Raw genomic sequence first — 144179 nt, forward strand, 5'->3', positions numbered from 1 at the left:
ACCCCTTCTGTCTCCTCCTCCAAGGGGCGTCCTCCTGGTCCTTCCTGGTCCCCAGCTGCACCCCAAATCCTCAACCGTGACTCTTGCAGCTAGCAAGGCTTGTTTCCGGTATTTCAGCCTGGAAATACTTCTGCAACCTCCAGCCTGCAGTGGGACATCTTCCATTCAAAGGAGAAGTTCCTAGCCCTTTTCGTTGTTGCATAATCTTTGGCTTCTTCCACCAGGAGGCAGACCTTTTGCACCTTCATCCGGGGTTTTGTGGGCTCCTGCCCCCCCGGACACTTGCGTGACTCTTGGACTTGGTCCCCTTCCTTTACAGGTCCTTAGTTCCAGGAATCCGTCTTCAGTGTTTTGCTGGTGCTTGTGGTTCTTGCAGAATCCCCTATCACAACTATTCTGTCTTTCTGGGGTAAAGGGGTAACTTTACTCCTACTTTTCAGGGTCTTGGGGTGGGGTATCTTGGACACCCTTACTGTTTTCTTACAGTCCCAGCGACCCTCTACAACCTCCCATAGGTCTGGGGTCTATTCACAATTCGCATTCCACTTTTGGAGTATATGGTTTGTGTTGCCCTTAGACCTATGTCTACCTATTGCATCCTATTGTGATTCTACATTGTTTGCACTACTTTTCTTATTGTTACTTGCCTGTTTTGGGTTTGTGTACATTTAACTTGTGTATATTACTTACCTCCTAAGTGAGGGTATTCTCTGAGATACTTTTGGCATATTGTCACTAAAATAAAGTACCTTTATTTTTAGAAACTCTGAGTATTGTGTTTTCCTGTGATATTGTGCTATATGATATAAGTGGTACAGTAGGAGCTTTGTATGTCTCCTAGTTCAGCCTAAGCTGCTCTGCTATAGCTACCTTCTCTCAGCCTAAGCTGTTAGAAACACTTCTATTCTACTAATAAGGGATCACAGGACCTGGCACAAGGTGTAAGTACCACAAGGTACCCACTATAAGTCAGGCCAGCCTCCTACACCTACTGTGTCCTTGACAAACCTGGGACATAGTGAACAGAGCAGCCATTTTAATACATTTGCTGAGCACTGGTCAAACATGAGCTTCCCAGCTACATGATGGCCATTCTGAACCCTGGGTTGTTTGGTATCAAACAACCCAGAATGATAAATTAAAACTGGTACCAGTATTGGATTTATTCCCAAGTGTACCCAGGGGTCACCTTAGAAGTACCCCCTGTAAAAGCTATCCACCCTGGCATGGTTGCTGACTGGTTCTATCCAGCCTGCCACCTCCAGACAGCCAATGTACAAACCTTGGGGGGCAGCCCGGTCACTCTGGTTTGTAAAACAATGCCCTTCCTGGGTGGAAGAGCTAACAACCCCTCCCTCAGGATTGTGCACAACCCTGGCAGTGAGCTTTAAAGGGCTTACCCCCCTTGAAAATCAACCCCCAGTCTCCCTGCTAGCAGCAGACGGCCTCCCCCCTTGAAAGCCCCCACTTTTGGCGTGAGCAAAGGTGGGAAACCACACAAAAGGTAGGAGGAGTGGCCAAACCTGGCATGCACATCCCTAAGGTGTTGCCTACCAGATGGACACTCCATTTCATTTTCGTCCATCTTATATTAAAGGAAAATAGCCAATCAGGTTAGGGAATTGACCCTTCCCACAGGAAGTGGTCATTATAGTGGGTGTAGCCACCCAAAGGTAAGTGTCCCATTGGACACTACCAGGTTCCCCCTAAGAACGCCCACTAAATTTAGTATTTAGTTGGCATCTCTAGACCAAGAAATCAGATTGCAAGGACACAAAGGAGAACAGCACAAAGAGGAACCGAGGCACGAGAACAGAAGACTTGCTGCACCAAGAAAAGGCACCAAAACCTACCTGCTGCACCCAGGACCTAACAATCACCATTGAGGAGCTGCTGGACAACTGGACTGACCAAAAGAGATCCAGAGGAACTCCAGGCTTTGCCAGTCACCCAAGAACTAACTTCAGAGTGGATGTACCACCTTTCAACAACCAGCAACCCAGTGTGGGTCACTTCACTGACCGGCCACTGACTCCAGAACTGGAAGTCACAGCCAGACCAGACAACCACAATGACAAACCCTACAAGTGTGCCAGGTTTGGTGGCACTGCACCCTCAGCTGAAAAAGGACCAGGAGGAAGACCAAATCAAGGAACTTCAGGAACACTCCAGACCTCCCGCCAGTGTGTCCCATTGTCCTACAAGCGACCATTAAAAAGACTTGCTTCTAGCTCCAAAGGGCACCTTGGCACACAGCTTCTGGACCACCAAATTCGACTGCACCCAGCCCCTCGGTAACGTGAACCTGCTCTGTCCCAAGAGTCCCTCACCCCTTGTGCCCATGACACACCAAGGGGACCCCAAAGAACCACATTTAACTTGACCAGAGCAAATGTTTTCAAAGAGGTCCACCTCAGTGGCCCTGCACCAGCTACAAGAGACTTTTCACCACTTCTCCTAGTGGAACCATGAGCTGCCCGAACTTCTCCAGCTGGCACAGTGTGCCCACTGATGACCTCGACCAACCTGCAAAAAAGGAACTTGGTAATTTGCAAATGTGTAATTTTCTATGAATTTGTAAAGGTGTCTTCTTATTGATTCCTATGGTGAGTAATTACACACAGAAAGACTGCATTTAATAAAACTTCAAAAATCCATATCTTCAAAAGTACTTAACCAATTTTGATAATCTTGGTCTTACAATTTATATAATTATCTGAAGTATTCTTATAAATTGGTCTCCAGTTATTCCTTCAAATGCGTGAGTTGCATGATTGATACTGTGAGGACAACAAATGCTTATTACTTCTCCAAGATTGGCTGAACTGCTCGACCAAGCAACCATAAAAATTAGAGCATTAGATGTTCTAGTTTTTACTTCTGTAAACCAACGTGTGGCTGCCTGGACCCCTTGCACAGTATGCCTAGCTTTGCACATTACATAGAGGGCCGGTCTCCTACAAATTCCACCAACCTGTAGCTTTTGAAGGAGAAATGTGAGAATTTGAATGTTGATGTCAGAGGGAAGCATTTATGTATTTGTCCACTGTCTCAATGCAGGTAACTAAAGCATCAGTGTATGACCAGACACGTCTGGACACAGGAATTCATCGGTCTGTTGATAGAGAACTAGTCTGAGTAATAGAGCTTCAAGTCAAAGTTTCTAAAAATACATAGATGAACCAACAGCATTCCTGTATTTAAGATCCTCCTCTCAAATGCTGCATGTAACTTGCTCTTAATGTTTAGGCCACTCAATGGCATTTAAAGCACCTGCTTGTATCCAGTTCTGTCCTCTTTGTACCTTGTCTTTAAACTTTGACCCAGCTGCTCTACAGAAGAACATGGATATAAAAACCTTGTCTGATGTAATTTTGTCTCCCATCAGTGGAGGTAATGAAGACGTATTTATCAACTCTGAACCACTGTCAACATTGGAGCCAGGAACAGACTCTAAGGATAACTGCTTCATCAAAGTACATTTTCGGCTAGTAGCTTTAAAAACAAGGGGAGGTTGCCACCACACTGGTTACCTACCCACCGGACCCATTAAGAGTTTCCCCGCTAGACTGGTGGGAAAAAAATAGGTTTACACCCACCTGCCTAGCGGGAAACAGGCTAAAGCATTGTCTCCAGTTCATAATCAAGCCGGCGGCAGTGCTGTAGCCTGCAGGATGCACCAGCACCCTCACAATGTTCACTGTCTACAAACCAGAAAAAGAACATTGAGGCGCTGCTGGGCAGGAGACTCCTGCACTGCCCATGCCAAGTGCACCTGTTCTCCACCATCCTTTTCATGGCAGTGAAAGGCTGGTGGAGAAGAGGTCATAATCTAACCTGGTAGGTTAGGATCACTGCCACCTCCAGACTTCCGGGATCCAAGATCCTGGCAGTGCTGGTGGTTCCCTGGCAGTCGAACCACCAGGGTTCTTATGTGGTGGTCGGATTGCCGCCACAAGTGTGGTGGTCATAAGACCACCACACTCATAATGAGGCTCTAAATCTGTCCTCGCTGCAGGAAACTGCCAGCCCAACTTCTGGCTATCTCATATTGCTTCACCTACACCCCGACGCTGCCAGAATGAAAGGTGATTTTGGCATCATAAACATGAGACTCTGACTCTCCTGGGAATTTGTGCAAACAGTCTCACCCCTTTGTTGTATTACTCATGCACAAGAAAGATACAAGATAAGTTTTCAATAGATTTATTGAACCAATCATAATCTTGCATAAAGAGAATGAGTTGCAATAATTAGGCAGATTAAACAAAACAAAGTTACCAGCATTATGAACATAGTAAAGTTGATGAACAATCTAACCATAGTAAATGAGATCTAGAGGTTCTACATGTTCTTACCTAACCCTAAATCTATAATGGGAGCATAGCGGGTGCACACTTCTGCCTGCCAGTCCTAAGGAATTATTCTTAGTCCCATTCCTGGAAATGGTGTCAGGAGTCAGCCTGTAGTGTGGATGGCAATCCTCTCAGGAAGCTGGCAGATTAGCGCTAGCAGAGCTGCATGCCGAACAGAGCGTTCGTCCCAGGATGGCTGCGGCTGGAATGCTCTCTGCTCCTTTCGGGTCAGTGCGTCATTTATATAATAAAGCCACACTGTGTTAGAAACGCAGCTCTGAAGCAATGCTGTGTCTAGATGTCATTCGTTGTCTCCTCAATGGGCCACACAGGCGCTAGGATATTCTGTACTTTGTTACTAGCCTTGGATAGAAGGTACTGATTATGTGTTGAGGAAAGGCTAACTGAAAGAAGTAACTTACACAATATATTCCTAGAATGATATCATGCAGGTGAAGGGAAGTGTGTAAAATGTAATTGCTAAAAGTAATGCAGCTAAAACATCTAAATATTAAATCTAAAATGAATCTAAGGAATGGGGGAACATACTCTGGTAGAGTCCTTGAGTTGTTGGTGTTCGTTTCAAATGTGCAAGTATTTCCTGCAGCACATTCAGATGATAATACAGTATATGATGGTATTTCAATCCTCCCCAACCTTGGGCCGGTTGACTTGAGAAGTGGTTGCTGAGCAAACTGTTCTTCTACTTCAGTGTTTGCAAGTTTCTTATTTTTTTGATGCCTTGCATAGTCATGATGAGCAAAACTAAGAAGCGTGTGAATGACAAAAGGGACAGAAGTAGAGAAAATCTGTAACAGGTAACATTCATGCTGTAAGCAGATGTGAGAAACAATCTCCCTTCTACTGTGTCCTGCAGAGACATTAGACAATCTCTTTTCAATGACTACATTTTACTTCTCAAAACAAAAGGTTCTCGGGTATTGGCATCCACCCTAAATAGTATAATATAACATTTGGGGATGAATATACAGCCCAGCAGTCCAGCGCTAGAAGCCAAGATGGCAAAGATCTCCATGATCACCATGTTTCTGCCCTTCGTGCTGAGGTATGCAGGGATGAAGGAGACCCAGACACTGCAGAACACCAGCATGCTGAATGTGATGAGCTTGGCCTCGTTGAATCTATCAGGGAGGTTCCTGGCGAGAAAAGCCACAATGAAGCTGGCAAAGGCCAACAGGCCCATGTAACCAATCACACTGTAGAAGGCAGTGATAGAGCCCTGGTCACACAGCAGGATCATCCTCCCAGCCTCAGACTGTGTGTCAGTGACCGGGTGAGGTGGAGCTGTGAGCAGCCAAGAGAGACAGATTGTCAGTTGTCCTACTGTGGACAAGAGGACAATAGAGATGGACACTCGTGATCCCAGCCATCTACTTAATCTGCTGCCAGGCCTGGTGGCATTAAAGGCAATGACAACAGTGATTGTTTTTGCTAAAACACAAGAAACAGCAACAGTAAAAATAATCCCAAATATAACTTGTTGGATCAAACAGGTCCATGCCTTAGGGCGTCCAATAAATAAGAGGGAGCAGAGAAATGACAACATTAGTGAGAGGAGGAGTGCGTAGCTGAGATCACGGTTATTGGCCCTCACTATTGGTGTGTCTCGGTGTCTAATGAAGATTCCCAGCACTGCAGCTGTGGCTATAGAGAAGAATACAGCTATGAAGACCAAAATCACTCCAATGATGTCATTGTACGAGAGGAAAGCAATGGTTTTGGGGATGCAGCTGTCCCGCCTGGTATTGGGCCATCTGTCTTCAGGGCACTTCAGGCAGTTTTCCACATCTAAAATAAATGAGATATTTTATAATTTGTAAAAAAATAAGTTATAAATTGCCTATTATTTAAGAACAAATGTATGTATAGATAGTAAAGAAACTTTAAGCATCCTAATTCTAATCCAAATCCAATGCAATATATTGCCATCAAGGAGTTCTTGTGGCATTATAAATCATGAGGGTGAAGGTCAGGTGGTCTATAAATGTCACCGGAACACGTGTACCCCACCCTTGTGTGCTCAACCTCACACTTCCTCCGAGAGAGTGATTTCTTTGCTGTTCACAAAATGGCGGTCGCAGACCTGCTCCTAATCCACAATGGCCAACTGGCCCGCGCTGCGTAATGTCTTTGGCTGTGCGCTGCAGAGATTATCTGTAGGGATAGGCCCTCTGCCCAGCACCATGAAGCCACTGACCCCCCACTTCACATGACCTGATATGTACCATTCTGCACTGTGCAGTCTTCTCTCAGGCCCTCTGCCCATCATCATTTAGCTGTGCCAGCTGGGGCTGGTTGCAGGCCTTTCCTGGCCTTACACTGGGCTTACGTTGCTGGCTTCCAAATGACATACAGAGTATTTCCACAGTGACAAAGTTATTAGTGAATGAAAATTACCTTTCATCCTATTTAGCTGTGCCAACCCCTCCCGCATCTGCTCATAACTAATAGTCAGCTAAACTCATTAAACATCTGCCAAACTGCTGTGGGTACATGAAATAGTTCACATTTATTAGAACATGAACACTTCTTTAACCCCCTTCCCTCTTAGTGAGCCTGCATCACATTGTGAAACCAGGGAGTGGGCTAAACATGCCAAGTCTCTGCCACTTTAGTGCAGATCTATCAGGTGACGCCAGTGCTATTAGTCAATCAAACATGTTCTTCACCCACTCTTTAAATCCTGCCCCTATTGGTTCCTGAGATCCTGAAATACCTACAATGGTTGTAACTTGCTAACTGCCTGCCTCATTTGATGCAGATCCATCAACAGTGCAAAAGTTATAAGAAATTGAAAGTTTTATTGCCACCCTTTAACTTTCCCCCTTCAATGGACTGGCTAAAACTTGACCTACCAATCAAAAACACATCTCCCAAACTCTGCTACTTTTTGTTCACTGACAGAGTTCTTGGAAAAAAAACACATTCCCGTAATCCCTTTTATACACTCGGCTCCCCTTGGTCCATCTACACAACATTAAGAACACTACAACAAACTAACAGCTATGTCCCTACTACATTTTTTGCAGATCCATCAAGTGGTACCAAAGTGATTAGTAAAAGAAGATATTTTGAACTCTTTCCCCTTTAACTTGCCCTCTTTTTGGATCTTTACAAAACCTAATATATCTATGCAGGGTAAAACTTGAAAACTACTTTCAAAGCTTGCCGCAGTTTAATCAAACAATGCTAGAGTTATAAGCAAATGTACATTTATTAACTGTACCACTATGCCACCTCCCTTTAACAATGCTCCTATTTATGGATATCTTCTTCCAAATTGTATGCATCACACTGTGCCAAACTTATTGGCAAATCAAAGGTTTTGCATAGGAAGACCTGGGAGTGACATATGATGTTCTTATTCTGTCCTTTGCAAGTTTCTCTCAATAATCCAGCTGTGGTCCAACCCCTTCAAAGACTGACTAAGAAAGATGCCTCTGATCTAGTGCCTTGGCCAGAGTATTATCTAATGTCATTTCTTGAGCTTAAATCTGCTTTGTGTTCCTCCCCATCCCGTGGTGTGCCAGATTACGATAAATATTGTTTTCCTGTGCCACACTCAAAAAGAGTGGTGTTCTTTATCCTTGCTGACACAGCAGCATGGTGATTTTAGGCTTCCATTGATTCTGTAGCAGCAGCTCTCCCAGGGTGTGTCAGAGCCATTGCCACAGAAGCAGTGTCTGTGAAACAGTGAGAACATTTTCACTTAAGGAATCCTGTGACATTGTATATTTCCTAATCAGATAACATTTTGTAAATGTGCTGTAAAGCATAACATTTTATGGATTCCCAGCTTACACTTTACGACATAACCTCGGTTGCCCTTCCTACCTATAAAAAGTAATGGAGTTTTAAATGTTTCCAAATTACTTCCTTTGCCTTCCCACCAAGATAAAAAAAAAATGTATCATGATTGTGCACAGGTGAGAGGGTTGTGCACAAAACCGTGTCCAGACATTAAAGACAAACCTCTGAAACATTGTGCCAATGCACTGTTTAGCAATAGATCATTTTTAAGAGACGTTTCATACATCAAACTCCTCACTTGCTACCCATATGTGGCAGGGTGCAGTGAAAATGCAAAAAGAACAGATGATGGACGGAATGCTGAACAATGCAAACATTCCCCCCCAGGCACAAAGATCTGGGTTTAATCCATTGTCTTTTTGCTCACCACACCACCCCAGTTTGGACCCATCCATATACAAATCAGTCATGACCCTGTTCCTCATGAGAACAGTCCAGCCCGAACTGCCAAGCCAGGTCCTGCCTGGACCAGAAACAAGCATCCTAGGATCAATTTCAGGGTATCACCCTTCATCAGCTAGGCTAGCTTGAATCCGTCCATCAATTGTTCTTTTTGTATTTGTCACCCCGAGTGGGAAGGGTATGCCCAGATGTGGCCCTCTTGTTCACTATGACACCAGATTCACACTAGCCTGGCTGAAGAAGGGTGATACCTCAAAATCGGTCCCAGGATGCTTGTTTCTGATCCAGGGAGGACCTGGTGCCCATGGGGAACAGGGTCAAGACTGATTTGTATATGGCTGGGTCCAAACTGGAATGACATGGTGAGGAAAAAAAATCATGGATTAAACCCAGATTTGCTCTACCTGCCGTCCTTCAACTGTTTTTTTTTCAAAGGTACAATTCAAGGCACAATGCATTATACATCGGGCAAAGCACAACTCCCGTCCTTTTGCTATTCAGTAATTAGTTACTGCCCACCATGCCAATAGGGACCTGAGGTCAAATAACCTTTAGCTGCCCCTCGTCCCTCGAATCAAGAGATCTAGGAGAGGAGGTTGTTCTTCAACTTACCTTACACCCAAGCTTTGGAACCCTCTGCCTACTGGCCTCAGAATGGAGGACAATTTCATGGCTTTCAGAAAAAAATGAAGTATATTTTCCCTCAATCCATTTAGCTCTTTCATCCACTCACCCCAACTACTTTAATAGCCCTGGAAAGCCCAATGTCTGGGTAGCCATGTGTTTTACAAAAGCAGTGAATATAATAGAATACAGGGAATTAAGAATTGCACATGCTGTGTGCACTACCTAAAGAGTAATAGAAGTTTCTCTTTAGCAAATGCACAATCATCACACAACACATAATTGATCACTTGATAACACGTTCTCGAGCAAAACATGTGAATATGCCAATTTATTCTGACTCTCGCTATGGGTTTGGTGTGGTACATGATTATGGGCAATTTTGGTTACGAATGTGCTTATGGCCTCAGCGGGTGTTTCAACGTGCAACATCCCAGAATGCTTGCTCTGTTGTGAGGTTTGCAAAAGCCAACACATGTAAGCACATCTAGGAGGATGTAAGAAGAAGAAACAAGTTGCCGACACAGTGGCCATGTTTCACACGATGAGAGTCTCTGCTGAGTATGGTGCTTTATTTGTTGCAGTATCTGTCCTCAGTATGCTGCACACACAATGGAAGAGATCAGGAAGAGTCAGGAAGATGCAGGACAGAAGGAGAAGCAGCAATGATAGAGAAAGGGTTTTCCAGAAAAATGAACGTGGTAGATCCAGAAAGAGTTGTGTTGCCAAAGTCTTTGTTGTCACAGATGGTGACATTATTCCATGGGCTCAACCATTTAGATAGAGATTCAATAACTGCTAGTTAAAAGAATATGGGGAAAGGAACACTATCAACAATGTGCCTGACACTACTGCTCACAGTGTGTGGTTTGTCAGAGACATAACATGTCAAAGGGATGTCTTGTTACAATGAGCTACTGTATTTCCCTTAAGATTATGGACCATTTTTGAGGTTGCAGATTGATTTCATAAAAATTACACTTTGTGGGGGATATAGATATTTACTGACAGTGGTCTGTATGTTCTCAAAACGCATGGAGGCCTATTTATTGCGTAGGTATGATGCAATGAATATGGCAAAATTGTTGCTCAGAGAACTGTCTCCGCAGTACCGGGTACCGATGTACATAATGAGTGATTAAGGGATATATTGTAAAAAATTAAATCCCGAAACTAATATGTGAAGCTTTAGACATCACACATTGTGTTTATCATCCTCCATTTTCTGGGCATGGCGGAGTGCCTGAACAGTGTCATAAAGAACAGGCTGGTAAAGTTGTGTGTATTTACAACAGAAATGGCCTGATGCTTACTTCAAATGCTAATGAATATTCATTGCACGTCCAATAAAATGATAGGTTTATCTTCTCATACAATCTGAAAAGGGGCAGTGAATGAGAATTTCCGATATGCACACAACTCTGTTGCTGCAAATAACTGATGATTTGTTCATGGACTAATGCAAACAACTGTTTCATGTAGCAGCTCAGTGTCTCACCAGGTCCAGTAAGAACATCCAATAACTTTGAGTGCTGCCTGTTAAAGTCTAGAACCTGCAGACTAAGTTCTAGTGAATTTAAAAATCCATAAACGTTTTCTTCAACCAGGCTGGAACAGCACCTACCAGATCCTACTGATAACCAACACTGCTGTGAAATGTGAAAAACTGGCAGCTTGGATATATGCATCCCATACTTAAAAAGCAACCAGGCGAGGGAGGAAAAGACCCCAAACATGAACTCCCTTAGTCAGTGGTCCCTGCCATAAATGACAAGGCAGGTGTAGGAAAATGGCTCCTTGTTGCAGTTACCCCCACCTTTTGCCTGATATTGATGCTGACTTGACTGAGAGTGTGCTGGGACCCTGCTAAACAGGCCCCAGCACCAGTGTTCTTTCACTAAAAATGTACCATTGTTTCCACAATTGACACACCACTGGCACACAGGTATGTCCCTTGTAAAAGGTACCAGTGGTACCAAGGGCCCTGTAACCAGAAATGTCCCTTAGGGCTGCAGCATGTGTTGTGCCACCCTAAGGGACCCTTCACCTAACACCTGCACACTGCCATTGCAGATTGTGTGTATTGGTGGGGAGAAAGTAGCTAAAGTCGACAATGCACCCCCCTCAGGATGCCATGCACACAAAATACTGCCTGTGGCTTCGGTACGTCACCCCTCTAGCAGGCCTTACGCCCTAAGGCAGGGTGCACTATACTGCAGGTGAGGGCATAGCTGCATGAGCAATATGCCCCTACTGTGTATAAGTCCATTCTTAGACATTGTAAGTACAGTGTGGCCATATTAAGTATATTGTCTGGGAGTTTGTCAAAACTCCCTCCACAGTTCCATAATGGCTACACTGAAAACTAGGAAGCTGGGTATCAAACTTCTCAGAAAAATAAACCCACACTGATGCCAGTGTTGGATTTATTAAAAGAATGCACACAGAGGGCATCTTAGAGATGCCCCCTGTATTTTACCCAATCATTTATTGCAGGACTGACTGGTCTGTGGCAGCCTGCCACTAAGAGACGAGTCTCTGACCCCTTGGGGTAAGAGCCTTTGTGCTCTCTGGGGACAGAAACAAAGCCTGCACTGGGTGTAGGTGCTTCACACGTCTTCCCTGCAGGAACTGTAACTCCTGGCGGTGAGCCTCAAAGTCTCAGGCCTGGTGTTACAATGCCCCCAGGGCACTCCAGCCAGTGGAGATACCCGCCCCCTGGACGAGCCCCCACTGTGGGCAGCAAGTCCAGAGGGATAATGAGAAAAACAAGGAGGAGTGACCCCCCTTCAGCTAGGCCCACCCCTAAGGTAACCAGAGCTGAAGTGACCCCCTCCTTGGAAAATCCTCCATCTTGTTTGGGATGATTTAGCCCAATAAGGATAGGGATGTGCCCCCCTCCCGAAAGGGAAGGAGCAGAAGGAGGGTGTAGCCACCCTCAAGGACAGGAGCCATTGGCTACTGCCCAGTGACCCTAACACACCCCTAAATTCAGTATTTAGGGGAGACCCTGAACCACGACTCCTGATGACCTACAAAGGACTGCCTAGCTGAAAAACCCTGCAGAGAAGAAGGAAGACGATAACTGCTTACTGGCCTGTCTCCAACTTCAGAGAACCTGCACCAGCGACCCATCCTGTGGGCCCAGCGACCTCTGCCAACTCAGAGGACTGCCTTGCAATTACAAAGGATCAAGAACTTCAGTGGACAGTGGACCTGTCCAACCAAAGAAAGAAGAAACCATCTTTAAAGGGACTCTCACCTCACTCCAGAAGCGTGAGTCCCCACCACTCTGCACCCAATGCCCCTGGCCTGTGTCCAGAGAAACCAACAACTCAGAGGGGATCCCCAGGTGACTGCAATAATGTGTCCACCCTGGGATAACCTCTCTGCACCCCCAAGACGACTGCCGAGGTAATCCGGAGGACCCCCCTGACCGCAACTGCCTGGGACGAAGATATCAAGTACCTGAAGAAGCACTGCATCCGCAGCCCCCAGGCCTGTGAGAAACCAACCACTGGTGCAGCAGTGACCAGCAGGTGGCCCTCACCCTTGTCCAGTTGGTGGGTGGCACGAGAAGTGTGGCCTGCCTGCAATGTCTCAGTGACCCCCGGGTTCCTCCATTGAATCCTATTACAAAACCAACACCCTCTTTGCCCACTGCACCCTGTGCCACTGAGGGTGTGTTTTGTCCCCCCCCCCCAGTGCTCCACTAAACTCCCCAGGTTTGCACCCCGAGGACGTAGGTACTTACCTACCAGCAGACCGGAGCAAGAGCACATGTTATTTTAGCTCCTCTTTGACCTCTGCACCTGACCGGCCCTGTGTTGCTAGTGCTGGGTGTTTGGGGTTGACATGAACCCCCAACGGTGGCTACCTATGCCCTGGAGACTGAACTTGTAAGTGCTTTACTTACCGTATTAACCAAACTGTACTTACCTTCCCCAGGAACCGTTGAATTTTGCACAGTGTCCACTTTTAAAATAGCTTATTGCCATTTTATGAAAAACTGTGTACATTACTGTTTTGGTTCAAAGTTCTAACTATACCTATGCCTAGTACCTTACATTTAATGTACTTACCTGCAATTTGAATCTTGTGATTCTAAAATAAATTAAGAAAATAATATTTTTCCATTTAAAAACCTATTGGGCTGGAGTTAAGTCATTGAGTGTGTGTTTCTTGTATTGCTTGGGTGTGTACAACAAACGCTTAACACTACCCTCTGATAAGCTTAACTGCTCGACCACACTTCCGCAAATAGAGCATTAGTATTATCTATTATTGCCTCTGTCAAGCCTCTTGGGGAACCCCTGGACTCTGTGCACACTATATCTCATTATGATATAGTATACACTGAGCCAGCTTCCTACACCAGGCAAGTGTCCAAATCACAAAAAACAACGGAAGGGGGAGAAGATCAACAACTGTAGGAGGCTGGACTGGCTTGTAGTGAGTACCAAGGGGTACTTGCACCTTGCACCAGGCCCAGTTATCCCTTATTAGTGTATAGGGTGTCTAGCAGCTTAGGCTGATAGATAATGGTAGCTTAGCAGAGCAGCTTAGGCTGAACTAGGAGACGTGTGAAGCTACTACAGTACCACTTAGTGTCATATGCACAATATCATAAGAAAACACAATACACAGTTATACTAAAAATAAAGGTACTTTATTTTTATAACAATATGCCAGAGTATCTTAGAGTGTACCCTCAGTGAGAGGATAGGAAATATACACAAGATATATATACACAATAGCAAAAATATGCAGTATAGTCTTAGAAAACAGTGCAAACAATATATAGTTACAATAGGATGCAATGGGGAAACATAGGGATAGGGGCAACACAAACCATATACTCCAAAAGTGGAATGCGAACCACGAATGGACCCCAAACCTATGTGACCTTGTAGAGGGTCGCTGGGACTATTAGAAAATAGTGAGAGTTAGAAAAATAACCCTCCCCAAGACCCTGAAAAGTGAGTGCAAAGTGCACTAAAGTTCCCCTAAGGACAAAATAGTCGTGTTAGAGGAATAATGCAGGAAAGACACAAACCAGCAATGCAACAACTGTGGATTTCCAATCTAGGGTACCTGTGGAACAAGGGGACCAAGTCCAAAAGTCACAAGCAAGTCGGAGATGGGCAGATGCCCAGGAAATGCCAGCTGCGGGTGCAAAGAAGCTTCGACTGGACAGAAGAAGCTGAGGTTTCTGCAAGAACGAAAAGAGCTAGAGACTTTTCCTTTGGTGGACAAATCCCACTCGCCTTGGAGAGTTGTGCAGAAGTGTTTTCCCGCCGGAAGAACGCCAACAAGCCTTGCTACACGCAAATCGTGCGTTTGGCGTTTTTGGACGCTGCTGGGGCCCAGGAGGGACCAGGAGGTCGCAAATTGGACCTGAAGAGAGAGGGGACGTCGAGCAAGACAAAGAGCCCTCACTGAATCAGGTAGCACCCGGAGAAGTGCCAGAAACAGGCACTACGAGGATGCGTGAAACGGTGCTCGCCGAAGTTGCACAAAGGAGTCCCACGTCGCCGGAGACCAACTTAGAAAGTCGTGCAATGCAGGTTAGAGTGCCGTGGACCCAGGCTTGGCTGTGCACAACGGATTTCCGCCGGAAGTGCACAGGGGCCGGAGTAGCTGCAAAGTCGCGGTTCCCAGCAATGCAGCCCAGCGAGGTGAGGCAAGGACTTACCTCCACCAAACTTGGACTGAAGAGTCACTGGACTGTGGGGGTCACTGGGACAGAGTCGCTGGATTCGAGGGACCTCGCTCGTCGTGCTGAGAGGAGACCCAAGGGACCGGTAATGCAGCTTTTTGGTGCCTGCGGTTGCAGGGGGAAGATTCCGTCGACCCACGGGAGATTTCTTCGGAGCTTCTGGTGCAGAGAGGAGGCAGGCTACCCCGGCAGCATGCACAAGCAGGAAAACAGTCGAGAAGGCGGCAGGATCAGCGTTACAGAGTTGCAGTAGTCGTCTTTGCTACTATGTTGCAGGTTTGCAGGCTTCCAGCGCGGTCAGCGGTCGTTTCCTTATCAGAAGGTGAAGAGAGAGATGCATAGGAACTCGGCTGAGCTCATGCATTCGTTATCTAAAGTTTCCCCAGAGACAGAGACCCTAAATAGCCAGAAAAGAGGGTTTGGCTACCTAGGAGAGAGGAAAGGCTACTAACACCTGAAGGAGCCTATCAGCAGGAGTCTCTGACGTCACCTGGTGGCACTGGCCACTCAGAGAAGTCCAGTGTGCCAGCAGCACCTCTGTTTCCAAGATGGCAGAGGTCTGGAGCACACTGGAGGAGCTCTGGACACCTCCCAGGGGAGGTGCAGGTCAGGGGAGTGATCACTCCCCTTTCCTTTGTCCAGTTTTGCGCCAGAACAGGGGCTAAGGGGTCCCTGAACCGGTGTAGACTGGCTTATGCAGAATTGGGCACATCTGTGCCCAACAAAGCATTTCCAGAGGCTGGGGGAGGCTTATCCTCCCCTGCCTTCACACGCTATTTTCCAAAGGGAGAGGGTGTCACACCCTCTCTCAGAGGAAGTTCTTTGTTCTGCCCTCCTGGGCCAGGCCTGGCTGGACCCCAGGAGGGCAGCTGCCTGTCTGAGGGGTTGGCAGCAGCAGCAGCTGCAGTGAAACCCCAGGAAGGGCAGTCTGGCAGTACCAGGGTCTGTGCTACAGACCACTGGGATCATGGGATTGTGCCAACTATGCCAGGATGGCATAGAGGGGGCAATTCCATGATCATAGACATGTTACATGGCCATATTCGGAGTTACCATGGTGAAGCTACATATAGGTAGTGACCTATATGTAGTGCACGCGTGTAATGGTGTCCCCGCACTCACAAAGTTCAGTGAATTGGCTCTGAACAATGTGGGGGCACCTTGGCTAGTGCCAGGGTGCCCTCACACTAAGTAACTTTGCACCTAACCTTTACCAGGTAAAGGTTAGACATATAGGTGACTTATAAGTTACTTAAGTGCAGTGTAAAATGGCTGTGAAATAACGTGGACGTTATTCCACTCAGGCTGCAGTGGCAGGCCTGTGTAAGATTTGTCAGAGCTCCCTATGGGTGGCAAAAGAAATGCTGCAGCCCATAGGGATCTCCTGGAACCCCAATACCCTGGGTACCTTAGTACCATATACTAGGGAATTATAAGGGTGTTCCAGTAAGCCAATGTAAATTGGTAAAATTGGTCACTAGCCTGTTAGTGACAATTTGAAAGTAATGAGAGAGCATAACCACTGAGGTTCTGGTTAGCAGAGCCTCAGTGAGACAGTTAGGCACCACACAGGGAACATATACATGCACACCTATGAGCACTGGGGCCCTGTGTGACAGGGTCCCAGTGACACATACATATAGGCCACAAACCTATGAGCACTGGGGTCCTGACCAGCAGGATCCCAGTGACACATAACAACCATACTGAAAACATAGTGTTTTCACTATGAGCACTGAGGCCTGGCTATCAGGATCCCAGTGAGACAGTGCAAACAGTGACAAACACCCTGACATACACTCACAAACAGGCCAAAAGTGGGGGTAACAAGGCTAGAAAGAGGCTACCTTCTCACACAACTCCCCCCCAAACGAAGGACAATAAGGCTAACCTTGGCCAGTTGAGACTTTATTGTCTAAGTGGTGATAAGTAGAGAGTAGCTCTGCAATAGACTGGTTACTCCCTTTATCATCCACTATATGGTTACTTCCCTGTGGGGATGTAAACCACCCTGTTTGAAGTTTTTTAGCTAAGCAACAATGTGAAGATGTATTTTCAGAGTTTCTATCAGTAAGTTTTAGTTTAGAGCAGTGGGAATTGTCCACTGAACCTATTTGTAGTGATGGAAATGCCAGACAGGGATGCTGTCTCAGAAAAGCCATAGCTGGGCAAACACTTTGTCCATCTGGCTGGAAGAGAGAACAGGGATGCTGTTTCTCTTGAGTTGGAGCAGGGCAGGGCTGCTGTCCTATGAGCTCCACACTAGGGCAGGGATGCTGTCCTAAGTGTTGTGAGGTAGTGCAGGGTTTCTGCACTAAAGTTTCTCTGGGAGGGTTGGAGGGATGCTCCATGTTAACTAAAATGGTGCTGTTTTTCTCACCAATGTTAGTTATCCCACAGAGAGGTATTTCCACCTCAGGGAGTCCAGCTTTGCCAGCTGATGATTCCCTTGGAACAGGTGCCACCCCAGGAGAGGTTTCTCCCACCACAGGAATAGTATCCTGAATGGTAGGGTGGTTAGGAGATACTGTGATACCCTTTTTACCTGTTGATGGAGAGGGATCCTGAGTTTTCAGGCCTTCTCTCCTTTGCTTTTTCATTTCAGTAGAAATGAGAGGGAACAATTCCTCAGGGATGCCCAGCATGGCTGCATGGGCATAAAACTCTACATCAGCCCAACCTGAGGCCTCTAGGTCATTACCTAAGAGACAGTCTACAGGCAAGCTAGGTGATACCACCACCTTCTTAGGGCCAGTAACTCCACCCCAACTAAACTGAATTATAGCTAAGGGAAGAAACTTAGTGGAGTTATGGACATCAATAATCTTATACTGTTGTCCAATGATGTGTTGATCAGGGTGCACTAGGTTTTCAGTCACCAAAGTGAAACTGGCACCTGTGTCCCTGTAGGCCAAGGCCTCAACACCATTTATTGAAACTGTCTGCCTGTACTTATCCATTGTAAGGGGACAAGCAGCCAGTGTGGCAAGGCCAGTGCCACTAGGTGTGACAGAAACTGTATTGGGACTGATTACATCAGTTTCCACTATGGACCCATAAGTGAACCCAACTACACCCTTTGCTTGACTGTTGCCAGCAGTCCCACCACTAGTACCACTACTGCTAGGGGCACTAGAGCTTGATGTATTAGTGGTGGTAGGCTCAGGGGGTTTACCTGGACAGGACTTATCCCCTGGCTTATGGCCTCTATTTTTACACACAAAGCACCAAGGCTTTTTAATGTGTGCAGGTTGGGAAGAAGAGGAAGAATTTGTTTTATCCCCACCCTCTGAAGAGTGTTTAAGATTTGAAGTGGGATCTTTGGTTTTACCCTTATCCCCATGCTTATCTTGAGATTTTTCACCATCTTTCTTCTTATTGCCATCTTTGTCACCCCCTGTATGAACTTTTCTGTTCACCCTTGTTCTGACCCATTTGTCTGCCTTCTTTCCCAATTCTTGGGGAGAGGTCAGATCAGAGTCTACCAGGTACTGGTGCAACAAATCAGACACACAATTATTAAGTATATGCTCTCTCAGGATTGTGTTATACAGGCTTTCATAATCAGTAACTTTACTGCCATGTAACCACCCCTCCAAGGCCTTCACTGAATGGTCAATGAAATCAACCCAGTCTTGTGAAGACTCCTTTTTGGTCTCTCTGAACTTTATCCTGTACTGTTCAGTGGTTAAGCCATAACCATCCAGGGGTGCATTCTTAAGAACTGTAAAATTATTGGCATCACTTTCTTTCACAGTAAGGAGTCTATCCCTACCCTTTCCACTAAATGATAGCAATAGGATAGCAGCCCACTGCCTTTGAGGGACATCCTGTACAACACAGGCCCTCTCAAGTGCAGCAAACCACTTGTTAATGTCATCCCCCTCCTTATAAGGGGGAACTATCTTGTGCAGATTCCTGGAATCATGCTCTTTTGCAGATGACTATGGGGAATACTGCTGCTGCCACCATGGGTATCTAAACCCAACTTCTGTCTTTCCTTCTCTAATTCAAAAGACTGTCTATCCAAATCCAGCTGTTGCTTTTTAAGCTTCAGTCTGGTTTGTTCCACCCTCAACTTATTGAGTTCCCTCTCTAACATTCTGTCATCAGGGTTGGTGGGAGGGACATTTCTAGAAACAGAGCTATGATGGGAATGAACAGAAGGAGACCTGTCCCTTACAGAAGCCAACTTAACAGCTTGGTTTACAGAAACATTACTACCAGTATGGTGAGAATAAATGCTTTTGCTATGATGTGAGACAACACTATTTATTTGGTGTGGCTCATCATCATTACCATCTATGCTAGATTGTCAAGTAATGGGCAGGCTAGGAAGTTTCTTTCCTGAATCTTTTCCTGGGGGAGTCCCTGAATCAGATTGGGAACTATTAGGTACTTTTTCAACAGATGGGCCACCTCTGGCCTGATCCTGTTCTCTAAGCATGTTAATTAACAGTTCCAATGCAGGATTCTTCCCTACACTCAAACCTCTCTCTATACAGAGACTCCTTGCTCTTTTCCAGCTAAGGTTGTCATATGCAAGTTTGGACAGATCAACACTTTGGCCTGTGCCAGACATTTTTTAGAGAGAGTGAAAGTGATAGAGAAAGAGACAAAAGTTTTCAGAACTTTTTGGAAAGACAGAAAACAAACTTTTTAAAATTTTAAGAACTTTTTGAAAGTTTAGGAGTACTTTTCAGCACTTAGAAAAGAGTGAAAAGAGGAAATGCAAAACTTTTTGGCTATGTGTATATACACTGACCTTGTTTTGTATATTTTTCTCTTATGAAAAGTACAATGACAAGAGTGGTAAGTAGTCTCAAGCACTTATCCCACCACTGCACAACCAATGTAGGAGGCTGGACTGGCTTGTAGTGAGTACCAAGGGGTACTTGCACCTTGCACCAGGCCCAGTTATCCCTTATTAGTGTATAGGGTGTCTAGCAGCTTAGGCTGATAGATAATGGTAGCTTAGCAGAGCAGCTTAGGCTGAACTAGGAGACGTGTGAAGCTACTACAGTACCACTTAGTGTCATATGCACAATATCATAAGAAAACACAATACACAGTTATACTAAAAATAAAGGTACTTTATTTTTATGACAATATGCCAGAGTATCTTAGAGTGTACCCTCAGTGAGAGGATAGGAAATATACACAAGATATATATACACAATAGCAAAAATATGCAGTATAGTCTTAGAAAACAGTGCAAACAATGTATAGTTACAATAGGATGCAATGGGGAAACATAGGGATAGGGGCAACACAAACCATATACTCCAAAAGTGGAATGCAAACCACGAATGGACCCCAAACCTATGTGACCTTGTAGAGGGTCGCTGGGACTATTAGAAAATAGTGAGAGTTAGAAAAATAACCCTCCCCAAGACCCTGAAAAGTGAGTGCAAAGTGCACTAAAGTTCCCCTAAGGACAAAATAGTCGTGTTAGAGGAATAATGCAGGAAAGACACAAACCAGCAATGCAACAACTGTGGATTTCCAATCTAGGGTACCTGTGGAACAAGGGGACCAAGTCCAAACGTCACAAGCAAGTCGGAGATGGGCAGATGCCCAGGAAATGCCAGCTGCGGGTGCAAAGAAGCTTCGACTGGACAGAAGAAGCTGAGGTTTCTGCAGGAACGAAAAGGGCTAGAGACTTCCCCTTTGGTGGACAGATCCCTCTCGCCTTGGAGAGTCGTGCAGAAGTGTTTTCCCGCCGGAAGGACGCCAACAAGCCTTGCTACACGCAAATCGTGCGTTTGGCGTTTTTGGATGCTGCTGGGGCCCAGGAGGGACCAGGAGGTCGCAAATTGGACCTGAAGAGAGAGGAGACGTCGAGCAAGACAAAGAGCCCTCACTGAAGCAGGTAGCTCCTGGAGAAGTGCCAGAAACAGGCACTACGAGGATGCGTGAAACGGTGCTCGCCGAAGTTGCACAAAGGAGTCCCACGTCGCCGGAGACCAACTTAGAAAGTCGTGCAATGCAGGTTAGAGTGCCGTGGACCCAGGCTTGGCTGTGCACAAAGGATTTCCGCCGGAAGTGCACAGGGGCCGGAGTAGCTGCAAAGTCGCGGTTCCCAGCAATGCAGCCCAGCGAGGTGAGGCAAGGACTTACCTCCACCAAACTTGGACTGAAGAGTCACTGGCTGTGGGGGTCACTGGGACAGAGTCGCTGGATTCGAGGGACCTCGCTCGTCGTGCTGAGAGGAGACCCAAGGGACCGGTAATGCAGCTTTTTGGTGCCTGCGGTTGCAGGGGGAAGATTCCGTCGACCCACGGGAGATTTCTTCGGAGCTTCTGGTGCAGAGAGGAGGCAGGCTACCCCCACAGCATGCACAAGCAGGAAAACAGTCGAGAAGGCGGCAGGATCAGCGTTACAGAGTTGCAGTAGTCGTCTTTGCTACTATGTTGCAGGTTTGCAGGCTTCCAGCGCGGTCAGCGGTCGTTTCCTTATCAGAAGGTGAAGAGAGAGATGCATAGGAACTCGGCTGAGCTCATGCATTCGTTATCTAAAGTTTCCCCAGAGACAGAGACCCTAAATAGCCAGAAAAGAGGGTTTGGCTACCTAGGAGAGAGGAAAGGCTACTAACACCTGAAGGAGCCTATCAGCAGGAGTCTCTGACGTCACCTGGTGGCACTGGCCACTCAGAGCAGTCCAGTGTGCCAGCAGCACCTCTGTTTCCAAGATGGCAGAGGTCTGGAGCACACTGGAGGAGCTCTGGACACCTCCCAGGGGAGGTGCAGGTCAGGGGAGTGGTCACTCCCCTTTCCTTTGTCCAGTTTCGCGCCAGAACAGGGGCTAAGGGGTCCCTGAACCGGTGTAGACTGGCTTATGCAGAATTGGGCACATCTGTGCCCAACAAAGCATTTCCAGAGGCTGGGGGAGGCTACTCCTCCCCTGCCTTCACACCATTTTCCAAAGGGAGAGGGTGTCACACCCTCTCTCAGAGGAAGTTCTTTGTTCTGCCCTCCTGGGCCAGGCCTGGCTGGACCCCAGGAGGGCAGCTGCCTGTCTGAGGGGTTGGCAGCAGCAGCAGCTGCAGTGAAACCCCAGGAAGGGCAGTCTGGCAGTACCAGGGTCTGTGCTACAGACCACTGGGATCATGGGATTCTGCCAACTATGCCAGGATGGCATAGAGGGGGCAATTCCATGATCATAGACATGTTACATGGCCATATTCGGAGTTACCATGGTGAAGCTACATATAGGTAGTGACCTATATGTAGTGCACGCGTGTAATGGTGTCCCCGCACTCACAAAGTTCAGTGAATTGGCTCTGAACAATGTGGGGGCACCTTGGCTAGTGCCAGGGTGCCCTCACACTAAGTAACTTTGCACCTAACCTTTACCAGGTAAAGGTTAGACATATAGGTGACTTATAAGTTACTTAAGTGCAGTGTAAAATGGCTGTGAAATAACGTGGACGTTATTCCACTCAGGCTGCAGTGGCAGGCCTGTGTAAGATTTGTCAGAGCTCCCTATGGGAGGCAAAAGAAATGCTGCAGCCCATAGGGATCTCCTGGAACCCCAATACCCTGGGTACCTTAGTACCATATACTAGGGAATTATAAGGGTGTTCCAGTAAGCCAATGTAAATTGGTAAAATTGGTCACTAGCCTGTTAGTGACAATTTGAAAGTAATGAGAGAGCATAACCACTGAGGTTCTGGTTAGCAGAGCCTCAGTGAGACAGTTAGGCACCACACAGGGAACATATACATGCACACCTATGAGCACTGGGGCCTTGTGTGACAGGGTCCCAGTGACACATACATATAGGCCACAAACCTATGAGCACTGGGGTCCTGACCAGCAGGATCCCAGTGACACATAACAACCATACTGAAAACATAGTGTTTTCACTATGAGCACTGAGGCCTGGCTATCAGGATCCCAGTGAGACAGTGCAAACAGTGACAAACACCCTGACATACACTCACAAACAGGCCAAAAGTGGGGGTAACAAGGCTAGAAAGAGGCTACCTTCTCACACAACTCCCCCCCAAACGAAGGACAATAAGGCTAACCTTGGCCAGTTGAGACTTTATTGTCTAAGTGGTGATAAGTAGAGAGTAGCTCTGCAATAGACTGGTTACTCCCTTTATCATCCACTATATGGTTACTTCCCTGTGGGGATGTAAACCACCCTGTTTGAAGTTTTTTAGCTAAGCAACAATGTGAAGATGTATTTTCAGAGTTTCTATCAGTAAGTTTTAGTTTAGAGCAGTGGGAATTGTCCACTGAACCTATTTGTAGTGATGGAAATGCCAGACAGGGATGCTGTCTCAGAAAAGCCATAGCTGGGCAAAAACTTTGTCCATCTGGCTGGAAGAGAGAACAGGGATGCTGTTTCTCTTGAGTTGGAGCAGGGCAGGGCTGCTGTCCTATGAGCTCCACACTAGGGCAGGGATGCTGTCCTAAGTGTTGTGAGGTAGTGCAGGGTTTCTGCACTAAAGTTTCTCTGGGAGGGTTGGAGGGATGCTCCATGTTAACTAAAATGGTGCTGTTTTTCTCACCAATGTTAGTTATCCCACAGAAAGGTACTTCCACCTCAGGGAGTCCAGCTTTGCCAGCTGATGATTCCCTTGGAACAGGTGCCAACCCAGGAGAGGTTTCTCCCACCACAGGAATAGTATCCTGAATGGTAGGGTGGTTAGGAGATACTGTGATACCCTTTTTACCTGTTGATGGAGAGGGATCCTGAGTTTTCAGACCTTCTCTCCTTTGCTTTTTCATTTCAGTAGAAATGAGAGGGAACAATTCCTCAGGGATGCCCAGCATGGCTGCATGGGCATAAAACTCTACATCAGCCCAACCTGAGGCCTCTAGGTCATTACCTAAGAGACAGTCTACAGGCAAGCTAGGTGATACCACCACCTTCTTAGGGCCAGTAACTCCACCCCAACTAAACTGAATTATAGCTAAGGGAAGAAACTTAGTGGAGTTATGGACATCAATAATCTTATACTGTTGTCCAATGATGTGTTGATCAGGGTGCACTAGGTTTTCAGTCACCAAAGTGAAACTGGCACCTGTGTCCCTGTAGGCCAAGGCCTCAACACCATTTATTGAAACTGTCTGCCTGTACTTATCCATTGTAAGGGGACAAGCAGCCAGTGTGGCAAGGTCAGTGCCACTAGGTGTGACAGAAACTGTCTTGGGACTGATTACATCAGTTTCCACTATGGACCCATAAGTGAACCCAACTACACCCTTTGCTTGACTGTTGCCAGCAGTCCCACCACTAGTACCACTACTGCTAGGGGCACTAGAGCTTGATGTATTAGTGGTGGTAGGCTCAGGGGGTTTACCTGGACAGGACTTATCCCCTGGCTTATGGCCTCTATTTTTACACACAAAGCACCAAGGCTTTTTAATGTGTGCAGGTTGGGAAGAAGAGGAAGAATTTGTTTTATCCCCACCCTCTGAAGAGTGTTTAAGATTTGAAGTGGGATCTTTGGTTTTACCCTTATCCCCATGCTTATCTTGAGATTTTTCACCATCTTTCTTCTTATTGCCATCTTTGTCACCCCCTGTATGAACTTTTCTGTTCACCCTTGTTCTGACCCATTTGTCTGCCTTCTTTCCCAATTCTTGGGGAGAGGTCAGATCAGAGTCTACCAGGTACTGGTGCAACAAATCAGACACACAATTATTAAGTATATGCTCTCTCAGGATTGTGTTATACAGGCTTTCATAATCAGTAACTTTACTGCCATGTAACCACCCCTCCAAGGCCTTCACTGAATGGTCAATGAAATCAACCCAGTCTTGTGAAGACTCCTTTTTGGTCTCTCTGAACTTTATCCTGTACTGTTCAGTGGTTAAGCCATAACCATCCAGGGGTGCATTCTTAAGAACTGTAAAATTATTGGCATCACTTTCTTTCACAGTAAGGAGTCTATCCCTACCCTTTCCACTAAATGATAGCAATAGGATAGCAGCCCACTGCCTTTGAGGGACATCCTGTACAACACAGGCCCTCTCAAGTGCAGCAAACCACTTGTTAATGTCATCCCCCTCCTTATAAGGGGGAACTATCTTGTGCAGATTCCTGGAATCATGCTCTTTTGCAGATGACTATGGGGAATACTGCTGCTGCCACCATGGGTATCTAAACCCAACTTCTGTCTTTCCTTCTCTAATTCAAAAGACTGTCTATCCAAATCCAGCTGTTGCTTTTTAAGCTTCAGTCTGGTTTGTTCCACCCTCAACTTATTGAGTTCCCTCTCTAACATTCTGTCATCAGGGTTGGTGGGAGGGACATTTCTAGAAACAGAGCTATGATGGGAATGAACAGAAGGAGACCTGTCCCTTACAGAAGCCAACTTAACAGCTTGGTTTACAGAAACATTACTACCAGTATGGTGAGAATAAATGCTTTTGCTATGATGTGAGACAACACTATTTATTTGGTGTGGCTCATCATCATTACCATCTATGCTAGATTGTCAAGTAATGGGCAGGCTAGGAAGTTTCTTTCCTGAATCTTTTCCTGGGGGAGTCCCTGAATCAGATTGGGAACTATTAGGTACTTTTTCAACAGATGGGCCACCTCTGGCCTTATCCTGTTCTCTAAGCATGTTAATTAACAGTTCCAATGCAGGATTCTTCCCTACACTCAAACCTCTCTCTATACAGAGACTCCTTGCTCTTTTCCAGCTAAGGTTGTCATATGCAAGTTTGGACAGATCAACACTTTGGCCTGTGCCAGACATTTTTTAGAGAGAGTTAAAGTGATAGAGAAAGAGACAAAAGTATTCAGAACTTTTTGGAAAGACAGAAAACAAACTTTTTAAAATTTTAAGAACTTTTTGAAAGTTTAGGAGTACTTTTCAGCACTTAGAAAAGAGTGAAAAGAGGAAATGCAAAACTTTTTGGCTATGTGTATATACACTGAACTTGTTTTGTATATTTTTCTCTTATGAAAAGTACAATGACAAGAGTGGTAAGTAGTCTCAAGCACTTATCCCACCACTGCACAACCAATGTAGGAGGCTGGACTGGCTTGTAGTGAGTACCAAGGGGTACTTGCACCTTGCACCAGGCCCAGTTATCCCTTATTAGTGTATAGGGTGTCTAGCAGCTTAGGCTGATAGATAATGGTAGCTTAGCAGAGCAGCTTAGGCTGAACTAGGAGACGTGTGAAGCTACTACAGTACCACTTAGTGTCATATGCACAATATCATAAGAAAACACAATACACAGTTATACTAAAAATAAAGGTACTTTATTTTTATGACAATATGCCAGAGTATCTTAGAGTGTACCCTCAGTGAGAGGATAGGAAATATACACAAGATATATATACACAATAGCAAAAATATGCAGTATAGTCTTAGAAAACAGTGCAAACAATGTATAGTTACAATAGGATGCAATGGGGAAACATAGGGATAGGGGCAACACAAACCATATACTCCAAAAGTGGAATGCGAACCACGAATGGACCCCAAACCTATGTGACCTTGTAGAGGGTCGCTGGGACTATTAGAAAATAGTGAGAGTTAGAAAAATAACCCTCCCCAAGACCCTGAAAAATGAGTGCAAAGTGCACTAAAGTTCCCCTAAGGACAAAATAGTCGTGTTAGAGGAATAATGCAGGAAAGACACAAACCAGCAATGCAACAACTGTGGATTTCCAATCTAGGGTACCTGTGGAACAAGGGGACCAAGTCCAAAAGTCACAAGCAAGTCGGAGATGGGCAGATGCCCAGGAAATGCCAGCTGCGGGTGCAAAGAAGCTTCGACTGGACAGAAGAAGCTGAGGTTTCTGCAGGAACGAAAAGGGCTAGAGACTTCCCCTTTGGTGGACAGATCCCTCTTGCCTTGGAGAGTCGTGCAGAAGTGTTTTCCCTCCGGAAGGACGCCAACAAGCCTTGCTACACGCAAATCGTGCGTTTGGCGTTTTTGGACACTGCTGGGGCCCAGGAGGGACCAGGAGGTCGCAAATTGGACCTGAAGAGAGAGGAGACGTCGAGCAAGACAAAGAGCCCTCACTGAAGCAGGTAGCACCCGGAAAAGTGCCAGAAACAGGCACTACGGGATGCGTGAAACGGTGCTCGCCAAAGTTGCACAAAGGAGTCCCACGTCGCCGGAGACCAACTTAGAAAGTCGTGCAATGCAGGTTAGAGTGCCGTGGACCCAGGCTTGCCTGTGCACTAAGGATTTCCGCCGGAAGTGCACAGGGGCCGGAGTAGCTGCAAAGTCGCGGTTCCCAGCAATGCAGCCCAGCGAGGTGAGGCAAGGACTTACCTCCACCAAACTTGGACTGAAGAGTCACTGGACTGTGGGGGTCACTGGGACAGAGTCGCTGGATTCGAGGGACCTCGCTCGTCGTGCTGAGAGGAGACCCAAGGGACCGGTAATGCAGCTTTTTGGTGCCTGCGGTTGCAGGGGGAAGATTCCGTCGACCCACGGGAGATTTCTTCGGAGCTTCTGGTGCAGAGAGGAGGCAGGCTACCCCCACAGCATGCACAAGCAGGAAAACAGTTGAGAAGGCGGCAGGATCAGCGTTACAGAGTTGCAGTAGTCGTCTTTGCTACTATGTTGCAGGTTTGCAGGCTTCCAGCGCGGTCAGCGGTCGTTTCCTTATCAGAAGGTGAAGAGAGAGATGCAGAGGAACTCGGCTGAGCTCATGCATTCGTTATCTAAAGTTTCCCCAGAGACAGAGACCCTAAATAGCCAGAAAAGAGGGTTTGGCTACCTAGGAGAGAGGAAAGGCTACTAACACCTGAAGGAGCCTATCAGCAGGAGTCTCTGACGTCACCTGGTGGCACTGGCCACTCAGAGCAGTCCAGTGTGCCAGCAGCACCTCTGTTTCCAAGATGGCAGAGGTCTGGAGCACACTGGAGGAGCTCTGGACACCTCCCAGGGGAGGTGCAGGTCAGGGGAGTGGTCACTCCCCTTTCCTTTGTCCAGTTTCGCGCCAGAGCAGGGGCTAAGGGGTCCCTGAACCGGTGTAGACTGGCTTATGCAGAAATGGGCACATCTATGCCCAACAATGCATTTCCAGAGGCTGGGGGAGGCTACTCCTCCCCTGCCTTCACACCATTTTCCAAAGGGAGAGGGTGTCACACCCTCTCTCAGAGGAAGTTCTTTGTTCTGCCCTCCTGGGCCAGGCCTGGCTGGACCCCAGGAGGGCAGCTGCCTGTCTGAGGGGTTGGCAGCAGCAGCAGCTGCAGTGAAACCCCAGGAAGGGCAGTCTGGCAGTACCAGGGTCTGTGCTACAGACCACTGGGATCATGGGATTGTGCCAACTATGCCAGGATGGCATAGAGGGGGCAATTCCATGATCATAGACATGTTACATGGCCATATTCGGAGTTACCATGGTGAAGCTACATATAGGTAGTGACCTATATGTAGTGCACGCGTGTAATGGTGTCCCCGCACTCACAAAGTTCAGTGAATTGGCTCTGAACAATGTGGGGGCACCTTGGCTAGTGCCAGGGTGCCCTCACACTAAGTAACTTTGCACCTAACCTTTACCAGGTAAAGGTTAGACATATAGGTGACTTATAAGTTACTTAAGTGCAGTGTAAAATGGCTGTGAAATAACGTGGACGTTATTCCACTCAGGCTGCAGTGGCAGGCCTGTGTAAGATTTGTCAGAGCTCCCTGTGGGTGGCAAAAGAAATGCTGCAGCCCATAGGGATCTCCTGGAACCCCAATACCCTGGGTACCTTAGTACCATATACTAGGGAATTATAAGGGTGTTCCAGTAAGCCAATGTAAATTGGTAAAATTGGTCACTAGCCTGTTAGTGACAATTTGAAAGTAATGAGAGAGCATAACCACTGAGGTTCTGGTTAGCAGAGCCTCAGTGAGACAGTTAGGCACCACACAGGGAACATATTCATGCACACCTATGAGCACTGGGGCCCTGTGTGACAGGGTCCCAGTGACACATACATATAGGCCACAAACCTATGAGCACTGGGGTCCTGACCAGCAGGATCCCAGTGACACATAACAACCATACTGAAAACATAGTGTTTTCACTATGAGCACTGAGGCCTGGCTATCAGGATCCCAGTGAGACAGTGAAAACAGTGACAAACACCCTGACATACACTCACAAACAGGCCAAAAGTGGGGGTAACAAGGCTAGAAAGAGGCTACCTTCTCACAACAACCCAATGAAGGACCAATAAAGGGTGAGGGGCAGAAGATCACTGGAGACCTGCATTTGTTACTGGCACTATTAGACTAATACTGGTGTTGCTGAAGCAAATTATCTGTCCTGTTAAGAAGGATGGGTCCTACACCTCAGTGATGTTTTAAAAGATGAAAGAAAAGAAAACAAAAAAAAGAAATGTGTTCTTATCATGAAAATGAGTGCAAACAAACACTTCTGCCCAGCTCTTGTAAACTTTCTACTTGAATGTAAATGTGTCCAATGTCTGGGTATGTACTCACATGTTACTTATGCACACAGATCACTTTCATTTCCATTAGTATCACTCAAAGCTGCCTGGGACATTTTACTCTGAACCAAGAAGTTGAGGGCTTAGGTGTCAGGCAAAATGAAATGAAAGAACAGTACCTCAAGGTGTACAATGCATAAAGCTGAAGGTAAAAAAATAGATTTATATGCTTATGAAAATGGTACTAGAAATTACTTGCATATACAAAAAGGAGCATTAAGGTTTCACAATGAACTTAATTTGAGGGAAATGTTTCACTACTTATGCATACAGCTTTGAATTTTTACTTGAACAGGGAAGGGACTTTTTTCATAGCCCACAAAAAAGTTCAATGAAAATAATTGCATGCATACTTTTAACATGCCAGAGCAATTTATGTGCTACAATGTCACAAAATATGTATTATGTTTGTGAAAAGAAGGCTTACTTCTCATTAATATTTGGTTTGAATGGCTCCTTTTATCTAGCCTTTCAGTGCTTAATTTGTGCTTGTTGTTTCCGGTGCTGAGCACCGGCACTTATTTTTGAGGGCCGGCACTTATTCTTCTGCCTCAAGCATTTACTGCGAGCAAAAGACCCATATGGGAAAGACAGAGGAAGAGAAAAACGAAAAAGCGTCACAATTGGAGAAATCAGAAAGCTGCAAATGTGAGCTAAATGGGCAGGGAGTGGCTTTAAATGGATTGAACAGGCCTGAGAAGGCTCCAGGGTTACGCTGCCTCAGTATTCCTTGTTTGCACATTTAATTGCAGCAGGTGCATGTTTAAGAGGAGGGCTTTGGGCACCGGCACGTTTTTATTTACAAATTAAGCACTGTAGCCTTTGTAATTCCACATATATCACACTTAACAATGGAGATGCATCCATTCAATATGATTGAAGAAGGGACGTAGTGGAAGACTAAACATTTTCTCATCATGATTCCTTCAGTTAGAGTAGCATTGTATGTAGAATAATTAAGAAGGCAAGCTCATTTAATAAATAGACTGGCTAATGACACTGCTGCTACTATATCTAACATTACTGGAGAGATGATTGTGATGCCAAGCATGATTTAGCAGAACAGGTTGGCTTTGGACCTATTTATAGCAAATGAGGGTGGGGTCTACAATGTAATCAATACAATTAGTTGGACTTTTATCCCTGTCAACACACAGAATACACAAGATTTTATATTGGATATCTCAAAAGTGTCTCAGAGAGATTGTGAAACGAGGATTTTAGTGAAAGAGTAGAAACTGACTAAGTGTAATCATATGGGAAGACATTGTAGAGGTTTTTAAAGTCTACTCGCAATGAATAGGTGATAACGTGGTAGAAACAGAGAGGAGATACACATTCTAGAAAGAGGTTTGTTATTTGAATGACATTGAATAGTAACAAGATCAGACACAGCGCCAAAAGGAGGCTAGTATTTAAGGGCATTTTGCAGAGTTAAGCACCAGACAGCAAGGGAAGACTAGGAAGTGAGACGTGATATTCTGGCTCTGGCATCTGCAAGTATCTCTCAAGGTTGCAGCTGCTGTGGAAGAGTGCACTGTTTAACAAACGCTATCAATGTACCAGTAAGAAGGTGTTACAAAAATGAAGAATGCACATTTGTTTGTCTTGCCTAAGAACGGAACCTTTCAGTACAATTTCATTGGTGCATGAGAGTACAACTACCTGTGCTTAGACTTTTTTGGAAGCCACTTTTGGCATGACCATCCATGTGATTCAGCTCTCAAAGAAAAATCCTGCTTATGAATTTAATTTAAGGCACAGCTGTTGACAGTTATTTACATTCAAAAAGTAGAAATTTTTGAGAACAGTGTTAGATATGTCTCTACACATGGAGAGGGTGTTGGGTGATCTGTTTTACTTCCTTTTCTAGGATGTTCTCTGGGATGGGGTGTAAGTAATAGGGTTGTAGTTAGAAAGGTTGTCTGGTCCCGGTTGAACATTTTCTACTAGAGGGATGATTTATCTCATTTTCAGCACTGTTCAAAGGTTTATTATGCAAAGTTAACTGTGAGCATTTGGGCAGGAAATGGTAGAGTAGCATTGTGTGATATGGATTTGATGACTGAAAGAGAAGTGTTCCATTATCAATGACATTGCTAGGATATATTAAATGATGCCAGATACATCATCTGCAGGAAGCAGCAGCAGGTTGGAATGCCATGAGGAGTTTCCCAGGATAAGGTATATGTGACAGATTTGTTGTAAGTGGTAAGGAAGTTGTATTTATTACATAAAGGTGCAAAGAAGATGTTAATGTTGGTTCTGCTCTTAATTGAGTGTGGAACGGTGGAGGTCGCAAAGGGATTGCACAGTGTTTGCCTGAGAGACATAGAGACACAGGAAATAACAAAGAGACAATCTAATTCATTTAGATGGGAGGATCAGCGCATGCAGAAATGCTGGGTGGTTGAGAGAGCAATTAACAATGAATGTGAGCATTGAAGAAGCTTTGATAAAATATTCACTGGAAGAAGGATAACTTACAAGCTGTGAATGTTACAAAGGCACCAAAATTGGACCAATTAAGAAAAAAAGTTATATATGTATATATGAAATGAAACAAACAAAGATCACAAGGGATGTTATAGTTGGGTTCTGAATTTACTCATACAAAACCATAGAAATTCAGCAGTTATAGTTAGAATTCTTTCATGTAACTAAAACACGCACCCTAAGGTAACTATAACTCGTGCCATCGCCATGCACAGTTGTAGGAAAGTACCATCTTGCCTGGCATGTTACCCCCATTTTTCACTGTATATATGTTGTTTTAGTTGTATGTGTCACTGGGACCCTGTTCTCCAGGGCCCCAGTGCTCATAAGTGTGCCTGACTGTGTTACCTGTGTAGTGACTAACTGTCTCACTGAGGCTCTGCTATCCAGAAACTCAGTGGTTATGCTCTCTCATTTCTTTCAAATTGTCACTAACAGGCTAGTGACCAATTTTACCAATTTACATTGGCTTACTGGAACACCCTTATAATTCCCTAGTATATGGTACTGAGGTACCCAGGGTATTGGGGTTCCAGGAGATCCCTATGGGCTGCAGCCTGAGTGAAATAACGTCCACGTTATTTCACAGCCATTTTACACTGCACTTAAGTAACTTATAAGTCACCTATATGTCTAACCTTTACCTGCTAAAGGTTAGGTGCAAAGTTACTTAGTGTGAGGGCACCCTGGCACTAGCCAAGGGGGTGCCCCCACATTGTTCAGAGCCAATTCCCTGAACTTTGTGAGTGCGGGGACACCATTACACGCGTGCACTACATATAGGTCACTACCTATATGTAGCTTCACAATGGTAACTCCGAATATGGCCATGTAACATGTCTAAGATCATGGAATTGCCCCCTCTATGCCATCCTGGCATTGTTGGCACAATTCCATGATCCCAGTGGTCTGTAGCACAGACCCTGGTACTGCCAAACCGCCTTTCCTGGGGTTTCACTGCAGCTGCTGCTGCTGCCAACCCCTCAGACAGGTTTCTGCCCCCCTGGGGTCAAGCCAGGCTTGTCCCAGGATGGCAGAACAAAGGACTTCCTCTGAGAGAGGGTGTTACACCCTCTCCCTTTGGAAAATGGTGTGAAGGCAGGGGAGGAGTAGCCTCCCCCAGCCTCTGGAAATGCTTTCATGGGCACAGATGTGCCCAATTCTGCATAAGCCAGTCTACACCGGTTCAGGGGACCCCTTAGCCCTGCTCTGGCGCGAAACTGGACAAAGGAAAGGGGAGTGACCACTCCCCTGACCTGCACCTCCCCTGGGAGGTGTCCAGAGCTCCTCCAGTGTGCTCCAGACCTCTGCCATCTTGGAAACAGAGGTGCTGCAGGCACACTGGACTGCTCTGAGTGGCCAGTGCCACCAGGTGACGTCAGAGACTCCTTCTGATAGGGTCCTTCAGGTGTTAGTAGCCTATCCTCTCTCCTAGGAAGCCAAACCCTCTTTTCTGGCTATTTAGGGTCTCTGTCTCTGGGGAAACTTTAGATAACGAATGCAAGAGCTCATCAGAGTTCCTCTGCATCTCTCTCTTCACCTTCTGCCAAGGAATCGACTGCTGACCGCGCTGGAAGCCTGCAAAACTGCAACATAATAGCAAAGACGACTACTGCAACTCTGTAACGCTGATCCTGCCGCCTTCTCAACTGTTTTCCTGGTGGTGCATGCTGTGGGGGTAGTCTGCCTCCTCTCTGCACTAGAAGCTCCGAAGAAATCTCCCATGGGTCGACGGAATCTTCCCCCTGCTACCGCAGGCACCAAAAAGCTGCATTACCGGTCCCTTGGGTCTCCTCTCAGCACGACGAGCGAGGTCCCTCGAATCCAGCAACTCTGTCCAAGTGACTCCCACAGTCCAGTGACTCTTTAGTCCAAGTTTGGTGGAGGTAAGTCCTTGCCTCCCCACGCCAGACTGCATTGTTGGAAACCGCGTCTTTTGCAAATACTCCAGCTTCCATGCACTTCCGGTGGAAATCCTTTGTGCACAGCCAAGCCTGGGTCCACGGCACTCTAACCTGCATTGCACGACTTTCTAAGTTGGTCTCCGGCGACGCGGGACTCCTTTGTGCAACTTCGGCGAGCACCATTTCACGCATCCTTGTAGTGCCTGTTTCTGGCAGTTCTCTGGGTGCTACTTGCTGCTAACAGAGCTCCTTGTCTTGCACGACGTCCCCTCTATCTCCTGATCCAATTTGTGACCTCCTGGTCCCTTCTGGGCCACAGCAGCATCCAAAAACGCTAACCGCACGATTTGCAGCTAGCAAGGCTTGTTGGCGTTCTTTTGGCGGGAAAACACTTCTGCACGACTCTCCACGGCAAGCGGAATCCTTCCACCAAAGGGGAAGTCTCTAGCCCTTTTTGTTCCTGCAGAAACCTCAGCTTCTTCTGTCCAGTAGAAGCTTTTTTGCACCCACAGCTGGCATTTCCTGGGCATTTGCCCATCTCCGACTTGCTTGTGACTTTTGGACTTGGTCCCCTTGTTCCACAGGTACCCTAGATTGGAAATCCACAGTTGTTGCATTGTTGGTTTGTGTCTTTCCTGCATTATTCCTCTATCACGACTTCTTTGTCTTTTGGGGAACTTCAGTGCACTTTGCACTCACTTTTCAGGGTCTTGGGGTGGGCTATTTTTCTAACCCTCACTATTTTCTAATAGTCCCAGCGACCCTCTACAAGGTCACATAGGTTTGGGGTCCATTCGTGGTTCACATTCCACTTTTGGAGTATATGGTTTGTGTTGCCCCTATCCCTATGTGTCCCCATTGCATCCTATTGTAACTATACATTGTTTGCACTGTTTTCTAAGACTATACTGCATATTTTTGGTATTGTGTACATATAACTTGTGTATATTTGCTATCCTCTTACTGAGGGTACACTCTAAGATACTTTGGCATATTGTCATAAAAATAAAGTACCTTTATTTTTAGTTTAACTGTGTATTGTGTTTTCTTATGATATTGTTCAAGTGACACTTGTGGTACTGTAGTAGCTTCACACGTCTCCTAGTTCAGCCTAAGCTGCTCTGCTAAGCTACCATTATCTATCAGCCTAAGCTGCTAGACACCCTATACACTAATAAGGGATAACTGGGCCTGGTGCAAGGTGCAAGTACCCCTTGGTACTCACTACAAGCCAGTCCAGCCTCCTACAACAGTTGTCTCATCAATAATTTTATTGCAAATATTGCAGTGAGAATATGAAAGATGGCATAGAATATGTCATCAATTATATAATATGTGGAATATTTAGCTGTGCATGGCAAAGCCGCGATTTATAGTTACCTTAGAGTGCTATGGTACGAGAGGCTGTATCTGGGGGTAATAGTGGCTGTCAGAGTGTCTATCTGGGTGTAAGAGTGCATACATCAGTGTTTTAGTGGGTGCGTCAGTGTGTGTGCAGGTCTGTGAGTGGGTGCATCAGGGTGTCTGTGGGACTGTCAGTGGGTGTGACAGTCTGACTGGGTGCGTGAGTGCATAACTGTCTGAGTGGGTATGGGTGGGTCTGTGAGGGTCTGACTGGGGCTGTGAGTGAATGCATAAGGGCCTGAGTGGGTTTGTGAGTGGGTGCGTGATTGTGTGTGTGGGTTTGTGAGTGGGTGCAAGAGTGTCTGAGTGGGTCTATAAGTGGGTGAGTAAGTGTGTCAGTAGGTCTGTAGGAATTAGCATGGGAAATGCAACGTTCTTGAGCCCCCTTTTTCTCGCCCTCGATTGACGGATCACCCCAGATCTTTCCATGTGCGTCAAAAATCACTGTCAGCACTGTCCTTTTGTTTCAACATACTTCAGCACCTTGTCCTCCAATGCTTGAAGCCCTGGTTTTACCGGACCCCCTGTTGGCACTTTTAGAATATAGGAAATCCATACCTAAACCCTTCCGGTGTTACACACCTTTGGATATGATGTTGGCCAAACGTGAGATAACCATATATTGGGGCTCCAGGACACCTCCTCGCAAGTCTGCATGCCTCAGAAGCCTCATGTACTGGGACTCGGCCAGTGAAGTGTATGCCTCCTACTTCCTGCGCTAGGGATGTCTGGCAGCCACTATGCACATACCTCCTGAATCTCCAAGATGCAGACCTACTGACAGGATCCAATGGGACGATAACCTCTCTCTCCAATGCATTAATGCATAGAAAAATATTGCTTTGTTTCTGTACCACATAGTGCGAGATCAGTTCTATGTTGACACAGTTCAGTTTTTATGATTATGGACATTGAGACTTATTATACTGGATACATCTCATGCATTTGATGTAGTCCAAATTGATGCCATATTGTAATGCGAATATACCATTCCTATCATGATGATGTCATGTATTGTCCTTGTATAATAAAATAATAAAAAGAGTTAAAGAATATATATATATGTATATGTGTATAGATATATATATATATATATATATTTATTACTCTTGCAATAAAAAGGCTGAATAACATGTATTAGACCTGGTGTCAAAGGTAGGATGGGACTGAGACAGGTAGGAATCTAAATCTATGCCTGTTATACACAAGGTAGGCACAGAATGGATCCAGATTTGAAGTGGGAAATGACTTTAAGAGCGACATTATCCATCCACGTCATCAACAAAATAGTCAATATGCCGTGGCCCTGTATTGATATCATTAAAGGTTTGCCACAGGCAGCTAAAGCTGGGTGTAGCCAGATGCTGGAAAGGGACAAAGTGGAAACTCCTGAGTGCAGAATCTATGGAAGGGAGAGCTGAACAACAAGAAAACGCTTAAGACAAGAACCAAGGGGCGCTCAAGCGACTAAGGAATGGGGTAAAGAGGGATGACCGAGATGAAGGACCAGCAATGGAACACTCAGCATTACCTGCAGCACTCAGTGATGAAAATGCCCCTTGAATAGAGGGACCTATGCGTGCAAGCTAGGCCATGGATGGAGAGCAGACTACTCATCTACTGAGGAGAAGGAAGCAAAGGGAACAAGATGGCAAGAATCATCTACAGCTATAGTAGTGCTGGAACACTGACTGGTCACAGGGAGGACACATTCTTCATCCCTCTGCTGCAACTATAACACACAGATACGAGAGAGAGCTAAGGGTTGTTCTAACCAAAACAAGCAATATTGTGCTGCTATGGCACCAGAATAGTATAGTGCTAAGAGCATGTAGCAAGAATGTGACTTTCTAGACACCATTTACAAAATATAGCTCCATTGCAGCTAAATATATGAAATCTACACCCATAATAGGTCACAATATTTATGCCAGATATTTCTGTTAGCAGTAATCTGAAATGCAATCTCCTGTGATACCAACCTAATTTTAACCACTAATGAATATTAACATAAGATGTAGACAAATGCCACCCTCCTGCGATCATTTACTAGCAATTGTAACATAAAATAAATAAATGCATGTTTTCCTTTCACTGTATCATCACCTTTGAGGCGGTGCTACTTATATGTGTACTTTGGCACAACTGGTCTCTAGTGTGAATAAGCTATAATATAATTATTCACCAGTCCCGTTGGAAAACTCCCCTTCAGCACATGGCACACAGTCAAAGCAGCAGATGGGCCTCCCTTCTATTGAAGCTTTTCTGTACCCAGGGAGGCAGCTCTCACTGCAGACAGAGCGAGGAATCTGTGGGGAAAGAGGGAATAAAGGAGGAAGATTAGAGGTAAAGTCTGAGGTGAAGAGTTGAGAGCTGAGAGACCAGAGAGGACAAGAGGACCAGGTAGCACCGCCAACAGGCTGGCGGTGCTCCTAAGGGCATTCTGACCGCGGCGGTTCAGCCGCGGCCAGAAAGGGAAAACCGGCGGTCTCCCGCCGGTTTTCCGCTGCCCAACAGAATCCTCCATGGCGGCGGAGCGCGCTCCGCCGCCATGGGGATTCTGACACCCCCTACCGCCATCCTGTTCCTGGCGGGTCTCCCGCCAGGAACAAGATGGCGGTAGGGGGTGTCGCGGGGCCCCTGGGGGCCCCTGCAGTGCCCATGCCAATGGCATGGGCACTGCAGGGGCCCCCGTAAGAGGGCCCCGCAAAGTATTTCAGTGTGATACGCAACGGGTGCAACTGCACCCGTCGCACCTTCCCACTACGCCGGCTCAATTCTGAGCCGGCGTCCTCGTGGGAAGGTAGATTTGCCCTGGGCTGGCGGGCGGTCTTTTGGCGGCCGCCCGCCAGCCCAGGGCAAATCTCAAAATACCCTCAGCGGTCTTGCGACCGCGGAGCGGTATTTTGTCGGCGGAAGACTGGCGGGCGGCCTCCGCCGCCCGCCAGTCTCAGAATGACCCCCTTTAGTCTCTACAGACTAAGGAATTGTGCAAAGAGGGGTGACAATGAGAATAGATCAGCACTGCAACTCTCACAGTGTGAAAGGGTTTCATTATGTTCCTTTGTATTCTATCCAGCTGACCCCACCAAGCTTTGAAAACCAATATTACCATATACCATGCACAAAAACATGGGATTTGGCAGTTAAAACATGCCAATTTACCTGTTTCTAATCAGGCAAAAGATTAACAGAACACGTCTCATGGGTATGATTTTGAGATTTTGTGAATGTGAATGGTGGACCATTGATAGGTTAGTTGGAATAATGGCTTCCTAATTGTGTGAAGGCCAAGTCCTCGACACTACTTTCTGAGTGCTACGGATGTGAACTTCATGCCCTGGTCCCCATTGTAGAGATATGCCCTGATGGCAGGGTCCTCCCACACACCTAAATCTAGAAGCAGAACATATTACACTGCAGGGAAAGGGTATTGGCTTTTTTATGTTGTCAGTGTTCGCCCTGAGTACCAATCCACCCACTGAACATGAGAGAGACAATTTATAATTGATTGATTTTCATCACAACATTTTCAATGCTTCAATCTCATAAGGCATATATGAACTTGATGCCCACCTCACAGATCCCTTGCTCAAGCATGAAAACTAAGGGGGTCATTACAACCCTGGCGGTCCAAGACTGTAGGAGGCTGGACTGGCTTGTAGTGAGTACCAAGGGGTACTTGCACCTTGCACCAGGCCCAGTTATCCCTTATTAGTGTATAGGGTGTCTAGCAGCTTAGGCTGATAGATAATGGTAGCTTAGCAAAGCAGCTCAGGCTGAACTAGGAGACGTGTGAAGCTACTACAGTACCACTTAGTGTCATATGCACAATATCATAAGAAAACACAATACACAGTTATACTAAAAATAAAGGTATTTTATTTTTATGACAATATGCCAAAGTATCTTAGAGTGTACCCTCAGTGAGAGGATAGGAAATATACACAAGATATATATACACAATAGCAAAAATATGCAGTATAGTCTTAGAAAACAGTGCAAACAATGTATAGTTACAATAGGATGCAATGGGGAAACATAGGGATAGGGGCAACGCAAACCATATACTCCAGAAGTGGAATGCGAACCACGAATGGACCCCAAACCTATGTGACCTTGTAGAGGGTCGCTGGGACTATTAGAAAATAGTGAGAGTTAGAAAAATAACCCTCCCCAAGACCCTGAAAAGTGAGTGCAAAGTGCACTAAAGTTCCCCTAAGGACAAAATAGTCGTGTTAGAGGGAGAATGCAAGGAAAACACAAATCAGCAATGCAACAACGATGGATTCCTGTCTGAAGGTACCTGTGGAACAAGGGGACCAAGTCCAAAAGTCACAAGCAGCTCGGAGATGGGCAGATGCCCAAGAAATGCCAGCGGTTGGTGCAAAGAAGCTCTTTCTAGGCTGAAGAGCTGTGAATACTGCAGGAACGACAAGGGCTAGAGACTTCCCCTTTGGAGGATGGATCCCGCACGCCTTGGAGAGTCGTGCAGAAGTGTTTTCCCGCCGGATGGACGCCAACAAGCCTTGCTACACGCAAATCGTGCGTTTGGCGTTTTTGGACGCTGCTGGGGCCCAGGAGGGACCAGAAGATCGCAAATTGGACCTGCAGAGAGAGGGGACGTCGAGCAAGACAAAGAGCCCTCACTGAAGCAGGTAGCACCCGGAGAAGTGCCAGAAACAGGCACTACGAGGATGCGTGAAACGGTGCTCGCCGAAGTTGCACAAAGGAGTCCCACGTCGCCGGAGACCAACTTAGAAAGTCGTGCAATGCAGGTTAGAGTGCCGTGGACCCAGGCTTGGCTGTGCACACAGGATTTCCGCCGGAAGTGCACAGGGGCCGGAGAAGCTTGCAAAGTCGCGGTTCCCAGCAATGCAGCCCAGCGAGGTGAGGCAAGGACTTACCTCCACCAAACTTGGGCTGAAGAGTCACTGGACTGTGGGGGTCACTTGGACGGTGTCGCTGGATTCGAGGGACCTCGCTCGTCGTGCTGAGAGGAGACCCAAGGGACCGGTAATGCAGCTTTTTGGTGCCTGCGGTTGCAGGGGGAAGATTCCGTCGACCCACGGGAGATTTCTTCTGAGCTTCTGGTGCAGAGAGGAGGCAGACTACCCCCACAGCATGCACAAGCAGGAAAACAGTCGAGAAGGCGGCAGGATCAGCGTTACAGAGTTGCAGTAGTCGTCTTTGCTACTATGTTGCAGGTTTGCAGGCTTCCAGCGCGGTCAGCGGTCGATTCCTTATCAGAAGGTGAAGAGGGAGATGCAGAGGAACTCGGCTGAGCTCATGCATTCGTTATCTGAAGTTTCCCCAGAGACAGAGACCCTAAATAGCCAGAAAAGAGGGTTTGGCTACCTAGGAGAGAGGAAAGGCTACTAACACCTGAAGGAGCCTATCACAAGGAGTCTCTGACGTCACCTGGTGGCACTGGCCACTCAGAGCAGTCCAGTGTGCCAGCAGCACCTCTGTTTCCAAGATGGCAGAGGTCTGGAGCACACTGGAGGAGCTCTGGACACCTCCCAGGGGAGGTGCAGGTCAGGGGAGTGGTCACTCCCCTTTCCTTTGTCCAGTTTCGCGCCAGAGCAGGGGCTAAGGGGTCCCTGAACCGGTGTAGACTGGCTTATGCAGAATTGGGCACATCTGTGCCCAACAAAGCATTTCCAGAGGCTGGGGGAGGCTACTCCTCCCCTGCCTTCACACCATTTTCCAAAGGGAGAGGGTGTCACACCCTCTCTCAGAGGAAGTTCTTTGTTCTGCCATCCTGGGCCAGGCCTGGCTGGACCCCAGGAGGGCAGCTGCCTGTCTGAGGGGTTGGCAGCAGCAGCAGCTGCAGAGAAACCCCAGGAAGGGCAGTCTGGCAGTACCAGGGTCTGTGCTACAGACCACTGGGATCATGGAATTGTACCAACAATGCCAGGATGGCATAGAGGGGGCAATTCCATGATCATAGACATGTTACATGGCCATATTCGGAGTTACCATGGTGAAGCTACATATAGGTAGTGACCTATATGTAGTGCACGCGTGTAATGGTGTCCCCGCACTCACAAAGTTCAGTGAATTGGCTCTGAACAATGTGGGGCACCTTGGCTAGTGCCAGGGTGCCCTCACACTAAGTAACTTTGCACCTAACCTTTACCAGGTAAAGGTTAGACATATAGGTGACTTATAAGTTACTTAAGTGCAGTGTAAAATGGCTGTGAAATAACGTGGACGTTATTTCACTCAGGCTGCAGTGGCAGGCCTGTGTAAGAATTGTCAGAGCTCCCTATGGGTGGCAAAAGAAATGCTGCAGCCCATAGGGATCTCCTGGAACCCCAATACCCTGGGTACCTCAGTACCATATACTAGGGGATTATAAGGGTGTTCCAGTAAGCCAATGTAAATTGGTAAAAATGGTCACTAGCCTGTCAGTGACAATTTGGAAAGAAATGAGAGAGCATAACCACTGAGGTTCTGATTAGCAGAGCCTCAGTGAGACAGTTAGTCACTACACAGGTAACACATTCAGGCACACTTATGAGCACTGGGGCCCTGGGTTACCAGGGTCCCAGTGACACATACAACTAAAACAACATATATACAGTGAAAAATGGGGGTAACATGCCAGGCAAGATGGTACTTTCCTACACAACCCCCCCCCAAACGAAGGACAATAAGACTAGCCATTACCTGATGAGTCTTCATTGTCTAAGTGGAAATATCTGGAGAGTCCATCTGCATTGGAGTGGCTACTCCCAGGTCTATGTTCCACTGTATAGTCCATTCCCTGTAGGGATATGGACCACCTCAACAATTTAGGATTTTCACCTTTCATTTGTTTTAGCCAAAGTAGAGGTTTGTGGTCTGTCTGAACAATGAAGTGAGTGCCAAACAGGTATGGCCTCAACTTCTTCAGAGCCCAGACCACAGCAAAGGCCTCCCTGTCAATGGCAGACCAACGCTTTTCTCTAGGGGTCAACCTTCTACTAATAAAAGCAACAGGTTGATCCTGGCCCTCAGAATTAAGTTGTGATAGGACTGCCCCTACTCCTAATTCAGATGCATCAGTTTGGACATAGAATTTTTTAGAGTAACAAGGGCTTTTCAGGACAGGTGCAGAGCACATGGCCTGCTTCAGCTCCTCAAAAGCTTTCTGACAGTTTGCTGTCCATAATACCTTTTTAGGCATTTTCTTTGATGTGAGGTCATTAAGAGGGGCTGCAATGGAGCCATAGTTCTTAATGAACCTCCTGTAATACCCAGTGAGGCCTAGGAAGGCTCTCACCTGAGTCTGAGTGGTAGGGGGAATCCAATCAATGATAGTTTGGATTTTCCCCTGAAGTGGTGCAATCTGTTCCCCACCAACAAGGTGTCCCAGATAAACCACCTTACCCTGCCCTATCTGGCACTTTGAAGCCTTGATAGTGAGGCCTGCCTTTTGCAGGGCCTCCAAAACTTTCCAAAGGTGGACCAGGTGATCATCCCAGCTGGAGCTAAAGACAGCTATATCATCCAAATATGCTGCACTGAAAGCTTCCAGCCCTTGCAGGACTGTGTTCACCAACCTCTGAAAAGTGGCAGGTGCATTTTTCAAACCAAAAGGCATTACAGTAAACTGGTAATGTCCTCCAATGGTAGAAAATGCAGTCTTAGGTTTAGCATCTTCTGACATTTTGATCTGCCAATACCCTGCAGTCAAATCAAAAGTGCTTAGATACTTGGCAGATGCCAGTGTATCTATTAGCTCATCTGCCCTGGGTATAGGGTGAGCATCTGTTTTGGTTACCAAGTTGAGACCTCTATAGTCTACACAAAACCTCATTTCCTTCTTTCCATCTTTAGAATTGGGTTTTGGTACCAGTACCACAGGAGAAGCCCATGGACTGTCAGAGTGCTCAACCACTCCTAGTTCCAACATCTTCTGAACTTCTTGCTTTATGCAGTCCCTGACATGGTCAGGCTGCCTATAGATCTTACTTTTGACAGGTAAACTGTCTCCAGTATCTATAGTGTGCTCACACCAAGAAGTGGTGCCTGGCACAATGGAGAAGAGTTCTGAAAATTGTCCTAGGAGATTTATGCAATTATCTTTCTGCTCAGCAGTAAGACAATCAGCCAAAACTACACCTTCCACAAGAGCATCTTGTTCTGTGGAAGAGAAGAGATCAGGTAGAGGATCACTGTCTTCTTCCTGTCCCTCATCTGTTGCCATGAGCAGGGTGAGATCAGCCCTGTCATAGTAGGGTTTCAGGCGGTTGACATGGAGCACCCTAAGGGGACTCCTGGCAGTGCCTAAGTCAACCAAGTAGGTGACTTCACCCTTCTTTTCAACAATTGTGTGGGGTCCACTCCATTTATCTTCGAGTGCTCTTGGGGCCACAGGCTCCAAGACCCACACTTTCTGCCCTGGTTGGTACTGAACCAAAACAGCCTTCTGATCATGCCATTGCTTCTGGAGCTCTTGGCTGGCCTGAAGGTTTTTACTGGCCTTTTTCATGTACTCAGCCATCCTTGATCTGAGGCCAAGTACATAATCCACAATATCCTGCTTAGGAGCTTTTAAAGGTTGTTCCCAACCCTCCTTTACAAGTGTGAGTGGACCCCTAACAGGGTGTCCAAAAAGAAGTTCAAAGGGGCTGAAGCCCACTCCTTTCTGGGGTACCTCCCTGTAGGCGAAAAGGAGGCATGGTAGAAGGATATCCCATCTCCTGCGGAGTTTTTCAGGGAGTCCCATAATCATGCCTTTGAGAGTTTTATTAAATCTCTCCACCAGTCCATTTGTTTGTGGATGATAGGGTGTTGTGAACTTGTAAGTTACACCACACTCCTTCCACATGGCCTTTAAGTATGCAGACATGAAATTGCTTCCTCTGTCTGATACTACTTCCTTTGGGAAGCCCACCCTGGAAAATATTCCCAGGAGGGCCTTTGCCACTGCAGGAGCTGTAGTGGTCCTTAAAGGAATAGCTTCAGGATATCTTGTGGCATGGTCCACTACCACCAAGATAAACCTATTGCCTGAAGCAGTAGGAGGGTCAAGGGGGCCAACTATGTCAACCCCTACCCTTTCAAAGGGAACCCCAACCACAGGCAGTGGGATAAGGGGTGCCTTTGGAGTGCCACCTGTCTTGCCACTGGCTTGACAGGTTTCACAGGACTTACAAAATTCTTTTGTGTCCTCAGACATCCTAGGCCAATGAAACAGTGGTACCAATCTGTCCCAAGTTTTCATTTGACCCAGGTGCCCAGCTAAGGGAATGTCATGTGCCAGTGTTAGGAGGAACTTTCTGTACTCCTGAGGAATCACTAATCTCCTGGCAGCTCCAGGTTTAGGATCCCTATGCTCAGTGTACAAGAGGTTGTCCTCCCAGTAAACTCTGTGAGAGTCACTGACATCCCCATTAGCCTGTTTGACAGCTTGCTGTCTGAGACCCTCTAATGTGGAACAGGTTTGCTGTGCCACACTCAGCTCTTCTCTGGCAGGCCCCCCTTCACCCAAAAGCTCAGCAGTGTCTGCTTCCAGCTCCTCTGGTGTAGGTTCTGCACAGGGAGGGAATTCTTCTTCCTCAGAAGTAGAATCCACTGTAGAGGGAGGGATAGTAGGAAGTGGTTTGCTTCTACTAGCCCTAGCTTTAGGGAGCACTTGGTCCATTGTTCCAGGATCCAAGCTTCCCTGTCCTTTTTGCTTTTTGGCCTGAGCCCTTGTCAAAGCAAAAATATGCCCTGGGATGCCCAGCATTGCTGCATGGGCCTCCAACTCCACATCTGACCAAGCTGATGTCTCCAAATCGTTCCCTAATAGACAGTCTACAGGTAAATCTGAAGCTACCACAACTTTCTTTGGACCAGATACCCCCCCCCAGTTGAGATTTACAACAGCCATGGGGTGGCTTTGTGTTATGTTGTGAGCATCGGTTACTTGGTACTGGTGTCCAAGTATGTGTTGTTCAGGGTGCACCAGTTTCTCAATCACCATTGTGACACTGGCACCTGTGTCCCTGTAGGCCTGGACCTCAACACCATTTATTAGGGTTAGTTGCTTGTACTTCTCCAAGTTATGGGGGCAAGCAACCAAAGTGGCTAAGTCAATAGCCCCTTCAGAGACTAAAGTAGCCTCTGTGGTCTCCCTAATCAGACCAACCCCAACTAAATTACCAAAAGTGAGCCCAGCTACTCCTTTGGATTGGCTATTAGTAGGTTTGCTCCCACCACCACTGCTATTAGTAGGGACACTAGGTGTAGCAGTAGGGGTTGTAGTGGTAGGAGCTGTGGTGCCTTTCTTTGGACAACTGGGATCTGTTGTCCAATGGCCTTTTATCTTACATAAATAGCACCATGGTTTCTTTTCCTTGTTCTGATTAAAGGAGGATTTGGGCCCACCACCCCCACCAGAGTGTTTTTGTGGGCCTGATGAAGACTCATTTTTAGATTTGTCCCCACCCTTGTCAGAAGACTTACCATCCTTCTTTTTGTTGCCATCTTTGTCACCCCCTGTATGAACTTTTCTGTTCACTCTTGTTCTGACCCATTTGTCTGCCTTCTTTCCCAATTCTTGGGGAGAGGTCAGATCAGAGTCCACCAAGTACTGGTGCAACAAATCAGACACACAATTATTAAGAATATGCTCTCTCAGGATCAAGTTATACAGGCTGTCATAATCAGTAACTTTACTGCCATGTAACCACCCCTCCAAGGCCCTCACTGCCTGGTCAATGAAATCAACCCAGTCTTGTGAAGACTCCTTTTTGGTATCTCTGAACTTTATCCTGTACTGTTCAGTGGTTAAGCCATAACCATCCAGGAGTGCATTCTTAAGAACTTGGAAATTGTTAGCATCATTTTCTTTTACAGTAAGGAGCCTATCCCTACCTTTTCCAGTAAATGATAGCCATAGGATAGCAGCCCACTGCTTTTGAGGGACATCCTGTACAACACAGGCCCTCTCAAGTGCAGCAAACCACTTGTTAATGTCATCCCCCTCCTTGTAAGGGGGAACTATCTTATGCAGATTCCTGGAATCATGCTCTTTTGCAGGATGACTATGGGGAATACTGCTGCTGCCACCATGGGTATCTAAACCCATCTTCTGTCTTTCCCTCTCTATTTCTAAAGACTGTCTATCCAAATCCAGCTGTTGCTTCTTGAGCTTCAGTCTGGTTTGCTCCACTCTCAATCTATTGAGCTCCCTTTCTAACAATCTGTCATCAGGGTGGGTGGGAGGGACATTTCTAGATACAGAGGTATGATGGGAATGAACAGAAGGAGACCTGTCCCTTACAGAGGGCACCCTAACAGCTTGGCTACCAGTATAATGTGAGAGCACACCATCAGTATGGTGTGATTCAACCTCTGTACCAACTATGCTAGACTGTCTAGTAATGGGCAGGCTGAGAAGTTTCTTTCCTGAACCTTTTCCTGGGGGAGTCCCTGGATCAGATTGAGAACCATTAGCTACTTTTTCTACAGATTGGGCACTTATGGCCTTATCCTGTACTCTAAGCATATTAATTAACAGTTCTAAAGAAGGATTCTTCCCTACACTCAAACCTCTCTCTATGCAGAGACTCCTTGCTCCTTTCCAGCTAAGGTGATCATATGCAAGTTTGGACAGTTCAACTTTTTGGCCTGTGCCAGACATTTTTTAGAGAGAGTTAAAGTGATAGACAAAGAGAAAAAAGTTTTCAGAACTTTTTGGAAAGACAGAAAAAACTTTTTAAACTTTTAAGAACTTTTTGAAAGTTTAGAAGTACTTTTCAGCACTTAGAAAAGAGTGAAAAGAGGAAATGCAAAACTTTTTGGCTATGTGTATATACACTGACCTTGTTTTGTATATTTTTCTCTTATGAAAAGTACAATGACAAGAGTGGTAAGTAGTCTCAAAGCACTTATCCCACCGCTGCACAACCAATGTAGGAGGCTGGACTGGCTTGTAGTGAGTACCAAGGGGTACTTGCACCTTGCACCAGGCCCAGTTATCCCTTATTAGTGTATAGGGTGTCTAGCAGCTTAGGCTGATAGATAATGGTAGCTTAGCAAAGCAGCTCAGGCTGAACTAGGAGACGTGTGAAGCTACTACAGTACCACTTAGTGTCATATGCACAATATCATAAGAAAACACAATACACAGTTATACTAAAAATAAAGGTATTTTATTTTTATGACAATATGCCAAAGTATCTTAGAGTGTACCCTCAGTGAGAGGATAGGAAATATACACAAGATATATATACACAATAGCAAAAATATGCAGTATAGTCTTAGAAAACAGTGCAAACAATGTATAGTTACAATAGGATGCAATGGGGAAACATAGGGATAGGGGCAACGCAAACCATATACTCCAGAAGTGGAATGCGAACCACGAATGGACCCCAAACCTATGTGACCTTGTAGAGGGTCGCTGGGACTATTAGAAAATAGTGAGAGTTAGAAAAATAACCCTCCCCAAGACCCTGAAAAGTGAGTGCAAAGTGCACTAAAGTTCCCCTAAGGACAAAATAGTCGTGTTAGAGGGAGAATGCAAGGAAAACACAAATCAGCAATGCAACAACGATGGATTCCTGTCTGAAGGTACCTGTGGAACAAGGGGACCAAGTCCAAAAGTCACAAGCAGCTCGGAGATGGGCAGATGCCCAAGAAATGCCAGCGGTTGGTGCAAAGAAGCTCTTTCTAGGCTGAAGAGCTGTGAATACTGCAGGAACGACAAGGGCTAGAGACTTCCCCTTTGGAGGATGGATCCCCCACGCCTTGGAGAGTCGTGCAGAAGTGTTTTCCCGCCGGATGGACGCCAACAAGCCTTGCTACACGCAAATCGTGCGTTTGGCGTTTTTGGACGCTGCTGGGGCCCAGGAGGGACCAGAAGGTCGCAAATTGGACCTGCAGAGAGAGGGGACGTCGAGCAAGACAAAGAGCCCTCACTGAAGCAGGTAGCACCCGGAGAAGTGCCAGAAACAGGCACTACGAGGATGCGTGAAACGGTGCTCGCCGAAGTTGCACAAAGGAGTCCCACGTCGCCGGAGACCAACTTAGAAAGTCGTGCAATGCAGGTTAGAGTGCCGTGGACCCAGGCTTGGCTGTGCACACAGGATTTCCGCCGGAAGTGCACAGGGGCCGGAGAAGCTTGCAAAGTCGCGGTTCCCAGCAATGCAGCCCAGCGAGGTGAGGCAAGGACTTACCTCCACCAAACTTGGGCTGAAGAGTCACTGGACTGTGGGGGTCACTTGGACGGTGTCGCTGGATTCGAGGGACCTCGCTCGTCGTGCTGAGAGGAGACCCAAGGGACCGGTAATGCAGCTTTTTGGTGCCTGCGGTTGCAGGGGGAAGATTCCGTCGACCCACGGGAGATTTCTTCGGAGCTTCTGGTGCAGAGAGGAGGCAGACTACCCCCACAGCATGCACAAGCAGGAAAACAGTCGAGAAGGCGGCAGGATCAGCGTTACAGAGTTGCAGTAGTCGTCTTTGCTACTATGTTGCAGGTTTGCAGGCTTCCAGCGCGGTCAGCGGTCGATTCCTTATCAGAAGGTGAAGAGGGAGATGCAGAGGAACTCGGCTGAGCTCATGCATTCGTTATCTGAAGTTTCCCCAGAGACAGAGACCCTAAATAGCCAGAAAAGAGGGTTTGGCTACCTAGGAGAGAGGAAAGGCTACTAACACCTGAAGGAGCCTATCACAAGGAGTCTCTGACGTCACCTGGTGGCACTGGCCACTCAGAGCAGTCCAGTGTGCCAGCAGCACCTCTGTTTCCAAGATGGCAGAGGTCTGGAGCACACTGGAGGAGCTCTGGACACCTCCCAGGGGAGGTGCAGGTCAGGGGAGTGGTCACTCCCCTTTCCTTTGTCCAGTTTCGCGCCAGAGCAGGGGCTAAGGGGTCCCTGAACCGGTGTAGACTGGCTTATGCAGAATTGGGCACATCTGTGCCCAACAAAGCATTTCCAGAGGCTGGGGGAGGCTACTCCTCCCCTGCCTTCACACCATTTTCCAAAGGGAGAGGGTGTCACACCCTCTCTCAGAGGAAGTTCTTTGTTCTGCCATCCTGGGCCAGGCCTGGCTGGACCCCAGGAGGGCAGCTGCCTGTCTGAGGGGTTGGCAGCAGCAGCAGCTGCAGAGAAACCCCAGGAAGGGCAGTCTGGCAGTACCAGGGTCTGTGCTACAGACCACTGGGATCATGGAATTGTACCAACAATGCCAGGATGGCATAGAGGGGGCAATTCCATGATCATAGACATGTTACATGGCCATATTCGGAGTTACCATGGTGAAGCTACATATAGGTAGTGACCTATATGTAGTGCACGCGTGTAATGGTGTCCCCGCACTCACAAAGTTCAGTGAATTGGCTCTGAACAATGTGGGGGCACCTTGGCTAGTGCCAAGGTGCCCTCACACTAAGTAACTTTGCACCTAACCTTTACCAGGTAAAGGTTAGACATATAGGTGACTTATAAGTTACTTAAGTGCAGTGTAAAATGGCTGTGAAATAACGTGGACGTTATTTCACTCAGGCTGCAGTGGCAGGCCTGTGTAAGAATTGTCAGAGCTCCCTATGGGTGGCAAAAGAAATGCTGCAGCCCATAGGGATCTCCTGGAACCCCAATACCCTGGGTACCTCAGTACCATATACTAGGGGATTATAAGGGTGTTCCAGTAAGCCAATGTAAATTGGTAAAAATGGTCACTAGCCTGTCAGTGACAATTTGGAAAGAAATGAGAGAGCATAACCACTGAGGTTCTGATTAGCAGAGCCTCAGTGAGACAGTTAGTCACTACACAGGTAACACATTCAGGCACACTTATGAGCACTGGGGCCCTGGGTTACCAGGGTCCCAGTGACACATACAACTAAAACAACATATATACAGTGAAAAATGGGGGTAACATGCCAGGCAAGATGGTACTTTCCTACAAAGACCGCCAGGGCTGTTGTGACGGAAGCACCGCCAACAGGCTGGAGGAGCATTCTGGGTCATTACGACCGCTACAATGGCCCCGGCGGTTTTAATCCGCCAGCGCTGCCCAGGGGATTACGATTCCCCCTACCGCCAGCCTTTTCCTGGTGATTTGAACCGCCAGGAAAAGGCTGGCGGTACGGGGAGTCGCGGGGCCCCGGGGGGGCCCTGCACTTCCCATGCTACTGGCATGGGCAGTGCAGGGGCCCCCTGACAGGGCCCCGTGCAGCTTTTCACTGTCTGCTATGCAGACAGTGAAAAGTGCGAAGGGTGCAACAGCACCAGTCGCACGGCCGCAACACCACGGCTCCATTTGGAGTCGGCTCCTGTGTTGCGGCCAAGATCCCCGGTGGTCCCGCGGGCGGAAACCAGGTTCCCGCCCTCCGGCACAGCAGGGATCTCAAAATGACTGCGGCGGGAGTGCGGCCGCATTGGCGGGTGGCTTCAGCCGTCTGCCAAGGTCATAATGAGGGCCCTAGTCTTAATCCTGTGGGCAGGCGATTTTAATATGCACATGTGTAAGGTTAGTGATCCATCCATATGTGGTTATTTGGAGCGGGACAGGTGGGGGGACGACACAATGTATTAATATTGAGTAATTTGGTGCTTACCCCTGATTTCAAGGTAAAAGGCACAACCTTTCCTCTGACTTTTCAGGGATCAGGAAATTGTAGTAATATTGATTTCTCATTATTATTGCTGGACCTCATCCCTTACTAATTAAGTATAATGTGTCTGCCAGCTGCGTTAGTGTCATAACCCCCATTTTAAATATAAATCTATTTTCTGTAAACGGTAAAACCCAGTAGAACATATTGAAATTGACTACACCAAGAATTGAGTGGGAGAATGTTAGTAAATTTAAATTTATGACTACAGTTTTAGGTAAGAACAAGCACGGCTTCTAGACAAAGTGAAGAGCTTGAAGCTATAGTTAAAGCCTGCAAATCACTATGGCGTTTATTTAGATTATGGCGGTTGAGGTATCCGTCACCATTGTGCCCGAGTAGCCCCTCCCAAAACTGTAAATCTGGCCCTATGTGACTCTGTCTGCTCAATTCTGGTTACCCGCAAGCCCCTTAGACCTAATTCTCCTCATGGATGATTTAATCACACATACTATTACACACGTGCACCTGAAATTAGTCCTGATTGATTGTCCACATTCTAAGACTGCTATAGTCAATTTACGACAGAAGCATAAGCAGATTTTAGCATGAAGGTAAGCTGCGAACAAGGCAAAACATGGGATGACCTGGAATTTGCTTGTCGGTGCGAAGATTCTGCAGCTTTGTGGAAAGTTTTCAATCTCCCTTGTATTAATAATTTGAGTCTCTTATAGCTTCACATACATGGAAAGAGCATTTCTACAACAGCTTTGACCTACCTTTGAGCCACCAAAAGCAACACAACATCAAGACAAGTATATTTAGATGTAGATGTCGGCTGACACTTCAGTGACTCCACTGCAGTTAAAGACATAGAGCCTGATTTGGAGTTTGGTGGATGGGTCACTCTGTCACAAACCTGATGGATATCACATGCTCTATATTATGCTCTCCATAGGCTGTAATGGGATCGTAATACAGAGGACGGGATATCCGTCATGTTTGTGACAGAGTAACCCCCTTTGTCAAACTCTAAATCAGGCCCATAATTTAGGAGCCAGTAAGAGTCCATGAGGGAAAGCTCTTGGACTAGACTGAGCCCCTAGACCTATATCCAAGACCCCCTGGTATTTATTAAAGCTGCCATAGTATGTACCTTCCCCCATTATGGAAGGAGGCAATAATGTTCCCAATCTTTAAAACTTGAATAGGAACCTCCCAAGCTGTTCCCATCCAAATTCCCTACTGGATAGCACTGTCAACATTCTAGTCAGAGTAATAGTGCAAAGGATGGAGGAGTGGTTGGAAGAGATTAAGATCCTTTCCGATGTCCATTATGGATTTCGTCTGGAGCAGGGCATGTAGAACAAAGTTTTAATTTACATCTCATCATTAGGAAATATGTCAGGGCCAGGGTGATATGTCCTTTATGGACATCGCCTGTAGATTAGACACCATTCCCCGATCCTCATTGTGGGATATAAGAAAGGGGGTGAGTTTTGAAATTAAGTGAATCACTCCAGTGTAATTTAAATTTTGCCCAGGCCTAATCCAGACACATTCTTTAAGGGAAGACATTCTTCACAAAGCAGGGTGCTCTCCAGCCTGAATCCCCCACAGCAAAGAGGTATAAGGTTTCTGATGTTTACTCTCACCAGTCAATTGAATGGCTAATCAGAGAAAGATGAAAGGGCAGGCCTCATCTAACGCTTCACTCACTTTTGCAGAACAGAGTCTTCTGTCCGATCCTTCTCTGACACCATCTACTAAATCAAGGACTAATCAGCAGCACCTCACTAGAAAAAGTCTGAATTACATCAGTGTACTTCAGTGTCACTTCAGTGTCTGGATTTCCTCCCTTTAGTGGCAGGAATATCAGCAATACAGATCCACCATCTGGGATAATAACCTCACCTCCATCTTGTGTAAACACCAGACCTGGGATTTATCAAATGGACCCCACAGACCTCTATGACTCTGATTCACTCATGCACACAGTGCATGCACCCCTCAGGCTATGCATGTAAGCATGCATAACATACACTTGGGATGTTAGAGCTAGGAATTTGGGAACGCACACTGTAGGAGGCTGGCCTGGTTTGTAGTGGGTACCACAGGTACTTACACCTTACACCAGGTCCAGTTATTCCTTATTAGTAAAAATGTAGGCAGTGTCTAGAAGCGAGGCTGTCTAGATGTAGCTATAGGCAGAGCAGCCAAGGCTGAACTAGGAGACATGCAATGCTCTTGCAATACCACTGTAGCAACACAGTACTCACACACATGAAAGGCAATACTCAATGTTACCAAAAATAAAGGTACTTTATTTTAGTGACACAAGGCCAAAAATACTTTGGAGGCTATACTCCCTTAGGAGGTAAGTAACCGACACAATATATACACTAGGAATCAGAAACAGGTAAGTAATTAGTCAGAAAATAGTGCAAATAGTGAAAATCACAATATGTTGCAATGGGCCTACAGGGAACACAAGCCATATACTAAAATATTGGTATAAGAATGTTGGTTTCCCACCTAGGCAAGTGTAGTGTGTAGAGACGTGCTGGTAGTGTAACAAAACACCAAAGGTAAGTAAAATACCACAACCCAGAACCCAGGAAAGCACTAGCAAAGTACAGCAAGTTTCCTTAGAACACACAGAAGTCATGATAGAAGATTATGCAAAGACCAGATGAGACTGCAAGACACCAATGCCGGGTTCCTGGACCTGAAGACCTGTGGAAGAAGGGGACCAAGTCCAAGAAGCATTGAAGAGTCCAGGGAGAACAGGAGCCCCTGCTAACTCCGATGAAGGTGCAAAAGAAGAATCACCGGTTAGAAGACAAAGTCAGAATTGCACCAAAGAAGACAGATGTGGGTTCTTGGTTGGTGCAGGTGATGTCTCACGCTGGATGGATGAATGCAGTCTGGTTTAGGTCACTGGATTCCACCAACAATCCTTGCAAATGCAAAGCTTGCAGTTGGAGGAAAATGGACCAGGTCGACTATACCCAGGAGCGGGAGTCATAAGGGGCCCTAGGCAGCATGACTAGGAGTCCCACAGGACGGGGACAAAGAAGGTGCAAGTGGAGGCCCATGCAGACCTCTAACAAAGGGTCCCACACTGCCAGAGAATGTTGCAGAAAGCTGTGTGCTGCAGGGAAGAGTTCTGGGGACATGAGGTATACTGTGCACAAAGAACTTCGAGGAAGGTTGCACACAAGCCTTGGCAGCTGCAAAACACACAGTGCACAGGGGTACTGTCCTGCATGGGAAGGCAAGCCCTTACCTCCACCAACATTGGACAGATAGAGGTCTGAACCATTAGGACCACTTCAGTATAACACCTATGTTGCTGGATCCATGCTTAATGTCAGGAGAGGGGTTCAAAGCCAGCGGTCGTGCTGCAGAGACGTGCCTGCTGAAGCAGGGAAGAGACTCCATCACTCCACAGGAGATTCCTTCAGTTCTTCTGGTGCAAGCTGAAGACAGGCAGTCCTCAGAGGATGCACGACTTGGACACTGTTGTAGATGCTGGCAGGAGCTGAAGCTACAATGTTGCAGAAGGCTTCTTTGCTTCTTTGTTGCAGTTTTGCAGAGTTCTTGAGCTGTCAGCGGCCGATCCGTCGGTAGAAGATGAAGTGGAGGATGTAGAGGAATCCTGCTGGAGTCTTGCAATTCGAATCTGAAGAACCACCCAGAAGAGAGACCCTAAATACCCCTGAAAGGGGGATTGGTCACCTAACAGGTAAGCACCTATCAGGGGAGGGCCCTGACGTCACCTGCTGTCACTGGCCACTCAGATGCTCCCAAAGTTCCCTGACCATCCTGAAAACAAGGTGGCAGAACCCAGGAACCCCCTGGAGGAGCTCTGAGCACCACCCCTGGGGTGGTGATGGACAGGGGAGTGGTCACTCCCCTTTCCTTTGTCCAGTTTGGTGCCAGAGCACCAGAGACTGGATTATGCAAGTACAGCACTGTTTGTGCCCTTCAAAGAACTTCCAGAGTCTCTGGGATGATACCCCTCCCTTTCCTGTGACATCCATTTCCAAAGGGAGAGGGTGTAACACCCCTCTGATAAAGGACATGCATTGTTCTGTCTTCCTGGGATTGAGCTGCTCAAGCCCCAGGAGGGCAGAAGCCTGTCTGGTAGGTGGAATCAGCTGAGGCTGCCTGGAAAACCTCAGAAGGCTGGTATGGCAGTACTGGTGGTCCACTGTGGAGCCCCCAGAGTGCATGGGATTTTGTAACTAATACTGGAATCAGTACTGGGGTACAATTCCCAGTTGTTAGACACCTTACATTGACATATTAGGGGTTATCATTGTGAATCTGGACATAGGTATTGATCTATGTCCAGTGCACGTGTAAAATGGCGACCCCGCACTCACAAATTTTGGGAAAATGGTTCTGAGGGGGCACCTCTGCTAGTGCAGGGGTGCCCTCACACACACGTACTTTGCACCCAGCCTTTAGGGTTGGAAGACCTGACATATAGGTGACTTATAAGTGACCTGGTGCAGTGAAAATGGCTGTGAAAGGGTGCATGCACCATTTCACTCAGGCTGCAATGGCAGTCCTGCAGAAGCCTTTCATGGGCTCCCTATGGGTGGCAAAAGTAATACTGCAGCCCAAGGGAATCACCTGGAACCTTAATGCCCTGGGTACCTAAGTACCATATACTAGGGACTTTTAAGGGGTGACCAGTATGCCAATTTGGAGTGGAACACTGGGTTACCAGTATGTAGTGATTAATTTAGAAACAGAGAGAGCATGAGCACTGGAGTCCTGCTAAACAGGACTCCAGTGACGCAGTCAAGCATACTTTCACAAACAGTGAAACATACTGACAAGCAGGCCATAAACCATAAGCACTGGGGTCCTGACTAGCAGGATCCCAGTGACACAGTCAAATACACACTGACATCAGGCAGCGATTGGGGCTAACATGCCAAGAAAGATGGTACTTTCCTAAACACACAAAACTAGAACTTTATGCAATGGTCCTGAAGACCCCAATTAAGTGACACAGATACAAACATTTAGTCACAACTACAGATTCACAAACCAGGGTGTACTGTCACTACCATGCTAACCCATGACACAGACATGCTTAGTGAGCCCTTCAGGTCACCGGACAAGTGACCACACTCACATTACGAGTCTGGCCTAGGGCTCTGTGTACACACTGGATTAGTGTGATCCCAAGGAAATTTGGGCATATAGGGCAGCGGAACACACCTATGCACCATGCAAAGCACATCTCCACCCCAAAAGGTCTGAAACCCAATTTGCATCACAGAAAAACTTTAACATGTCATAAAATGGGTGGTGTAAAAATTAAACAGCAATCTTGAAGTTGTGAATACTGTGAATTTGTGAATCACGGTGTTTGCATCATGAAATGTCTTAGTAGCTTTTCTCAGTTTTGTAATAATTACAGTTATAGAGGCTGGAGTAAGGCAAGCTGAGCTCAGGCATGGGAGTGCCTGGATGGAATATCACATGCAGATGTGCTCAGCAAAGACTCTTTCACTCACCTGCTTGAGGTTAGGCCCTTCAGAGTGCCATATGATGGAGCTTTCATTGATTGTAAGCTGGTGGTCTGGTGGGGCTGAAAAGTCATAACTTCCTACCTTGATGCCAGATATTGATCCATTAGGAAATTTAACCCAATTTAGAATGTCATAATTTGCTGCCATGTCACCTGTTTCGTCAAACATAATGCTGTCTCCATCCGGTGTCTGAAAGTGTGTCTCCATAAGGAACTTGTTCAACTGTTAAAAGAACAAAACATTCATTAATTAGTATAGTTGCGGAATCAGTGCATAAATAACTTCTAGTAGCTTGGATGCTCAAGGGGAAGGTGTAAGTTTGAAATTCAGACATACTGTAGCTCAGTAATCAAATGTAATGAAATGAATTTCTAGTCAAACACAATCTCATCAATATAATGAATCTTTTATAGTTTGAAAGTAAACAACACTTAAAGTAATAGACTCCAAAACAAAAACAAATGTTCTATGGGTGAGATCTGTCCACATGTGTTGTGGAGATATAGGCAGTTATTATGAACTCGGCGGGAAACAAGACCGACTGCCGTGGCGGCGGTGAACAGAATGCCGCCGTTGGCGGTGAATGGAAACCCGCCACATAATGAACGAAAATCCCAACCCTGCCAAAAATCACCAGACCACCACTCCCGGCCATGACCCTGTCGCAGGAAACCCGGACCTCCCCACCCTGCCACCGCCAAGCACACCCACATCCCGCCCTCCAAATAATGATGCACAAATCACCTTGGCGGACAGTGGAGGCCGAACGCCCATTGGCGGCTCCGACCGCCACAGGCGGCAAGTGGACTTAACTGCAAGAAGTGCACACATTGGATAAGTGTGTAATCCACACACCTGACACATATCTATAACACCATAAAACACCCCCAGACATACCCCACAATCCTTTGCAATGAAACCATGCCAAGAAGACGGAGATCACCAGAGCGAGACATCGAATTTCAGCATACAGAGACGCACACCGACCCACAGAAGAGCACCCTCACTGCGTTCCCAGCCCCGACACCATTCACCACACTCACAATGTCACCCCCCCAAACACCCACGCTTCACCGAAAGGGAGTTAAGGACCATGGTGGACGAGATCCTGAAGGTGGAGCCACAAACATTCGGGCCGAGGTGCAGCACACACCCATCGCAAGGAAAATGGAGCTATGGCGGACCATTGTGAACAGGTTCCTTGCAGTGGGACACCATCCACGCACCAGGGACGGCATCCGGAAGAGATGGAACGACCTGCGGAAGAAGGTCAGGGGCATGGAATCAAGGCACCACATCGCAGTGCAGAAGACTGAGGGAGGACCGCCACCAACACCACCAAAATACACAGACTAAAAGGAAAAGATATTGGCTATCCTGCACCCTGAGGGACTCACTGGACTCACTGGAGGAATGGACTAAGGTAAGTCATCAACATATACCCTGTGGTGGGGGATCGGCGGTACAGAGGACTCTGGTTCGTATGTAGAGTGAAAAAGGGATTTATTGTGCTGTAAGATGTTGAACAATAAGTAACGGAAGTTGATTTAGTAGAAAAAACAAGTGAAGGTTGATGATGCCACAATCCGGCTAACTTCTCTTCGTAACGTCTCTGATCTGTGTTTTTCCTAGGTCTCTTGGATGGCGTCGACTCTTATGACCTCCCAGGTGGAACCGGAAAAATAAAACACAGAAGCGGACACAAAGGTAAGTGGTTTGTGGTGTTCTGGGGTAGTTGGTGTTTAGTTATGCAGGGAGAGGGGAAAAATGCGGAAGATAGGGGTAGGGAGTGGTTATAGATAGCCCCGTTAGTGAGGGTGTGTGAGGGTTGGGGTATTTGTGATAAGAAATCTCTCTCAGTGCTGGCCCAAGTCGTGATTCACTTATATATCCTTTTTCTCAGTGACTCCCTTCACACATGCCCCCCTCCGTCCCTCCCCTCTGTTCCTCCTCCTCCTTTCCCTTGTGCTCGATAAAACAAACGGGGATTTCGCTGTCCTTGTAACAAGGACCGTACCTTGTTAAGCCACGACCCTCCAGGGTCATGGCGGAAAGTGCTCGTCTCCGGGTCTCAGCTCTCTCCTTCTGCGCGTCCTCCCTGGTTTTCCTGAGCGTCGGTCTTCTCCTGTCACGGCGTCTCCTTCCCCTCCTCTCCCGGTGGCGTTCTCCTAGAGAACTCCTTCCTCTCCGCTCCTGAGTCCGTTGTCCCTTTTTGTAATGGGACCCGGAAATCCGCGTAGCGCGCGTCTGTAGGCGTTCCCATGTTTCCATGGGAACGCGTGAGTCCTTCGGCTGAGGCGCGCGAAAGGCGCCAGTCCGAGGAGTCGGTAGGCGTGGTCGAGAATGGTAGAGGACCGAAGAGTCAGGAAATCGGGATAGAAAATCGGCAGGGCCCTGCTGGGAACCAGGAATATGGCGGACCTGAAAGGTAAAAGGTTGGAGCTCCAGAAACCATCGTAACACCCTGGAATTCGTGTCTTTATGGGAGGCTAACCAGGTCAATGGGGCATGGTCAGTGTAGAGGATGAAAGGCCGTCCCAATAGATAATACCTCGTATTTCTACGGCCCACTTAATTGCCAGGCACTCCTTCTCAATAGCGAGGTAGTGACGCTCCCTGGGAAGTAGTTTTCTACTGATGAATACTATGGGATGTTCGTGGTGTTCACTGTCGGGTTGAGTGAGAACCGCCCCTAGACCGAAACTGGAAGCGTCCGTATATAAGTGGAAGGACTTGGAAAAGTCAGGACATTTAAGGACGGGTTCCGTCGTGAGGGACCGTTTCAGCTGGTCAAAGCTGAGGAGTTGAGAGTCGGTGAACAAGGGTAGTTGGGAGGGGTACTGTTTTTTTAAAAGGTCAGTGAGAGGGGAGGCAATCGTAGAGTACTGGGGAATGAACCTCCGATAGTACCCCACCAATCCCAAAAAGGAACGAAGTTCTTTCTTTGTTTTGGGCACAGGTACTTGTAATATGGCCTCAATTTTATCTTTCTGTGGTCGTAGAATCCCGTTACCTATGAGGTAACCGAGATAAATGATTTGTGTGTTCCCTAAGACACATTGGCCGTAAGGCCAGCCTCATTTAAGACGCGGAACACCGTCTCAAGATGTTGTAGATGATCAGACCAGGTGTTACTAAAAATCACGATGTCATCTAGGTAAGCCGCTGCGTACGCCTGGAACGGTTTTAAGAGTCGATCCATTAGGTGTTGAAATGAATCTGGAGCCCCGTGGAGGCCGAAGGGAAGGACAGTAAACTGATAAAGGCCGGACTGGGTTGCAAAAGCTGTCTTCTCTTTGTCCGCAGCGGCGAGCGGGATTTGCCACTACCCTTTCGTTAAATCTAGGGTCGACATATACCAGGCACTCCCTAGTTTCTCCAACACATCATCTACTCATGGAATGGGATAAGTGTCAAAGAGGGTAATGTCATTTAACTTACGGAAGTCGATACAAAACCGAACGGACCCGTCTGGTTTAGGTACTAGAACCACCGGGGAGCACCAGGGGCTTGTGGATGGTTTGATACCCTTTAAGGTTAGCATTTTCTTTACTTCCTCTTCAATAAGATGTTTTCGTGCTTCGGGAATTCGGTAGGGTCGTAGACGAACGGTTTTGCCCTCTGGTGTTCTGATACAGTGTTGGACTAATGTAGTTCTACCCGGTACACCAGAAAAAAATTGGGAATGTTTATGTAATAGGGTGGATAGTTGAGCTTGCTCTGGCTCTGTGAGGGACTCATTTATACACAGACTTTCCCACTGGTCTTCTCTATTGGTGGGATATAGGTCCATATCTAAAGCAGTGGTTGGGGTGATTAAGAACCCGGAAGCAAAGAGATTGGGAGTGTCTTCTGGTGTCTCCCATTTTTTTAGTAAATTGACATGGTATATTTGTGTCCTCTTTGGGTGTTGATTTACTTCGATAAGATATGTGACAGGGGAGACTGCTTTTATCACTCTGTAGGGTCCTTGCCACCTAGCTAGCAGCTTATTTTTGGAGGTTGGTCGCATTATCAGAACCTGGTCATTAGGGTCAAAAGACCGTAACTTGGTCCCCTGGTCATAATAAGCCTTTTGCTTTGTCTGTGCTTTCTCTAGATGCTTCCGTACATCTCCCCATACTGTTTGAAGGTGACATTTCAATTTATTGACATACTCTAACAGTGGTTTTTCGTGCTCCCCCTCTTCTTCCCACCTTTCTGCGGCCATATCAAGTAAATTACGGGGTTGTCTCCCGAGCACTAATTCGAAAGGACTATGGGGCTGATTCTAACCCTGGCGGTCGGTGATAAAGTGGCGGCCAACCCGCCAACAGGCCGGCGGTCAAAAAAATGCAATTCTGACCCTGGCGGGAACCGCCAACACAGGCCGCCGCTTTAACACTCCGACCGCCACGGCGGAACAAACAAACAGCGCGGCGGTCTCCGCCAACAGCCAGGCGGGAGACAATGTACCGCCCACCCTATCACGACCCACCAATCCGCCACTTTTTCCGGGGCGGGAGCCCCGCCGATAAAAACACGGCGGAAACAGACATTTTCAATGGAAAACGCTCACCTCGAGACACTCCATGCGGAATCCGGACAGCATGGAACCCGAATTGAACATCATACCTGCTCTCGCCTACCTGCTCATCTACCACGAGTACGAACTCCGGCGCAGACGTCAACGGTGAGTACTGCACCTACGACACACGGGAGGGGGGAGGACGAAAGGTTACGGGCACACACATATGCGACCCCCCCAATATGTACACACCAATGCAGAGCAACAAGTCACAGTGACACCACCCAAACACCCGTAAAAAATACAATGACACAACCAAATTTAGAATAAATATTTATGTACAAAAAAATCTCCTGGAAATTATTGAGCAACCGTGATAAATATTTACAAAAATAAAAAATATATACACATCAGTGTATAACTGAAGTAACAAGTCCTGCACATCCTATGAATCTAACATGTCCGTGGGCCAATGTTCTGCGAAACAAGGGCAAAGCCCACACACGAGACCTGAGTCCTTTGGAGAGAACACTGCAGGGGCATCTGATGTTAAAACTACAGGCACCTCCGGGGGAAGGGAAGGGGGGGCCACCACAGCCACATGAGTCCACGACGCCAGATCCACGAGGAGCCACCATGCCCACTGCACCATCCTGGGGAGTGCAAAGCCACAGTCTCTCAATGTCTCTACAGTGGGTGGGCTGCCCACTGCACCATCCTGGGGAGTGCAAAGCCACAGTCTCTCAATGTCTCTACAGTGGGTGGGCTGCCCACTGTACCATCCTGGGGAGTGCAAAGCCACAGTCTCTCAATGTCTCTACAGTGGGTGGGCTGCCCACTGCACCATCCTGGGGAGTGCAAAGCCACAGTCTCTCAATGTCTCTACAGTGGGTGGGCTGCCCACTGCACCATCCTGGGGAGTGCAAAGCCACAGTCTCTCAATGTCTCTACAGTGGGTGGGCTGCCCACTGTACCATCCTGGGGAGTGCAAAGCCACAGTCCATCCGGTGGATGACAGTCTCCACTGGTCAAGGAGGAGGCATGGTGGGCACAGTGAACCATAAACAGTGCCTGAGACGTCGGTTCCCAGCGGAGCGGTGCTTGCAGGAAGGGCCCAGCGGAGCGGTGCTTGCAGGAAGGGCCCAGCGGAGCGGTGCTTGAGAGGAAGGGCCCAGCGGAGCGGTGCTTGAGAGGAAGGGCCCAGCGGAGCGGTGCTTGAGAGGAAGGGCCCAGCGGAGCGGTGCTTGAGAGGAAGGGCCCAGCGGAGCGGTGCTTGAGAGGAAGGGCCCAGCAGAGCGATGCTTGAGAGGAAGGGCCCAGCGGAGCGGTGCTTGAGAGGAAGGGCCCAGCGGAGCGGTGCTTGACAGGAAGGGCCCAGCGGAGCGGTGCTTGACAGGAAGGGCCCAGCGGAGTGGTGCTTGACACGGCGGGGCCCTGTTCAGCGGTGCTCTTCTGCACGGCGGGCCCTCTTCAGCGGTGCTCTTCTGCACGGCAGGCCCTGTTCAGCGGTACCTGTCTTCACGGCGGGGCCCTGTTCAGCGGTGCTCTTCTGCACGGCGGGCCCTCTTCAGCGGTGCTCTTCTGCACGGCGGGCCCTGTTCAGCGGTACCTGTCTTCACGGCGGGGCCCTCTTCAGCGGTGCTCTTCTGCATGGCGGGCCCTGTTCAGCGGTGCTCTTCTGCACGGCGGGTCCTCTTCAGCGGTGCTCTTCTGCACGGCGGGCCCTGTTCAGCGGTACCTGTCTTCACGGCGGGCCCTCTTAAGCGGTGCTCTTCTGCACGGCGGGCCCTGTTCAGCGGTACCTGTCTTCACGGCGGGGCCCTGTTCAGCGGTGCTCTTCTGCAAGGCGGGCCCTCTTCAGCGGTGCTCTTCTGCACGGTGGGCCCTGTTCAGCGGTACCTGTCTTCACGGCGGGCCCTGTTCAGCGGTGCTCTTGCAGTATGTCAAGGGAGTCAGACCTGGCCTGGACACCCTGCTCACTCGCCCTCCGACCGTGCAGTGTCAAGCCCCTTCGGGGACGGAGTCCTGGGCCCTTTGGTGTCGTCCCTTGCAGCCGGGATGGGGCTTGTGGGGCCCTCCTGCTCCGTGCTCCTGGGGGTTGTCCTCTCCGCCCTGCTGTCCTTCCGCTCCTTAGATGGGGCTCTCGGGCCCTTGCCTCCCCTGGCTGTTGTGGCAGGTGAAGTGGCCGGAGTTACCTCCTTGGGGGCAGCCGTCTCTGTCCGCTCACGGCGGCCCTTCACTTTCCGGGTCCTCTTGCCTGGGGGGGGCTGGCTGTCCCCTTGCTGCTCACCGAAGTGTCACTGCCGCCAAAGGGTGGACTCCACATGCCATGCACCACTTGCACTTTAGAAGCTGGGCTGGTGGTGGCTGAGGTGACCTTGGGACTTTTCCCAGTTGGAGGGGGTGGGTCAGGGGAGGGAAAGAGGTCAAGATTGGAGAGGTAATATTTCTTGGGACCAAGGTAAGGGGTAGGAGTAGTGGTGAAAGAAGTGGAGGAAGAGGATGTGGTTGTATGAGAGTCAGGTGTGCTGTCCTTGGGTGCAGGTGACTGGGACGTAGGCTGTCGTGAGGTGGTTGGCTGTTGTTTGGGTGTCTGCCTGCGTTTGTGTGTCTTGGAAGAGGGGGTGACAGACACAGTGGGAGAGGACACAGGGGACGTGTAAATGCCAGTGGGGGTGGTGACTGCAGGTGTGCGGACTGTAGTGGAGGGTGTGCTGGTGGTGGAAGAACTGGCTGATGTTGGTGTGCATGCAGGTGTGAGTGTAGACGTTACAGGGAGGGAGGAGGGAGACGAGGAGGACGGGGACACAGAGGTGGTAGTGACTGTTGATATGTCTGCATCTGTGTGTTGCTTGGGTGAATGTTTGTGTTTTCTGTGGTGCTTATGTTTGGATGAGCTGGCCTTGGGTGTTGAGGTGTGTGCAGGCTGGTCTGATGGTGTGGATGGGATAGGTTGAGGTACAGGAGACAGAGAAAGGGTAGAGGCAGATAGAAGAGGGAGACTGGAGACAGGGACAATGGCTGCCGTCAGTGCTGAGGCCAGAGCAGTGAACGCTCGTTGATGGGCAGCCTGACCCGAATGAATGCCCTCCAGGTAGGCATTGCTCCGATGCACCTCCCTTTCCACCCCCTGGATGGCATTCAGAAGGGTAGTCTGCCCAACAATGACCGTCCTCACCAGGTCAATGAGCTCCGCACTGAGGGCAGCAGGGGTAACAGAGGCAGGGGCTGAGGTGCCTGGGGCGAAGGAGACGCGCGCCTTCCTGGCCGAGCGGCCATGGAGCGAAGAGTGAGGGTCTGCTGTGAGGGCGGTGCTGGTGCGCTGGGTGGCGGCTGTACCTGTTGTTGCGGGGGGCACAGATGTTGCCGCCACCGCTAGGGAGCTCCCAAACGAGGACGTGTCCGTGTCGCTGGTGTCTCCACCGGCCCCCGTTGTGGTGCTCCCCTCGCCCTCCGGATCACTGGTGCCCTCGGTGTCTGTGTCAGTGCCCACCGGGGCCTGGTGACCTGCAGCTCCCTCTTGCTCCGACGCCAAATCTCCTCCGCCTGATGATGCTAAAGCACAAGAAAACAAAGATTTAGGGTGGGGGGAGAAATAAAACAAAGTTGAGTGCATGCCTTATCAATACCCTTTGCGGAGAGGACAGACACAGGTGCCTCATGCACTAAGTCGCGAACTTGGGGTACACTACTCAGTACTTCTGACTAGGCCAACAGGTCTAGGGACAACAGACGCGCACATGGGTGATGCTGGACCATGGGTAGCTGCGCTTGGCACCCTACAGAGGTGGGGGGCGGGGGCACAGGGCCATGCCTAAGGGAGAGGACTACACTACAGAAAGCGCCCTGGCCTAATGTCACCCACAGCCCTCCTCCCCCACCCAGACGCCTCCACTGCGCATACAGATAGGAGAATGTGCAGATACTCACCCCCTTGTGTCTGCTGTGCTGTCCTCAAGCGCCCATCCAAATCAGGGTAGGCCACCGCCAGGATCCGGGACATCAGGGGGGTCATGGTGCGACTGGCACCCCTCCTAGGTCGGGAGGCCATCCCCAGCAGTGTTTCTGCGGTCTTCCTCGTTCCGTGGCGGATGTCCTCCCACCTCTTGCGGCAGTGGGTGCCCCGTCTGTTGTGGACCCCCAAGTTCCGGACTTCCTTGGCGATGGCACGCCAAATATCGATTTTCTGATGGGCGCTCACCTGTTTGACATGTACAGGGTGGGAAAGAGAAAACGTCACATATCTGCTTGTTTGGAGTACATGCCCCCCCCTCCCCAACCTTGCCATGGGTCCCATTCTCTCATCTGTCGTGCGTTGCACTCCTCATTTCCTCCCCACCCCACCAACTTACATCCCCCCCACACCACACAGGCATAACCCATTCAATGTGCACTCAGTGTACTCACCTGTTGGTCTGGAGGACCGTAGAGTAGCGCATACTGGGGGAGGACCCCGTCCACGAGCTTCTCCAACTCTTCTGAACTGAAGGCGGGGGCCCTTTCACCAGTAGCAGCAGCCATTGTCACTTCCAGACCGAGTTCACAGCAGCACTTGCAGTATAGGTCCTCTCCTGTGGATGATCAGGTCTCGAGTGATTAAGCAGATAGGAAATGGCGGTCACGCCCGCGGCGGTGCGTACCGCGGCGGTGCGTACTGCGACCGCCGGCGCACATCGTCATTGGCTCCTGAAACCCATAGGCTTCAATGTTAACCAATGCGTCTTCGCACAGCGGTCTTCGACCGCCTACCGCCACGGTGTGCCCCGCCAGCGCAGTGACCTCACATCCCATTGTCCCACTTCACAGGTCAGGCAGCCGCCATTTCAAGGGCCCACATGGCTTAATTTCTACTGCGTCACACAGGCCTAGGCCTTGCTATGGCACACATACAAACTTAGCAACCCATACATTTACCTGTACTGTGCAAGCTGTGTTGTACGTACCTGTGAGTGGATTGACTCTGTACTCCATATTCTCCTTCATAGGCACCGTCCGCTGGGACTTGCGATGAGAAGGAGGAATCCTCGCGTGTACCGGCCGCTGGTGGACCTGTCGACAATGGAAGAACGCCATATAATACTACGATACCGACTTGACCGAGCCACCATCCATGAACTGTGTGCCCAGCTGGAGCCAGCCCTGATGTCCCCCATCCGCCAACCCACAGGAATTCCCCCTCTAGTGCAGGTTCTGTCTGTCCTCCATTTTTTTGCAACTGGCTCATTCCAGACAACAGTGGCCATGTCATCTGGGATGTCTCAGCCTATGTTTTCTAAGATTTTGTCCAGAGTGTTGTCTGCCCTGATGAAACTGATGCGGAGCTACATCATTTTCCCATAGGAGGGTGATTTGCCTACAGTGAAAGCTGATTTCTATGCCCTTGGACACATCCCCAACATCATTGGTGCAATTGATGGAACCCATGTGGCTTTAGTCCCCCCAAATGACGATGAACAGGTGTACAGGAACAGGAAGAATTACCATTCGATGAATGTCCAGGTGGTCTGTTTGGCTGACCAGTACATCTCCCATGTAAATGCCAAGTTCCCTGGGTCAGTGCATGACGCGTATGTTATGTGAAATAGCAGCATTCCCTATGTGATGGAACAGCTACAGAGACAGCGTGTGTGGCTAATTGGTGACTCTGGTTACCCCAACCTGCCGTGGCTACTGACCCCAGTGAGGAATCCCAGGACCAGGGCAGAGGAACGGTACAATGAGGCCCATGGGCGTACTAGGAGGGTGATTGAGCGAACCTTTGGCCTCCTGAAGGCCAGATTTAGGTGCCTGCATATGACTGGTGGATCCCTAATGTACTCACCAAAGAAGGTGTGCCATATCATCGTGGCGTGCTGTATGCTTCACAACCTGGCTTTGCGACGCCAGGTGCCTTTCCTGCAGGAGGATGGTCCAGATGGTGGTGTTGTAGAAGCCGTGGAGCCTGTGGAGAGTGAAGAGGAGGAAGACTCAGAGGACGACACAGACAATAGGGACAGAGTGATACAACAGTATTTCCAGTAACACACAGGTAAGAATCACCCATGCCATTTCACAATTGCTTATAGCCTCCTGCATCTGTACTTTCTGTAGTTCCCCCCAGATCTTTGTCATTAATTTTTGCCTTTCCCTTCCCTTCTCAGTGCTGTCTGACTCAGTGCCTGACTTCTGCTTGGTTTGCCCATGAACTACACCGTATTGACATTGGTATGTTGTCATGACTAATTGACAGAACAGATATTGAACAGTAATATGTAATACATTTGTTAATAATACAGCATTACTCCAAACTGATTTGTGTGCAATATGTGATTTATTTACAGTGCTAGATATCGGTACATGTGATTCTAAGGGTGATGGGTGGGGGTGGAGGAATATCCATGGCAGAGTCCAGTTCTCAGTCTCACAGGTGCATTGTCCTTTTGCCTGTGGAAGGATGGAGCATAGGCAGTTCATGGTTGGACAGGGTGGCAATGTGGGACAGTGGGAAGACTTGAGGGGGTATGTCCTGCTGGCGGGGGTCTTGACATCCTACTCTGTCGTTTTTTTGGATCTCAGGCTCCTCTTGCGGGGTGGTTGTTCTTCAGCAGGAGGTGGGGTTCTGGTGGGCTGTCGTGGTGTTGGGGTCTCCTGTCCACTAGCGCCGGCGGAGGTGGTAGGCTGTTCCTGGTCCGGGCTAGTGACAGGGGCCCTGTGTGGTGCAACATGGTCCCGCAACGCGTCTTCTATCCTGTTGAGGGCCAGGACGATGGTCCCCATTGCGGTCCCGATGATTCTCAGCTCCTCCCTGAACCCCATGTAGCGTTCCTCCTGCTGTGCCTGGATCTCAGTGAACCTGGCTAGTACCGTCGCCATCGTTTCTTGGGAGTGGTGGTAGGCCCCCATGAGGGTGGTGAGGGCCTCTTGGAGAGTGGGTTCCCTGGGCCTCTCCTCCCCCACCTGTCGCACAGCAGCCCTCCGAGCTGCCCGGTTTCCCCCGGCCTCTGTCCCCTGGACGGTGTGCCCGCTACCACTGCCCCCAGGTCCCTGTTGTTGTTGGGGTGTTGGGTTAGCCTGGGTGCCCTGTAGTGGCAGACACACCGCAGATTGAGCTGTCCTAGAGACAGAGGCATGGGCCCGCTGGGTGGGAGCTGTGCTGGTGTTGGCAGAGGGGGTCGGGTCTGGTGTGGCCTGTGTCTGGGTGAGGGGAACCGACTGCCCAGAGGTCCCCGATGGTCCGGGCTGGTCATCAGGTTCACTGTCGACAGAGCTGCTATCCTCACTGTGGGCCTGTTCCGGGGGTGGGATGGACATTTCTGGACCCTCCTGGCTGGTGTGTTGGCGTTCGGGTCCTGCATGGGGTAAGAGAGTTTGGTTATTGTTTCTGTGTGTGCAATAGCGTGCGTGTTATGGGTGCCCTTGTCCCCCAGTGCAGGCATTCCCTTGAGGGAGGTGTTGTGAGGGTAGTTACTGGGGGGGGGGGTTGGTGCAGTGGTCATGCTTAGGTGATGGGTGTCCATGATTTGTGTTGGCATTCAGGGGTTGGTGTTGGGATGGATGGGTTGCGCTGGTGAGACATTGTCAGGGAGGATGTGTGCTGGGGGGTTGGGGGTGAGGGTGGGGGTGTGGGTTGGCATGCTGGTGGGGTGGGGGGGATATAGTAGTTGAGATTGGACTTACCAGAGTCCATTCCTACGGCTACTCCAGCGAGGCCCTGAGGATGCAGGATGTTCAAGACGTCTTGCTCCCACGATGTAAATTCGGGAGGAGTGGGTGGGGGTCCGCTGCCAGTCTTCTGGACCGCGATGTTGTGCCTGGAGACCATCGATCGGACCTTCCCCCGTAGGTCGTTCCATCTTTTGCGGATGTCCTCCCTATTCCTGGGATGCTGTCCCACCGCGTTGACCCTGTCCAAGATCCGCTGCCATAGCTCCGCCTTCCTGGCTATACTGGTGTGCTGCACCTGCGAGCCGAAGAGCTGGGGTTCCACTCTTAGGATTTCCTCCACCATGACCCGGAGTTCTTGGTCCGAAAACCGTGGGTGCCTTTGGGGTGCCATGGGGTGGTGTGGGTGAGGTGTGGGGTGGTGTATGTGATGATGAGTATGATGGTGTGTGGTGCTTTGTGCTACTATGTGGTGTGTGTGATGGTGTAGTGTGCCTCAGTGTGTCTTGCTATGGTTTGTCTGCTGTGTCTCTCTCTCCTTCTCTCAGTAATTGTGGTCGCAGGGGTTTGTGGGTGATGTGGGTGTGTGTTTTATAGTTGTTTGATTGTGTGGGAGTGGTGTGTGTATGTGTATCAGGTGTGTGTATTTCAAATTGTCCAATGTGGCTGTCTTTTGGTGCTGTGTGTGTATTTTGACCGCGGCGGTGTGTAGCGCCAATGGAATACCGCGTTTGAATGACCGCCGTGTGGATTCGTGGGTCAGAATGGCATGGGCGTATTTCTGTTGGCGTGACGGTGGAGGTTTGGTCATCTCCAGTTTATCGCTGCCCGCTGATGTGGCGGACTACAGTGGAGGTCGGATTTTTGGAGGTTTGGCCGTTGTGGGTCAGAATGACCGTGGCGGCTTTCCGCGGCCGCAGCGGTGTTATGGCGGTCTTCTGACCGGCGGTAAGCGCCTTTTGCCGCCGAGGTCAGAATGACCCCCTATGTCCCGTGGAGGATTGTTCATGAGTTCGGATGGCATATAGAACCAGAGGCAGTTTCTGATCCCAGTCCTTTCCGGAGTCTTCCATATTTTCCTCAGCAGATTTTTGATGGTGCGGTTATAGCGTTCGACCATACCGTCAGTTTGGGGGTGGTATACTGAGGTCTTTATCTGGGTGATCCCTAGTATTTTACAGATCTGTTTCATAAGAGAGGACATAAATGGAGTACCCTGGTCTGTTAGGATCTCTTGGGGAAATCCGACCCTGGAGAAGAAATTGATCATGGCTTGGGCTACTACATTCGAAGTCATACTAGACAAGGGGATTGCCTCCGGGTATCTGTTAGCGTAGTCTACCAGAACTAGTATATAGGTGTGGCCCTTGGATGATGGCAATAGTGGTCCTACTAGATCCATACCCACGCGACTGAATGGGATCTCAATAATGGGTAAGGGTTGTAAAGGGGCCTTCCTCAGGGCTCCTGGTTCTATTACTTGACACCTCGGACACTGTGTGCAATATTTTCTGATGTGAGCATAAACCCCCGGCCAATAGAATCATCTTAACAAATATTCCTCAGTCTTTTCTCGACCGTAATGTCCACCTCCTGGCTGGTTATGGGCTAAAAACAGGACCTGATTCCGATAAGGCTCAGGTACCACTAGTTGTTTCTTTTCTCCATTGGTGGATGTAGTAATTCTATACAAAACGTTCTTATGAATTAGAAAATAAGGACCCACCTCCTCTGTGGATTCCGTTTTGGCGTTTTTCCATGGGAGACACAGAGTGGGGTCCTCACGTTGGGTAGCTCTAAAAGAAAGGGTGGCTTTGTCGTTGCTGGCTACTGTTTTCTCAGGTAATGGTTCAGTCCTTGATATCTGGTATTTTTGCTTCTCCTGCCTTTTCTCCCTTCTAGTCAATTTAAGGCAAACTGGGGAGCTCTCTATGTGACTGTTGGAAAAGGGTGCTAACCGGCCACCAATCAGAAGATGGCACAGGAGAGTTTGTTTTATCGAAAAGAGCAGTGAACCGGATATAGTCCGTACCGATGACAGTCTTCTACCAATCTGTCCATAACCCCTACGGGAAGGAAGTTGTGATATTCTCCCCTCTCTACCCTGATCAACGCTAGCGGATAGTTTTCTTTATCCCCATGAATACAACAGATGGTAACCCACTGCCTCAGGGTCGGATCGGGTTGACTTATGAGGTCGCTGCGTATTACTGACTGGCTACAGCCCGAGTCGATCAGCGCTTCTACTGGGATTCCGTTTACTTTAATGATCTGTTTGAACTTATGATGCCCTCTACCAGTGCACAATACCCTGCCCCGGGTGACCCCTATTTCCATGGGCTCTACCCGGTCGCCTTTTCTGGGACACATTCTCGCAATGTGTCCCCACTCTCCACAGCTAAAACATTGCAGCTGTTGCATGGGGTTTGTCTCTCCAGGTCTATGAGTCCCTGGTTCTTCTGCTGAGCGTCGAGGAGGATACTTGAGTGGACCCACTGGAGGCTTGATAATGTTCCTGGGACCTAATGTCTTGACATCAACAGACCGGTGATATGCGCAGGCTAGGTCTACAGCCAGTTCTGTATCTATGTTGGTCTATGAGTCCCTGGTTCTTCTGCTGAGCGTCGAGGAGGATACTTGAGTGGACCCACTGGAGGCTTGATAATGTTCCTGGGACCTAATGTCTTGACATCAACAGACCGGTGATATGCGCAGGCTAGGTCTACAGCCAGTTCTGTATCTATTTTGGGGTGTTGTCTTATCCAGTTCCCAGTACTGCCTGGGAGGGAATCTAGATATTGTTCCAGGATAACAGCTTTAATGATATCTTCTCGGTCGGTTCCTAATGGTCCTAGCCATTTTAGCCCCAAATCCTTTACCTTGAAATAGAACGTACGGGGATCCTCACTCTGTCCCCATTTCACCTTTCTAAACTTCATCCTATAGTATTCAGAATCATGACCCACTCTTTCCAGAATACTACTCCTAATATGTTTGTAAGGGGTAGTACCCCCGGGATTCGCGGCCTGGTATGCTGTCTGAAGGATGCCAGTAAGGAGAGGGGCAAGATACTGTCCCCAGTGCTCTTCTGACCATTGGGCTGAGGATGCCACACGTTCAAAATTTGTGAAGAAGGAATCAGGGTCCTCTCCTTCTTGGAATTTTTGTAGGACTGAGCTCGGAACATTAGGGTGTACCTTGCTCGCTGCGATGGTGTCAGTTAATTTCTGGAGCGCAGTCTCATGTACCAGCTGATTGTTAGCCATAATGGTGGCTTGACTTTTTAAGGCCGTTTGAAGGGCCTCTCAGTCCTCCTTTGCTTCTCTTTGATGAGCCTCCCATACCAGTTGGAGGTGTCGTTGGCCTTCCGCCAACTGTTTTATCATATCTTCCAGCATACGTTTCTCCCCCATCCTGTATACCTCCTTGTACCGCCTATGGCTTCTAAATCCCACTTCTGACACCACTGTGGTGGGGGATCGGCGGTACAGAGGACTCTGGGTCGTATGTAGAGTGAAAAAGGGATTTATTGTGCTGTAAGATGTTGAACAATAAGTAATGGAAGTTGATTTAGTAGCAAAAACAAGTGAAGGTTGATGATGCCACAATCCGGCTAACTTCTCTTCGTAAAGTCTCTGATCTGTGTTTTTCCTAGGTCTCTTAGATGGCGTCGACTCTCATGACCTCCCAGGTGGAACCGGAAAAAAAAAAACACAGAAGCGGACACAAAGGTAAGTGGTGTGCGGTGTTCTGGGGTAGTTGGTGTTTAGTTATGCAGGGAGAGGGGAAAAATGCGGAAGATAGGGGTAGGGAGTGGTTATAGATAGTCCTGTTAGTGAGGGTGTGTGAGGGTTGGGGTATTTGTGATAAGAAATCTCTCTCAGTGCTGGCCCAAGTCGTGATTCACTTATATATCCTTTTTCTCAGTGACTCCCTTCACACATGCCCCCCCTCCCCTCTGTTTCTCCTCCTTCTCTCCCTTGTGCTCGATAAAACAAACAGGGATTTCGCTGTCCTTGTAACAAGGACCGTACCTTGTTAAGCCACGACCCTCCAGGGTCGTGGCGGAAAATGCTTGTCTCCGGGCCTCGGCTCTCTCCTTCTGCGCGTCCTCCCTGGTTTTCCTGAGCGTCGTCTGCTTCGGTCTTCTCCTGTCGTGGCGTCTCCTTCTCCTCCTCTCCCGGTGGCGTTCTCCGAGAGAACTCCTTCCTCTCCGCTCCTGAGTCCGTTGTCCCTTTTTGTGACGGGACCCAGAAATCCGCGTAGCGTGCGTCTGTAGGTGTTCCCATGTTTCCATGGGAACGCGTGAGTCCTTCGGCTGAGGCGCGCAAAAGGCTCCAGTCCGAGGAGTCGGTAGGCATGGTCGAGGAGACCTGTCTACATACCCCATGTAAACCATACCTGTAATGCATGCACCACCCCCCACCCCACCCACACCCACCAGGACCAACACCCCACCCAGGCATCAGCCATCAAATCCACCCCCTGCATGACCACAAACCCACAAACAGGCCCACATCCCTCCCCCTGTGCACAGTCACCTACCCCTGCAGGTACCCACAATGGAACGACACCCCCCACCACAATGCAACCCCACAGTTGACGCTAAATGCAGTGTCAACCTCACAAAGGCACCCTGTAAGGCCACTGAAAGTAACCCCAGCACAAAATATCCCAGTCCTGTTCACCTCAAATGTTCATGCAGCTGTAGCAGACATGTCTATGTCCCCCAACAGGCACCACCACCCATGCAACCCTAACGGACGGGACAAGGAGTGCCACTGCCCCCCAGGGAGACAGAGGAATCTCACAGGACACTAGTGAAGGATCCCTGGACACTGATGAGCAGGCAGGCCCCTCACACAGTCCTGGACTTTCACCATGAAACAGCCCCACCCAGGAAACCACTGTCACCCCTACCACCCAGTCAAGACCAGTAGCCCCGGACAAGTGTCCCCACACCAGTGTATCCAGACCACAGACTGTTAGAACACAGGTACAGAGGCCACAGTCTCCCACTCCCAACATGCAGGAAGGCGAGGGCCCCATTACAAGTGATACTGCCAGACCTGTGCAGGGGACACAGGCACAGGAAGCTAGGGCAAGTGCAAGGGTGGCAGTGGGCCAGGGGGGAGGCCACAGGATGAATGCAGCAGCCCAGGACATGATATCAGGGGTATTGGGGACCTCTCAGCATACCCATGACAGGTTGGCACAGATTATGTCCACCCTGGAGCACAGTCAGAGGATGCAGCAGGAACACCACCAACAGGCCATGGAGCAGTGGAAACAGCACAACGCCACAATGGCCACCATAGCAGGAGCACTGCTGCAGCTGGTCCAAAACCAGTCTGACACCTACACAGGACAAGAGGCCCCCACTACAGCACCGGACACCCACCATGAGAATACGCCATCAGCAGATACATCCCAGGAACTATTCACTCACTTCAACCAATAAAACACATATCATACCTGTAACACTGTCCCTTGTGCTAAATTGTGAACAAAGTGAAATATGGATGCAACTGGCTGATAACTACTTTATTGTCAAATCTGTGCATGAAGGGATTCCTGTGTGCCTAGATGTTGGCAATAAGTAAATGCATAAAAGTTTGATCTGTACCCTGCAGAAGTGGACCATGTTACACCTATCATTATCAACCCCACTATATGACTGAGCACACTGCCAGTATGTGTCACAAACCCCAATGTCAGGCCCAAGACCCACACAGTTACTGGAAGTAGAGTTGTATCAGTTGGGTCCTGGAATTGACATCTTCCCCTTCCTCATCATCACCATCACTCTCCTCACCTCTCTGAGGTAGCTGGTCAGGACATACAGCACCCTCCACCTCCAAGAGGGGGATGGAAAGTCTCACTGCCGCATTGTGCAGCATGCAGCAGGCCACCACTAATCTACACACCTTTTCAGGCCCATAGGCCAGGGAACCCCAAGAGACATGTAGACAACGAAATCTAGCCATCAGGAGACTTATAGTTTGCTCTATCACCCTCCTACTAAGTCCATGGGCCTCATTGTAATTCCTCTCTGCATCCGTCCTGGGATTCCTCACTAGTGTCAGGAGCCAACGCAAGTTTGGATAACCAGAATCACCTAGAAAAAGGTGCAATACAGAGCCGTCATTGTTATGCCCCTTAGTGCCTGGCTGTCTGCTATGTGTCAGTTAGTGACAGGCACACTTACCTATGATCCACCACCCTCTATCCTCTTGGAGTTGTTCCATCCTGTGTGGCACACTACTGTTCCTCAACAAAAAGGAATCATGGACTGAACCTGGGAACATGGCATTCACATGTGAGATGTACTGGTCTGCAGTACATACCAATTGGATGTTCATGGAGTGAAAGTTATTTCTGTTTCTGTACACCTGTTCACTCACTCTTGGGGGGATGATCGGTATGTGGGTGCCATCGATGGCACCTATAACATGGGGTATGTTGGTAAAGGCATGTAATTCCGACTTGATGGCAGTGAGGTCAGTACTTTGGGGGAAACCTCAGATAGGACTGCAGGTGTCGTACAAAGGCATTCAGAAATCTTGTCAGTACTATGCTGAACATTGGCTGTGAAAATCCAATACCCATGCCCACTGTCACTTGAAATGATCCCGTGGCCAGGAAATGGAGTGCGGAGAGCACCTGCACTTCAGTAGGGGTGGCATGCTGATTATGATTTCCCGGAGTTAGTGCAGGATCCAGTAAAGCACAAAGTTCCTGAATTGTTGCACATGTTAGTCGGTAATTGATTATGATCTGATGCTCCACTATGGTCCTCATATCCACGAGTGGTCTGTACATCGATGGTGACTTTCTCGCCACAAGGGTCGGTACCTACTAGGGGTTTCAAAAAGGTGTGATGAAGACACATACATAGGCACACATTTCATCATTTGTGCACTGCATAGTTCATTGTAGTGACTCTACATTAACTGCTTCCTGACAGATCTATATCTACATCACAATGAGGGAACAGAGTATTTCATGTGTGGTATATTACATAATGGACAAATGCTTAGGTGCTTCATGTGGCTAGTAGGGCCTGCATTGTGCAAAGTTTTATTTATAGATGCGTAGTTACTGCCAAAATGTCTGCCCACTGTAATCCAGGCCTTTCCTTGTGGAAGTGACCTCATACCGCTAGCGGTTGACGTCACAGCGTAAGGCGGTGTTTACTGCTGTTCCCACCGTCATTGGTTAACATGGATGCCAATGGGGAATCCTGGCATATCATGATCACCGCCGGCGGTGACGGTGCACACCGCCGCGGAACGTACGCGAGTTCGTCATCAATTATTCACTTGACTCCCTGATGTCGTGCGGACAGGTACTCTACTGTGTGTACTGCTGTGGCCTGCCTCTGGCAATGGATGTGGCTCATGTTGCAGGGGAAAGGGCCCCAGCCTTCACACAGGAGGAACTGGAGAGGCTAGTGGACGGGGTCCTGCCCCTTTACTCAAAACTGTATGGACGGCCAGAGGTAGGGGTGAGTCTGGGTTTGGGGGTGGCACTGTTTGGGTGTAATGGATGGTGATGAATGGACATATGTGTGCACCTCTGAGCCTGCATGGGCCGTGGTACATGGCATGGTGCGTGCGTATGGCCTGTAAGTCTGAGAGTACTGTCCGTCGCATAGTAGACAATTAGCCAGCTGTACCTATCCTGCAAGTGCCTGACCTCTGTGTTCCATATCTGTGTCACACTTTTAGGTCTGCGTCTACCAGAAGAGGGCGCTTTGGCATGCCATCGCCAAGGAGGTGCAGACCCTGGGGGCCTACAACCGGCGGAATACCCACTGCAGAAAGAGGTGGGAGGACCTGCGGCGCTGGGCGCATAAGATCTGTGAAGCCCAGCTGGCGGTAGCGTACCCAGACATGGATGGGCGCTTGAAGACTGCACAGCAGTCACAAGGGGGTGAGTACTCATTTCACAAACTTCAGTCTGGAAGGATATCTGTGTGTGCATTAGGGTTCATGCGCTTAGAGGCAGGGACTCAGACTGGTGCCCATCTACTTTATGGTCCCCAAAGGGTGTAGGGGTGTCTTTGTCAGGTCTCCCACACGTCGCCTCCTTAGGTAGTCCAGGGGATGGGTGTAGAGCAGTATTCTGGTCTGTAGTCAGGGGCATGGCCATGGGCATAGTGAACGGTGCTGCCTGTTGGGTGTGTCTTCTGGGTGGGTGTATGTCTGGCCATTAGGTACCTCCATTCAGCTATTTACAATTGTCTCTCCTGTTTTGTCTCCCTGTTGGAAAATGGGTTATTGGTAGGGCAGGTAGGTACCTACACCTAGCAACAAGCCACAAACCTCCACAAAAGTACAGTTAGGTCTCAGTAAATTAATCCCAGCTCTACCCTTGGTAGCTTGGCATCGAGCGTCAAGGCTTAACTTAGGAGACAAAGTGTAAAGCATTCAAATATCACAAAACAGTAATTAAATAAAACACAGGAAACAGTTTAAAAATCCAAAACCAATTTATAAAAATAGCTTATATTTTTATCTTTAAAATGACACAAAAACGATTAAAATCGGTTCAGGGGAACCGGAGATATGAATTTTTAAAGTATTATTATTTTCTAGCGCTTAGAAACAAAAAAGCGCCAATCGGGTCATCTGGTTGCACCAGGACCGGGACAAAGTCAAACTTTCAGGCCGACCGCGATGGAGCCCTGCTCGGATACAGGTCGCGGGAAGCCTCGGTTAAAAAGTTACCTTCTGACTTAGTCTTTATTTTGAAGTTTTTCTTCACCGGGACGAACCTGCCAGTTGGATCCGACCTCCTGGAGCCCTTGTCCGGATACGCGAAGTCGGTTTCCTCGGTGGTGATTTCTACCTTCGGACTTAGTCGTTTTTTCGAGATGAAAATCCTTCGACCGGGGTAAACCTGGATCTTGATCCGACGTCCGTGGAGCCCTTCTCGGATACGATGGCTGGAAGGTCCCGGTCAACTTTTTACGTTCGGACTTAGTCTTTTTTTCGGATGTTTTTCTTGACCGGGACGAACCACGAAGTCAGGCCGGGTCGCGGTTGAGGCAAGCCGGCTAGAATTTCCGCGTCGAGTCGGTCACTTTATGGAGCTTTTTTCTAAAATTTCTCCAATCTTTTCCAAACTTCTGGGGCTTCACCCAGATGTTCTTTTAAGGTTCTTTTGGGGTCCACAGCTCACCCCAAGGGTCCAGAAGTTCTGTGATGGTCCTTGGGAAGTGCGGACTTCAACTCCCAGAGTGCACCTGGCGCAAACTCCTTTTTGGCCACTGGGCAGTGGTCAGCTGGTCACTTTTTCAGGAGTTGGTGCAGGGGACTCTGGTTAGCAATTTTTCACCTGTAGCAAACAGGGAGTCCCTCCTTGAACCAGTTGAAGCCAGGCAAAGTCCTTCTTGTGGTGAAGCCCAAGTGTGCAGCTGGTGCAGTCCTTCTGAGTGCAGGGTCCAGGTGCAGGCCAGGGGTCCAGCAGGGCAGTCCTTCTTCTTCTTTAGTTCCTTTCTTGTTGAATTCTGGAGGGGATCTGAGGCGTGGGTGCAGGTCTGCCAGTTTTATCCTTGCTCCTGGGTGAAAAGCAGGGGGGCCCTGGTCCTCCAATCAGGGACAGGGTCGTCCCCCTGTGATGACCACTTCCTGGGAAGTGTGGCAAAAATCCATCCCAGAAGGCAACAGTCTCTAAAAATCCAAAATGGATGAATCTGATTTTTAGAGGAGAGATCTGGCTGAGCCCACCCACTGGTGTGGCTAAAAATCATAAACACACCCCTCTCCTGCCCTCTCCTAATCTAATCAAGGGGGCACCTAGCTGTCTGGGGTTGCAGGATGTGGAGGTGTTGTTGGGTGCTCCAGATGTCCTTCTCTGCCTTTGAAGACCAGTTTGGCAGCCCTCCCCCTTCCTGCCTCACCATCTGCTGAGGGGAGATTCTCTCCCCCAAGCACATTCCTTTGTGTGAAGTCAGGCCACTTCACACCTCATTAAAGTAGCCTGGCAGAAGCTGCTGCAGGCTGGCCAATCAGAGCACAGGAGCAAAAACAATGCAGAGCTGAAATTGGCAACTTTTTAGGTAAAGTCTAAACTTTTTACCTGCACTAGTTATATTAAATCCAACAACTGGAAGTTGTGGGATTTATTATAACAATCAATTTGATACCAAATTCTTGGTATGTAACATTTAAGGAGACTTTAAAATTTAAAATAAAGTCTGCCCATTCTAGCCTATGAAGGCCATTTACTTCAATGAGGGAAAAACGAATTTGGCTGTTTTTACCTCACCAGGGCTTAAAAATCTATTTTTATAAAGTCCCTGCTTATAGTTACATGGCACCCAGCCCTAGGGGCACATAGGGCACACCTTAGGGGTGACTTATATGTAAAAATAAGGTAGTTTAAGACTTTGGAAGTACCTTTAAATCCAAAGTCGAATTTGCATATAACTTTAATTTAAAAGCAGCCAGCAAGGCAGGCTTGCTTTTAAAATGACACTGGGCACCTCAGCAATGCACCTAGGTGTGCACCACCTATGCTGTGGTCCCTAAACCTACATGCCCTACCATATACTAGGGACTTATAGGTAGGTTTACTTAGCCAATTATAATTAGCCTAATTTGCATATCCATTTTACACAGAGCACAGGCCCTGGGACTGGTTAGCAGTACCCAGGGCACCATCAGAGTCAGGAAAACACCAGCATAAAGTGGAAAATGGGGGCAAAAAGTTATGGGGCCTCTGCAATCAGCCCCAGTTTCTCACACAACCCCCCCCCAGCCCACACGCCCAGGAGACTCAGCCCAACCCTGGGAGAGTCTTCCTGGCTTGTTAGGCGAGGAAGACAGTGAAGAAAACTGGCTGTCCCTTTTGCAGGGCCTACTCTGCCTTATATCCCCCTGTCAGGGTCACTCCCTCTGGGTAGTGAAGCCATCCCAACAGTAAAAGGACCCAAGTCAAACTGAAACTTCCCTCTAGGGGGGTCTTCCTCCTCTCTCTCTGCCAACTTGGGTAGTGAGGTGCCCACCTCCCCTACTCCAAACTTTGCTAGGGCAACACCTAGCTTACCCAAAGAGGTCACCCAACACTTGAGCAACCCCACCATGACCAACAGGGTCAGGGGGCCTACTTTGCTATTGGCCTTGGGGTCTGCCTCCCAGGCCAAGTACAGTGCTGCCAGGAAGGCTAGCACCCAGCAGAGGCTACTGACAGCTGTCAGTACCCAGAACCACACCCTAAGCTCTCCACTGACAGGTGGCTGAGCTGCTTTAGGGGCATCTTTGGGGTCCTGGCACCCCTCTTGCTGTCTAGAGTGGGGGGCTACCACCTCCTGTGGCAGACACCCTCCTTCCACTCTCCCTTCTGTCAGTGCAGGGGCAACACCCTGCATCTGGACAGCTGCCTGACTACTCAGGACTTCCTTGGGGTCAGGTGAGGCCTCACCAGTGCCAACTCTGGGCTCCCCCCCTACTGGGGCAGAAGGCCTTTGGCTCCCTGGAACTCTCTTTAAGAGTGGCCTACCCTTCCTTTTCTTCTTTCCTTTTCTTGGGGACCCCTGTCTCCTAACTGTAGGGACTGACTCCCCAGGACTTTGGGTTGGGGGGGCGCCCTGGGCGACCACCCCATCTGTGACCAGACTCACCTCTGGGAGGTCATTGCCCAGGATACAATCTAGGGGAAGGTCAGCACTGACTACCACCCTAATCCAGTCAAGGATACCCTCCCTCTCTAGGGGCACTATGGCTACAGGTTTGGAGGTGACCTCCCCTGTGGCTATCCTGACTTTCTTTGTCTTTCCTGGGACATACATGTCTGGGGTCACTAACCGGTCACTCACTACAGTGTGACTGGCACAGGTGTCTCTCAGGCCAGTGGTAGGGATCCCATTCACTTGAATGTGGTGGAAGTGCCTACTCCCACCCTCAGGGATCACCAGCTTACCATCTGGTCCTGTCTCCCAGCACAATGCTAGGAGGACTTCATCATCTGAGGAATCCTCCTCTATGGCTACACTGGACAGCCCAGTGCTAACCACCTTCTTTGGACAGGCTGCATCTCCTCTGAAGTGACCTGTCTGCTGACAGTCAAAGCAAGCCCTACTGTCCAAGAGCTTTTTTAACCCTGGGTCTCCCTGTCTCTGCATGTCAGAGTGGGAGTGGGATTTACTCTCCTCCTTCTTAGGGTTCTGGGGTACAGAGGGAGTCTCTGTGGTGGGCTTACCACCTCCCTCCTTAGGTTTTTGGGGACCTGTCCCCCCCTTCTTGGAGTCTCCCCCCTGGGACTTGACAACCACCCTGGTTCTCAACCACTCATCAGCTGCCTCCCCTAGCTCTCTAGGGTTGGTCAGCTTAGAGTCCACTAGATGCTGGCGTAACCTTTCTTGGATACAATTGGTCAAGATGTGCTCTCTCATGATCAGATTGTATAACCCCTCATAAGTATTTACTTTGTTGCCAATAATCCAGCCCTCTAGTGCCTTTAGTGAGGTGTCCACAAAGTCAACCCAAGACTGGGTACTGACCTTCTGGGTGTCCCTGAACTTCATTCTATATTGCTCTGGGGTCAGACCAAACTTCTTGACTAAGCACCTCTTCATACTAGGGTATGAATCTGCCTCCTCCCCCCTTAAGGTCAGAAGCCTATCCCTCCCTGAGTTGGGGACCAACTCCCACAAAAGGGAACCCCAGTATTGAGGCTTAACCCTTCTCATTTGGAGTGCCCTCTCAAAGGCCCCTAGCCACTTATCTATGTCATCCCCCTCTATATAAGCAGGAACTACCCCCTTGGGTAATCTGGGGCAAACTCCCCCACCCATGGACACCTCAGCTTCTTTATCGCTGCTTCCATCTCTTTTTTCTTTGTATGCCCACTTTTTCTTCTCTAGGGCCAGCTTCTCTGCTTCCAAAGCTATGTAGGCTAGCTGGGCTTCCAGCTCTCTTTCCCTGATGGATGGGTTCTCTCCTCCTGAAAGGACCCTCTTCCTACCACTAGCTTTGGGTCTGCCCCTAGTGACTGTGTCCAGTGAGGACCGTTCCTCCTCTTCCTCACTTGGGGTCTGATGCCTTTCCTCCCCTGAGTGGTTAGAGTTAGCATCATCCTCTTTTGGTTCCTCCTCTGGAGCTTCCTCTGTCTCTACCTCTTGGGCCTCAGCCCATGCTGTCAGGGATTTAATCAGGATTTCCTTCCTGAGATTAGCGGTTGCAGGCAACCCCCTCTCAATACACAACCCCCTAAGCTGGACTACTGTCAGTGTGGGTAGGCTAGCCAGATCAAGCTCCATGGTTCCCTAGTTTTGTGTCAACAAAAACTTTTTGCAAAAATTGGAAACAAGAATTTAGAAAAATTACAAAAATTCAATAATTGAAATTAATCCAAATTAATTACAAAAAAAAAAATTAAAATTAAAAATTAAAAACAATTTTTGCACTAGGACAATTTAAAGGATTTTTAATTTGTTTTTTCTAAAACTGTAACGTGATATTGAACACAAGTACAGGATCCCGTCGCTGCTTCCAATTATGTTGGAAAATGGGTTATTGGTAGGGCAGGTAGGTACCTACACCTAGCAACAAGCCACAAACCTCCACAAAAGTACAGTTAGGTCTCAGTAAATTAATCCCAGCTCTACCCTTGGTAGCTTGGCATCGAGCGTCAAGGCTTAACTTAGGAGACAAAGTGTAAAGCATTCAAATATCACAAAACAGTAATTAAATAAAACACAGGAAACAGTTTAAAAATCCAAAACCAATTTATAAAAATAGCTTATATTTTTATCTTTAAAATGACACAAAAACGATTAAAATCGGTTCAGGGGAACCGGAGATATGAATTTTTAAAGTATTATTATTTTCTAGCGCTTAGAAACAAAAAAGCGCCAATCGGGTCATCTGGTTGCACCAGGACCGGGACAAAGTCAAACTTTCAGGCCGACCGCGATGGAGCCCTGCTCGGATACAGGTCGCGGGAAGCCTCGGTTAAAAAGTTACCTTCTGACTTAGTCTTTATTTTGAAGTTTTTCTTCACCGGGACGAACCTGCCAGTTGGATCCGACCTCCTGGAGCCCTTGTCCGGATACGCGAAGTCGGTTTCCTCGGTGGTGATTTCTACCTTCGGACTTAGTCGTTTTTTCGAGATGAAAATCCTTCGACCGGGGTAAACCTGGATCTTGATCCGACGTCCGTGGAGCCCTTCTCGGATACGATGGCTGGAAGGTCCCGGTCAACTTTTTACGTTCGGACTTAGTCTTTTTTTCGGATGTTTTTCTTGACCGGGACGAACCACGAAGTCAGGCCGGGTCGCGGTTGAGGCAAGCCGGCTAGAATTTCCGCGTCGAGTCGGTCACTTTATGGAGCTTTTTTCTAAAATTTCTCCAATCTTTTCCAAACTTCTGGGGCTTCACCCAGATGTTCTTTTAAGGTTCTTTTGGGGTCCACAGCTCACCCCAAGGGTCCAGAAGTTCTGTGATGGTCCTTGGGAAGTGCGGACTTCAACTCCCAGAGTGCACCTGGCGCAAACTCCTTTTTGGCCACTGGGCAGTGGTCAGCTGGTCACTTTTTCAGGAGTTGGTGCAGGGGACTCTGGTTAGCAATTTTTCACCTGTAGCAAACAGGGAGTCCCTCCTTGAACCAGTTGAAGCCAGGCAAAGTCCTTCTTGTGGTGAAGCCCAAGTGTGCAGCTGGTGCAGTCCTTCTGAGTGCAGGGTCCAGGTGCAGGCCAGGGGTCCAGCAGGGCAGTCCTTCTTCTTCTTTAGTTCCTTTCTTGTTGAATTCTGGAGGGGATCTGAGGCGTGGGTGCAGGTCTGCCAGTTTTATCCTTGCTCCTGGGTGAAAAGCAGGGGGGCCCTGGTCCTCCAATCAGGGACAGGGTCGTCCCCCTGTGATGACCACTTCCTGGGAAGTGTGGCAAAAATCCATCCCAGAAGGCAACAGTCTCTAAAAATCCAAAATGGATGAATCTGATTTTTAGAGGAGAGATCTGGCTGAGCCCACCCACTGGTGTGGCTAAAAATCATAAACACACCCCTCTCCTGCCCTCTCCTAATCTAATCAAGGGGGCACCTAGCTGTCTGGGGTTGCAGGATGTGGAGGTGTTGTTGGGTGCTCCAGATGTCCTTCTCTGCCTTTGAAGACCAGTTTGGCAGCCCTCCCCCTTCCTGCCTCACCATCTGCTGAGGGGAGATTCTCTCCCCCAAGCACATTCCTTTGTGTGAAGTCAGGCCACTTCACACCTCATTAAAGTAGCCTGGCAGAAGCTGCTGCAGGCTGGCCAATCAGAGCACAGGAGCAAAAACAATGCAGAGCTGAAATTGGCAACTTTTTAGGTAAAGTCTAAACTTTTTACCTGCACTAGTTATATTAAATCCAACAACTGGAAGTTGTGGGATTTATTATAACAATCAATTTGATACCAAATTCTTGGTATGTAACATTTAAGGAGACTTTAAAATTTAAAATAAAGTCTGCCCATTCTAGCCTATGAAGGCCATTTACTTCAATGAGGGAAAAACGAATTTGGCTGTTTTTACCTCACCAGGGCTTAAAAATCTATTTTTATAAAGTCCCTGCTTATAGTTACATGGCACCCAGCCCTAGGGGCACATAGGGCACACCTTAGGGGTGACTTATATGTAAAAATAAGGTAGTTTAAGACTTTGGAAGTACCTTTAAATCCAAAGTCGAATTTGCATATAACTTTAATTTAAAAGCAGCCAGCAAGGCAGGCTTGCTTTTAAAATGACACTGGGCACCTCAGCAATGCACCTAGGTGTGCACCACCTATGCTGTGGTCCCTAAACCTACATGCCCTACCATATACTAGGGACTTATAGGTAGGTTTACTTAGCCAATTATAATTAGCCTAATTTGCATATCCATTTTACACAGAGCACAGGCCCTGGGACTGGTTAGCAGTACCCAGGGCACCATCAGAGTCAGGAAAACACCAGCATAAAGTGGAAAATGGGGGCAAAAAGTTATGGGGCCTCTGCAATCAGCCCCAGTTTCTCACACAACCCCCCCCCAGCCCACACGCCCAGGAGACTCAGCCCAACCCTGGGAGAGTCTTCCTGGCTTGTTAGGCGAGGAAGACAGTGAAGAAAACTGGCTGTCCCTTTTGCAGGGCCTACTCTGCCTTATATCCCCCTGTCAGGGTCACTCCCTCTGGGTAGTGAAGCCATCCCAACAGTAAAAGGACCCAAGTCAAACTGAAACTTCCCTCTAGGGGGGTCTTCCTCCTCTCTCTCTGCCAACTTGGGTAGTGAGGTGCCCACCTCCCCTACTCCAAACTTTGCTAGGGCAACACCTAGCTTACCCAAAGAGGTCACCCAACACTTGAGCAACCCCACCATGACCAACAGGGTCAGGGGGCCTACTTTGCTATTGGCCTTGGGGTCTGCCTCCCAGGCCAAGTACAGTGCTGCCAGGAAGGCTAGCACCCAGCAGAGGCTACTGACAGCTGTCAGTACCCAGAACCACACCCTAAGCTCTCCACTGACAGGTGGCTGAGCTGCTTTAGGGGCATCTTTGGGGTCCTGGCACCCCTCTTGCTGTCTAGAGTGGGGGGCTACCACCTCCTGTGGCAGACACCCTCCTTCCACTCTCCCTTCTGTCAGTGCAGGGGCAACACCCTGCATCTGGACAGCTGCCTGACTACTCAGGACTTCCTTGGGGTCAGGTGAGGCCTCACCAGTGCCAACTCTGGGCTCCCCCCCTACTGGGGCAGAAGGCCTTTGGCTCCCTGGAACTCTCTTTAAGAGTGGCCTACCCTTCCTTTTCTTCTTTCCTTTTCTTGGGGACCCCTGTCTCCTAACTGTAGGGACTGACTCCCCAGGACTTTGGGTTGGGGGGGCGCCCTGGGCGACCACCCCATCTGTGACCAGACTCACCTCTGGGAGGTCATTGCCCAGGATACAATCTAGGGGAAGGTCAGCACTGACTACCACCCTAATCCAGTCAAGGATACCCTCCCTCTCTAGGGGCACTATGGCTACAGGTTTGGAGGTGACCTCCCCTGTGGCTATCCTGACTTTCTTTGTCTTTCCTGGGACATACATGTCTGGGGTCACTAACCGGTCACTCACTACAGTGTGACTGGCACAGGTGTCTCTCAGGCCAGTGGTAGGGATCCCATTCACTTGAATGTGGTGGAAGTGCCTACTCCCACCCTCAGGGATCACCAGCTTACCATCTGGTCCTGTCTCCCAGCACAATGCTAGGAGGACTTCATCATCTGAGGAATCCTCCTCTATGGCTACACTGGACAGCCCAGTGCTAACCACCTTCTTTGGACAGGCTGCATCTCCTCTGAAGTGACCTGTCTGCTGACAGTCAAAGCAAGCCCTACTGTCCAAGAGCTTTTTTAACCCTGGGTCTCCCTGTCTCTGCATGTCAGAGTGGGAGTGGGATTTACTCTCCTCCTTCTTAGGGTTCTGGGGTACAGAGGGAGTCTCTGTGGTGGGCTTACCACCTCCCTCCTTAGGTTTTTGGGGACCTGTCCCCCCCTTCTTGGAGTCTCCCCCCTGGGACTTGACAACCACCCTGGTTCTCAACCACTCATCAGCTGCCTCCCCTAGCTCTCTAGGGTTGGTCAGCTTAGAGTCCACTAGATGCTGGCGTAACCTTTCTTGGATACAATTGGTCAAGATGTGCTCTCTCATGATCAGATTGTATAACCCCTCATAAGTATTTACTTTGTTGCCAATAATCCAGCCCTCTAGTGCCTTTAGTGAGGTGTCCACAAAGTCAACCCAAGACTGGGTACTGACCTTCTGGGTGTCCCTGAACTTCATTCTATATTGCTCTGGGGTCAGACCAAACTTCTTGACTAAGCACCTCTTCATACTAGGGTATGAATCTGCCTCCTCCCCCCTTAAGGTCAGAAGCCTATCCCTCCCTGAGTTGGGGACCAACTCCCACAAAAGGGAACCCCAGTATTGAGGCTTAACCCTTCTCATTTGGAGTGCCCTCTCAAAGGCCCCTAGCCACTTATCTATGTCATCCCCCTCTATATAAGCAGGAACTACCCCCTTGGGTAATCTGGGGCAAACTCCCCCACCCATGGACACCTCAGCTTCTTTATCGCTGCTTCCATCTCTTTTTTCTTTGTATGCCCACTTTTTCTTCTCTAGGGCCAGCTTCTCTGCTTCCAAAGCTATGTAGGCTAGCTGGGCTTCCAGCTCTCTTTCCCTGATGGATGGGTTCTCTCCTCCTGAAAGGACCCTCTTCCTACCACTAGCTTTGGGTCTGCCCCTAGTGACTGTGTCCAGTGAGGACCGTTCCTCCTCTTCCTCACTTGGGGTCTGATGCCTTTCCTCCCCTGAGTGGTTAGAGTTAGCATCATCCTCTTTTGGTTCCTCCTCTGGAGCTTCCTCTGTCTCTACCTCTTGGGCCTCAGCCCATGCTGTCAGGGATTTAATCAGGATTTCCTTCCTGAGATTAGCGGTTGCAGGCAACCCCCTCTCAATACACAACCCCCTAAGCTGGACTACTGTCAGTGTGGGTAGGCTAGCCAGATCAAGCTCCATGGTTCCCTAGTTTTGTGTCAACAAAAACTTTTTGCAAAAATTGGAAACAAGAATTTAGAAAAATTACAAAAATTCAATAATTGAAATTAATCCAAATTAATTACAAAAAAAAAAATTAAAATTAAAAATTAAAAACAATTTTTGCACTAGGACAATTTAAAGGATTTTTAATTTGTTTTTTCTAAAACTGTAACGTGATATTGAACACAAGTACAGGATCCCGTCGCTGCTTCCAATTATGTTGGAAAATGGGTTATTGGTAGGGCAGGTAGGTACCTACACCTAGCAACAAGCCACAAACCTCCACAAAAGTACAGTTAGGTCTCAGTAAATTAATCCCAGCTCTACCCTTGGTAGCTTGGCATCGAGCGTCAAGGCTTAACTTAGGAGACAAAGTGTAAAGCATTCAAATATCACAAAACAGTAATTAAATAAAACACAGGAAACAGTTTAAAAATCCAAAACCAATTTATAAAAATAGCTTATATTTTTATCTTTAAAATGACACAAAAACGATTAAAATCGGTTCAGGGGAACCGGAGATATGAATTTTTAAAGTATTATTATTTTCTAGCGCTTAGAAACAAAAAAGCGCCAATCGGGTCATCTGGTTGCACCAGGACCGGGACAAAGTCAAACTTTCAGGCCGACCGCGATGGAGCCCTGCTCGGATACAGGTCGCGGGAAGCCTCGGTTAAAAAGTTACCTTCTGACTTAGTCTTTATTTTGAAGTTTTTCTTCACCGGGACGAACCTGCCAGTTGGATCCGACCTCCTGGAGCCCTTGTCCGGATACGCGAAGTCGGTTTCCTCGGTGGTGATTTCTACCTTCGGACTTAGTCGTTTTTTCGAGATGAAAATCCTTCGACCGGGGTAAACCTGGATCTTGATCCGACGTCCGTGGAGCCCTTCTCGGATACGATGGCTGGAAGGTCCCGGTCAACTTTTTACGTTCGGACTTAGTCTTTTTTTCGGATGTTTTTCTTGACCGGGACGAACCACGAAGTCAGGCCGGGTCGCGGTTGAGGCAAGCCGGCTAGAATTTCCGCGTCGAGTCGGTCACTTTATGGAGCTTTTTTCTAAAATTTCTCCAATCTTTTCCAAACTTCTGGGGCTTCACCCAGATGTTCTTTTAAGGTTCTTTTGGGGTCCACAGCTCACCCCAAGGGTCCAGAAGTTCTGTGATGGTCCTTGGGAAGTGCGGACTTCAACTCCCAGAGTGCACCTGGCGCAAACTCCTTTTTGGCCACTGGGCAGTGGTCAGCTGGTCACTTTTTCAGGAGTTGGTGCAGGGGACTCTGGTTAGCAATTTTTCACCTGTAGCAAACAGGGAGTCCCTCCTTGAACCAGTTGAAGCCAGGCAAAGTCCTTCTTGTGGTGAAGCCCAAGTGTGCAGCTGGTGCAGTCCTTCTGAGTGCAGGGTCCAGGTGCAGGCCAGGGGTCCAGCAGGGCAGTCCTTCTTCTTCTTTAGTTCCTTTCTTGTTGAATTCTGGAGGGAATCTGAGGCGTGGGTGCAGGTCTGCCAGTTTTATCCTTGCTCCTGGGTGAAAAGCAGGGGGGCCCTGGTCCTCCAATCAGGGACAGGGTCGTCCCCGTGTGATGACCACTTCCTGGGAAGTGTGGCAAAAATCCATCCCAGAAGGCAACAGTCTCTAAAAATCCAAAATGGATGAATCTGATTTTTAGAGGAGAGATCTGGCTGAGCCCACCCACTGGTGTGGCTAAAAATCATAAACACACCCCTCTCCTGCCCTCTCCTAATCTAATCAAGGGGGCACCTAGCTGTCTGGGGTTGCAGGATGTGGAGGTGTTGTTGGGTGCTCCAGATGTCCTTCTCTGCCTTTGAAGACCAGTTTGGCAGCCCTCCCCCTTCCTGCCTCACCATCTGCTGAGGGGAGATTCTCTCCCCCAAGCACATTCCTTTGTGTGAAGTCAGGCCACTTCACACCTCATTAAAGTAGCCTGGCAGAAGCTGCTGCAGGCTGGCCAATCAGAGCACAGGAGCAAAAACAATGCAGAGCTGAAATTGGCAACTTTTTAGGTAAAGTCTAAACTTTTTACCTGCACTAGTTATATTAAATCCAACAACTGGAAGTTGTGGGATTTATTATAACAATCAATTTGATACCAAATTCTTGGTATGTAACATTTAAGGAGACTTTAAAATTTAAAATAAAGTCTGCCCATTCTAGCCTATGAAGGCCATTTACTTCAATGAGGGAAAAACTAATTTGGCTGTTTTTACCTCACCAGGGCTTATAAATTTATTTTTATAAAGTCCCTGCTTATAGTTACATGGCACCCAGCCCTAGGGGCACATAGGGCACACCTTAGGGGTGACTTATATGTAAAAATAAGGTAGTTTAAGACTTTGGAAGTACCTTTAATTCCAAAGTCGAATTTGCATATAACTTTAATTTAAAAGCAGCCAGCAAGGCAGGCTTGCTTTTAAAATGACACTGGGCACCTCAGCAATGCACCTAGGTGTGCACCACCTATGCTGTGGTCCCTAAACCTACATGCCCTACCATATACTAGGGACTTATAGGTAGGTTTACTTAGCCAATTATAATTAGCCTAATTTGCATATCCATTTTACACAGAGCACAGGCCCTGGGACTGGTTAGCAGTACCCAGGGCACCATCAGAGTCAGGAAAACACCAGCATAAAGTGGAAAATGGGGGCAAAAAGTTATGGGGCCTCTGCATTCAGCCCCAGTTTCTCACACTCCCCATCCCTGTTCTCTGGTGTTGGTTTGGTACAGCAGCAACATCTGGCGAGGGAGCTGAGGCACCGGCAAGTGGGGAAGCAGCGGCCCACGTATCCTCGGAGGCAGAGACATCCGACGCCCAGGGGACCAGTGGGTGGGAGGGTGAGGGGAGTTGCACGGGGGAGGCAACTACCACAGGAGGTAGTGACCCCGAGACCTCCTCCAATGGGGGCTCCCCAGCGGTGGCGAACCCTAGTGGCCACACCACTACAGTGACATCTTCCGCCACCCCCCATTCCATCACCACCCTCCCTTCTGCTACCCACCGAGTTGCCTGTGCCTGCTCACCCAGAAAGTTAGGCGTCTCCTTCGCCCCAGGCACCTACTCCCCTGCCCCAGTCTGTAGGGCAGACAACCATTGTCAATGCCATCCAGGGGCTAGCATCAGAGGTGCAGTAGACAAATGCCTATCTGGATGGCATTCACTGTGCCGTGTCTGCCCGACAGAGATCTTTTCAGGCTCTGACCTCCTCTTGGATGGCAGCCAGTTTCCCTGGCCATTCCATCCCCCCTCCAACCTCCTCTACCCCTTCCAGCACCCCACTCCCTTCACCTGTCCAAGGCACACATTAAGACACGCAGTCAAGCACATCAACACACAAGAAGCACACTTCTAAACACAAGCACCACACCTCCCACCACAAGCATTCACACAGCCAACAGACACATGCACACACAACAACATCCACTTCCCCCAGTGTGCCCACCTCTTCTGCCTCCCCATCTGTCCCCTCTGCATCCACACCCTCATGCACTGCACCTTCAGTCACTGTTGCTGCTCCTCTTACTGCATTCACCACAATAGCAGACATCCATACATGCAACCATGCACCACACCTGCACTCACCACAACTACTGTAGTTGACACATGCAGCACACTCAACAGACTTGCAGACACCCACACAACATAAATCCACACTAGCTGCCTGTCTTCTCCCACTGTGTCCACCCCCCCTCCAAAAACACACAAACGCACCAAGACACCCACCCATCACACATCCACCACACCACTGCATACTGTCCAGTCACCTGCACCCACTACACGCACCCCTACACCACATACATCCACTGCCTCTGCCTCCACTCCCACGCCCTCATCCAGGACCACCCCAATTGGTTCGAAGAAACTTTTCCTCTCCCGTCCTGACCTCTTCCAACCCACTGGCCCACCCCATCTTGTCCCCAAGCGTGCTCACCTCCTTGCCCTTTCCACTCCTTCCACTTCACAGCCCACCCCTCTCCGCCCTTCACATTCCTGTGCCTCTTCCCCAGAGAAACAAAGGGCCCGGGCTGAGCCTAGTCCATTTGGCTCCACCCGCTCAAAACAACCCCCCCTTCGAAGGACAAGCCAACCCCCCCACCTTCCAAACGAAATTCCAAGGCCCACCCCCGTCGCAAATCCACACCCCCACCACCCACCGTCCCTGTTCCGTGAGGTGCCTGGATGCCCCTTTGTTGCCCCATTAGGTGGAGTACCGTGCACTTGTGGGAGTCAGGTTGGATCCGGTGTGGCCCATGGCAATTGTAGCCATACGGACTGGCCATTGGCCCTGTTTGGACTTTTTGGCTCTGTGAGCTTTCATTAAATATTTCTGTGTGGCCTGTGTTTTGGCGGCACACTGTTGAACCATGGTCTTTCGTTTCATTGTTTATGGGTGTGGGCATTTGTATGTACTATGGTCAGGTTGGATTTGCCTTGTGTCGGGTAAGTACCTCTTGCAGTGGGGTGTATGACTTGTGCTGCTGTGAAGGGTTGGGGGGCGTAGCAGGGTGGGTGGAGTGGGTGGGTATGTGACTGTGCCCTTTCCTCCCTTGTTTCATAGGTTGTGGTACTAACCGTCGTAGTCTTTGTTGGCGGTCTCGATCGTGGAGGTATATGGCAAGGAACAGGACTGGCATGATCTGCAGCTCTCTATCCATGTCTGCTTCGGCGCATTGTGTGGGCCTCCGGTGAGTGTTTCCTTATATTTGGTTTATTTCCATCTGGCTTTGTGTGGTGGTGGTTCCCGCCCCGAAACTGGCGGCGGACTGGTGGTTCATTATTTGATGGGTGGGTTGGGCCTTTCCGTCGGCCTGTGGGTAGACTTTGCCGTAGTCGTCGGCACTGCTCTGCTAGCGGTGGGAGGTTTTCGTGATGCCTGTCTTTCGTTTGGTTCATTATTTGGCGGTCCGGCCCGCTCCCTCTGTTGGCGGTTTTTACCGCCACCGGCAGAGGTGTGGAACGGACCGCTGTGTTCATAATGAGGGCCATAATCTACAGAACAAAACAGTCGGGCCTGATTCACAAAGTTAAGCCTAGGCCTGAAACCTAAGTTTAGACCTGAAGTCCATTATTTCAGAGGTATAAATTCAGACTTCAGGTCTTAGTTTACCATTGTGAATTGGGCCAACAATGCCAACAATGAGGAGATGACAAAGGCTTCAGCTGGCTTTGGATGACTTAGAGCCTTGTTTCCAACTACTAGTTTACCCCTGACTTCAAGTGCCAGGCTCTTGCCAGTGGAATCGAGGTATCAGAAAAGGGATTCCATTGTACCTTAAAAGAGCAATGGTTTGAATGTGCTGTGGAATATGCCAGCTATGAGAATATGGGTCACAGCACAAAAAACATAAATAAGTGAAAGTACTACAGGGTCCTTGAGGTGCGGGTCTCTGGAGCCCCTTCAGGAGGGTAAGACTGCCCTTACCCTGATTCAAGAAACCAAGGAGCATATTTACAAGGAAGTGGCACATCATTGATGATACACCACTTTTCATGCGCCCCCCCCCCTCACAACACCATTTGTGCACCGAATTTACAATACCGTGCAACATGATGCACCTCAGACCAATACCGTCAAAAATGTTGAGGCTATTGTGGCACTTTGGAGGATGAATGCAAATAATTATGTCGCTAATCCATCAAAGTCAAGGGAGGACCATTGAATACAATGGGAGCGTCACTTTAATGGCTGCCTAAGGCAGCTATTAAAATGACACTAAAAACGGTGCAGTGAAATCTTGTAAATTTCACTGCTCCATATTTTCGGGCCCCCTAATGAGGGAAGGGCTCTGTTGCATACATTATGCCTGGCGTAAGCATAATGTGGTACAAGGGTTCTCAAAGTGGCACAAAGCATTCATTGCGCCACTTTCAAAATATGGCACAATGAAAATTCCTCTTTAATGCCACATTAGCATAAAATTATGCTAATGTGGTGCAAAGAGGCGAAAGGGGCTTGTAAATATGCCACCAAGTTTTTGTGCAACTTGTGAGAGGATACTATACTCACAAAATACTGTTCCATGCAGAATACACATCATCACAGCTACAGGGCATCTACTCAGGACACCAGGGCCCGATTCATAAAGAGAAACTTAGGCCAAAAGTCTAAGTTTAGTCCAAAAGTGTAAACTTAGACCAAAAGTCTAACTTTACTGCGAGTAAAGTTAGACTTCAAGTATAAGTTTAGACGTTTGGTCTAAACTTTGACTTTTGGTCTAAGTTTACCTTTGTAAATTGGGACCCAGATGTATGTATGTATGCATGTATTTAGATATGCATGTACATATCTATATATATATGTATGCGTGTATATTTGAGGAAATGGAGTGTATTATATAGTGTGGCTGTGTGACCTCAGCATGCAAACACTTACCAACCCCTTTAGGACCAGTAGGTTTTGTTTATCAAACTTTCAGCTCAACCCTGGGTAGCTGTGGCTCTGAGCAGTCAGGCTTACACAAAGGCACACGTGTAAAGAATTTAAACAGCACTAAAAAACTGAAGAAGAAGTAACAGAGACACTCAAGAAATCCAATACCAATTTATAAAAAATAAAGTCAATTTTCGTATAATTTTATACACCAATAAGAAAGGTCCTCGGAAAGAGTTACTTCAAGAAAAGGAGCAATCTCCAGCTCAGTTCCAGCATCAGTGGCTCGTTGATATTGACTTTCATAGAGTGTTCCTGATACAAGGGATACAGGATACAGGATGGGATACAGGATGCTGAAGATGCTCAAGGATGCTGAAGATGTTGTAGTCAATGGGGTTCTTCGTCTTGCTGCTCCTTAGCTCATAGTCTTGGTGAGGCGATCTTGGCCACAGGGGTCGACATCTCTGGAGGGAATTTTGAGCCTAGGAGAAGTCCAGTCATCACTGGATTATCAGAGGTTTCAGTGGTTCCTTTATATTGGTGATAACCTATTTTGTGGGTGACCAAGCTGCACTCTAATGTCTCTCCCAGATCCAGATTTTGGACACATTTGGAGCATGGGTATTGTTCCCTAGTGCTGCAAGGCAGCAAGGAGTGGTGATTCATAAATCTGGGTTACCAATCAGCCCCAGCAGGCTCCTTCAGCTTTTGTGGCCCTGTGCTGTGAACAGAAGGTCTGCTAATGGACCCCTGGGGCCTCCTGCTTTGGTTCAGATGAGCTCCACAAGCAGGACACATAAGGCACAGTCCTCTTCTTGTGCTAGCCACCAGGTACAGCAGGTGCAGTCCACATTGGTACAGCTTCTTTTCTCTTGGTTCTTGCAAGGCACTCCTCTTTTGCTCCTCTTCTCCAGCCCAAAGAGACCTGGGTTCTAGATGCCCTTCCTATGTCCAGTAAATGTCTTTAGGGTAAGACGGTGTCAGTAGCCAATGGGCTACTTGGTTCCTCATTCCTGATGACCACTTGCAGTGAAATGTGGCACCTGGATATGTCAGAATTCTTCATTCTGCCCAATTTCCTCATGGCAGAACTTCCCTCTTGGTGGGCAGTAACTAGAATTTAATCCATGAGGCTCCTGGTGTGTCTGTGATGGTTGTTCTTGGATTCATTTACCCCCAGTGAGTTTGCAATGGCTGGAGTTGAACGTTTGGGCATCTTGGTGTGCCTGCAGCAGCTGTGCATCTTGTTGTACCTGCAGAGGCTGGAAACTCATTCAATGAAGACTCAAGCCCAGACTTACAAAGGTGTCATGCAATGCACCCAAAGTGGAGGAGGAAAGAGAGGAGGAAAGCAACGTATCTACAGATAAATAGTAGTGTCCCTCCATCTCCTTAGATCTGATCCAGAAATTTAGTGCTGAGCGCCACACACTCACCTTTTCATCATAGTGCAAGGGTATATGTGTGAGTCTAGATTAGGTTTTGTAATGGAAGAGTACTCTTTCAGTGCAAAATACTGTGACTAGACAAGATTTTAAACTTTTCCTAATTTGTATGTGTGCTGTACAGTGCAGCACACATGTAAAGTCGGAAAAGGAGAAATAAAAACCTTTATTTTTTACGCATTCATTCCAGCAGCATTATTTTTTGCCACAAAACCCTGTCAACTAAAGATAGAAAATAGGGTTTTGCGTCAAAAAGCATGGATCGTGGCATGTGAAGGTTTGTGTACCACCCATGTAATTCCTCCTTGATGCTAAGTAACGCAAAGCACTGCTTCTTGCTCTCTTGTGTTACTTTTCTATAGAAACCAATGCAAATACCATCTTGCATTGGTTTGTAAATTACACAACAAGGTTTTGCGTCCGGTTTGCATAACTTAAGTAATGCAATTCTGACGCAACCTTTGTAAAACTTGGCCTCATTGTGTTACAAGCATTTTCCATTGTAGATTATTAGGCCCCTTCCCTCAGGTGACATCTGTTCTCCTTGGGCAAGAAGTATGAGGCAACAGTCCCAACCACTATCCTAGGTCCTTCAAGGTGAAGTTGTCTCTCTTAGAGAAGAGGTACACAAGGATTATATCTGGGCATGTAACTGACTTACATTTGGGGGTTGTAAGTACAAGTACTGAGACCTTTGTTACAGAACTTTTCGGACTAGTGGGCAGATTTTGCTCTTCTTCACTCACTTATGATCTCCAAGTGGCAATAGAAAAGCCGGGTATCACACGGGGGATGTGGGAAGATGGGCACCTGTAAATGTAATAGAAACAATACTGAAGGACATGAAGAAAGATCAGGGTTTTTCTACCTAACCACTCAGTTGCCAGTGCAAGTCTGTTCCTCTGTTCACACAAAACCCTCTAAACCATGCCTTCTGTCGCTGAATGAGCATAACTGTCACAGGTCTGTCATCACCTGGTCCACCGCAGAGCTTCCACTGGAGAGGAACTGGGAAAATTCAAACCTTGTTATTCACTGAAGCCATACTTGTCCATTTTGTGAGTTTTAGATCCAGGACCTGCAGTATAGTTTGTAAGTCTGTCCTAAACCGACTGTCCTCTCAGCAGCCGGCCCATGCTGCTACTGCTCCACACAGGAGAAAGATATGCATGCTTCAGAGATACCTGCAGATGCTGGTAATGCCTTGTGCAGGAGATAGCTACAGATGCTGTTTGTGAAGTACCATGTTAGGACACTTATGCAAGCTCAGAAACGATTATCATCTGATGAGTATGTGAGACAATTCCATTGAACTATTTTTTAGGGGTTTAAAGGATGATTTGTAAGATAGCAAGGAACGAAATGCTTTCTTACCTTTTTTATGTTTGTAATGTGAGGTTTCAAGATTATGTTTTTCTTTGAAGGAACGTATGAATCAATAAATGAATACAGTCTTAATTCACCCCCAAAGCAGTGATCTGTTGAAGGCCTCTGGGTGCCCAAGAACAGACTGCTTATCTCTCCATCTCTTTCAAATGTTTAGTGGTTGCCATGTGTCTGCCTCCTGTTTTCTGTTTCTGACACTACAAATTTTCAGGTTGAAACTAAAGGTAAATAAAGAATGTGAATAGAGGTATAAATTAAAGGACAAAGAGCAACTCTACAAATATTATTGCAATGTTGAATATTAATTGATTAAAATGACTTGGTATAATTTACCAAATATGCTCACAGACTAAAAGAAAGTATACATAAGACATATTTGAAATCCCCAAATCATGCAGAACATTACAAACAAAGGAATGTCAAAGGAATGCAAACAGGTCAGAAAACTAGAAAAGTAATCTCATCGCTATTAATGGAAAACTGCAGAAGATAAGGCATGAGAGAGCCATCAACATTTATCATCTGTTTTTATGGAAGAATGGTTCTACTGCTTTGAACAGAGCATGGAATGATCTATCACCTTCCAGGGCTTGAAGTCATGCTTGAGACTTCCAGTTCCAGATCCTGTCCTGGACTCAGACACATACATGTCATGCAAGGCGTGTGCCAATGCATAGACAGCTGTGTACACACTGTAGGTGAATCGAAAACTAAAGGCGTTGATGGTGGACAGATCATAGAGTCGGAAGGTGTCATTTCCTGAACACAGAGGAAAAAGTGGTAAATAAAGATGGACCTTATCCTCTTTAGAGATAATGTTACACCTCAACATCATAATCCAGAGTTCCCACAGGGCACGGTCATCTGGAAACTTCAAGGGATTCACATCATACAGGAAATCTTCAAATCCAAGAATCTGTCCTTCCTTGATGGAGAGAGTCAGGGTTCCATTCAGTACAGTCAGGTGATCTAAATGGGTTATCGCTCGAGAAAAGGACATATTCACTGATCCAATCCAAATTTTATTATGTACCTTTCTCCACGGCTCCCGCATGAATTGTAGTGTCATTGATGCACTGGTGCTGTAGACAATGATAACCTGAGCAGTGCAGCTCTGTACAGCAGCAACAATTGTGTCCATCCTTTTAGTTCCATGAGATTTGAAGTCTAGGGGCATTGTATAGGAAAACTCAACACAGCCTTCGCTCTGGGTGATCATCATCTTTAGCTCTCGTATCGCTGTCTCTCCGCTGTCATCATCTGAGGCCAGGATCCCCACCCAGGTCCATCCAAAGTGTTTTAGCAGCTGAGTTATTCCTTTGTACACTGACAGCTCATTCGGGACAGTCCGGAAGAAGGACGGAAATTTCAACTTGTCACTGAAGAGAGGATCGAGAGCACCAAAGCTGATCTGCAAACAAGAGTGAGAGAGCACAGGAAGCAATTAAACAAACACATTAGAATAAGCTGCAGCTGGCAAACGATCAGATCACATGATGGCACCTGGGAGGTGTCTAGTGCCCCATCAGGGATAACACATTATGCGGTTCAATGTTCCCATGCTTGAATGCTAGTAACATATTTGTAAAACAACTATTAGCCTCATTGAGTTTGTGTTTGTAATTACAGGTGTTCACCATGGACAGAATATAGGAGTAGGAGTCCCTTGCAGAAGTGTTACACTAAAAAAAGGAATCTGAAGCATTAGCAAATGCCAGACATACTCATGATGCTGAACCTGGGAATCAAAATAAACCAATAAACCAATAACATCTGATCAAATAATATCTTGAATCTTTATAGTAGGAGAAGTGGGACACACACCGGCTCATCAGAGTGAACAACACTGGGAGAGGCAGATCACCCATTGATACGTGCTTCTGGTATTGCATTATAGGCTGATCACGTGACTCCAAGTCCTTACAGACACTCTCGCCTTTATCTTGAGGCACATTCCTGCACTCTTGTTCTGCTGAGGTGCAGAGCTGTACATAGGCCAGGTAGATGGATATTTGCTACAGACCTTGGAACTTGTTGGAGGAGCTAGATGGAGACAAGCTCCTCCCATGTCAGCCATCTCAGGTTCAACTCTCTGTGGAGCTTTCTGTCATTAGCATAGCAACACGAGGAGGAATGCTTTTATCCTCCTCGTTTTCTGCTTTTTCCATGTGTGCTGCATTCCGCAGCACACATAGAAAGACCAAACTGCCATGGGTGATTGTTTATGTGCAGGAAGGAGCACACATAGAAGTGCCAAATCACCATTATAGATCTATCCCCTCAAGTCAGACACCCTTGCACTATGGTGAAGGATGCCTCAGTTGGCACAGGCAGCTTAATTCAGTGCTGTTGCAGGGGGAGACGCAGGGGTGCACCGTATTCCTCTAAATACGGCACATCCTTGCATTTTAAAAGTGGTGCACCATGGCGCTGCTATTTTTAATAAATCAGGGACACAGTGCTTAATGACAAGAAAACCTAAACAAAGCTTGTTTTTTGATTTCGGCTCCACATCAACACCAAAAATTTATCTCATATACGAAAGCAAGATTAAATCTACCATGAGAGATAAAGGAGGAAGGAGAAGCCCGCGTGGCCACTCTGTAAATGTCCACTAAGGAGACACCAGCCCATTCTGCTCAAGATGCGAACACCCCTTGTATGAGTGAAATGAACTTGGAAAGTCTTTACCCAATGCCTGGTATGCAGATGTGGGTGTGGTCTACCCCAAAAAGTCCTACACCTCAAATGTCACTTTAATAAGGGGGATTTGAGGATGGTGTTAAACCTAATTTTCATAAGTTAATGTGTTCCAGAGACAAGGAATATAAACAGCACATTAAAAATATAGTTATGTAAGAAAGAGCAGACTCATAGGATGCGTTCTAAGATGGAATTAAACAACATAAATAGAGTTATATTACAAACATTTAAAAGGTAAATTACAGAAAATGTAAAGTGCAAATGCAGTAGATCTATTTTAAATGTATAAAGTAAATGCCATGAAAGCTCTCAGTAATAGGACAATACAGAATAATAGATGCAAAATCAAAGATAGTCTATGTCCCGAATGAGCAGGAAAATCAGAAAGAAATAGGACAACATTCCTTGTATCTCACTCCCAAAGTCAAAGGTAAATATACTAAATCTTCTCATACCAAATCTGAGGATTTAATGTGGTGTGATCAAAGAATTACATCTTTACCAAATCAGAGCATTGAATTAAAGGGTGTCATGTAACCTGACTACCGAGATGGCTATCCCGATACATGGATAATGATTGGGCCCCCTCTGAGCTAGTGTCATCGGAGGTGTTAGAACAAACTAGTCACAAAACAGGGAACCGTTGAGAATGAATGTCATAATGCATGCAAGAGAAGAGCCATCTAGAATACTGAAAAAAGCAAACACAACTTGCTTGAATACATGGAGCCGAAATATCAAACAGTGAATGAGCGTGACACTTAAAACAAGATAGATTCTTAGGCCTAGCAGAGGCTTAGTTAGCAGGGAAATGTACTTTAATAGGCCTTATCAAAATTGTTTCCTATGCAATAGGATCAAGTAAGTGTACACATGTGAGTCTGAATATAGATTATTATTCTGCATACTATTAATCTAAATTTTTTACAATGCACAAAGCTAAAGTAGATTTGGATGATGAAGAACCAAAAGAATAGAAGAAGTGGTCTTACTGTCTGTATTCTGCAGATCTTTCAAGAAATACTTTCGCCTTCCTCAATAATCTCAGAAGAGGACTGGAATAACTATCTCCTGTTTGTGGAAGAGAGAGTAAATCTTTGGCAAAATGGCCAGCCCTAACTTCAAAACTACCCTTTCTTTAAAAGCCCTGAGGTAAGGAAACCTACAAAGCCAAACTCCAATCTCTCCAATTTTTAATTAAAACAGAAAAACGTACATGATGTAGAAACTCAAACTAGCAGACTCAACTGTGATGTTCTGTGTATGTGATTCTAAGTTAGAATAAGTACTTAGAAGAATAAGTATTTATATTAAGTAATTTGTTCCATGGCTGTTTGATGGTGTGCATTCTTTGTCAGTTAGTTTGGAGCTGGTGGATGAGGTGTCTCCCATTAAACTTAGTATTAGTAGCTTCTTCTAGGCGCTGCTGGTATATTTAGTTAAATGTTACACTGACGACGAGGTGCTGGACGGAATTGGATACACCGCTAAAGGGAGATGAACAAATTGGAAGAAATTGCCTGATTCCAGTAATCATCTGTGCTATGAGGAAACGAGAAAATACAAAGAGGAACTCACATTTAAAAGCAGAGTGTTGGAGTTTATTTGGAAAATGGAGTAGTTTAGTCTGAAGCTGTTTTCTAAAGATTTGCAGCTTGGGCTGTAGTGAAGTAAACTATTTTCTAGCGTTTGTGTCAATAATTTTTCAATTCCATTAAAGACAGGGAGGTGGGGATTATGCTTCTCTTTCTTGACCTTTATTTTCTTAGCAGCCAATTACACAAAACACTACAAATCCCATGAGTCAATGGGATCATCTGACCAACCACAGAGACCCCGCCTCTGCATAATAGGTAACCACATAAACAACTCCTCTTTCTTTGCACCAAGTGAAACAGTCACATTTGCAATGCACTCATACCCACCCAGAGAAAAAACTTCTAAATCCTTGAACAATAGACTCTAAAACAGAACTCTAGAGAACTCTGCAACTCCACACCGGCTAGAAGGCGACCATCTAGAGGGACCCCAGGAACACAACTCTGCTCAGCACTCGCAAACGGGAAGGCTCACTTGTCGTCATTTCCTTAAGGCAAGACCAATGACAGAGCCATAATTGTGCTTGAACTCCATGAAAATAAATTCAACAAGCATCAACAGAGGAGGGACCACTGAAATATCTACTATAGCAGTCATAATCCATAATAACGGAAAAAGCATGACAATAGATGGATATCACAGTTATATAAATAAATAACAAAAGTGTGGGTGGGATAATCCCCTCCTCAGTGTCCTTAATAGATTTGAAAAATTCTTGATGCGAATGCTAGAACATTTTCTATTCTATGTTAGTACCGGAAGCTCCGATTATCCTTGTTCAAAGCCGATCCATCACAACTGATGCAATATAAACAATAGGTTTACTATAAAAGGACTTGAATGTCGACTCAGAAGACCAATCGGCCTCTATCAAAATGCCCTCCAAACAAGAACCTAAAGCAATAGGCTTAGACACCATGGCACCTCTTGCGAAATGAGGGCCAAATTCAGCAGCATCAATACCTGCCTCATTTAACAGCCACCACATCCACCTGGCTGGAGTAGTGGAGGTGACAGGATTAAGTGGCTTCTGTAATGCAATAAGTAATTGACCTCCCATATCAGTACGAATGTCTGTCATACTCGCCGTCCCACACAGAGCTTAGGATTGTCCACAACAACAGGGTAAGATACTGACCTGGAATTGCATTTCATCCGGTGGGAAATGGAGAATGTCACTCTCTCGGGAGAAAACACTCTACCGGCTAGATCCAATGCTGTCACATCAGAAACCCATTTACATTAAATCAGGCATAGAAGCATAGTAAGCTTGGCTGAAAGCTGCTTCCTAGATAACTATTTGTTGGCTGACCAGGCTTCCAGAAATCGTAACACCACACTCGCGTTGCAAAGAGAGGAATACCTCAGATGAGGAGGACTGGATATCCATTTGAATGCTTTTAAGAAGTATACAAACAATTGGAAGCTCACCGACAGGCTTGCCATCCACAGGAAAATACCCAGCTGAGATGGCCGACCTGTGATATTAACCAATCTATTTGCTAAGCTGAGGAAGCCTCAGAAGGCAAGAAATTCAAAACCAAACTGCAGTTTGCTGAAGAGGGATCTGCATTCCATGTACTACACCAATCACACCATTGTCTCCAAGTGGAGGAATAGCGTTTGTAGGTGCCAGATGACATGGCCTTTGCAATGAAGTTGTCAGACTCCTGCGAATTACCTGGGACACACCATCTTTTCCTGAAATTCTCCACCACACAAGAGAAAGGCGTCCTGACAAGATAAAAGAATGTGGAAGGCCTGCTTGAAACAGGAGGAGATTCAGGTGAGGAATCAATATCGGGGGCAGAGCTCATTTCCAGAACAATTGGGAACCAGACTTGCACTCTCCACAGAGGAGTCACGAGAATCAGATCTGCACCCTAACGATAGGCTTGAGCCAAAATCCTGGGAATCATAATGAAGGGAGGAAAGGCGTAACCCCAGAATAGTGACCAATCCTGAAAAAAGGCATTGGTCGCAAAGGCCTCCGGATTCGGATGCCAACTGAAAAACCTGTTCAATTGACGGTTGAGATGGGACGCAAAAAGTTTTATGTCAAAGGACCCCAGAGACACTGCAAGACCCAGAATACTTTTGGATGAAACAGATACACTTTTTAGGGCACATGCCACTTCCACATAAAGTCATGAAACAGTTTATATCTTCTCAAAGTTGTGTACATTGACTCCTCAGCCCCACCTTTTCTTGTCCCAAAATCTTGTTTTCATACTGATTCTCCCTACAGGAGCTCCCCCATCTCTTTCCTCTCCAGGTTTTCTTGTGGGGTCTTCCCTTATGTTCTGTCCTTGCTACCCTCATTTGAGCTTCTGTACCTCCCATAAAAAAGTGTTGTCCTGAACCAATCTATTTGTTCTAGATGTCTCCTCACCCCCGTCTGTTTCACTGTCACTGGTCAGTGGTGCACTGAGGAAAGAATATTCTGAGCTAAGAGATCTTATCTCTTGTGTCTCCTTATCATCTGTCTGTATAAAAAAAATCATATTTCCTGGAGAAAGCAAATACCCTCCCACACCGACAATCAGCTTCATCTTTCTTCAACTTCCTCACCTTTCTTTGTTTATTCTCATCTTGATGTATCAGTAAAATATCATTAAGGATTTTGTAATACATGGTAGTAGTTTCAACCAAGTTCAATTCCTTGATTTCATCCTCTAATACGGCAATTTCTGCCTGCAATTTAGAAATGTTTCTGTTTGCATTCTCAATGAGGATGTTCATTAGTCTCAATGAGCTAGAGGTAAGCTATTTTTACCATAAATCCAAAGTACATTTACAAATCATCATAGGTTGGAATTATTTGTGACCTCAGTCCTCTTGGTATTCTATTTACTTTCACATATTGTTTCAAAGTGGCTCCCTCCCACCACTTGGACATTTCATCTTTCTTCAATTTTTCTAGTCTTATAAATTTCTGCCTCAGACCTTCATTGTGATCTTTGTACTTCTTATTGCCTCATTTACCGTACTACCCTTATCAAGAATTTTGAAAAGCTCTTCTGCCATTTTATCTCAACCCATAATGTGATCCTTGCTTGGTACTCGTATTTATAAAATCAGTAACATCTGCTGTCTGAAGCAGCCTACCTATGCAATTAGATACACAAACTTTGGGTGTTTTGCAGGTAACCAGCGCTCACAAGATGATACACCATCCGTACATATAATGAGTTTCTAATTGAGAAAATCAGTGGACTTAAATTGAAGATACACCCCATTGCCCTTCTACATTCCAAAGATTTATCATTTGCTGCCTGGTGCAGAATTAACATTGGAATCAGTGATGCAATTATTTTTGTGAAGTTGCACGATTCATAATGTTCTACTTTGGATGCCTGAACATTATCAATATGATGAATTGGTATACTTGCACTTTTTGCATGACATAGATTCAACAGTTGGGTGCTTGAAAGTTTTTATTACAAATTTGTTTTTCATATTTTATGCCACAGGATGAGATTTTGGTTGTGGTATAATGGATGTTTGTTGAATGCCTTACGAATAGAGGTCAATTTGTATTATTTTCAGCCTTGACAAAATTATGGGGTTTATCCTGTTGACGAAACATGTTTTGGCTGAAAACTGACTACAACCTATGACTGGCTGGAAACTTACTAAATATTGAAACAAAGATATTGCAGTACTTAATAATCATGAAAAGGAATGGAACTGGTCGAGAATAAAACCATCTTTGAGAAGATTTAAACTATTCAAGGACTTTATCTGGAAGTGGCCTTTGCCCTAAAAAGTGTCCCTGTTTTATATCAATCTTTGGATTGTAGCAGGGGTAAGTGGGGTGTATGATCCCATTTAGGTGACCACTTTGCTCAGTTAGAAAACTCACTATATGTACTGGTGGTGTATTATTTGTGAGTGCTGGTTACCTGCAAAACTGTCAACACCAGGACAGTGCATGCTCTACGGGCAACCAGAATGCAAAAATCCAACACTCTCAAGATAATGTAATTAATGCATTGTGATGATATGTTATTGTTTAACCTTTTGCATTGCAGAATTCAATCCTGAAGAATAATTTTTTAGGTGCTTATAAATACTGTCCATTTGCAATGTAATGCTGCAAACTTTCAGAGTGAGTCAGAGTGTGGTCCCTTTCCAGGGCCTTCTAGAAGCTTTCCCTGCAGCATGCCTGGGTGTGGTTGTGGGCTGGGCCAAGACTCTATAAAAGGGAGCCAGCCCAGCTCCACGTGCTCACTATTCAGAGGTCCCGGTGCAGAGCAGCAGCAACTTCCTGAGCTCCTGTTCTGGGGGCCTACTTTGATTTTCCAGGCCTCGCCCTTTCACTCGTTGGGTGATTCTTGATCAGGGCGGTAAGACGGAGGTTGGGCTGGGCCCCCGACTCCGTATTAATGACGCTCGAATTCTTGGGCCTAATTTTTTCTTGCTCAAACAATTTGCTCTTGTGTGTGTGAATGTGCGTTTGGACTTTTCCATTACATTTGCATGGAGGCATTCGAATCGGCAAGACGCGCAATTCTTTTCTTGTGTACTAATTCATGATATACATTGTGCGCTACCATTCCTTGGCAGTTTCATGGTGGCATTCGAATCGGGAAGACGCGCAATTCTTTTCCTTGTGTTCTAATTTATGATATTCATTGTACGCTACCATTCCTTGACAGTTACATGGTTGTTTTCGAATCGGCAAGATGCGCGATTCTTTCCTCGTGCTTAATTCATGTTGTTCATTCTTCCACAGGTATTCAGTCATCAAAAAAGTCTAGTCTTTATAAGATTCATTCATGCTTAGAGTCATAGTATAGTACTGTTTTCATGAGAGATTATTTTGATGCTTGTGTGTTTTAACCTTTTGCTTCCTACAGGTCTCCTTCCCTGCTGTTCCCTTCCTAATCCCATTTTCCCTACTTGGACTCTCTTAGACTCTGTGACAAATCTAATCAAAGTATTGGAGCTGTCTTGTGGTGGAAGTGTTGGGAGCGTGCACAGACCCAGAGGATCTGGTGACTCTGACAAAAACTCCCAAAGTTTGTGTAACTACTTTCGGATGAAGTCTCCAATTGCTCTAATCCAGAAGGTGACACAATTGCCAATCCGCTACTGAGTTATTTCAAACCTGACCGTATTCCCCCACCACTGAGATCCTGTATGAAAGGTAGAAGTGCCAAAGTCCTTGGCTATCTCCACCACAGTACGAGACCTCATCTTATACCTCACTGTGGAGATGTACATCCGAAGGAGTAAGCAACAGTCCGCCCTGACTGGCGAGAGGCTCCGGTTTGGAAAGGAGCCCGTCAGGAACTCCAGGCAATTGATGTGCAACACTAGCTCCACATGGGACCAGCGACTACCCGTGGACACAGGCCGCAATGAGCTCCACAACTCCAACAGATGGCATCGGACTCAATCACAGTGTCTGGGGAGGTCGCAAAGATAACCCTGCCGTTCCAGGCATCCATGTGCTGCCTTAATGAGGTATGAAGTGACCTGGGCTGAGACAAAGGAACCATCTGGTTGTAGGAAAACTGCAGCAGCAGAAGCCAGAACAGGAAGGGTGCTGGGTGGCCAAACTGATTTTCAAAGGAAAGAAAGACACTTGGGACAGACCATTTCTTGCACCCCAGCCAGATGGGAGCCCCTCTAATTAGATTAGGAGAGGGGCTGGAAGGGGAACGCAGGAAAAACTTAGCCACATCTGTGGGTGGTCCTAGTCAGACCTGAACTTTTTTGAGAAACAGTGCTTGCTGGAATTGAAATCTGCCACACTTTCATAGAAAGTGGTCATCATAGGAATTGGCACCCTGCAGCTGTTGGTAAGGTTACCCCCCTGCTTGCCAGCCCAGAAACCTGGATAAATATGGAAGAGCTGTCCAGGGATTCAGATCCCTGATGAAAGAAATGCAAAGAAGATGGACAGCCCTGCTGAACCCCTGGACTATACCAAGTAGGACTGCACTCTGAAAGACTGCACATGATGCACACTCTGTGCTTAACCACAAAAAGGGCTCTGACTTGCTTTTAAAGAATCAGCAGTGGACTCCCTGTAAGCAACAGGTCAAAAGGAGCTACCAAAGTCCTTTGCATTAAGTCCTATTAGAAGAGCCCAGCTGACCAGCATCCAGTGTACTTTTAAAGATTTGACCAGGTGCATTGTTGGAATTGTAATCCCAACTCCCAAGAGCACCTCAGAGCTTCTGGAACCTTGAATTAACGTTTTGGACACTTCAAGACCCCAGACCGGCTGGAAGAAGATCTAGAAGTTTGAAGCATTTGTGAAAAAAGCTCCATGAGTTGACCAACCTGAAAAAAAGCTCCATAAGAGACAAACCCGTCAAATAAGTCCAACAACGTTGAGCCGTGATCTGGACTGAATTTCAGGTTCTGCCTCGCTGAAGATCCAGAGATTTTCACTGTCAACAAGACTTCCAAAAGTTGCCTGAAGCATCACACTGAGCTAAGCTGCCATCACCAAACTGCAAGCCGACATGAGGAGGAGAATAGCTTGACGTTGAGAGAAAAAGCTCAGAAAAAACAAAATAAGGGCTGGATTTATATATGGCGGAGGGGATTAATCCATCACAGATGTGAGGGATATCCCGTCCCCTACATTACAATCCCACAAGAGCCTATAGATCGTAATATGGATGGGCTAACCATCACTCTTGTGACTGAGTAATCCGTCCGCCAGGATCTAAATAACGACCTAAGTCTGAAGATAACATTTTGACTGGCCTACCCCTCACTGTATCCGACTTTGGGTCCATTGCAGTGGGCCTCAAACTTTGACTTTATTCAGGCCAGGCACAAAATACACTGGAAGTGACCATGATGCTTACATTTTTTATCACAGTCTCATCAATAAGTGATTCGAGAATGTCTGCTACGGGAATGGACAACTCATTGGAGAGGAAAGCAAAATTACCAATACTTTGCTTATTTTGAGATGAATGACTGAATATCAATCTCTGTGTTTGTGTTTTGATGGTGTTTTATCTGCACTTAGAGGTAGTATTTCACTCAAACATGTAGCCAGAGATGTTGCATTGTGTGATTACCTCACAGAGTCAGAAATGGAAGGGTGAAAAAATACATGGTGCGCTGCAGCATTACAAGTTGTGTCACTGTTTTGACAGCATTTGACAAACTCTGTTCCCCACAATTGTTTTGTAGCAAAAATTAAAGGAACAACCTCAAAACTGTGTGTGATGTGTGTGTTTGCAATAGTGGATCAAGGTGGGACTTTGTGTTCATTCCCTTGATTTCAAAATGTTGCAGGCAAAATCTTCACTTACAAAATACCTGTTTCACACATGGCAGTGTATCGGTTGGGTCTTGAACTTCGGAGGGCCATAAATGTGAAAGGAGCATCAAATATAATATCAATGACTATCATGCACTGAAAGTGTTGGAGTAAACACTGCAACAAGTATGTGCAGGTCACACCAGAAGAGCCAATGGCATAGATCACATTTGCCTGCAGGAGACTCTCATCTAAGTTGGGGACATTGCACAGAAATAGACCCCAATTTACCTCTAGCTGATACATAGACACATTTGCTTATTTGCCAATCTGCTGCCTAAACACATTAACCCTCGTATTGATGTGTTTGATCCCTTACATTCTGTGAAATATGTAGAAATAACCCCAAAGTTTAACAACGAGCATGTGTGAAGCAATATTTAAACATAACTAAGGCATATCAGTATCAATTAAAATGAAATTTATCTCATGATGCCAGCATGCAAATGGTACATAGATGGATATGTTGAAGTCACTGAAAATGCAATAATTGACTTGTGATGTCTGTTTTCAGGTGACCAGGGATGTGGTTTGTGGCCAAGGCTGATGACGCCATTCACTAAATCCTAGATGGAAGGACAGAAGGAATACAATACAGTTCTGTCCAAAACCCACCATGTAGTGGCGTGTATGTTTGGGTTACTAAAGTTCCACTTCAGGTATCTCGACAAGTCAGGTGCCAGACTGCTCTTCACTTGCCATGTTCAGCAAAATCACATTAGTTTGGGCAATATTGCATAATATATGTGCAAAGACAAATGTCCTATGGGACTAGGAAAGGCAATCCCACAGGACTAGGAAGAGGATGGCGACTCTAAGAGAGAATTTGCCCACAGACTGCCAGGTCAACAGTGACGGGCCAAATTTTGGCTAATTGTTTGGCACAATAAAATGGAAATGACGTCAATAATGACAGAAACTATGTCAACTTATCATCCACTAAATATTTGTTTTGAACTCCTCCATTGTGTATGGTGTGTGTGTGTGTGTGTGTGTGTGTGTGTCACTCACATCTACTCAACTAGATGCAGGCCTCAACATATATATTTTTCATTTCTGAGCTTTTGATAAACTCAGAACAAATCAACGCAGCACGTAATGTGATGCAGTGCACTGCATGAAAGTGAGAGGGCAGTATTGCCCCATACCTTGATAGATGTGGAGCATTCCTGTCCTCCCTATGTTAAGCAGTGCAGCACATCAAATTGTATTGCTGTGTTCTGCTGCATCAAAGTGTTTTAAATGCAGAACTCAGTGCATGATAGATCGCACATCTCTTAATAAGTCAGTCCTTGAGGTAATCTTCAAATTGAAATGTGCTTCACATAAGGACAGCATTTTGCTGGTGCATGGGTTGCAGCAGCTACCAAAACAGATCATGGGAGACATCTGCTATGGCCAAAGGCCTAGTCTCACGTGCAGGTGTTGAAATAACATTTGCAAAGATTGAAATCATGCATGTGTGCGGCTCCACCAAACAGCAATGCACTTTTAGAAAGTTATCCTTTCCCAGCCTAAAGCTCCTGCAGGCTGTTTTGCATTAGCTCTGTAGCCGATGTCCACCCAGTACTTGACCTAAATCAGGTGTGAAATCCGCTGCCAGAACAGAACAAAATGGCATAGACGCAGGGAGATGTTTTGCTGTCCTTGGCAGGAAGAACAGTTGAGATGGACCCAGGAGCTTCATTTGCTTGTAAAGCAACCTGCATTTTTATAAGTAAATTTAAAGCGAGACCTGGATAACCCAAACATTTGTTTCCTCGGCCAGACTGCCACCAAACCCATTGGGAGGGGACCTGTCTCAAGAACTGGTTTTGAGTAACCACAGAGGAGAGGACTGCTCATGTTCTAGGCACACAAACTATGCATAAGGGAGGAAGTATTTCTCTACCTAAATTTTGAAATTCAGGTGCACTGTGGGATTGTTTGCAGTAGGACAAATAAAAACAGCTGTAATAGTATGTAGGGCTTCCCCTGGTAATATTCACCCCATTGGAGAGGGAAGAACCATGGGTCACCCCACCTACTAACTGGCACCTTTGGGCACCATCCTCCAGACACTTTCTGGATCTGTGGAACAACAGAAGAAGCACTGAACCTGCCATTTGAGATCTGTCAGAAGATCTGGATGGATGGATTCCCTCCCCCTTGTAATCAGGACAAAGCAGTGGTCTCCAAGGGTCAGTAGGCTGATGTCCTGTGTGGCTACAAGGACACCACAAGCTGGAAGCTTGACCAATAGCAACAAGACCTTGACTGTCTCCTACTGGTGCCCTCTTCTGGAGAGAGTTTGACTTCTTACTGCTGTCGCTGAGGTACTAGGGACCTTGGGTGTGTTTTACTGTATATTTCCTAATTACGCTGAAAAGCTGAAAGATTTTTGAACTTCCAGTCCACTGGACGATTGAGACCAGCACCACGGTCAATTCACTCAAAGGGCATGAAAGCAGGGCTGAAGAAATAGGTGTCAACCGCTTGGAGCTTCTTTGCAAAAGAAAATCCACTTCAGTAGGACCTCACCGAAAAGATGACTTTCTAGGCCACAACCTGCAACCTTACCTGACTGGAGGATTTTAGCTTCCATTTCAGAGACTAAGGGACTCATCATGAGTTTGTGGTCCCACCACGGGACTGCCAAACTTGCTGCGAGGATGCCACCACCATAGCAGTGACGCCCCTCCCGAGCATATTACAATGTTTCCACTGGGTTGACTGGTGGGAACATTGTAATACACGGTTCCCAACAGGCTGCCAGACGGGAACAGTGCTACGACCTCAGCTCCCGTATATCGCAGCACTCCAGCACCCACAGAAAGCGCACTGTCTGCAAAGCAGACAGTGTGCATTCCGACAGTGCTGGTCAGGGAAGCCATTGCAGTTCTCATGCCATGGGAAGTGCAAGGGCCCCTCTGTGGGCACTGGCTTTCAGCCAGACTTTTCATGGCAGGGTCCCTGCCATGGAAAGGATGGTGGAAAGCTGAGTTGTAATCAGCCAGGTGGCGCTGAGTTCAGTGCTGCCCTGGCTGAGTGCAACTCAGGACACCATCACTACATTGAGAACCATATACCTGGCTCGGACGGTGGTCTTTAGACGGGTCCACCTACCATGGTTGTAATGTGGCAGTCAGACTGCCTGTAGTGGGGAGGTCTGACCGTCATCGCGAGTGTGGCACTCCTCGACCGCCACGCTCATAATGAGGGCCTAACTCTCAATGTAAAAAAACTCCATGACAAATTAAGATGTTTAGTGTATCTGAACAATGCTACATCCCTTTATTGTATTATTCAAAGGCACACCTACATCCAGCACATGAATAACACATACACCCTGGCAGCACTCCACACCGAACAGTTGAAGGCCAACGGTGCGTTGAGCGCACAGCAGTTCAACTTTAGATATGTGAAACTGTAGGATTCACTCCAGCAACATAGGTAAAAAGTACCTGGTTCCTCCTACTGATCACTACATAGTATGCTGCCGCAACCACACTCATGCTGCATAAGTCATGGAAAATTGAGGGTTGTGCGTTTGGCTCTTTCCCGGTCCAAATATAGTGCAGTCCATGAGACAAGCCTATGTAATGGCACACATACATGATACTTGATCACTCAGGACAACAAGAATCAGCATCAGGGATCCAGACATCAGTTGGTCCACTCAGGGCAAGGGTTCATGTCCACTATTATGCAAGAGACTTTTTCCTCACAACAATTCTTTATAAAATTCATATCTTATTTCCCCTTACAGGATTTTTGGCATTCTGGTGTAAATTTGTTTAATACATTTTAGAATTTTGGTCATTAAAGTGGGATTTTAATTGCATTGCGTGTTTGACTTTCTGTTTTGGTACTTTTACATGACTTAAACATTGTTTCAAAGTTAATTCTGTCAGCACTATGCTATAGCTGTGTGGGATTGAGCTCAGGTTTAAATCACTAAAACTTTTAATTGGAGCTAAGAAGTCTTTGATGTGTTGGTCTACCCCAACTAAAAATTTGCCTTCCCACTATATAAAGGAGAAATTATATTGAGTTATAGTTAAGGGGAGATAAAGGAGTAAAAATACATTAATTGGGAGTGCACAGAACAGAACAAAATGTACGCAAGGAAAGATGGCACACAGACGAGTGAGAGGGGAGGGAAATGAGAGACTCAGTGAAAGTTGATAACGAGAGGAGAAGCTGAAAGAGGAGAGAGGACGAGAGCAGAGACAGATTTAGAATTGGAAGAGCAAGTAAGCTATTAGTCCTGAACTGAGACATTAACTGCTGATACTTTGTTCAACATATATAAAATTAAAATGAAAAAGACACAGTGTATCTGAAAATTGTAGAACAATATTAGGGAAAACCCACCAGAGGGTGAAAAGACAAAGAGACCGAAAAGAAGCACAATCTGGGAGAAGAGAGATTGGAGATAACAATACACTGTGAAATCAAGAAGGTAAGGCCTAGGAAGAAAAGAGCCAGGGTTTTAAATATGTTTTGAACGGAAACAAAGGACTCAGTCTCAGCAATTCAACTTGGCAGAGTATTCCATAATTTGACAGCTGCCGCAGAAAAGGAGTGTGCGTCCCATCTTGCCTTTTAAATTTTCATTAACTTTCCTGCTAGAGTCTAATTTTAAGTGCTTGGTCGGGCTATACAGATGACAGGAGGACCTGATGGACAGTGATCCTTTGCTATGAAGGGCTAGGTACACTATGCTAGGCGCCTTGAAGATGATTCCCTTCTTAATTGGCAGCCAGTACAGGTTTAGTAGGCCTCCTCTCACAGATAGATATTTCAGAGTGTTTAGAATGAGACATGGATCCACAATTTGCACCGTCTGGAGGTTGTTCAAGGACTAACTATTGGTATTAACATTTAGAGAGTTGCAGTAATCTAACCGTGAGGTAATCAACGGGATTGCCACTTGTTTTAGAAAGATCCTCAGGAATAAAAGGGGTAATATTCCTGATGGAGCGAATATTGAAAAAACAACCGCTAGTGGTGCAATTTTCCTTTAGATTGAAGTTGAGAGAAGTACCCAATGGGACTACAAGGTTTTTAACCGAATCCGCGGGAATGGGGAGGGGCCCACTTGAATCTGGAGACCCTAACTCTTATCAGATAGAATTCTGCATTCCAAAGACCATAACCTCAGTCTTGTAAGCATTAAGGTTAAATAAACTATTCTTTCTCCAGCGGCTCATGCCACTCATATTTAGTTTGAATTTCTAGGCTGTTTCCGGAAGATTATCAGTGAGAGACACAATAATTTGTGTGTCATCGGCATATGATAATACTTGGAAACCAAAAGACCTCATCAAGGCAGACAAAGGTGCAAGACACAGGCTAAAATGTTTGGGACTCTGCATAGAGTCCTGCCACACTCCACATGGGAGACTGAAGACCGTTGTTCTAAACTACTCACAGCTTACAATCTGATGCCTCCCCACTGGAATCGAGTAAAGCAGTTCCAGTGTCTTGGCGTCAACATGTACCTGCTGTAGCTACTTGACCACGTGTATGTGAGTGATAGCATCAAATGCTGCTGATAAGTCCAGTAGGACTATGACAGCAGTCTTGCCCTGGTCCAACTGCATTCCTATTCAATTGATGGCATCAATGAGGCTTGACTTTTTATCACTTCTGAAGCCATTTTGAGAGGGGTCCAGAAGGTCATGGTGAGTAATGAACTTAATTGACCCTTTGTTCAGATGTTTCTCACTCATTTTCGCAGGGGGGGGGGAGTAAGGAGACCGAGCGGTAGTTCTTCAACTAATCTGGGTTTGCATTCAGCTTCTTAGGAAGGGAGATGATAATTTCTTCCTCCCGTTTCTCGGGAAAGACACCAGATCTCAAGATGAAATTGAAATATTTTTTCAAGAACTCAACTCAGGATCTGGATCTAACTGCAGAATTTTAGGAGGGCAAGGGTCTCTTGGAGAAACCCATTTAATACTCATCAGGATCTCTTTGATTGGGTCTGCTGACATTGGCGGGAAAAACAGAAGCTGTTGGGCACCTGTGGAGATACCATGAAAAAGATATCCATCCATATACGACTCAACAGAATTAAACTCTGAGAAAAAGTAGAGAACTTTGTACCTGAAAAAATGTTGGCACGTTATCGCAAAATCCTTGAGAGGAATTTGGTCTGTTGCTTACTGGGGTATTATATAAGCTCTTGATCACTTAAAAAGCTCCTTAGTAAAGCTCTACTTAAGTCTAATTTTTGATGTGCTATAGGTGGATTTTGCCTTTAAAAATGTTGCTTTATATGTGGCAAGTAGGGATTTGTCCGCCATATTATGATTTTGGTAGGCTATTATGGGATCGTAATATGGCAGATGGATTGTCCGTCATGTTTGTTAGGAACTTTGTCTGTGAGCCTGGTGTGCAGTAAACCAGAAGATCTGTGAAAGTAGCCTTTGCAGGAGGTTTGAGTCTGAAATGCACTGCTTCACAAACCTCCTTAGGTAGATGTGCTGTTTGCTCAGATGTGCAATTTGCTAAGATGTGCAGTTTAAGAATTCTTTAATAACTATAGCTAGGCCTCCACCATCCCAGCTATGTCTATCTCGTTGAGAGATCATGAACCCTTTTGGAACTGTATCGACTAGATCAGGTCCTGAATCTTCCTTTGCCCACGCTTCAGTTATGGAAAGACAGTCTAAATCTAGGTTATGGATCCGGTCATTCACTCCATGTCCATGTGTAATCAATGACCACTGATTGATTGGTGTGCTTGCTATATGTAGTACGGCACCACTTCCCACACTTCTAAAGGCCGCGTTGCAGTGTTTCTTGCTAAGTATACTGAATGTGTTGTGCTTTTAGGCACAACATTTTGTTGGGGGAAGAGCATTGACAATTGTTTTGCCCTGTTTCTGACCCTGCTCATAGAATTTTGACTGCATCTTCAGAAACGTGATTATATGGAACCATCCTTGAGAGCTCCCAGTGGAATCAAGTGTCAAATTTGACAGCTGTGTGCCATCCATAAGGATGAATGGGACATTTGGCTTACCACTGCACATCAGCCTAGAACCCTGGTTCAGGTACCTTTGATCTTCTCAACCAATAGCCCATTTGAAGAGAGAATCATGAAAGCAGAAATCTGGGTGTCCGAGGCTTCAAACTCCTAATCCTATCTGGGTTGAGTGACAAAATATCAGAAACAATTATATCAGTGAGAAAAATATTCTCAGAAATATTGAAGACACAAGTATCAACTTTACATACTTTTGGGCTTATTTACAAACTGCATTTTGTATTGCATTTAGTAGTACCAGAATAGTACTAAAAGATGCATTGCAAAAGGTTATTCATACATCTACAGTGTAAATCTCTACCTCTAACACTTCTATCTTTTCTGTTGGGAGGTCCACACACATCTAAACTTACTACTTAGTAGTAAATGTGGGAGGAAGCAGGGGAATGTCAGGAAAAAGAGGCTCACTTACAACTATATGGTAGAGGTTTAGGGAGGAGCAAGGAACAAAAGAGTAAGCCCTGTGCTGTTCATAAATTGCACTTTTAAGGTTACTAAGGTTACTGCAGCCGAAAAAGTGTCCCATAACAGAAGCTACTCCAGCTCAGTGTGGAAGTAATGCCAGCACCACGGATGGCCAACTACTAGTACTAAAATACCCCCCAACAGAAAATAATGAAGGTAGAGTCTGAATATAATAGCCCACTTGAACCAATCTAAAATTAAACTAAATTATTTTAAATAGCTAATAAAAATATACATGAATATAATTTAATGACACATATTACTAAAAAATAATAAAATAAGTAAAACATATTATTTAAATTTACAATATTTCAGACAACTTTATTGCATTTAAAAATTAATGTAAGATTATGTTTTAATAAAATTCAGTTACATATTTTAATGAATATTATAATCACTTTTAATAAATATGTTAGGGCCAGATGTAGCAAAGGGTTTGCGCCTCGCAAACAGTGAAAATCGCCGTTTGCGAGGCACAAAAGCCTCTTTGCTATTCAGAAATGCATATTGCAAGTCGGGACCGACTCGCAATATGCATTTCAGAATCGCAAATAGGAAGGGGTGTTCCCTTCCTATTTGCGATTCGGAGTGGAATGCAATTCCATTTGCGACCGCATATGCGGTCGCAAATGGAGTCGCAGTTACCATCCACTTGAAGTGGATGGTAACCCACTCGCAAATTGGAAGGGGTCCCCATGGGACCCCTTCTCCTTTGTGAATGGACCCACAAATATTTTTTCAGGGCAGGGAGTGGTCCAAATGTTTTAGGTTCAATGAACATTTTATTCAAAATCAACACATAGCATTTCTTCGTTTGTTTCACATTTACAAAAAATGTAATTTACAATCATTATTAACATGAAATATTTTTACTGATTTTACCATCTCCCTATAGAAAAATGTTACATTTGTCTTGGACTGTTTCATAAATTATCAAAGATATTTCTATTGTAAATATTATTGTAAATCAATTATATATATTTATTTTGAATTTTGAACAAAATAGAAAAGTGCTACAGCACTATTAACATAATTTTGAAATAGATGTTTATTATTGAAATACATTAAACTTAATTGAATATTTTGCTGATGTTTACTTTACAAAATACATGTTTACATAAAGTGAAAAATATAAATTTTTTATTATGCATTAATACTAATTCAATGTAATGTATAGAATTAAATTAATTGAATTATATGTTTTAATAACATGGTCACATTCATATATGCATTTAAAAAAGTCCATTAATATAATTAATAATTAAATGATAATTATGTTTTATTTAGCATTTTAACATTAAAATATATTTATTTATGTTTCAAACAATTTTAAGTAATGGATTTCAATTTAGCACTATTCCCTTTTTATTGGTTTAACATTTGCTATTCCCACAAATACAAAAGCAACAGTAGGGTAAGTATTGGATTGTGGAGGGGAATAAGGACTGCAATTCTTACTCCATCATGAACAACATTAAGCAAATTGCTAAACTTTTGAGATGTAATATTTACTTTTAATACAAAATAATGTACATATATATCAAATAAATACACACAAAATACATTGTCATAAACATACAGATAAACTATTTTATCTTTATGGAATGTATAGACATTATTAAAAACTAAAATGAAATTAACATATACTCAACATATACTCACCTAAATTATCAAAAACAATATTATATACAATCATATTAAAAATATATATTAAAGACTATAATAACAATATTCTTACCTTTGATTTGGTTCCACAATGTTTTGACACAATCTGATTGACTCTAGCTTTGACCAATGAAGATTTACAATCAGTTCCTACACACCTTTATGGTGCGAGGAGATTCTATCTCAGTGTAGCAGAAAACTCCTCCAACTACTAAACTTATAAAGCCATCAGCATCTCCTACCTGTGGATACCTGTAGACTCCCACAAGTTGAGCCATTGGTAAGGTTGTTGTTGAAGAGAAGTCTCCAATGAACCCACACAGTATGTCCTTCTTCTGACAGCTGTAGTTTGGAACTGGTTCTGTTGTATGTGAGAATATGCTCATAGCACCATGAAGTGCTTTCATCTCACTGGCACAAGAATCATAAATCTGGTACCCAAGGGTGAGGTTTGGTAAGAGTTGAGGATTTCTGTTGATCTCATTTACAGCAAAGATAAGAACCAAGGGGTGTCGTAGAAAGCGAAAGGTAGGTCTATAAGTGACGCAAACAGATACTTAGTATTACTAGATGAAGGCACCAGTGTGACAAAAACATTAATCTTTTGAGTACATTCAGTGTACTTCTGATGTGGTTGTGTATAGGAAGGTAGCCAAATCATTTCATGTATTGTCACCTAGTTTCGAGCGAAGAAAACATGACATACTTTCTGTTCCCAGAGGCGAAGAATGTGGTTTACTCCTTGCACACACAACGGATTGTTGCTACCATATGTAGGTGTTTCATAGTGTGCAAGGTATAGCAGGAATAAGTAGGCATTATATAGTGAACAAGGTAGACAATGCATAAGCAGGTGTTTCATAGTGAGCAAGGTATGGCATTCATAAGTAGGCGTTTCAGAATGTGCAAGGTATAGCAGGCATAAGTAGGGGTTTCAGAGTGTACAAAGTATAGCAGGACTCCAAAAATCATAACAATGCTTCCAGACTTGCAGATCTAGTGACTTAGGGCACTCCAGGTGGTCTGTATCCCAAAATACCACCCTGGCGATCGAACCACCAGGGACCGGCGTCCACTGTGCTGATCACAAGTCCCCTTTCCACCAGTCTGTTTATGGTAGGCTGGTGAGAGGAAGTGCTTGGAGCCAAATGGGCAGTGGGCATGTGGGCATGCAGGCATGGGGACAGTGCAGGGCCCACCTGCCCGGTACCTTCGTAATGCTCACTGCATACTTTCTGAGTGTGCTGTTGTGCTACAGCATTGGCCTCAGCACCCTTTAGGAAGCCAAGACCAATATGTACCACTTTTCCTGCCGGGCTGACTGGCGGTAACGTTGTAATACAATGTGCTTGGTTGGGAGGATGGCATACCGATCCTTCAGGAAGGCTTTCATTGTCTGGTATTATGTGTAACTGATAGCCCTGATCAAGCCCAGACATGCAATATCTGGCCTCATTTGGAACGAATTACCCAGGACTTCAGGCTTTGAAAGACACTGTTGCTCTCCTTACTTGGACGCTCGGCTATACATAAGATTACAGAGTAGCAGGGTCCATTATATGTGTAAGAGGCTGTGGAGAATGGGGTGGTGGCCTCTCTGGTGTGTTTGCACCGTGTGACGCACCAAGGGGTCCTGATCCACATTGTTTGGTCCTGTGAAAGTGTGGCACCATTCTGCGATGGGGTGCTGTAATGCTTGGGCAGGGTTCTGGGGTGGGCTTTGCCCTGGAATCCCAAGGTGGTTCTTCTTTGTGTCTCTGAAAAGGTAGGTACAGACAGTTACCACACAACACTGTTGTAGTTGGGCTTGCTGTTGACAAAAAGTATGTTACCAAGGTTTGGAAACACTGCACTTCTCCAATCTTGGAGTCCTGGAAAACTGGGCTGGAACACTGTATGCACCTGGAAATCACTATCTGTGAGGCCAGGGGCTGCCCTCTTAAAAATGATACAATATGGTTGGAATGGCATCAGTATCTGGGCATCGTTCTCAAGAAGGTTAAAAATCCCTGTCCTTTCCTGGATTAAGAAATTCAGACATACAGAAAGAGGAAGGAAATGAGGAGAAATAAATATATTTCTCCTTGTTGTACCTCCCCTGAGGAGGTGTAAAGTTTTGGAGCTTCCCAGGTTTATAAGCTCTTTTAGATATGGGGATGCTGCAAATCAGTGGGTGTTGCATGGGAACACCCACATCAATACCCATGAAATGCCTCCTTTGTGCAAAGTACAGCAACATAGAAATTTGTGCAGCATTGGACCACTCCATATCTATGAGGCCATTCAAATCCACACAAAGGGCCTCATTACGACTTTGGCATTCTTTTTGGGAGACCACCACAGTGAAGGCCACCAAAAGACCGCCATGTTGGCCGTAATCCGACAGCTGTATCAAGAGTCACACTGTGAAGACCGCCAAAACACAGCCAACATTCCGACATGGCCAGGACACTAGAGGGTGGGAAAGAGGCAGTCCCATCACCAGCACCACCAGCTCGACAAATTTCCACCCACCAGGTTATGACACACAAATCACACAGCAGTTCTTTTACGGCAGAGATCCATTGGCGGTACAAACAGCTGCGGTCAAAACTCACTACTGTTAGAACACAACACCACATTGGATAGTTTGAATGCCCCATACCTGACACACATCCACACACCCAACACACTTACTCACTGTCTAATATAACACGCCCCTTGTAACAAAAACAACATTCACATACATCAAGAGCAGGAAACATTTGAGAGAAAGGACCTTTACACATTAGACACACATACACATCTCACTCATCACAAACCACACAACTGGACAACCAACACAATACACACATCACTAACACAAACAACACACGCAAACCGTCTCACTTTCACAATGCAGCACCCACACCTCACCAAGTACACAACACTGTACCCTAACACTCACAACACCCCTACACACCGTCTACATAACCACTACCATTTCACCACAAAAACACCCATGATTCACTGACGATGATTTGAGTGTCATGGTGGATGAAATTGTCAGGGCAGAGCCACAACTGTTTGGTACACAGGTCCAACAATAACCCATTGCCAGGAAAATGGATTTGTGACAAAGGACAGTCAACAGGGCCAATTCCGTGGAAAGCCATCCATGCACAAGGGGGGACATCAGGAAGAGGTGGAACGACCTACAGCGGAAGGTGTGTGCCATGGCATCACACCACCAAATCACTGTGTAGAAGACTGGCGGTTGGCTCCTACCTCCTCCCCCACAGTTCACATCTTGGGAGGAGAAGGTCTTGGATATACTGCATTTGGCTGGCCTGACTAGAATACCTGGGGGACTGGAGTCTGGTAAGTACTCACAACTGTCATGTTACACATTTGTTCTGTCCTGCACGCTTCTTCAGCACCCAAATACACCCCATTTAACTAAATGTCTTACTATCCCTCCGACCTATTTATCTGATGCCCCTTTTCTGCATGCAGCACCTCCACTCACCTCAACTGTCCACACAACCCTTGCCAATGGCACGTAAACAGTTGTCCAATCATATCACTGCAACTCCCAGAATGCACTAACCCATCATTGTAAAAACCTAGAATCTGCTCAACGCATCACATGTAATGCATGTACAACTCAAGTACTAGCAACACCATCTAGATTGTACCAGTGAGAAGACATGCAATGACAGCAATGCAGTGGCATACTCACAATAGCAACCAAAGTAAAATACAGCCAAAGCTCAGTGTTTATTCCAAATGGCCACAGTTCTAATATCAACACCCAGAAATAGACTCACCTAGGTTGTAAAGTAACATGGCAGACTCAATGCACATGCACAACATCCTGATACTGGACTATTACCTTTGCATACTCACATGCTGTGTTCCTACTAGGACACCATTGTGCAGCTATCAGGTGTGACCATTCACAAGGCTAAACAGTCATGTCAAATATCAGACTAAACGAGAACCCATCTGCAGTGCAAACTGTACCAAACTTGTATGGCGGCTCCCAAAATGGACAATGGAAACCAAATCACTGAGTAGTATGTACAGCAAAGGAATGCTGTGTACCAGCTGTCATTATCATTGGAGGGAATCAAGTTAATTACAAAAACAACCGATGGTAGATGGAATGCAAAACAAATCAAACATTCACCCCCAGTCACAGATCTGCGTTTAATCCACCAGTTTTTTTGTGTGCCACGCCATTCCAGTTTGGACCCAGCCATATGCAAATTAGTCTTGACCCTGTTCCCCTTGGGAACAGTCCAGCCCAATCTGCCAGGCCAGGTACTCCCTGAGCAAGAAACAAGCATCCTGGGACCAGTTTCAGAGTATCACCCTTCATCAGCGAGGCTAGCTTGAGTCTGGTGGCATAGCAAGCAAGGGACCCACGTCTTGGCATACCCTTCCCACTTGGGGTAACAATGCAAAAACAACAGATGATGGACAGAATGCCGAACAAATCAAACATTCACCCCAGGCACAGCTCTGGGTTTAATCCACCAGTTTTTTTTGCCTTCCATGCCATTCCAATTTGGACCCAGCCATATGCAAATTAGTCTTGACCCTGCTCCCCATGAGAACAGTTTAGCCCAAACTGCCAGGCCAGGTACTCCCTGAGCAAGAAACAAGCATCCTGCGCCCAGTATCAGAGTATCACCCTTCATCAGCGTAAGAGAACTGGGCTGATTGCAGAGCCCCCCTAACTTTTTGCCCCCATTTTCCACTTTTTGCTGGTGTTTTCCTGACTCTGACGGTGCCCTGGGTACTGCTAACCAGTCCCAGGGCCTGTGCTCTGTGTAAAACCAGTATGCAAATTAGGCTAATTATAATTGGCTAAGTCAACCTACCTATAAGTCCCTAGTATATGGTAGGGCATGGAGGTTTAGGGACCCCAGCATAGGTAGTGCCCCCATAGGTGCACTGCTGAGGTGCCCAGTGTCATTTTAAAGGCAGGCCTGTCTTGTTGGCTGCTTTTAAATTAAAGATACATGCAAATTCGACTTTGGAATTAAAAGTAGTTCCAAAGTCTTAAACTACCTTATTTTTACATATAAGTCACCCCTAAGGTGTGCCCTATGTGCCCCTAGGGCTGGGTGCCATGTAACTATAAGCAGGGACCTTATAAAAATAGTTTTATAAGCCCTGGTGAGGTAAAACAGCCACATATGTTTTTCCCTCATTGTAGTGAATGGCCTCCATAGGCTAGAATCAGGAGACTTTATTTTAATCTTAAAAATCCACTTAAATAACAGATACCAGCAGTTTGGTATCAAATTAATTGTTATAATAAATACCACAACTTCCAGTTGTTGGATTTAATATAACTTGTTCAGGTAAAGAGTTATAAACTTTACCTGAAAGGTTTCCAACTCCAGCCCTGCAGTGTTTGTGCTGTTTTGCTCTGATTGGCCAGCCTCTGGCAGCCTGGCCAGGCTGCCTTGATGAGGTGTGAAGTGGCCTGGCTCCACACAAAGAGATGTGCCTGGGGGAGGATATCTCCCCTCAGCAGATCGGGAAGCAGGAAGTGGGAGGGCTCCAAACTGGCCTTCAAAGGCAGAGAAGGACATTTGGAGCAACCCAGCAACACTCTCACATCCTGCAAACCCAGAAAATTAGGTGCCCTCTTGATTAGATTAGGAGAGGGCAGGAGAGGGGTGTGTTTGGGATTTTTAGCCACACCAGTGGGTGGGCTCAGCCAGATGTAACCTTCAAAAATCACTGTCAGCCATGATGGATTTTTGAGGAATGTTGCTCCCTGGGATTGCTTTTTACTACACTTTGCAGGAAGTGGTCATCACAGGGGGAAAGACCCTGCCCCTGATTGGAGAACCAGGATCCCCCTGTTTTTCACCCAGGAGCAAGGATAAAACTGGCAGACATGCACCCACACCTCAGATCCCTATCAGATTCCAACAAGGAAGAACTACAGGAGAAGAAGGACTGCCCTGCTGGACCTCTGACCTGCACCTGGACACTGCACTCTGGAGGACTGCACCAGCTGCACACTTGGGCTTTACCACTAAAAGGACTTTACCTGTTTTCAACTGCTTCAAGAAGGTACAAAGGAGCTGCCCAGAGTCCCCTGCATCAAGTCCTGCAAGCAGAGCCAAGCTGACCAGCGTCCTGTGGCCATTTGAGGATTCTGACCAGGTGCATTCTGGGAATTGTGGTCCCAGCTCCTAAGGAGAAACTCAGAGCTTCTGGAACCTTGGATCAAGTTGTGGACTCTTCAAGGACACAAAAAGGACCTCTGGAAGAAAATCCAGAAGTTTGGAGACATTTGGAGCATCTCCATAAGTTGAAGAGGTGCATTGTGGGAGTTGTAGTCCCAGACCCCAAGAGGCACACCAGAGCCTCTAAACCCTTGGCTGGTGCTGTGGACCACTTTCCTGAATCAAACACTTCTGAAAGTAAGTGTGACGGTGTTACCTTGTGGGTGGCCTGAACTCTGGACTTTGTTTCTTTCCAGTGTGACCTTTTTTTTATTAACCCTTTGAGCGCTAGTTGCTTCTATGTGCTAGAAAGCATTAATTCTTTAAAAATTCATATCTACGGTTCCTCTTATCCGATTTTATACTTTTTGGTGTCATTTTAAAGATAAAAATATAATCTATTTTTATAAGTTGATTTCGGATTTGAAACTGTTTCCTATGTTTTATTTGATTACTGTTTTGTGATATTTGAATGCTTTACGCTTTGTCTCCTAGGTTAAGCCTTGTCGCTCGTTGCCAAGCTACCAAGGGTTGAGCTGGGTTTAATTTACTGAGACCTGACTGGACCTAAATGGAGGTTAGTGGCCTGTTGCTAAGTGTAGGTCCTGACACTGCATTGAGCAGCATCAGGACTGGCCGCAGGGCAGGCTAGGAGCCTGTGCCTGCAGTCGACGATGGACAGAGAAGCAGCACGCGGCAGAGGGGGTAAGTGTTTTTTTTTATTATGTTTTATTTTATTTTATTCTTTTCCCTCGCCCTCCCTGGTGCATGTGTGCCGCCGCCCCCCCTTCTGTTTAGCGTGAGCCATGACTGCTGTACACTTTACTATCAGTCTGTGTCCACAACTCACACGTAGGCATTGGAGCGCATGATACCACCAATGATTAAGCTAGAAGGGAGGTGTAAAGGCAGCCTTCTACTACAAGTTGTGCTCATTCAACACATCATATGCTCCACTTCACATAGCTGTATGTCAGTTGATGTACTGATTGATGAGATCTGCCCTATAGTCAGCTGCGCCTTCTTCCTCAGCCCCTTCATAACTTGCCATGTCTCCATATCCAGCCACAGATCCAGCTGCCTTCTTCTAATCTGCTATCAATGGTATCTGACTAGATTGTGGAACATGCAGCAGGAAATGATTATTTGGCATACCTTTTGGAGAGGGCAGAGAAGGGCTCCTCCAGATAGGTCCAGGCACCAGAATCTTGCCTTCAGGAGGCCAAATGTTCACACAATTATATGCCTTGTCTCCCCGTGGGCCTCATTGTAACGGAGTTCTCCAGGCGTGGCTGGATACCTCACTGACGTCAACAGGCAACGGTGATTTGGGTAGCTGGAGTCACCTGTGTACACATAGGGACAACAACTCCAATGTTGTATGTGGGACTGGGTAGATTGTGGTGACAGGAAATATGACTCACAGACACACACAACAACACTAACTTACCAAGCCTCGAGGCCCTCTCTGTTTGCATTCATGCCATCAGATGTGGGACATTGCTGTCCTGGAAACTTGGCTGTGACTTGTGAGATGTACTGGTCTGCCAGACACACCACCTGTACGTTGATTGAGTTGTAGTTTTTCACGTTCATATACACCCATTCATTGGCAGTGGGAGGGACCAGGGCTACATGGGTGCCACCAATGGCTCCTACCACATGAGGAGTATGCCCTATTTCATAAAAATCTGCCATCACATAGGCCAAATCCTCTTGGTGTGGGAACCTGATGTACCTGTCCAGGTGTTTTTTAACAGTGCACACAGTACATCCTTGTTAGAAATGGGGTCTTTGGTTGGCAGTCAGGTAACCCCCTGTCCAAGCAAGGACCATCACTGTAGTCAGGGTAAATCCAAATTATCCTGTCCCCACCCTCTGGTAGCTTGGCACTGAGCAGTCAGGCTTAACTTAGAAGGCAATGTGGCGTAGCCAAGATGGCAACCAGAGCAGACACCTACATTTGTCTCCGCTCCAGGCCTGATAATGATCCTGTAATAAATATGACAGCAAGACCAAATAATCAAGTGGCATAAGACCCCCGATGCTTACTAAGACCACGCAGCAGGCCAATAAGTGTGGGGCGCCCGCAGAAGAAAGAGCAACCGCATGGACAGACTTTGGCCTACATACCGGTAAGGAGCTGCACAGCATACTCTGACAGCCCTGAGATTGGGCTGCGGATGAACCCGAGGACGAGGATCCCCTGCCCGAAAAGGCTAGCACAGAGGATCCTGACTTCAGGAGGAGCTCTTGTAGAGTGCTAAAGACTGAGGCACACTGCAGAAGGGAAGCAGCGCTTGACCAGGTGAGTGGGTGGAACGCGATGAGCTGGCGCGAGGCGGCGGAGGCTACCCAGGGAGCGGCCAGGGCCTTGACGAGAGGTCCTGGTCTAGAGACTAGAGTAGTAGAGGAGTTGATGCTGGGAGAACGGAAAGGTTCACGGGACTACTCGTTGGCGATCACACTTGTGGAACACACACAAAAATGTAAAGACATACTAAACGCAGTATTGGATATTAAGACCACATTGGAACCTAAGATCGATGCCTTGCGGATAGACATAGGCCATCTGCGCGAAGATCATAAGAAATAGAAGGATCATGTAGAATCCACTGAAAACACAGTATCTGATATGCGCCCGATGGTGGCGGACGCTGTCACTCACATCAATTACTTACAAAAGGAGGTATTGAAACTACGACAACGGATAGAAGATCAGGAAGGAAGGTCTTGATGCAATAATATACGTGTGGTGGGGCTGCCAGAAGAGGGCCCCAGGATGGATCTTTACATGGAAGATTGGCTATCCCAAACAGTCATACAAGGCAAACGCTCGTCCTTCTCAGTTGAAAGAGTCCACAGGGTGCCGGGCAGATCCCATCGCCGAGGTTCCCCCTGCACCCAGTGGTGGTTTGCTTCTTTAATAACAGAGACAGAGACCACATCCTTACGTTGGCCTGTGCCAGAAGCCCATGGAGAATATCAAATGCGCAGGTACACATCTACCCTGATTATCCTCTGGAAGTGCAAAAGAAGCGATCATCTTTTCTAATGGTGAAACGCACATTCTGGGATCACAATATTAAATATGCACTATAATTCCTGGCGACCCTCAGAATCATAACGGATAACAACACCACCTTCTGCACCACACCGGAGGAGGCCTGGGCATGGCTTGAGAACAGAAGCATAGCTCAGGTAACACCAAAGCCATCTCCGCTATCCACGAGGCAGAAAACAAGGGGGAACCATGACGTCAGCAGTCGGCACCCACGGGCACACCCTTCAAGAGAACAAGCAGCCAAAGAGAGAGCGCAGGTGGTGGCTGAGATGGAACTAAGGACTGGGCCCCCTCTTCCGCCTGCGATGAGAGAGGAACAGCCAGACGCAGATAACCCGGACTTGGACGAGGAACAGATGCATGTAATCTTGGGCGGCGGCCCAACGATAACACCACAAACTGCTGAGGACGTGCTATAAGGCAAGACACACAGCAGATGACCATGTATAAAATTCAAGAGGTTTAACAATCAGAAGACTCATGGCACATAGAAGGCAGGTCAGTGAAAACCATCATGTGGGCTGAGCAGGATTAACTCTTGTTACACTACGTTACTTGTTCCTGTAGTCCAACCACATAATCCCCATACAATTCGGTGTATTCATAGTTGAACAGAAAATGGTTACGTTTGGTATCAGCATTACAGTGCTATTGGCTGACCACCAGCTGGCGTCTCAGCCTGGGATGGGGAGTTTAATGTTATATCTAAGTTACACCAGAAGGTATGTTACACAGGGTACCAATGGTTTTGATAGGCTGTTCATTTCGGGTTGTGCGATGGAGGGAGGGCACTGTGGTAGAGGGCGGGGAGCAGCAAAAATAATAGTGGGCCCCCGAGCTGCCCTCACTCTAGGGCTACACAAGATACAGATAACATTATACACTATCAGGAAATGGCACAATACTCTTTTATAACATGGAACGTAAGAGGGCTAGCAGGCTTTAATAAGTGATACAAAGTCTATCAGTTCCTACGTCGATACAAAGTACATGTGGCCTTACTGCAATAGGCACATCTCACAGCACCAGACCTGGGAAACATGTGAAAAAGATGGGACCACATACTGAAGATACGCCGGGGGGGCATTTATATGGGTGGCACCAGGGCTACCCTTAGAGATGCTGCACTCTAGGACAGACCCAGAAGGACGATATGCAATATTGGAAGGGAACCTAGATAGTGCACCAATTTCCCTAATTTCGCTATATGCCCCTAAAGTTAACCAGAATATCTTTTTAGACACTTACTACAACTCAACTCCATAACCCGATGGCACCATGTTGCTGGGGCAGAGACTTTAACAGCACCCCGAACATAGAGCTGCATCGATCTCGCCCCCTGGTGCCAGGTGCCCAATCTGTCACGATCTCACATTGTTTATGCCAATGGGCAACACACAACCAATTACATGACATGTGGTGAAGCTTGCACCCTACGGAGCGTGAATACTCACATTACTCAGGATTGCACGTCCTACACACCTTATTTACTGCAAACCAGAAGCACCACTAAAAGTTACTAATGCTGTGTATCTTGAACTGGCGCTATCAGACCACTCACCCCTGCGGATATAGGTTGGTGGAACCGTACCCCACCGAGCATACCCACATGGAAATGCCCGTAATGGCGCTGCAGGATAAAACATATAGGAACTCCCTTAGGGGGCATATTAATACCTACTTCGAGATAAATGAGGGCACGGCATCAGATGTAGGGACCGAATGGGACTCCTTCAGGGTAGTACTCAGGGTTCATGCCATAAAAACAAATTTTGGGGTAGAGAAGCTCCTGCGCAAGGAGCTCCAAGAACTGGAAACCAAAATGCGATATTACGAGCAGCTCTTACCCATAGATAATACTGCGGGCAAACCGCTAGCGAACATACGCATAGATCACAAAAAAAACCTCAATAGATTAACCCAGTTGAATTATAGGGAATACCAAGCGCGTAAACATGCAGAAGGAGATAAAGCGGGCAGGCTCCTGCCCTGGCTCTTACGGTCGGAGCGAGAACGGGCAATTGCTGAACACAGGATATTAATGCAGCATTCTATGAGTAACATTCTGCACTATATACAGCCCCAGAGACGGATATAAAGAACAATAAAATAGAGACATTTCTGGACCCCTTGTGCATGCCATGCGTGGCCCCTGCAAACAGGGAAATACTGGAGCCTCCGATGCAGTTATCTGAGATGGAGGACGTAATTAAAAGTATGTGTGGTGGAAGACTCCAGGTACAGACGGGTGGCCGATTGAATTCTAGGCCACATACCAGACAACCTTAGCCACTAAACTCATAGCGACATATAATGATGCGTACGCTAGGGGAATCTTGCCAGCGTCTATGAGGGAAGCAACATTGGTGGTCCTGCCCAAACCGGGCAGAGACCCCCTATTGATGGGGTCATATAGCCTGCTATCACTACTTAACTCCGACTACAAGTTCCTCGGCCGCATGCTGGCAAACAGACTCACACCCATAATCGAAGGACTCATTCATACTTACCAGAATGGATTCATACCGGGCAGGAGCACTTTCCTAAACCTTCGGTGGCTGTTTTCTCTCATGAGCTGGGCGCGCATGGGGGAGATAGGCGCATGGATAGCATCGCTTGACATAGAAAAAGCATTGGGATGGAATTACTTGTTAAAGGTGCTAAAAAAAGTTTGGCTTCAGGCCTAAATTCCTGAAATGGATAACCCTCTTACATCAAGCTCCTTTGGCTTGGGTGAGGACGTGCACCCTGATCTCAAAACCCTTTGCTATTGGGCGAGGGACCCGACAGGGTTGCCCCCTGTCACCATTACTCTTCACGCTGGCGATGGAGCCCTTGGCGCACGCCATCTGGAAACGCACACCCGACTGAGGACCATACATGGATGGGGCTTTGGCACGCCATCTCATTATACACGGATGATGCATTGATATACCTGAGCAACTCTGCTGGGGTTGTACCCCATCTGATAATGCTGTTGCAGGAGTAAATTGGGAGAAATCCTGTCTGTTCCTGCTCACACCCTTAGACACGACCCAGCGAGAACAATTATCCACTACCTCACTGTCACGTTCCTGCAACACTTTCAAATACCTGGGGGTCAGAATACACCATGAGGAAAAAGATCTTATAGACGCAAATATTGGCAGGGTACTGACAGGAGCTAGATCTTCCCTACAATTCTGGACGTCCCTTCCCCACTGGGTAGACTTGCTATCTCCAAGATGCTGGTGCTCCCAAGATTGTTGTATCACTTTTTGGCCCTACCGGTGTCCCTCCCAAATAAATGGTTTGCCGACATGCTCTCCCTTCTTATAGCACTGATCTGGGGTACTGGAAGAAGCTGGGTATCTTTAAGCAAACCTTGCGCGTCTATATAAGAGGGCGGCCTGGGAGCACCCAATTATGAACAATATTACGCAGTGTCCCAGCTCCTGTGGCCTATGCGCGGGCTAGCAGGTCAGAACTTACATAAACTGAGTGACACATATAGACAAGGTGACATAAACAGGCACCTAAGTTGGATCATGAAGCCTAGATCAGATGCTCCAGAAGGCGATAGCAATACACTAATGAAAAATACTAAGAAGTGCTGGATCAAGTAAACGCACAATACACGACAAAAATACCTGTATGCACCCCAGCTATCACTTTGGGCCCTACAGGAATGTGCAAACAAATGGTACAAACTGACGGTGGCTGCCTGGGAGAATGAGGGAATAGTGGAGTGGGGAGACATCTTTGAAGATCATATGCCGGTCCCGTTCGATAGCTTAGTGAATGACTATGGCATATCGCAGGGCACCTTCCTCACTTACGCAGCCCTAACTCACTATGCTGCACACTACTGGGGCACCATACACAAAGAATCACACACATCGGCACTGCTGCAGACATTACTAACACATGAGGGAGAGAGAAAAGCGATCACAAATATATATAAAGTGATGCACATAGACAATACATGACCCCTTTGGCGCTGCAGACATATTGGGAAACCGCACTACAAAGAGAGCTCACAGATACGCAATGGGAGCAAGCTCTCCTAGTCCCGAAGATTATCTCAATGAATGCTCATTACAAATACACATAATTTAATTATTTACACCACACTTACCTTACCCCCGCAAGGTTGGCGAACATATACCCGTCTATGGAAGACAAATGCCTGAGATGCCATAACGAGAATGACAACTTACTCCATAAAGTATGGACATGCAAACATGTGCACAAGTTCTGGGAATCCATAACTGAGACACTGAATAGGATTACGGGATGCGGAACACGCCTTGACATAACACACTATATTCTCGGAGTAACACATAGATCCCCAAAGAGCAGAGCCACTAACAAGATCTTAGACCTAGCCCTAGTCTTCCCAAAAAGAAGATTAGCAATGTGCTGGAAATCTAGTGTTACGCCGCCAATTAAGGGATGGCTAACAGACCTACACACAGGAGTACTCGCAGAACAATGAGTAATACACATGACACACACACTTGGTGGCCCACCATCCAGACCCCCAGACTGGGCAACATTTCTAGAGGGAACTGAGAGAGTCCTTGGCCGACAGAGTGATTAGGCTGGCTATAGGCATGTGAAACCCGCTTAAACAAGGGAGAACCAACCCACCCATCGGACAAATAGAGAACTGCCCCAACTGTAGATTGGAACACCAGTCCTCGCTCATACCAACACACCCAGAATGCTCACCTACTTAATATAAGTTAGTTTTACTGTGACTCTATTCTTTGTTAAATACATCAGACATATTCTTCACTCAGTGGTACAAAAATTTTAATTCTGGAAAAGATAAGCATGAGCACACATGACCAACTGATATGTATGGCTATAATACTACAATTGCCAATCGCATTATGTTATATGGTAATACCTGTACACTGTATTGTCATGAAAAAGCCAAAAGTATGTTGTACTGTACAGATATGCAATCAGACTGTTTTTCTAATGTTTATAACAATAAAAGAGACATTGAGAAAAAAAAACTTAGAAGGCAATGTGTAAAGTATTTGTGCAACAAATCATGCAATAACATATTGTAAACATCACAAAAAAGACACCACACAGGTTTAGATAAATATAAGATATTTATCTGATTAATTTAAGGTCAAAACAAGCAAGGTTTGATAATCTCTAGTTGAAAATATCACTTTGATATCAATAAGAATAGTCTTAAGTTCTTAAAAGCAACAATTGTCTCTTTCAAGCACAAAGTGCCTGGTTTGCATCAAAATTACATGCACGGACACTGCAGAGAAGGAGATACATGGAAAACAGAGTGTGCTTCGGATTTCCAGGCGCATGCAAATGATGCGTCAATTCTTTTCCAGGCGTCAAGGGCTTTGCATTTATTTCGGCACGCAGTCTTGATTCCTCTTTGTGATGCAGGGTCTTTTGATGCCCATGGACGATGCAGAGAAATGCAGGGTGTGCAGAACTAAGTCACAGGGGCTGCGTCGATCCGGTGGGCATTACGTTGGAGATTCTGTCTCAAGGCAGACGCTGTGTCAAGTCCTGATGCAGGAAGTTGGGCTGCGTTGTTCAGGTTTGGTGATGCATCGATCCGGTGGGCTATGCGTCAAAGTTCCAGTCGTAACTCTGGCGCTGCATCGATCTCCACTCGGGGAGCTGGGCTGCGTTGTTATGGGTGGGTGAAGCAGTGTTTCTTTCACCACAAGGCAGGCTGTGCGTCGATTCTGACAGGATGTCCGTTGAATTTCACAGCACAAGGAGTTTCTTTGCAGAGATTAAGGGTTCATTATGACCCCGGCAATCTGTGATAATGTGGCGGTAAAATCCGCCACATTATGACATTGGTAGATTTGCTGCAGCCAACCCGCCAATTTACCATTCCGACCTCCATGGCGGTAGCAACCGCCGGGCTGGAGACAGGAATCTCCAGCCCGGCGGCTGCTACTGCACTGCCAGCGGCATCATGACCCTGCCTACTGCCATGATGGGTGTCTGTTGGGTGGGCGTTTATGTGTCTTGGAAGAAGGGATGGTGGAGGTGTATGTACCGCCAGCCTGTTGGAGGTACTATTGCCACATTATCACCGACCACCGAGGTCATAATGACCCCCATAGGGTACACAGAGTCCAGGGTTCCCCAGAGGCTTAACAGAGGCTAAAGTAGATAATTAATGCTCTCTTTTGTGGTAGTGTGTTCGAGCAGTTAGGCTTATCAGAGGGTATTGCCAAGCATTTGTTGTTCACACACAGACAATAGAAGAAGCACACACTCAATGACTTAACTCCAGACCAATACGTTTTTACATAGAAAAATATATTTTGTTAATGTAGTACTAGAACCACATGACTCAGTTCAGAAGTAAATACTATTACAGGTAAGTACTCAACATAGACATCAATGTAAATGTGTTTCAGTTTAGCAAATTAAACAGTTTTTAAGAAAACAGATAATATGAGAATATATATTTTAAAAATGGGCACATTGCAATTTCAGAACAGTTCCTGAGGGAAGAAAACGAAGTTCAGTTTTAGAGGTAAGTACTCGTTTTGCAGTTCCAGTCTCCGGGGATTAGGAAGTCCACCACTGGGGGTTCAAGTTACCCCCAAACACCCAACACCAGCAAAACAGGGCCAGCCGGGTGCAGAGGTCAAAGCTGAAGCAAATTTATCATGGGCTCCTATGGCCACTGGGGGCACTCGGAATCAGATCTGCAGGCAGGTAAGTACCCGTGTCCTCGGAGGGCAGACCTGGGGCATTTAGAGGCGCACTCGGGGGGGTCACAAGTAGGCACCAAACACACACCCTCAGCGGCACTGGGGTGGCCGGATGCAGTGTGCAAAGAGGGCATTGGGTTTTCAATGCTTCTCTATGAGAGGACCCCGGGGATCACCTGGGGATCCTATCTAGCTGGTTGGGTCACCCATACACAGTCCGTGGGCAACAGGTGCGGAGTGGTCATGACTCCCTCATTCGGAGTGAGGCGGGAGTCCATGGTTGTTGTTTCTTCTTGGACAGGGCTGCTGTCCACGGGAGTTCTTAGTCCTTTTGGGTGCAGGGCAGACCTCTGGAGCTTGGAAAAGGTCGCTGATCCCACTGGATGTGTCACTGTTCTTCTGCAGGTTCTTTGAAGCAGGAGACAGGCCGGCCAGTTGTCGACTTCCTTCTTCTCTGCTGGGGGTTTCAGCTAAGCAGTCCTTCTCCTTCTTGTCAGGTCATCAGGAATCTGGTGAGCTGGGTTCTGGGAGGCCGTTAAATCCTGGATTTAGGGGTGTTATAGGGGTCAGAGGGCATTTGCCATTGGCTTTTGTCCCTGAGGGTGGCTACACCCTTCTTGTGTCCACTCCCTTTGGGAGGGAGACACAGACCTAACCCTATTGGTCCCTGTCCTCCAAACTAACTTAGAGGTGGTCCCAGGTGAAGTGGTCACTCCTCCTTGCTTTTCCTAAGTTTCCTGCCGAACTTGACGCCAAAAGTGGGTCTTTGTCTTTGTCTGTGGGCCAGCATCTCCACTACCTGGAGTGCCCTGTGGCACTGTAACACAAGGCCTGAGCCTTTGAGGCTCACTGCCAGGTGTTACAGTTCCTGCAGGGAATAGGTGTGAAGCACCTCTACCTAGAGCAGACTTTGGTTCTGGCCTCAGAGAGCACAAAGGCCCTCACCCCATGGGATCAGAAACATGTCTGCTAGTGGCAGGCTGGCACAGACCAGTCAGCCCTATGCTAGAGGTTTGGGTAAAATACAGAGGGCATCTCTAAGATGCCCTCTGTGTGCTTTTTATAATACATCCAAAGCAGTGTGGGTTTATTGTGCTGAGAAGTTTGATACCAAACTTCCCAGTATTCAGTGAAGCCATTATGGATCTGTGGAGTTTATAACGACAAACTCCTAGACCATATACGTAATATGGCCATACTGCACTTACAATGTCTAAGAATGGACTTAGACACTGTAGGTGCATATTGCTCCTGCAGCTATACTCTCACCCGGGGTATAGTGCACCCTGCCTTAGGGCTGTAAGGCTTGCTAGAGGGGCTAATTACCTATGCCACAGGTAGTTTTTTGTGGGCATGGCACCCTGAGAAGGATGCCATGTCAACTTTGACTTTTTCTCCCCACCAACACACACAATCTGCATTGGCAGTTTGCATGTGTTTTGTGAGGGGTCCCTTAGGGTAGCACAATATATGCTGCTGCCCTTAGGGACCCTTCGTGGTCACAGAGCGCTTGGTACCACTGGTACCTTTTACAAGGGAATTATCTGTGTGCCAGAGGTGTGCCAACTGTGGAAAGAATGGTACAGCTTTAGGCAAAGAACACTGGTGCTGGGGTTTGGTTACCAGGAACTCAGTATACTCTCAGTCAAGTCAGCATTAATATCAGGCAAAAAGTGGGGGGGGTAACTGCAACAAGGGTAAGTTTCCTACAATCAAAAAAAATGTATTGATTGCTAAATGTGATCTGGTTATGCTCCCCTACATCCAACAGGCATTGTAATGGACAGCAGAGGGAAGCATCCGCAGCAAGAAAAGATATGTCCCAGGACAGGTGTCAGAGAGTCAAAAAACCAGGGCCACAAAAGAGTATAGTCAGTATTCCTACCTGCAATAATACCATGCATGAGGTACAATCAGGATGGAAGGCGTGGGCCCACACAGAGCACATATGTAGCTCAAAGATGTCATGCACAGTGTAGAATACCTCCCAAGCAGGGGCCCGCAGATATAACCTTTACATCACCAGTCACAGATTATTCTTCTCACATCACTTTAGCTGCTATCTCTCACGTACAACATTCAATTCTATAATAATTAACATATGGCTAATGACTATCAATGCCTCAAGCCAGAGGTAGGAGAGGCACATATTTAAATACCACAGTCAGTGGGTGGAATGACATGAGAACAGGAGCATGCAGCAAACAGAGCTCAATTCTGGTCTGTACATTGGAGATTTGAATGAAGGAAACTGAAGTGAGTACACATATTAGAGTGGAGAAGCTTTTACTGTGTACCTTACATTCAATCAGTCAGCTCTCCCAACAAACACAAGGGGATAGGACCACATTACACCCCCACTGAAGAGTCAACTCAGGAGAACTTTTGTCAGCAATTAAATGTGGATATACAACACTTGCACAGCCGCATCTCAACATACCTGTATGTCAATGGAAGTACTGATTGATGATCTTAGATCTAGAGTCAGCTGCACTTTCCTCTTCTGCCTCTTCATCACTTGCCATGTCAGCATTATCAGGCACTGGTACAGCTGCCTCCCCCTCATCAACTAGCAATGGTATTGGATGTCCCAGAAGCAGATTGTGGAGCATGCAGTAGGCTACTATTATCTGGCATATCTTTTGGGGCGACTAGAGAAGGGCACCTCCAGACAGGTCCAGGCACCTGAATCTGGCCTTCAGGAGGCCAAATGTCCTTTCGATTACATGCCTCGCCCTCCTGTGGGCCTCATTGAAACAGAGTTCCTCTTCCATGGTAGGATACCTAACTGGTGTTAACAGCCAGGGAAGGTTCAGATAGCCAGAGTCACCTGTATTAAAAAATGTAGGAACAGTGAAATTACAGGTACAGCGACAGGGCAGAATATGATGACAGGCACCATAACAGTGAGACGCCTTCATATACATACATGCCAAGAAGACAGGCCCTCTCTGTGTGTAGTCGTGCCATCATATGTGAGACATTGCTGTTCCTCAAAATGTAGGAGTCATGCACAGATCCTGGAAACCTGGCTGTGACTTGTGAGATGTACTGGTCTGCCTGACACACCACCTGAACATTTATGGAGTGGTAGTTATTCCTGTTCCTATACACCTGTTCATTGGCACTGGGAGGAACCAGGGCTATATGGGTGCCATTAATGGCCCCATCAAATGAGGGATGTGCCCCATACCATAAAAGCCTGCCTTCACATAGGCCAAATCTGCACAATTAGGGAACCTGAGGTAGCTGTCCAGATGTTTCAACAATGTACACAGTACTTCCTTCAACACAAGACTGAACATGTGCTGAGACATCCCTGCTGTCAACCCTACTGTAATCACAAAGGGGCTTGTGGCAAGGAAGTGTAGCACTGACCGGATGTGTACTGTGGGATGGATGCAAGAGGGGTTGTGTATGGCTGGCGAGAGATCCTGCTCCACGATCCATGATGATAGGTTTGGATGACATGTCTGTCCTCCATGGTTGCAAGATCAACTAGTGAACAGTACATTGGTGGTTGTCTCAATCTCCTCATTGCAGGATATTTAGGCAGTGAGGACAGAACGTACTTTAAGAAAAGCATTTGACACATGTAAGCAGAACATGTCAAAATAGCACACACCGAACACTGTAGCACATGCACAACACTGCTGACATATACTATTACAGCCATGCTGAAGAGCTTTGGGCACCACCCTTGCAGCACATTGCTGTACATGTACGTAGTATAGGACATACATTGTTAGAAATGGGGTCTCTAGCTGGCAGTCAGTTTGAACTCTGTTCAAGCAGGGACCCTCACTCTAGTCAGGGTAAGGGAGTTACACTCCTAAGACAACCCCTGCTCACACCCTTGGAAGCTTGGCACAAGCAGTTAGGCTTTTTCCAAAGGCAATGTGTAATGTATTTGTACCAACACACACAGTTATACTGTGAAAACACTACAAAATGGAGACCGTACCAGTTAAGACAACTAGACAATATTCAGGACCAAAACAACAAAAATCCAACATACACAAGTCAAGATATGAATTTTCAAAGTAAAAAGAGTCTTACTACACAGAAAACAACGGAAACGTTGCTCTATACAAAGTACCTGGTTTTCATCAAAAACAAAGCTGCACGGGTGAGCGTGCGTCGGCAAAGTCAGTAATGTGTTGATTCCTTGCTCGCAAGTTAGGTCGTGTGTCGTTCCTTCTGTGGTCAGGTAGGCAATGTGTCATTTTTCTGTCCCGCAAGAGCGCAATGCATTGATTTCCAGACAGGGCATCTCGGATCCGTGCAGGTTCACAATGACTTTGCCACGACAATGCGTGAGAAATTCTGGTCGCATGGTGATGGAAAGCTGTGCTGCGTGGGGATTGCGTCATTTTCAGTAGCCACAAGCGGGTGTTCTGTTGTTTCTCCAGCTGCGATGCAGGTGCTGCATTTAAATCAGCTGTGAGGCAGATGGCGCATCATTTTTACAGCCGTGTGGCAGGTGGTGCTACAAACTTTTCCCCACACAACTCCCTGTGCATGGATTTCCATCCTTATTCTACCAGCTTCACCTGTCAAGGGGCCAGGGACTGGATAGGACACCACTTGGCAGGGCAGGAGTTTCAGAAGAGAGTCCAAGTGCTGGCAGAAGAAGTCTTTGATGGCCCTGAGACTTCAAAACAGGAGACAAGTTCAGCCCAAGCCCTTGGAGATTCTTCACAAGCAGGAATATACCACAAAGTCCAGTCTTTGTCCCCTTCCTCAAGCAGAAGCAGTAACTGCAGGATAGCCCAACAAAGCAAAGCACAGTCACAGGCAGGGGCAGCACTTTTCCTCAGCTCATCAGCTCTTCTCCTTGGCAGAGGTTCCAGAAATAAATCTTGAAGCAATCTGAAAATCTGGGGTTTTGGGTCCACTATTTATATCCCCTTCTGCCTTTGAAGTAGGCAAACCCTAAAGGAAAGTCTCTGTTGTTCACAAGATCCTTCCTTGCCCAGGCCTGGCCCAGACACACACCAGGGGGTTGGAGACTACATTGTGTGAGGGCAGGCACAGCCCATTCAGGTATAAGAGACCACTCCTCCCTCCACTCTAGCCCAAAGGGCTATAGGAAGGTAGCTTCTTTCTAGCCTTGTTACCCCGACTTTTGGCCTGTTTGTGAGTGTATGTCAGGGTGTTTTTACTTTCTCGCTGGGATCCTGCTAGCCAGGGCCCAGTGCTTATAGTGGAAACCCTATGTTGTCAGTGTGTTTGATATGTGTCACTGGGATCCTGCTAGCCAGGACTCCAGTGCTCATAGGTTTGTTGCCTATATGTGTTCCCTGGGTGGTGCCTAACTGTATCACTGAGGTTCTGCTAACCAGAACCTCAGTGGTTATGCTCTCTCTGCTTTTACAATTGTCACTGCAGGCTAGTGACTAATTTTACCAATTCTGATTGGCACACTGGAACACCCTTATAATTCCCTAGTATATGGTACCTAGGTACCCAGGGTATTGAGGTTCCAGGAGATCCCTATGGGCTGCAGCATTTATTTTACCACCCATAGGGAGCTCAGACAATTCCTACACAGGACTGCCACTGCAGCCTGAGTGAAATAACGTCCACGTTATTTCACAGCCATTTTTCACTGCACATAAGTAACTTATAAGTCTCCTATATGTCTAACCCTCATTTGGTGAAGGTTAGGTGCAAAGTTACTTAGTGTGTGCGCACCCTGGCACTAGCCAAGGTGCCCCCACATTGTTCAGGGCAAATTCCCCGAACTTTGTGAGTGCGGGGACACCATTACACATGTGCACTACACATAGGTCACTACCTATGTGTAGCGTCAGAATGGTAACTCCGAACTCCGAACCTTGTGGTACTTACACCTTGTGCCAGGTCCTGTTATCCCTTATTAGTAGATTAGAGGTGTTCTAGCAGCTTAGGCTGATAAAGGTAGCTATAGCAGAGCAGCTTAGGCTGAACTAGGAGGCATGCAAAGCTCCTACTATACCACTTATATCACTTAGCACTATATCATAAGAAAACACAATACTCAGAGTTACTAAAAATAAAGGTACTTTATTTTAGTGACAATATGCCAAAAGTATCTCAGAGGATATACTCCCTTAGGAGGTAAGTAATAGACACAAAATATACACACACAAACCAAAATCAGGTAAGTACCAGTTAGAAAAGTAGTGCAAACAATGTAGAATCACCATAGAATGCAATAGGTAGACATAGGTCTGGGGCAACACAAACCATGTACTCCAAAAGTGGAATGTGAATCACAAATGGACCCGAGACCTATAAGAGATTGTAGAGGGTCGCTGGGACTGTGAGAAAACATTAAGGGTCTCCAAGATACCCCACCCCAAGACCCTGAAAAGTAGGAGTAAAGTTACCCTACTACCCCAGAAAGACAGTAAAGTCAAGATAGGGGATTCTGCAAGGACAACAACTGACTGCAAAGCACTGAAGATGGATTCCTGGACCTGAGGACCTGTAAAGGAAGGGGACCAATTCCAAGAGTCACGCAAGTGTCCAGGGAGGGCAGGAGCCCACTAAACTCCGGATGAAAGTGCAAAAGGGCAGCCTCTGGGTGGAAGAAGCCAAAGATTCTGCAACAAGGGAAGGTGCCAGGAACTTCTCCTTGGGTCAGAAAATGTCCCACGGCGTGCTGGAGGATGCAGAGTTGTTTCCACGCAGAAAAACTGCAAACAAGCCTTGCTAGCTGCAAGAGTTGCAGTTAAGGATTTTGGGTACTGCTAGGGCCCAGGAAGGACCAGGAGGTCGTCCCTTGGAGGAGGAGACAGAGGGGGTGCCCAGCAGTACAGAGAGTCCACACAGAAGCAGGCAACACCTGCAGAAGCACCTGAACAGGCACTTAGAAGATCTGAGGATGATGGTTGACTCAGAACAACAAAAAAGGGTCCCACAACATCAGAGTCCAACTCAGTGAGTTGGGCAATGCAGGACAGAGTGCTGGGGAACTGGGCTAGGCTGTGCACAAAGGAAGTCTTGCAGAAGTGCACAGAAGCCCGAGCAGCTGCAGTTCACACAATACACAGGATTACTGTCTGGCGTGGGGAGGCAAGGACTTACCTCCACCAAATTCAGACAGAAGGGCCACTGGACTGTCGGGACACTTGGACCCAGCTCCTGTGTTCCAGGGACCACGTTTGTCATGATGAGAGGAGACCCAGAGGACCGGTGATGCAGAAGTTTGGTGTCTGCGTTGGCAGGGGGAAGATTCGGTCAGCCCACAGGAGATTTCTTCTTGGCTTCCAGTGCAGGGTGAAGGCGGACAGCCCTCAGAGCATGCACCACCAGGAAACAGTTAAGAAAGCCGGCAGGATGAGTCGCTACAATGTTGCTGGAAGTCTTCTTGCTACTTTGTTGCGGTTATCCAGGCGTCCTGGAGCAGTCAGCGGTCGATCCTTGGCAGAAGTCGAAGAGGGAAGTGCAGAGGAACTCTGGTGAGCTCTTGCATTCGTTATCTCCTGAGATACCCACAGGAGAGACGCTAAATAGCCCACAGAGGAGGATTGGCTACAGAGAAAGGTAAGCACCTATTAGGAGGGGTCTCTGATGTCACCTGCTGGCACTGGCCACTCAGAGGTGTCCATTGTGCCCTCACACCTCTGCATCCAAGATGGTAGAGGCATAGGACACACTGGAGGAGCTCTGGACACCTCCCCTGGGAGGTGCTTGTCAGGGGAGTGGTCACTCCCCTTTCCTTTGTCCAGTTTCACGCCAGAGCAGGGCTGGGGGGATCCCTGAACCGGTGGAGACAGGCTTATGCAAGGAGGGCACCATTGTAGGAGGCTGGCCTGGCTTGTAGTGGGTACCAGAGGTACTTACACCTTGTGCCAGGTCCAGTTATCCCTTATTAGTGTAGAAGAGGTGTTTCTAGCAGCTTCGGCTGATAGAAGGTAGCTATAGCAGAGTAGCTTAGGCTGAACTAGGAGACATGCAAAGCTCCTACTATACCACTGGTGGCATATGCACAATATCATAAGAAAACACAATACACAGATATACTAAAAATAAAGGTACTTTATTTTTATGACAATATGCCAAAAGTATCTCAGTGAGTACCCTCAGTATGAGGATGCCAAATATACACAAGATATATGTACACAATACCAAAAATATGCAGTAATAGCAAAAGGAAGTAATGCAAGCAGTGTAAAGTTACAATAGATTGCAATAGGAGCACATAGGTATAGGGGCAACACAAACCATATACTCCAAAAGTGGAATGTGAACCACGAATGGACCCCAAACCTATGTGAGCTTGTAGAGGGTCGCTGGGACTGTAAGTAAACAGTGAGGGTTAGAAAAATAGCCCACCCCAAGACCCTGTAAGGTAGGTGTAAAGTGCACCTACAACCCCCAGAGAGCACAGAAGTCGTGATAGGGGGATTCTGCAAGGAAAACCAACACCAGCAATGCCACGACAGTGGATTTCCAGACCTGAGTACCTGTAAGACAAGGGGACCAAGTCCAAGAGTCGCAACAGTGTCGAGAGTGGGCAGGAGCCCAGGAAATGCCAGCTGAGGGTGCAAGGAAGCTGCCACCGGATGGAAGAAGCTTGGTGTTTTGCAAGAACGAAGAGGACTAGGAACTTCCCCTTTGGAGGATGGATGTCCCACGTCGTGAAGAAGCTTGCAGAGGTGTTCCCACGCAGAAAGGCTGCAAAAAAGCCTTGCTAGCTGCAAGGGTCGCGTTAGGGTTTTTGGATGCTGCTGTGGCCCAGGAGAGACCAGGATGTCACCACTTGGATGAGGAGAAAGAGGGGGCGCCCAGCAAGTCAGGGAGCCCTTACAGAAGCAGGCAGCACCCGCAGAAGTACCGGAACAGGTACTTACACAACTCAGAAGGTTGTGCACTGCAGGTTAGAGTGTCAGGGGCCCAGGCTTGGCTGTGCACGAAGGAAATCCTGGAAGAGTGCACAGGAGCAGGAGGAGCTGCAAATCACGTGGTACCCAGCAATGCCGTCTAGCGTGGGGATGCAAGGACTTACCTCCACCAAACTTGGACTGAAGAGTCACTGGACTGCGGGAGTCACTTGGACAGAGTTGCTGAGTTCCAGGGACCACGCTGGTTGTGCTGAGAGGGGACCCAGAGGACCGGTGATGCAGTCTTTTGTTGCCTGCGGTTGCAGGGAGAAGATTCTGTCGACCCACGGGAGATTTCTTCAGAGCTCCTGGTGCAGAAAGGAGGCAGGCTACCCCCAGAGCATGCACCACCAGGAAACAGGCGAGAAAGCCGGCAGGATGAAGCGATACAAGTTTGCAGTAGTCGTCTTTGCTACTTTGTGGCGGTTTTGAGGCGTCCTGAGCAGTCAGCGGTCGATCCTTTGGCAGAAGGTGAAGAGGGAGATGCAGAGGAACTCTGGTGAGCTCTTGCGTTCGGTATCTGAAGAATTCCCCAAAGCAGATACCCTAAATAGCCAGAAAAGGAGGTTTGGCTACCTAGGAAGGAGGATTGGCTACTAAGAGAGAAAAGGGCCTATCAGAAGGAGTCTCTGACGTCACCTGCCGGCACTGACCACTCAGAGCAGTCCAGTGTGCCAACAACACCTCTGTTTCCAAGATGGCAGAGGTCTGGGGCACACTGGAGGAGCTCTGGGCACCTCCCCTGGGAGGTGCAGGTCAGGGGAGTGGTCACTCCCCTTTCTTTTGTCCAGTGTCACGCCAGAGCAGGGCTGGGGGATCCCTAAACTGGTGTAGACTGGCTTATGCAGAGATGGGCAGCATCTGTGCCCATCGTGGCATTTCCAGAGGCTGGGGGAGGCTACTCCTCCCAAGCCATTACACCTATTTCCAAAGGGAGAGGGTGTCACACCCTCTCTCAGAGGAAATCCTTTGTTCTGCCTTCCTGGGCCAGGGCTGCCTGGACCCCAGGAGGGCAGAAACCTGTCTGAGGTAGGCTTTATATGGTGCATCATGGGCGTTCCCAAGCATCCATCTATGTATTTTAATGCAAATTACAAAGACTTGTAAATTTGGATTTGTCCCAAAATGGTGCGCCTACCCTACAGAGGTGTGATGGGGTGAAATACCTTTATTTCTCCTTGTTAATTCCTCTTTCCACATGTGCAGGCTTCTGCAGCACATGCTGTCACTTTCTGCTCTAAACCATCACTGCCTGTAACACAGGAAAACTTGCACTTTAGTGGAAGATTGCTTGCAATGTTGCCAGTGCAAGGAGAAAGCTGAAGTGGTTCATATCTTTGTAAGTTTTGAACATTTCTCCTCTCTCTTTCACCCAACAAAGCGGTACAAGTTACCTTGCAGCGTGGCATTGCATGAAAAATAGTAAATCTGCTCCTAATCCCAAGTGCATGATTGTTCACTAGAATGCATATTTCCCCTGCTTAGAGATGTCCCCAAAGATGGCAATAGCTTACTACACCTAATTCCCCTTGCACAAAACAGGTGTCTAATACACACAGACGTCACCCTGTACAGAGATGTAAAGAGGCAAGTCCCTTGCGTACACCACGCCTCATTGTGAGGACAAGCGGTTTCTGTAGGCATTCATTTCCCTGTACAGAATTATTCAAGGAGATACTAGTCCTGCCTCAGACACAAGCACAATTAAAAGTGCATGTACCTATTCAATTCAAGTATTGCTGCGTGAAGAGGTCCTCACAGAGAGGTCACTTCCTCAAAGCGCTGAGTTGTCATCATGTGAGTAAGCTACTTCATTGTACAGGTTTTGCCATGTAGCGAGATCTCTCTGTACTATGGAGGAAATTTACAGAGATTTGACACAACGCAACGCAGAAAGACAACTTGATGTGCTTCTCTGTGTCAAAAGAAGAATATCTTCTCAGAAATGGTGCATTCCTGCTCTCCCTCTGCGCCGGCATGCGGGGATCAGCTAAGTGCCACCACAGGCCGCCTTGCAACATGGTGCAAGGGTGCCTACACTACAGGCAGGGGTGTTTTTGTGCATGTTAACAGCATGGGTGGAAGAATATCTCAGACATCCAGTGAGGTTTCAGTACCGGCCTAAGCACACTGTACCAATGTCTGAACTTGCACCTAAGTATTAACAAACACACTGTGGCTAAGCAGGAGTCTTGCATATAGCCTTTAAGGATCTTACATTGATCATTTTTACTAAGGTTTTAGCATTTTTCCTAGAGGTGGATAATTATCGTGAATTTTTGTAATTTCAACCCTCTTCCCATGAATGATTGCGGAAATCTACAGATTTATGTAAAGTAGAGAACCCTCTAAATTCAGCAAAGTGTCATTTCTAATGCTCCTTCAAGGTTTTCACAGA

General features: G+C 47.1%; 1 protein-coding gene across 1 annotated transcript; it reads right to left on the bottom strand.

Moving 5' to 3' along the window:
- Positions 1-2431: 2431 nt before the first annotated feature.
- On the bottom strand, positions 2432-72771 carry LOC138279077 (vomeronasal type-2 receptor 26-like). The gene is made up of 5 exons (XM_069219371.1): positions 72445-72771; positions 56248-56484; positions 37355-37478; positions 5271-6164; positions 2432-2526 (listed from the first exon to the last, which is right to left on the bottom strand). Exons 1-5 carry the CDS (start codon positions 72769-72771, stop codon positions 2432-2434), a joined length of 1677 nt encoding a protein of 558 aa, XP_069075472.1.
- Between the last annotated feature and the right edge of the window lie 71408 nt (positions 72772-144179).

This window comes from Pleurodeles waltl, chromosome 2_2 (assembly GCF_031143425.1).
Source record: "Pleurodeles waltl isolate 20211129_DDA chromosome 2_2, aPleWal1.hap1.20221129, whole genome shotgun sequence".
Classification (NCBI taxonomy): Eukaryota; Metazoa; Chordata; class Amphibia; order Caudata; family Salamandridae; genus Pleurodeles; species Pleurodeles waltl.

Coding starts and splice junctions, on each gene's coding strand:
- LOC138279077 (XM_069219371.1), bottom strand. CDS start 72,771: ATGCCTACCGACTCCTCGGACTGGAGCCTTTTGCGCGCCTCAGCCGAA. Junction 56,485..72,444: donor GAGGGTCGTGGCTTAACAAG/GTACGGTCCTTG, acceptor TTCTTTTAACAG/TTGAACAAGTTCCTTATGGA. Junction 6,165..37,354: donor GGAGTTTTCCAACGGGACTG/GTGAATAATTAT, acceptor CATTTATTTTAG/ATGTGGAAAACTGCCTGAAG.